Source organism: Lithobates pipiens, unplaced genomic scaffold (genome assembly GCF_037356315.1).
Source record: "Lithobates pipiens isolate NorthernLeopardFrog02 unplaced genomic scaffold, aLitPip1_a1.2 Scaffold_11, whole genome shotgun sequence".
Lineage (NCBI taxonomy): Eukaryota > Metazoa > Chordata > Amphibia > Anura > Ranidae > Lithobates > Lithobates pipiens.
This window is the reverse complement of record NW_027507696.1, coordinates 10407490-10551668: the sequence shown is the minus strand read 5'-3', so window position 1 is coordinate 10551668 and position 144179 is coordinate 10407490. Positions and strand designations below refer to the sequence as shown.

Here is a 144179-nt window from a genome sequence, read left to right as displayed (position 1 = left end):
TGGGATGCATATACACTTTATATACCAATATTATCAGTTAGTCATGTTGCATATTGGGGGCAGCCCATCCATTTGGATTGCACGGGCGCTGCCCCCCCATCACTGCCTCTCCTATCAATGCGTCTGGCCCCTTTCAGGACACCGGAGCATGGATTCCAGAGCAGGGAGGGGCTATTTTTTTGAAGCCCTGATTAGAGCCAGAGGCTCTAATAGGCTTCAATATAGGGTGGGCCAAGCCCACCCAGGTGTGTTACAACAGTGAATCAATATTCACTGTTATAACACTGATCCTCATCCCAGCCAATCAGTAAGTGGGTTTTGACACGGTCACCCAATTGGCTGAAAGGACAGGCAATCCTATTGGATGCCTAAGAGGAGGAGGGGAGGAGCTAGAAGCCACCATGGAGGAGAGGACTCGGAGCCGAGCCGCTGCACCACACTGCCTGCCATCTGCTATGATGGGGTAAGTGCCGGACCAACCGCCAGTAAACAGCGGGGGGGGGGGGGGGTTGGTGGTCTGCCGCTCAAGGGGGATGGGTGGTTGTTTGCCTCCCCCAGCCACCACTGTTGCCTATAGCAGCCTTTCAGATATTTACTTTCATTCTGAGTTTTCTGCCTTGAAATGGTAAATCCAGTTTGGTTCCTGTGAATAGCAACCACTGCAATGTGGTTGCAAAACCATAATAAGAGATTGACATTGTGCCCAGGCAAAGTCCAATGGGTGACTGGGTAATCAGTTCGGTGCAGGTGCCCCCTTCTACTCCTGATTATTAGGGATGAAAAAAATCTGCCTGGGTTGTGTTCATGAACATTTTCACAAATCTTCTTCGATTTGCAAACTTTGTGGCAAACCTCTTTAAAGTCTTTGGGTGGGGGGCAAATCTTGTTGGTCAATTCTTGCCATTTGTAGGGCAAATAAGCAAGCTATTGTCCAACAAAATGCATGGGAAGCTAGGCACTGCCATGTGTTAGCAGAAAAACCATTAGACACTTGCTATCTCATAATCTGAAAAAACAGGATAAAATTCCTCTGAAAAAGCAGTACATACCGAAAATTTGTATATGCTTTGCTCTCTGCTGTGCTTGTCACTTAACAGGACAGCGGGTATATGGACATTCAGCTCGGTGGGGGGAACCCAGAATTCGGATTTCAGTGTGAGCCCATTGTTACTGCTCTACTTTTATTCATATAGAAGCATGGAGTGTGTGGAGTGGCTCTTTAACCTAACACTTCATTACTAAGAGACAATAAGGTTGATTTACCAATTGAGTAGAGGCTATTCACCTAGAAAAGTACATGTCCACCTTTCAAAAAGAGTGCAAAGTAAATGTTAGTAAATATGATGAACTTATGTTCACTTTGATCAGTGCAAAGGAAAATGTAAAGAAATAGATTTTTGCTTATGTATTCAGAATGAACAGATCTTCACATTCTTTGCAAGCATTCACTTTGGAAGTGAGCATACACTTTGCTAAGTGAACAGCCTTTATCCAAGGTTCACACTAGTGCTACTGCATACTCATGCTTTTTCAGTGTGTTTTTGTAGCATGTTTATGCACATTTTTTATGAATGTTTTTTGATGCATTCTCATTTGTCTTGCATTGTTTTCGCAGGAGGAGGAGACTGGATATTAAACACAAAACACTGCCAACAACACAACAAAAACGGATGTACATGCTCCTAAAATTATGGGCCAAAAAGTACCAAGCTGCACCAAAAAAGCACCTGCACCTTTGCAAAAACCACACTGCACCATGTTGCATTGATGTAAACAGGCACTGTGGAGTATAATGGGATTTCCTCCGTTGTGCCTTGCAGTGCGATGGCAGATGCAGGAAAAATTTAACTAGTGTCAATGGTGCCTTAGTAAATCATTCCCTTTTGTCACTCCCAGCACAATTACTGCGCCTAATGGAAAGCTGCTGATCGCTACTTGCGATCGGGGGCTTTCCGATCACGTCACCGCTATGACCGCCAATCAGGCTGGTCACACGATCATAAACCCTGCCCCATCTCCTGGCACCATAAACCCCTTAAAGGACTGGAAGGTGCCAGCGTTAAGGGGTTAAAGCATATTTCCACTTTTGTTGTCAAATTTGAGAAAACCCCAATATATGTCTCCCATAAATAAGCTTCGGTGGGCGGAGTGAAAACATGTTGGGGGCATGGCCTGGCAGGGGTCCAAGTTGAGACTGGCATTCACTATCATACAGCAGGCTTTGATTTGATGTGCGGCTTCCGGAAAAACACCTATCCCCAATATACAGTATCTTTTTTATGTGTTCCTATTCACATAGCATATTCAATTTCTTTTTATATTTCTTACCTTTTAGATGTTTCTTAGGAGAAGGTGTGATGACTGCATTTCTCAAATAGCTGGGGTGGGGACTGGCTAAGTCCAGTTCTCATTAAAATACAATGAAGAAGACCAGCTCCCAAACATAAAGCCTAGCACACATGGGCCGATTGTCGGAAGACATCAGCCGGTTCAATTAAAACTGCCCGACATTCGGCCCATGTGTATGGTAGCCAGTCCAACAGAAGCCATCGGATCGTTACAGTCCTATGCAAGCACAATGCAAGTTACTGGGGTTAGGGGCTGAATTTTATGTTTATGTGAGGGGAAGAGAGGGCATAAGGGCTGTATAGTATGCGTAAGGGTCATTGATTGTATGTGTGGAGGGGGAGAGGGGATGCATTGTATGTTAATGTGAGGAAGGGGGCAGCAAGCTGCATTGTGAGTGTAAGGAGGGTGGGAAGGGACATCATTGTATGTGAGATTGATAAAAACAGGGACAGGGGGCTGCATTGTATATGAGTGTGAGACAGGGTTGGCACCTCACCCCTTTAACCCAAACACCGTTGAATTACACAGGTTCTGAGGCTAATTAAATGCAGATAAGGCGCCAAGTGAGTTTAATAACCACCCTAATAAGCCACAGAACCCGTGCAATTATTATGTGTTCGGGTTTAAAGGGATGAGGTGGCAACCCTAGTGTGAGAAGGGGGGCAGAGGTGAGCAGCAGAGGAAGAGGGGTACAGAATTGAAAAGTGGTGGAAGAGGGTTACATGGGGTGTAGAGGTTAACAGTGTCAGAAGAGGCATGGCTGGAACATGGAGAGGGGGGAGGGTGGTGCCCTGGGTCCAGAATCTTTGGGGTTGATTTACTAAATGCAAATAGAATTTTTTATTCTAAATGCAAATAGACAGTTGCTCCAGAGCTTAGTGAATGATGTAAAGCTTTACTTTGCAAAGAATACCCAATCAGGTGCAAGGAAAATAAAGAACAAAAACAGCATTTTTGCTTGCACATGACTGGATGATGGAAGTCAGCAGAGCTTCTGCTCATTTACTAGGCTCTAGAGAAGCTGCTCTTGCAGAGTGCACAGACTGTTTGCCCTTAATAAATCAGCCCCTTTATGTATTGGGTGGGCACCAAAAGGCAGCAGCCCATGGAGAACATTTGAATGAGTCGAGAGCCTGCACTTACTCCTTACATCCTTTATTGTCCTGTCCTGCTGCCTGTGGGCTGCCCTACCTGACAGGAGAATCCAAGCAGAGAAGCAGTGATGTCTCCGGTGGTGAGGAGGGGTGTAGACCACATTGGATACCAATACTCTGGGGGTGAACCGGCCTGCTGCCCAACATATATTACATATATATATATATATATATATATATATATATATATATATATTACATTTTTTTTAACTGTCAAACAGTTGAAAAACAGGCAAAAGCAGCACTGTTGTGTTAGTGTCATAGATCCTGCCTGCAGAAGATGATCAGGGATGCTGACATCAGGAGGAGATGGTGCAGTTTTTCATTTTCATCTGGCCACTGGATGACCTTATGCCAGCACCCAGAAGAGAGGTGCAAAATTGAGCGGTGGACAGCTGTGTTGGGGGGGGTTACTTTTGGAGGGAGAATTTTGCTGAGGAGGGGTGGATGAGGGAGTGCAGAAGTGAATAATGGGCAGGTGATGCAGAGGTGCAGAAGAAAGCAATGGTCTTAAAGTGGTTGTAAACCCTGTTACACCACTTTTACCTAAAGGTAAGCCTATAATAAGGCTTATATAATAATATTATAATAATATAAAAAAAAAGCTCTATTTGCATGAAAAAAATGATAAAAAATTCACATAGTTACAGTGTAGCATGACCGCGCAATTGTCATTCACAGTGTGACAGCGCTGAAAGCTGAAAATTGGCCTGGGCAGGAAGGGGTTGCAAGTAACTGGTACTGAAGTGGTGAAGAGACCCTATCATCAGATCAAGCTTTTTTTAATTTTAATTTTTATTTAGGTGCCTTTATTTAAAATGAAGAGGAGTGGAACACTTCTGTGAGTGTTGAATCCTAATATCTTTTAGTTTCCCCCACAGCTTGAGCCATTGCTGATAGCATAAATGAATAAATTAGTTTAGAAATAGTTTTGATCCTGTGGCCCTGGTAGCTTTGGAGAGAGTGTCCCGGACGCTGTCAGGGTGCAGAGAGCTTTAGCCACTACTGCAGGTATGATTATCTCCAGAATCTCTCTGCTTGCATAAAGGTCTGGAAAAACTCCCGGCAAAGTTGCACTCTGATAATGATAAAGAAAAGGTGTATTTAAAGTATATTTTGTACAAGGACTAGGGCATACGTGTGCTTTGTATACAGCATGAAGGCTTAGGTCATATTCCACTATAGTCCTTTAACCACTTCAATACCGGGCTCTTTCGCCCCTTCCTGCCCAGGACAATTTTTTAACTTTCAGCGCTGTCGCACTTTGAATGACAATTGCGAGGTCATACAACACTGTACCCAAACAAAATTGTTATCATTTTGTTCCCACAAATAGAGCTTTCTTTTGGTAGTATTTGATCACCTCTGCAGTTTTTATTTTTTTTGCGAAATAAACTAAAAAAGACTGACATGTTTGAAAAAAAAAAGTTTTTCTTTGTTTCTGTTATAAAATGTGGTTTTCTCATTCACTGATGGGCGCTGATGAGTCAGCACTGATAGGCACTGATGATTTGGCACTGATAAAGTGGCACTAATGGGCATTGATGAGGAGGCACTGATATGTAGAATTGATGGGCACTGATAGGCGGCACTGATATGCAGCACTGATGGGCACTGACAGGCGACACTGATGGGCACTGACAGACGGCACTGATGGGCACTGACTGGCGGCATTGATGGGCACTGACAGGCGGTACTGATGGACAATGACAGGCAGCATTGATGGGCACTAACTGGCAGCACTGATTGGCACTGACAGGTGGCATTGATGGACACTAATAGATGAGACTGATGGGCAGCTCTGATTGGGCAGGTCCTGACAGGTAGCATTAATACCTGTCAGGACCTGTCCAATCAGAGCACTGATTGGCACTGTGATGGATACTGATTGGCACTGTGGTGGCCTCTGATTGGCACTGTGATGGGTACTGATTGGCACTGTGGTGGGCATTGGCAGACTTTATTATTGGGGCACTGCTGGGCACTGATTGGCAAATGATTGGCACATCTGATGGAGCTGTGCTGATAATCAATTTGCTGCGCGCACCAGCATGTTATCCTGCTGGACATCATATGATGCCCAGTCAAGATAACAGAACCACTTCCCAGCCGTCATTCTGTTATAGGCTGGGTTAAAGTAGATATCCACGTAAAAGTAATCTTATACATGTATCCTCCCCATGGCTGGTGCAAGGATTTTTGTCACCCCAAGTGAAACCTCATTTTGCCCACCCTGGCCCCGTCCCGCCCCTGAATCCACCCCCTTTGCCCAAGCATCAGTGTGACAGAAGCCAGTGCTAGAGGAAGCATGCGGCTGTAGTACTGATCATAGAGGCACGCAGGGGATGTTTGCTTCCATTCCATCATGTTCTCCAGTGCTGCGCCTCTATAATGACACTAGAGAGTGGCTTTCTGAGTAACATGCAGCAGAGGCATCCCCTGCACCCCCCCAGATGTGCACGCTTTATCCCAGCAGTGCCCACTAGAGGTTATAGCATTTAGCACAGAGGTATTTATAAAACTGAAAATGTACATGTGCGGAGACGGAGAGCAGGGAAACCAGCAGCCGGACGCCTTAGGCGGCTGTCTAGTTTGCCTAATGGTAGCATCGGCCCTGATCCCCCCCCTCCTAACACCTATTCTAGCTAACCAGTGTAAGAAAGATCTTTTAGGGCACTCCAATCCAATCACATGATCGCTCTTGTGTCAGCCAGTGTTGGTTCCTGGGCAAAAGGAATGAGCGCCCAACAACTGCTGGAAATGTCTGGGAGCAGTGCTGTTACCCATAGGCTTACTATGGCTCATCCGTTGTCAGGCTCCGTGCTCTCCCCTGCAGCTGCTGCTAACTGACACGGGGGGCCAAATCACATGACCTGACAGGAGCGTTGTGAAAATAGGCAAGTATACAGATCTTTGTTACACAGGTTAGTCAGCAGAGGTACTAGGAGAGGAGAGGGGGAATTTTAAAGATTGGTTAGGTTTATCCTGGAATGCTAATGTAATACCCTCCAAACGTTATTGCTGTGTGGCCGCACACAGCTTCTAGTTGTATTGTCCAAGGGTTCTCTAGGTTTACAATTCTAGCATCACCCCTGAATATAGCAATATAGCTAAAATGGAATTTATATACTTAACAATGATTGCATGCATGACCGATGTCAGAGAACCCCTATTATGAAGCAGAAGTGTGTGTTATATTGTATACATTATTATCCTCTGTCATACAGTTCTGCTTTTACATCTATAGGTGGCAGTGTTGTCCAGAATTTTAAATACTATGTATACATCCTGTTATATACTGCAGGTGTACAATGTGAGCATTAAGAGTTAAACCACTAAGGTAACATGAAAAAAATGTTCAGGTTAAAAATATTTCCAACCAAGTGAAGCCAAACTTTCTTTCATTAAGAAAAATATTATAATGCAAAAGTCTGCTAATCCAAATTCAGTTTATTACAGTTGTATTCCATGTGTATTACATGTAGACATATTCAAAGCAATATCAAAACTGGATTGCTACGCATCATAATTATAATTAGCACTATGTCTGACTAGAAAGAGGAGACTCTATCTTCATGACATCATTTGTACATGATATTCATTAGGTCACAAAAAACACGCAGAGGGCAGATGAATCCAAATAATGCTAACACAAGAAGTCACTGAAATATAAGCAATAATACATGTGACATTACAGTATATTGTTGTTGTTAGTTGTGTTTTTGTGTGTTACCACAAATACATTCTGGCACACGTCTTTGTATTGTGGTTGCTCACCTGTGTCACACATTCGCCTATGATGCACATCCTGCATTGTGTGCGACTGTTTGGTCTATATTTTTAAATTAGCAACTTTGAAAAGAATGCGGTTGTCAAATGCAGAAAATCTTCAAAGCTGGCCTAGTTTTATTGAAAACAGTTGTCTGAACAAGAGGCTGGTCCATGACACCTGTGCGACTTCTCTTCAAAAAACAATGGTTGTTGACCTCAATTTTATTTTTATTCTGACAGCAGTGGAAAGTGTCTGACTGGAAAGTATAACGTCATGGAAATGGTGTGGGAAGCCGGATATCATCAACATGCTAGGCTGACAATGTGACTGTAAATGTGACAAAGGAGGTGTAAAAATAATTCTTTTTTAGTGTGCAATAATGTAAATATGCCTGGAAATGATATGCTTTATCTCTCAGATCTGCCCTGCTATGTACATTCAAGCTTTATATTTATTTCATCATACAATACCTTACTTCCAAAGTCAGATCATTTCAAATTTTAAGTTCATTTTAATATGTATTCATATAAATTGAATTATAATGTAAAATAAATGGAAATAGAAAATATGAAAATGAACATTTTTGAAAATTGAAAATGTCTAGCAGTTTTAATATTAATCACTCAAATATTTTACCATCAAATCATTTTATTTAAAGATTTGAAATATTAGATTATGAAAATATGACATTTATGGCAATCTTTTATAAGCTACAATATATTTTTTATCATTCCCATCTAAAAATTAAAACATACCATAGCTGAACCTGCATGTAGTGGCAGATTTTTTTTTTTTTTTTTTCCCTGGCATTGAGCTTTAAGTATTAGGTCTCTATTGACTATGGCTGCTTAGTATCACATAACCAATGCCAATACATTTGATATGTAATATATTGTATACAGTATATATGTGTATATATATATATATATATATATATATATATATATATATATATATATATATATATATATATATATATATATATATATATATATATATATATGTATATACACACACACGCACACACATCAATCAGCCATAACCTTATGACCATTGACAGGTAAAGTGTAGCTCTTTACATCATAAAGTATATATTAGGCAGCAAGTGGACATGTTGCCCCTAACGTTGATGTGTTTAACCAATTGACCTATGAAGTATTTACCTCCCCTTCATGACCAGTCCATTTTATGCAATACGGCAATCCATTACTTTACCTGACAATTGAGCGGTCTTGCGATGCTGTGCCCAAATAAAATTTATGTTTTTTTCCCCACAAATAGAGATTTCTTTCTGTGGTATTTGATCACCTCTGTGTTTTTTTTTGTGTGCTGTGAACAAAAAAAGACAGACAATTAAAAAAAAAAAAGATTTTTGCAATTAAAAAAAATGTAAAAAATCTAATTTCTTAATTAATTTAGGCCAATATTTATTCTGCTACATATTTTTGGTAAAAAAAAATCCTAATAAGTGTATATTGATTGGTTTGCACAAATGTTATAGCGTCTACAAACTATGGGATATATTTATGGAATTTTTTATTTTATTTTACTAGTAATGGTGGTGATCAGCGACTTATAGTGATACTGCGATATTGCAGCAGATAGTCGGGACACTAACTGACACTTTTGACACTTTTTGGTAACCATTATCACTAATACAGTGATCAGTGCTAAAAAATATGTACTGTCACTAGGGATGAGCCGAACACCCCCCGGTTCGGTTCGCACCAGAACTTGCGAACGGCCCCCACGTTCGTTACGAACGTTAGAACCCCATTGAAGTCTATGGGACTCGAACGTTCGAAATGGAAAGTGCTAATTTTAACGGCTAATATGCAAGATATTGTCCTAAAAAGGGTTTGGGGACCTGCCTCCTGCCTCAGGGGACATGGGTCAATGCAAAAAAAAGTTTTAAAAACGGCCGTTTTGGCGGGAGCACTGATTTTAATGACGATTAAAGTGAAAAAAAAAGGTGAAATATTCCTTTAAATATGGTGCCTGGGGGGTGTCTGTAGTATGCCTGTGAAGTGCCACGTGTTTCCCGTGTTTAGAACAGTCCCTGCACAAAATGACATTAAACGGAAATAACACCATTTAAAACTGCTTGCGGTTTTAATGTTATATCTGGTTCCTGCAATATGGTTGAAAATCATTGAGAAAAATGGCATGGGTAGCCCTCCCTGCCCATTACCAGCCTATTTGGGTCTTGTACGCATATTAAGGGGAACCCTGTACCCATATTAAAAAAAGGAAATGCGTGTGGCCCCCAGGCCCTATATACTCAGAACAGCAGTATACAGGCGGTGCAAACAAGACAGGGACTGTGTAGGTTTGTTGTATTAAGTTGAATCTGTTTGTAATTTTCAACTGGTACATTTTTAAAGTGTAGCTCCAGTCAAAAAAACTATTTTTAAGCTTTTTGGAAAACATAGGGAAGGGTTATCACCCCTGTATAATTTGTTTTGTCGTCCATCTTTTTTCATCTCACTTGCTGCTGTCTCCTTGCGTTTGCAAGTAGGAGATGTTTGTAAGTTGGATGTTTGAAAGTAGGGGCCTGCCCTATATTATAGCGGTATGTACTGGGTACAGAGCACGCAGACAGCACGCACTATCTCCTAACACTACTGACTGCAAGCTCTATTATTAACCACTTGACCACTGGGCACTTAAACACCCTTAATAACCAGACCAATTTTCAGCTTTCGGTGCCCTCACATTTTGAATGACAATTACTCAGTCATGCAACACTGGACCTATAGGAAATGTTTGTCCTTTTTTTTGAAAATTGATCACACCTGAAGTACTGACGGCCTATTTCAATTCTTGAGACCCTAACATGCCAGAAAAGTACAAATACCCCCCAAATTACCCCTTTTTGGAAAGAAGACATTCCAATGTATTTAGTAAGAGGCATGATGAGTTTTTTGAAGTTGTCATTTTTTTCCCACAATTCTTTGCAAAATCAAGATTTTTTTCCTTTTTTTTTTTTTTCCACAAAATTGTCATATTATCAGGTTATTTCACACACACAGCATATGCATACCACAAATTACACCCCAAAACACATTCTGCTATTACTCCCAAGTACGGCGATACCACATGTGTGAGACTTTTACACAGCGTGGCCACATACAGAGGCCCAACATGCAGGGAGCGCCATCAGGCGTTCTGGAGCACCCAGGCCAATTCTGACATTTCTCTCCTACATGTAAAAATCATCATTTATTTGCTAGAAAATTACAGAGAACCCCAAAACATTATATATATATTTTTTTTAGCAAAGACCATGGAGAATACAATGGTGGTCGTTGCAAATTTTTATCTCACACGGTATTTGCGCAGCAATTTTTCAAACGCGTTTTTTTGGGGGAAAAAACAGTTTTGTGCTTAAAAAACAAACAAAAAAACAGTAAAGTTAGCCCAATTTTTGCATAAAGTGAAAGATGAAGTTATGCTGAGTAAATAGATATCAAACATGTCACTCTTCAAAATTGCACATGCCCGTGGAATGGCGCCAAACGTCGCTACTTAAAAATTCCCCATAGGTGACGCTTTACATTTTTGTTTACTGGTTACATGTTTTGAGTTGCAGAGAAGGTCTAGGACTAGAATTATTGCTCTCGCTCTAACGTTCTCGGCGATACCTCACATGTGTGGTTTGAACACCGTTTTCATATGTGGGCGGGGCTTACGCATGCGTTCGCTTCTGAATGCGAGCACATGGGGACATGGGCGCTTTCAAGTTTTTTTTTTTTTTTTATTGTTCATTTTACTTTATTTATTTTAGTTTGACATTTTTTTCCCCAAAAATATATTTTTGATCACTTTTATTCCTATTACAAGGAATGTAAATATCCCTTGTAATAGGAATATGGGGTGACAGGTCCTCTTTACAGTGAAATCTGGCGGGTCAATATGACCCCACATCTCACCTCTAGGCTGGGAAGCCTGAAATAAAAAATAAAAAAAAGATTCTGGCTTTGATCGTACTGGCGAGTTGGTAGAAGCACCGGAGGGCGGTGAGGGGTGGGGGGCGTCTATGGCTGGGTATTTCAGGGTATCACCGAGTATGGCTGGGTATCTCCGAGTATGGCTGGGTATGGCAATTTATGGCAGGGTATTGCAGAGTATTGGCGGGGTACTACAGAGTAATAGCAGGGTACTGCAGAGTATTGGGGGTACTACAGAGTAATGGCAGGGTACTGCAGAGTATTGGGGGGTACTCCAGAGTAATGGCAGGGTACTGCAGAGTAATGGCAGGGTACTGCACTGCAGAGTAATGGTGGGGTACTGCAGAGTAATGGCGGGTACTGCAGAGTATTGGGGGGTACTGCAGAGTAATGGCAGGGTACTGCAGAGTAATGGGGGTTACTGCAGAGTAATGGGGGGTACTGCAGAGTAATGGCAGGGTACTGCACTGCAGAGTAATGGCGGGGTACTGCAGAGTAATGGCGGGTACTGCAGAGTATTGGGGGGTACTGCAGAGTATTGGGGGGTACTGCAGAGTAATGGCAGGGTACTGCAGAGTAATGGGGGTTACTGCAGAGTAATGGGGGTTACTGCAGAGTAATGGCAGGGTACTGCAGAGTAATGGCAGGGTACTGCACTGCAGAGTAATGGCGGGGTACTGCAGAGTAATGGCAGGGTACTGCAGAGTATGCACTGGTATTGCAGAGTATTGGCAGGGAATTGAGGGGTTAAATTCGGTGAGCAGCGATGTGGGCACTGCAGATGCAGCCCACATCGCTGCTGACACCGATCTCTTTCCCCTCCGCTGTACCGATCGGTACAGAGAGGGGAGGGAGGAACCGGCGTCATAACATGACGCCGGTTTGTTTACAAGTGATCACTCCATCATTTGACGGAGCGATCACGTGGTAAACGGCCGCGACAAGTGATCACGGATGCTCTCGAGTGCGCGCCCCAGGGGGTGCGTGAGAGCAGAATTCTGGGAGGCCGTTAATTAACGGCCTCTCAGAGTTAAACAACCGCCCTGAAGCCGTTAATCGGCAATGGGCGGTTGTTAAGTGGTTAAAGCTAGATCACTAGCTGTATAGGTGAGGTGAATATAGTGGTGTATACTGCGGTCAGGGCACAGACAACAACCACTACACAGCAGCAAGATAGGAAATCAGCCAAAAACGATTGGTGTGTACTGTGTTGAAGGTACACAGAACACCCACTGCTTCAGATGCCAACACACTACACGAGGCCGCCTCAAAGGCGGCCTTATATAGTGTGGGGCGTGCACTACACAGCCTGAGCTATGATTGGCCACAGGCAGGATGCCTGTGGCCAATCATGGCTCTCCTCGCTGCTGGCGCTGCGATTGGCCAAGCATGCGGGGTCACAGTGCATGCTTGGCCAATCATGAGCCAGCAATGCACTGCGCCACCGCAGTGCATTGTGGTCCGTGCGCGCCACACGAATTTTGACGCGAACGGACCAAGAGTTCGGATTTCGTCGAACGGACGAACAGCCAATGTTCGAGTCGAACGTACGTTCGACTTGAACACGAAGCTCATCCCTAACTGTCACTATACTAATGACACTGGCTGGGAATGGGGTTAACATCAGGGGGATCAAAAGGTTAACTGTGTGCCCAGCCAATGCTTGTGTACTGTGTGGGAGGTGATTTTACAAGGGGAAGGCATTGATCCATTTTCCTTTCCAGGAACACAGGATCAATGCCTTCCATACTGACAGAACGGCAATGCCTTGTGGCTCTCTGTCCAATGATCGGCAGGTGGCGGTAGACATTGAGTCCATGGTACCCTCAGATCAGTTCCAGCTGTGTATAATCACAGCAAAAGTGGGTTGCCAAGTGGGTTGCCGGTGTTGCGCATTCATTCCCCAGATCCAGAAGGATATGTGATCCTGCACAGGAGAGCCGCCTTCCCACCGTGTATGTAAGTTATACGGTTGGCAAGCGGTTAAAGCAGAAAAAATTAGTAAGGATCTGAGCAACTTAGCTAAAGACTAAATTGTACTGTCTAGACAACTGAGTCAGAGCATCTCCAAAGCTTCAGATCTTGTGGGATGTTCCTGGTTTTCAGTGGTCGAAGACCTGCCAAAATCGGTCCAAAGAAGGTAAACCAGCAACAGGATCACAGACGTCCAAGGCTCATTGATGCATGTGGGAAGCAAAGGTTTGTCCCATGTAGTCCAATCCACTAGAAGAGCTACTGGAGCAAATTGCTGTGAAAGTTAATGGTAAATCCATAGATAGTGTATCACATTTTGTTGTGTATGGAGCTGCGTAGCTGTAGACTGGTCAGGATACCCATACTGACCAGTGTCCCCAGATAAAAGCGCCTATAGGGCACATGAACATCAGGACTGGACAGTGCAACAATGGAAGTAGGTGGCTTGGTCTGAAGAATTTAAGAATGGTTTGAGGAACATAACAAAGAGTTTGAGGTGTTGAATTGGCCTCCAAATTATCCAGATCTCAATCCAATCGAGCATCTGTGGGATGCACTGGAAAAAACAAGTCAGATGCATGGGGGCTCCATTTTGCAACTTGCAGGACTTAAATTGCTATTAAAGGCTGGTTTAAAAAATAAAAAATAAAAAAAATGCTCTGTGCAATGATTTTGCACAGGGCAGCCCCAATCTGCATCTTCTCAGGTCCCTTGCTGGTGCTCTTGGCCTCTTCCTCCTGCCGAGTGCCCCCAGAACAAGCAGCTTGCAATAGGGGCGCCCAAACAGGAGGTGGGAGAGTCCCCGGAGAGCCGAAGCTCTCGTACACATTGCTAGATCGAGATGGGGCTCAAGTAAGTATTAGGGGGGCTGGGGGGACTGGGGGGGTATAGATACAATATCTCACAAAAGTGAGTACACCCCTCACATTTTTGTAAATATTTTATTATATCTTTTCATGTGACCACACTGAAGAAATGACACCTTGCTACAATGTAAAGTAGTGAGTGAACAGCTTGTATAACAGTGTAAATTTGCTGTCCCCTCAAAATAAGTTAACACCTAAGTGAAAATGTCCAAATTGGGCCCAATTTGCCATTTTCCCTCCCCGGTGCCATGTGACTCATTAGTGTTCAGGTCTCAGATGTGAACGGAGAGCAGGTGTGTTAAATTTGGTGTTATCGTTTTCTCACTCTCTCATGCTGGTCACTGGGAGTTCAACATGGCACCTCATGGCAAACAAAGAACTCTGAGGATATGAAAAAAAGAATTGTTGCTCTACTTAACCACTTTCAGACCGGACCATTTTGCTGGTAAATGACCAGAGGTCTTTTTACACTTTGGCACTGCGCTGCTTTAACTGGTAATTGCGCGGTCATGCAATGTTGTACCCAAACAAAATTTGCGTCCTTTTCTTCCCACAAATAGAGCTTTCTTTTGATGGTATTTGATTGCCTCTGCGATTTTTATTTTTTGCGATATAAACGTAAAAAGACCGCAAATTTTGAAAAAAAATGATATTTTCTACTTTTTGTTATTAGAAAAATCCAATAAACTCAATTTTAGTCATACATTTAGGACAAAATGTATTCAGCCACATGTCTTTGGTAAAAAAAAAGTCAATAATTGTATATTTATTGGTTTGCGCAAAAGTTGTCACATCTACAAACTAAGGTACGTTTTCTGGAATTTACGCAGCTTTTAGTTTACGACTGCCTATCTCATTTCTTGAGGTGCTAAAATGACAGGGCAGTACAAAACCCCCCCAAATGACCCCATTTTGGAAAGTAGACCCCCTAAGGAAATTGATAAGAGGCATGTTGAGCCCATTGAATATTTTATTTTTTTGCCTCAAGCGATTGAATAATGACAAAAAAAAAATTTTTTTTTTTTTTTTACACAAAGTTGTCACTAAATGATATATTGCTCACACATGCTATGGGCGTATGTGAAATGACACCCCAAAATAAATTCTGCTGCTTCTCCTGAGTACGGGGATACCACATATGTGGGACTTTTTGGGAGCCTAGCCGCGTACAGGGCCCCGAAAACCAAGCACCGCCTTCAGGCTTTCTAAGGGCGTAAATTTTTGATTTCACGCCTCACTACCTATTACAGTTTTGAAGGCCATAAAATGCCAAGATGGCACAAAACCCCCACAAATGACCCCATTTTAGAAAGTAGACACCCCAAGCTATTTGCTGAGAGGCATGTTGAGTCCATGGAATATTTTATATTTTGCCACAAGTTGCGGGAAAATTACAAACTTTTTTTTTTTTTTTTTTTTTTTCACAAAGTTGTCACTAAATGATATATTGCTCATGCATGCCATGGGCATATGTGAAATGACACCCCAAAATAAATTCTGCTGCTTCTCCTGAGTACGGGGATACCACATATGTGGGACTTTTTGGGAGCCTAGCCGCGTACGGGGCCCCGAAAACCAAGCACCGCCTTCAGGCTTTCTAAGGGCGTAATTTTTTGAGTTCACTTCTCACTACCTATTACAGTTTTGAAGGCCATAAAATGCCAAGATGGCACAAAACCCCCACAAATGACCCCATTTTAGAAAGTAGACACCCCAAGCTATTTGCTGAGAGGCATGTTGAGTCCATGGAATATTTTATATTTTGCCACAAGTTGCGGGAAAATTACAAACTTTTTTTTTTTTTCACAAAGTTGTCACTAAATGATATATTGCTCACGCATGCCATGGGCATATGTGAAATGACACCCCAAAATAAATTCTGCTGCTTCTCCTGAGTACGGGGATACCACATATGTGGGACTTTTTGGGAGCCTAGCCGCGTACGGGGCCCCAAAAACCAAGCACCGCCTTCAGGCTTTCTAAGGGCGTTACAGTTTTGAAGGCCATAAAATGCCAAGATGGCACAAACCCCCCCCCCCAAATGACCCCATTTTAGAAAGTAGACACCCCTAAATTTAGGGGTACACTAGTGAGACTAGGTAATAAATGGCGGGTGCCCTGAAACTATAAAAAAATAACTAACCAACCAGCGTCACCTGTAACAGTTATATGGTGATCACTGGTGAAAGGGTTAACTAGGGGGCAATCAGGGGGCTTTATGCGGTAGTATATGGGGGTCCCTGGCGCTATAAAAAGCTGCGGCGAACCTAAATACCTACCTGCCTAACTAGCGTCACCTGTGACACTAATACAGCGATCAGAAAAACGATCGCTTATTAGGCTGGGTTCACACTGGAGCGATGCGGGAACGCCACGAATGCGCGGCGGGTTCCCGCATCGCATGCCTCCCGGCGGCAGTTCACACTGCCCTATGCGAACTGCTGGGAGTGTCAGTGAAATGTTAATGACACCCCCAGATCAGTTCGCATATCGCAGTGCGATCTGCAAACTTGGATCGCATGGTGTGAACACCCATGCGATCCGATTCTGCTGCGGACCAAAAAAAGGGTCCCGTGCGAGTTTGCGGCGGGTGCGGCGGGTGCGACACGAATTCAGCCATACTATCTGTATAGCTGAACTCGAATCGCACAGAGATCGGATGTGATTTGCACTGCAGTGCGGTGCGAATCACATCCGTTCTCATAAACCGCTGCAATGTGAACCCAGCCTTAGTGACACTGGCGACGGGGGGTGATCACGGGGTTAAACCTTTATTGGGGGGGTTAGGGGGGTACCTTAGAACTAAAGGGGGCTAACCCTAACTGCCCTAACAGTTATTAGTCACAAATGACACCTGCCGGGTGATCAGGGGGTTAAACCTTTATTAGGTAATAAATGGCGGGTGCCCTGAAACTATAAAAAAATAACTAACCAACCAGCGTCACCTGTAACAGTTATATGGTGATCACTGGTGAAAGGGTTAACTAGGGGGCAATCAGGGGGCTTTATGCGGTAGTATATGGGGGTCCCTAGCGCTATAAAAAGCTGCGGCGAACCTAAATACCTACCTGCCTAACTAGCGTCACCTGTGACACTAATACGGCGATCAGAAAAATGATCGCTTATTAGGCTGGGTTCACACTGGAGCGATGCGGAAACGCCGCGAATCCGCGGCGGGTTCCCGCATCGCATGCCTCCCGGCGGCAGTTCACACTGCCCTATGCGAACTGCTGGGAGTGTCAGTGAAATGTTACTGACACCCCCAGATCAGTTCGCATATCGCAGTGCGATCTGCAAACTCGGATCGCATGGTGTGAACACCCATGCGATCCGATTCTGCTGCGGGCCAAAAAAAGGGTCCCGTGCGAATTTGCGGCGGGTGCGGCGGGTGTGGCGGGTGCGGCGGGTGCGGCGAATGGCTGAACTCGAATCGCACAGAGATCGGATGTGATTTGCACTGCAGTGCGGTGCGAATCACATTCGTTCTCATAAACCGCTGCAATGTGAACCCAGCCTTAGTGACACTGGCGACGGGGGGTGATCATGGGGTTAAACCTTTATTGGGGGGGTTAGGGGGGTACATTAGAACTAAAGGGGGCTAACCCTAACTGCCCTAACAGTTATTACAGTCACAAATGACACCAATGCAAAAAAAAAAAAAAAAAAAAAAAAAATGACATTGGTGTCACTGTGACTGGGGGGCAGGGGTAATTGGGGGGGTGATCGGGGGGTAAAGGGGGGGTGTGAGTGTGCCTGGCATGTTCTACTGTGTGTGGGATGTGTTGGTGCAACTCACTGATCCGCTCTCCTCCGTGTCGGAACGAAAAATACCGACACGGAGGAGAGAATACATCACTTCCTCTCCTGTGTTTACATTACAGGAGAGGAAGTGATGTCACCGGGGATTTCCATTCGTCGGGAGCGATCGCGAGGGGGTGGCCATGAATGAATGGCCGTCCCCTCGTCCGGGATCGCTCCCGAACGAAAACCGACCGCCGCAGGCACCGGGCGGGGGCCCGATCGGGCCCCCGACCCGCGGGAGGCAAAACACGTACATCTACGTGCTTATGCCTGCCCGTGCCATTCTGATGACGTAGATCGGCGTTAGGCGGTCGGCAAGTGGTTAAAGATGGGTCGGGCTATAAGCAGATTGCCAAGACCCCGGAGCTGCAGCACGGTGGCCAAGACCATACAGTGGTGTGACAGGATAGGTTCCACTCAGAACAGAAGGAAAATATGTTTTCTCCCCAAAAATCATGTTGCTAACTAGCAGGTACAGGTGTGGAAAGCATAGAATCTGCTAGACAGTGCAAGGTAATGCACATTAGCTGTGTCAAAGACTCAAAACCCCAGACAGGGTACAATATAAATAACAAAAAACTGAAAACAAAAGACACACACAAAACCATCCGGATGCCAAGTCAATTGGCACAGAGAGACACCTCCACAGGAGCTGCCCTGTGTCTTGTATTAAGTGTCTAGGAGGTGTGTGAGTGTGTTAACACCTTGGACACTCGAGCTATGAGGTCGGGAGAGAACAGAGAGATATATAGTCCAAATTATCCCTGTTGGACAAGGATTCACGTAGTGGCTAACTAGAAATGAAAGGTCCCGTAATGGGAATGTCAATGTTAGTCCATGTGGGCTGGTGTTTCAAATAAGTCCTGGGCTGGGAGATAATTATAATGGTGGAGTATTGTAGATCCTGAGAGATGTCCTGTGGTGAGAGGTACTATTGGTCAGCACCATCACATGGGCGGCGCCGACCAATCAGCAGCCCCCCCTGTCAGCTATGGAGAAGACACAAGGATGGAGAGAGTATTTCTAAGCCCCAGGGTCCTGGCGTGGATATACCCGGCTTAAAACCGGAGATTGTGGCAATCCAGGTCAGTGGGATCGGGGGTGGGGGGGGGGGGGAGAGGAGCGAGACCTGTGTAAGTTCACCTCACAGATTTTTCTGTAAAGGTGAATTTACACTTTAAGAATAACCTTAAGAAAAAAACAATGGACACTATTCTGTACTGCCAATTCTGGACCTTTCTGGCTGCCTTTGATACGGTTGACCACCCCTTTCTCCTCAAAAAAACTACTCCTTTGACTGTGGTCTTCACTGGCTCTCATCCTACCTATCCCATGCCACCTTCAGTGTCCCTTACAATTCTACTTCCTCCACACCTCTTCCTTTCCCTGTCGGGGTTCCCCAAGGTTCTGTTCTTGGACCTCTCTTATTCTCAATCTATACATCCTCCCTGGGTCAGGTGATAGCCTCCAATGGCTTTCAATATAATTTCTACACTGATGACACCCAAATGGCAACCATCAACCCATCCCTGCATGCCAGGGTGCTAGGTGTTATCCTGGTCTCTGAACTCTCCTTTCCACCCCAAATTCAATCATTATCCAAAGCTTGCTCCGCAATATCTCCTAAATACATGAAACCACAAAGCTCCTTATTCACTCCCTGTTATCTCTCACCTCGACTACAGCAACTCCCTCCTCATTGGCTTACCTTTAAATAGGTTCTCCCCCTTAAGTCTATCATTAATACTGCTGCCAGACTCATACTCCTTACAAACCTAATAATAACTTACAAAGCCATCCACAACTCTACTCCCAGATACATCACTAACCTAGTCACAAAATACCAACCAAATCATCCTCTTCTTTCCTCCCAAGACCTCCTAGCTCCCTCATCATCTCCTCCCATACTAAACTCCAGGACTTCTCCCAAGCCTCTCCCATCCTTCAGAATTCCCTACTCCAATCTGTCTGACTAGCTCCAACTCTATTCACTTTTAGGAGATCCTGGAAAACTTTTCTCTTCAGAGAAGCCTATTCTGCCTCCACCTAACAACTGTACTTTCTTTTTTTCATCAGCTCATCCCCATAGTTATTAACTTTTGTATCGCTTGACCCTCCCTTCTAGATTGTAAGCACTAACGAGCAGGACCCTCTGATTCCTCCTGTATTGAATTGTATTGTAACTGTATTGTTTGCCCTAACATTGTCAAGCACTGCACAAACTGCTGGCACAATATAAATTCTATATAATAATAATAATAATAAAATGGAAGAGAAATATATAAATATTCAGAGGTAATCACTAATCAGATTAACATCCATTGCCTTGTAGTTAAATGTTTCAACTTAATACTTTTTGTTATCTTTTGTCATTTTGTTACCACTTTGTTTAATAAGAGATATGTATTCTTTGTTAGTGCTCAATCCTACTTAGTTGTTTGAAATGTAGAAAAGATGATAAGATAATGTTTATGTACATACGAGAGGGGGGATAATTGTTTGGATTGACTTACTAAACGAGCCGTGACTCTTCACACAATAACATGTGTTGTCATTTGTTTCAGAATAAACTTACTATGTGTAAATTTACTTTTGATATGTCACTGAATAAATCTATTGCTTTTCAATTTATAGGCTTAATGCCTAGTTTACATTAGACAAATTCATCCTTAAAAGTATATATGGATTTTAGTTAATAGAGCCCTGCTAGCGGCCGAATAAAGGGTTAAATGCGCCCATGTAGTGCGGCTGCTGAGGCGCTTTGCAGGCGCTTCGGCAGCGGTGCCCATTAATTTCAATCAGCAGGAGCAGTGGAGTAGCGGTGTATACACCAGTCCTTCAACGTCCTGTCAGCGCAGCGCCCCAGTGTGAAAGCACTCGGGCTTTCACACTGGGCCTGCAGGGGAGGTGTTTTTCAGGAGCTTTACAGACACTATTTTTAGCCCAAAAGCGCCTGAAAAATGTCCCAGTGTGAAAAGGGTCTAAGGGGTTTACTAAAACTGAATATTGCGCTCTGCATAGAAACCAATCAGCTTCCAGGTTTTCTTTTGTCAAAGCTTAATTGAACAAGCTGAAGTTAGAAGCTGATGGGTTACCATGCACATCTTCACAAGATTTTGCACTCTCTAGTAAACAAACCTTTAATGCCGCATGATCGGACAAACTGCCAGACTTTGAAGCAGAGGTCCGACGCACTTTCCGAATGAGCGGACCTGCCCACACACGACTGGACTTTGAAATGAATGTACTTGCTCACACACGGAAAGTCCGGCCGGGCTGTGTGCTCGGATAAGGGTCTGATATGGACTTGGGGGGGACCCCCACACAATTTTTTCGGCGTAGGGCTTCCGTTTTAAGTCCATACCAGGTGAGGTGTCAATCTCGTCGTCAAAGGCGGCGACATTGACTTCCTTCGCTAGTCCCGTCTACCTGGAGCCTTGTTCAAAATGAACGGACTTTCCTCCGTGTGTGGGCAAGTCCGTTCATTTCAAAAATCTGGCGGACTAGCGCACAGTTTTGAGTCAAAACTTCTTTCTAAGGCTGCCAGACTTTTCGGAAAGAAAAAGTCTGCCGGAGCCCACTCTGGTCCGCCGGATAGTCTGATCGTGTGTACGCGGCATAAGAGTTCACTTTTTTAAAGTTAGATCAATCTGCAAGGACATTTGCGCCACAGCTTAGTAAACTTGGTGAAGCTTCCCTTTGCAAAGAATATCCAATCGCATGCAAGGGGAAAAAAAAACAGCATTTTTGTTTTCACATGATTTGGTGACAAAGGTCAGTTGGTCATTCCCTGTAGTCACAGCCGCAGTCTCTGGTCATTTCCTGTAGTCGCAGCTGCAGTCTCTGGTCATTCTCTGTAGTCACATCAGCAGTCTCTGGTCATTTCATGTAGTCGCAGCCACAGTCTCTGGTCATTCTATGTAGTCACATCCGCACTCTCTGGTCATTTCCTGTAGTCACATTCACAGTCTCTGGCAATTTCCTGTAGTCTCTGGTCATTATCTGTAGTCCCAGCTGCAGTTTCTGGTCATTTCCTGTAGTCGCAGCTGCAGTCTCCTGTCATTCCCCGTAGTCAGATCCGCAGTCGCGGGACATTCCTTGTAGTCTCATCCACAGTCTCTAGCCATTCTCTCTAGTTGCAGCCTCTGGTCATTTCCTATAGTCGCATCTACAGTCTCTGGTCATTCCCTGTAGTTGCATCTGCAGTCTCTGGTAATTTCCTGTAGTCGCAGCCGCAGTCTCTGGTAATTTCCTGTAGTCGCAGCCACAGTCTCTGGTCATTCTATGTAGTCACATCCGCACTCTCTGGTCATTTCCTGTAGTCACATTCACAGTCTCTGGTAATTTCCTGTAGTCTCTGGTCATTCCCTGTAGTCCCAGCTGCAGTCTCTGGTCATTTCCTGTAGTTGCAGCTGCAGTCTCCTGTCATTCCCTGTAGTCACATCCGCAGTCTCGGGTCATTCCTTGTAGTCGCATACACAGTCCCTGGTCATTTTCTGAAGTGGCAGCCTCTGGTCGTTTCCTATAGTCGCATCTGCAGTCTCTGGTCATTCCCTGTAGTCACAGCCGCAGTCTCTGGTAGTTTCCTGTAGTTGCATCGGTAGTCTCTGGTCACAGTCTCTGGTCATTTCCTGTAGTTGCAGCCGCAGTCTCCTGTCATTCCCTGTAGTCGCGTCCGCGGTCTTGGGTCATTCCCTGTAGTTGCATCTGCAGTCTCTGGTCATTCTCTGTAGTCGCAGCCTCTGGTCATTTCCTATAGTTGCAGCCACAGTCTCTGGTGATTTCTTGTAGTCACATCCTCAGTCTCTGGTCTTTCCCTGTAGTCACATCCTCAGTCTCTGGTCATTACCTGTAGTTACATCCACAGTCTTTGGTCTTTCTTGTAGTCGCATCCACAGTCTCTGGTCATTCCCTGTAGTTGCATCTGCAGTCTCTGGTAATTTCCTGTAGTCGCAGCCACAGTCTCTGGTAATTTCCTGTAGTCGCAGCCACAGTCTCTGGTCATTTCCTGTAGTCACATTCACGGTCTCTGGTCATTTCCTGTAGTCTCTGGTCATTCCCTGTAGTCCCAGCTGCAGTCTCTGGTCATTTCCTGTAGTTGCAGCTGCAGTCTCCTGTCATTCCCTGTAGTCACATCCGCAGTCTCGGGTCATTCCTTGTAGTTGCATCCACAGTCTCTGGTCATTCTCTGTAGTCGCAGCCTCTGGTCGTTTCCTATAGTCGCATCTGCAGTCTCTGGTCATTCCCTGTAGTCACAGCCGCACTCTCTGGTAATTTCCTGTAGTCGCATCGGTAGTCTCTGGTCACAGTCTCTGGTCATTTCCTGTAGTTGCAGCCGCAGTCTCCTGTCATTCTCTGTAGTCACGTCCGCAGTCTCGGGTCATTTCCTGTAGTTGCATCCGCAGTCTCTGGTCATTCTCTGTAGTCGCAGCCTCTGGTAATTTCCTATAGTTTCAGCCACAGTCTCTGGTGATTTCCTGTAGTCACATCCTCAGTCTCTGGTCTTTCCCTGTAGTTACATCCTCAGTCTCTGGTCATTCCCTGTAATCGCATCCGCAGTCTTTGGTCTTTCTTGTAGTCGCATCTGCAGTCTCTGGTCCTTTTCTGTAGTTGCAGCCACAGTCTCTGGTCATTTCCTGTAGTCGCATCCACAGTCTCTGGTCATTTCCTGTAGTCATATCAGCAGTCTCTAGTTATCTCCTGTATTCCATCTGCAGTCTTTGATTATCTGTGCATTTGGCTTGTGGCTGCAGCTACTGTGACATCAATGGGCAAGTTTAATGGCAGCATCGTGAAGCTAAGCATTGATGTCACAGCAATGTGTAGTCAATGATGCAGCTGCTATGTTAATTTAGAGGTAGGTGGTCAAGGGGTGGTTCTGTTTAGTCATCCCCTGTGAGTTATCGTTCACATTGACTGTGGCTTTGAAATCATGCAACTCACAATTTCAAAGCCGCATTTGAGCGTGACTTCAGGTGTGACTTGGAAGACATCTGTGTGGCTTAATGCCAATATGCCTATGGAAGCCGCACCTGAAATCACCATAAGTAGTGCAGGAACTACTTTTTCAAATCAGTGAGGCATTTGAACATGGCCATTGCCAGCAATAGGGTGTGCCTTGTCATGAGATCTGACAGGTCAAATGGCACAAGTTGCTCACATGTGAACGGTGGCTTAGGCCATTCTTATACCCAATATGGTCATGCCCACTACCCTCTGTGGCATGCTCAACAGAATTTGTTTTTTAGCTGTATCCCAGGAGGGCTGGTATTTTGTCACACTGCTGTAATCTCTAGCAACCAATCAGTGAGTAATAATGATAAGTAGTAATCTGTCACTACCAATCAGTGAGCAGTAATGTACAGTAACCTATAGCCACTAATCAATGAGCAGTAATGATGTGCAGTAACCTCTAGCAACCATTCAGCAAGCAGAAATGATGTGCAGTAACCTCTAGCAACTAATCAGTGAGCCAAAACGTGTGTTGTAATCTCTAGTAGCTAGTCAGCGAGCAGTAATGATACATTGTAACTTCTGGCCACCAATCACAAGTGCTGCCTGATCTGCCACAGTAAACTGATTTTGAAAATGTTTGCCCTGGGTCCATTTAATTTTAAAGAGGATCCTGGAGGTGCGCATGCGCGGCGCCCTGTGATGGACGCTTGAACACAGGGCTCCGCACCGCCCCAGCCAGATCGCACACTTAGCGGCCGAACACCGCAGCGGATCGGGACCAAAGTGCCTGCGGAGGTGCCCGCTGACACGGGGGCACTTTTTAATGTACGCGGGGGCCGTCAGGAGGGGTTTAAAATCCCGTTTGGAGGGACTCCCGGGAGCGGCCGAAAAATCCAAGATGGCGGCGGAGCGGCCGCCTCACGAGGCTCACACAGGCTCCTCAGGCTCATCTCCCTGGCGTGACAGACTGCATGAGGAGGTATGCGGAGAAGGTATCTCACACTTATCCCAGGGAGGGCCTTTATCCCCGGCTACCACTGTCTCCCTGCTTAATCAGACGCTGGAGGAAATTCAGGGGCTTTCCCCTGGAGGGGAACACACAGGCAGGATTCAGAGTGCTTTATCTTACAAGGAGGCAGCCCTGCTCATCCCTCAGCCATCCCAGTCTCCTCAGGCACAGGACATGTCAGTGCTCTTTTCTAAATTTGCTGAAATGCTTGATAGAGGGCTAGCACAGACTGCATCTGTAATCACTTCTGATATCAAAGCTGATCTTCATATGCTGGGGAACCGAATTGAAAATATTGAACTCAAATTGGACGCCACAGTTGACCGGGTGAACCAGAATACTGATCGATTTCAAGAATTACATGAGCAACTTGAAGGGGCGTACGCCAAAATTGATGATTTGGAAAATAGATCGCGCAGACTGAACTTTCGCGTCAGAGGACTACCTGAGTCCGTCACTGATGTGCATGAAGCAGTGCATTCTCTTATCAAGTCCCTTATACCTGACATAAGATCACACAGATTGGAATTAGACCGTGCACATAGAGCTCTGGGCCCTCCCCGCAAGGATGGACTCCCTCGCGATATTGTAGTCAAACCTCACTATTTCAGCGTTAAGGAAGAGGTTATGAAGAGGGCCCGGTCTTCGCCTCAAATTCAGTTAATGGGTCATCAAATACAAATTTACGCAGATATCTCTCCCTCCACCATTCAAAAGCGGCGTTCCCTCAAGCCTTTGTTAACGATCCTGACGCAGAAGAATATCAAATACTGGTGGATGTTCCCGTTTGGTCTGAAATTTGACTTTAATGGTAAACCTTATCGCTTCTCTTCACTGCAGGACGGGGAACATTTGCTACGAAAACTGGGTCTTATTCCCACGGATCCTCCTTCACCCATGCAGACCTCCTCTTCTGGGATGTCCAAGCGACCACCACCATCTAGCCCACTCACATCCCTCTGGGTCTCGCCCAAGCACAAGAAAGCAAAGGATGGACTTCCTCCATGATTTTGTGACTCTCCTCTTCCGGGTTTCTATTTTTGTCATACGATTTTTTGGGCAGAGTTCACTCTGACCAGGGGCCTCAGGGCCAGTTGAAAACTTTTAGAAAAATTTTTTTTTTTTTTTTTTTTTTTTGGGTTTTTGCCCATTGGACATTATTACACCTTAGTGCAGGCCTTATCTCAGGCCTTTAATTTGCGTTATTTGGTCTTCAGTATTTTAAAAATTGATTATTGGTGTTCGGTTTTTCTATATTTCAATGCATGCTTATTCATTAGTGTTGTGGGGGTTGGGGCGTACCTCCTGCGCACTCACTCTATCCTGGGTGAGAGATTCCCTAGTGGAGTGTTCTTATCTAGGATGGGTCATTCCTCCTTTGGGGGGATTATGTGGTTGGTGGCTTCGGGCGGAGGGATTCTGTCCTCTCCTCCGTCTCGAATCCACTGTTTTTCTTTTATTTTTATCTCTTCTTTTTATTCTCTCTCTCTTTACCCATTCTCTTCTTCCCTTTTTGCAGCTCTAGAAGTGGACCCCCTCACCTGTGACACGCGAAATGACGCTTGGTGGTTCTCATGGATTCTCTGGAACTCGCATCTGGCATATAGCGCGAAGGTAGGCTTACAGAGATTTCCTGCCTTCGGTACCTCTCTGCTCCATGGCTAATCCCCCCAGTAATAGCACTTCATTACGCCTAGCTTCTCATAATGCCCAAGGCCTTAATTCCCCGGTCAAACGTAAAAAAATTTTCCAACAATATTACGGCCAAAAAATTGATATCTTATTCCTTCAAGAAACACACTTCCCTAAATCGTACCAACCATCTTTCATTCATGCCAAATTTCCCAAATTTTTCTTAGCCAACGCTGACAATAAAACGAAAGGGGTGGGTATTTTCTTTGCACGTGGGGTTCAGTTTTCGGAGGTCTCCATTTTTAGAGACCCTGGAGGCAGATTCCTACTTGTTAAGGTTCTCATAGATGATCAAATTTATTCTCTTATTTCCTACTATGCACCGAATAAAGGACAAGCGCAGTTTTTTCAATCCATGTTCAATACCCTAACCCCAATAACAGAAGGTTTTGTCATTTATGGTGGGGACTCTAACCTTGCGTTCGACAGTGGTGTCGACAAATCACGTCCCCCAGGAAAGGATAGGGTCCGTCCGACCAAGCAGAGTCTGAAAGTTGCTAGACAACTGTTTCATTATGGTCTAGTAGATATATGGAGGGAACTTAATCCTAGAACTCGGGACTATACTCATTATTCTAGTCCTCACCAAACCTTCGCTAGAATTGATCACTTTTTTGTCCTCCAACAACATATTCCGCTGGTTCAAAGGGCAATCATTAAAGACTCTGCTTTGTCGGATCACTCCGCAGTTCTTCTCTCTATCCAGGGTGGCTCACTCCCGCGATCGGGATTTCATTGGAGACTGAATGCTTCCATACTTAGTAACCCGGTTCATGTGACTGAGATAGAGAAACACATACAGGATTATTTCCACCTCAATGACGTGGACGACATCTCCCCTTCGTCGCTCTGGGCGGCTCATAAGGCCACCATTAGGGGTACCTTTATTCAAATCTCCTCTAGACTTCGCAAGGCTCGCAAAGTAGACATAGATAGGCTTGAGAAGGAATTCTCCTCCTTAAGCAAATTAAATAAAGCTCATCCCTCTAAACTCACTGCTGACCAGCTTAATGCTACCCGCACCAATCTAAACCTTGCACTAACAGCTGTAGCAGAAAAAGATCTCAGATGGGAAGGGGGACGCTTCTATCATCAAAGTAACAGATTAGGCACATTACTTGCTAAAAGACTAACCCCCAAAACCAGACTGTTTTCTCTTCCCAAGATAAGATTGAAAGACGGGTCTCCCTCTCAGAATCCCCGTAAAGTTTTGGCCGCTTTCCACGACTTTTATCTCTCTCTTTACGGTAGCAAGGTTGACTGTTCATCTCCCGATGATGTCCACTCTTTTTTACAATCGATACAAATCCCTAATTTAAAAGGTCGCCATAGGGATGAAATGGATGCGCCAATTTCGGCTGAGGAAATAGAAGGGGTCATCAAAAATCTAAAGACCAACTCCGCTCCTGGGCCGGATGGGTTCTCTGTTCATTACTATAAACACTTTTCTCATGTCTTAGCCCCTTACTTAGCACGCTTCTTTAATCACCTTCGGTCTGGTTCTTCCCTGGATAAAGCCCTGAACTCAGCTTTCGTTACGGTCATACCTAAACCGGGAAAAGATCCCAGTTGTGTTGCTAATTATAGACCGATATCCTTGATAAATAATGATCTTAAAATCCTAACGAAACTTCTAGCAAATCGACTCTCTAACTTCATCAGTCTTTATATTCACGCTGACCAAGTGGGCTTTATCCCGGGAAGACAGGGACCGGATCAGATTAGGAGGGCAGTGGACGTAATTTCGCTCCTGGGATCGAAGTGGGATGGGGGACCCCCCCAACAGGGTTGCCTCCTTTCTCTTGACCTTATGAAAGCGTTTGACTCGGTTTCCTGGTCTTTCCTGTTTTCTACCCTGGAAAGATGGGGTTTTGGTGAGTCATTTATGAATATCATTCATGCTCTCTACTCAAACCCAGAAGCCCAAATTAAGATGCAAGGTTACTATTCCAGCCCTTTCCCGATTCTCAGGGGCACGAGACAAGGATGCCCCTTATCGCCCCTGCTCTTTGCCATGATCATTGAGACTCTGGCAGTAGCGATTAGAGCGAACCCAGACATTACAGGTGTACGGTGTGGCCCTCAAACTCATAAATGTGCCTTGTTTGCGGATGACGTTCTGCTTTTTATTACTCATCCTACCACATCGCTCCCAGTTCTCTGCAGACTTCTCAATGATTTTGGTGAACTCTCGGGCCTTAAGGTCAATTATGCGAAATCCTCTGCACTTAACATTAACCTTCCATTATCACTTGTCTCCCGACTAAAATCTAGCTTCAAGTTCACATGGTCAGACTCTTCCCTCCCTTACTTAGGAATACACCTGACGGCCTCCATTGACAGATTATACAATGCTAACTTTCCCTCGACTTTTCGCAAATTGGAGGAAGATCTCATCTTTTGGGACTCACTTAAATTATCTTGGTTAGGTAGGGTGAATTCAGTTAAAATGACTCTTCTCCCACGTATCCTGTATCTTTTTCGGTCTCTACCTATCCTGGTACCTAAGGATCGTATCCGTATCTTTCAGGCCAGAATTATGAAATTTATTTGGGGATCCAAAAGCCACAGACTATCGAAGGAAACTATGTTTCGTATGAAAAATCAAGGGGGTCTTGGAGTCCCCAACATTCTCTGGTATTATAAGGCGGCACAACTCTCCCAATTATCAACGGTTTATTTAAAAATCGCTCACCCGGATTGGATAAATATGGAAAGACAGGCAGTTCCCAACTTTACACTTGACTATCTTCTTTGGTGTGCACCTAAGATCAGACCAGCCATACTAGCACCTACACTCTCACACTCAATTGCTCTCTGGGACTCCATGAAAGCAAATCCACATATTACCTCCAACTGGAAGCCCCTCTCTCACGTTTTTAGGAACCCTCTATTTCCTCCGGGCCAGGACATTAAGGCATTTCGTTGGTGGCTCGACAAGGGCATTTATAGGATTGGCCACCTAGTCTCCCCCTCAGGTCCTTTTTCTCTAAGTCATTGTCTGAGGAAACTGCACATGCCAGTCTCGGAAAAATTCAGATTCCAACAAATCTCTCATTTCCTCAAATCTCTAGGATTGTCCTCAGGCTCTCCTCTCTCAATTACTGAATATGAACTTTGGGGTGGCCAGGCCATGGAGCAGAGAGGGGGGATTTCTGTGATTTATCGCGCGCTTGCCCAAACAGAATCTAAAACGCTTTTTATGCGGGAATGGGAAAATGATCTCCAGCAGCAATGGTCTTTAGGCGATTGGCACATGGCAACTCGTGCGGCAGCTAAAGGCTTACTCAATACAACTCTTATTGAAGCTAACTTAAAGGTTCTTATGAGGTGGTATATGGTTCCTCTGAGACTAGCCAAAATATACCCACACGCTTCTCCCCTCTGTTTCCGCGAATGTGGTCACATTGGCTCGATGATACACATTTGGTGGGAGTGCCCCAAAATTAGAAACCTATGGAATAAGGTATTCCATATTATCCGGAAGATCACAACCTTTCCTATCCACAAAACGCCTCAAATAGCCCTTCTAAATTTCCCTCTACAGGGGGTTCCGAAATTAACACAACATCTCATTAGATTTATTCTCATTGGTACCAAACTTACCATTGCCAGGGCCTGGAAGCAGCCCACGGTTTCCTTGGGATTGGTAAAAAGGAAAATATCATGGATCATGATTCAAGAAAAGATAGTGAGCATTTTCCTTGACAAGGTAGATAAACACTCAGCGACATGGGATCCGTGGATCAGATACACCACCAAGTGTCTTCATTCTCCTGAGCAACGTTCGTGAGCCAGGTGAGAGCGGTCCATTGCGATAGTTTCTTCTATCTCAACTGTTCCCTACTATCTCTACTTTTCCTTTTCCTCTCTATTCTTCATCTTTTCTTTCTCTTTACTGTTTTTTCTATATCTAGTGCTCTCTTTGATACCGTATCTAGGTTCAACATTGGGTTTCTATACTCTATAAGAGTACAACATTACCATGCTAAATGTGTTACATGACTTTCTCAGGGCAATTGCCTTTCTTTAGCTCTAACAGCTCTTTAATTATCTGATACAAGTTATTTTCACTCGCTTAGGCAAAAGGGGGTTTTTTTTTTTTTTTTTTTTCCTACCTAGATCAGTTGATAGGTTATTTGCAGGCTTATGGTATTCTTTTTTCCTTTTTATGGGGGTCTGAACCTTCAGGTGTCCGACACAGTGTGATCCCATTTGGGGTGTCGGACACGAGTGGTCTTTCACTACTGTTTAGCTGTTAGTATTATGGGTTCTTAATCCCAAGTGTTGCTATGTACCCCTGCAGATATCTCTCGTGATACTATTTGTATACCAGTTTGTATGCCTACCTTAGTCATCTCAACTATTCTAGACTTTATTTAGCAAACCTTATGCTTTACTCTCTATCTATGTGAAACTCATTGTTGTCAGCTATCACTTTGAGCACAGTTCTGCTGTTGTTATATATATCATTGTTATTTCAATAAAAATCTATTGAAAGTAAAGAGGATCCTGGTCCTCGCTGCTCCGCCTCCACACCTCAGTGCCTTCAGGCTCTTTTATATGAGATCATGTCTTCTTGACTTGTCCAGCTGCAGCCACCAGGACAGGAAGCAGCACTGAGCAGAGTGGGAGTGACCGGTACCTATCCTCCCACCGGTCCTCTCTATTTCCATTGGCCCCACCCCCTTGTAGTGTGGCCCCACCTTTGACTCCCGCTTGGGTGAAAATCTGGACCCCCAAGGGTGCTGTTAGCCACCAGCCTGCCACATGGACGTAGATGTGGATGATGTTCTGAAGTGCTGCTGGCTGCTGCTGCTGTCCGTTCACTCAGTCCACCCCAGGTCACTAGGTGTGTCCCTCTTGTGTCCTCCCCAGTCAGGGTAGCTTAGAACTGCAGTGCTGCAGAATTTCGTCCAGTCATTCTACTGGTATCTGAGATTGTGGCCACTGCTGGTAAAGTTGGTGATCAAGGCGCTGGACTGAGTCTTCCATAATTGCTGTTGTGTTAACCTGTTAGGCACATGTAGTGATTTGGGATCAATATTGCTGTGATTCTGCCCGGCACCGTGCCGTGATTCCAAATCACACTGCAATGCTGGCAAAACACAGCTCTTGTGTTTGTGGTACATTCATTTTTACTGGCGCCACAATGCGGTGTCTTTTTGCTGTGATTGTTGATTGCCATTTATCGTACAACAAGCATCCAAAACCACACTGTGTTTTGGTACCACTGAAAATGAATGGAACACAAACACATGTGCTGTGTTTTGTCAACATTGCAGCATGATTTGGAATTGCAGACAGAATCACAGCGAGTCTGCCCATGATCCCAAATAGCTACATGTGAACAGTCAAGGTCTAACAGGCTAACACAACAGCAATTATGGAAGACTCTGCCTCAGCATATTTTATAGGTACAAGGAAACCTAAGTTTTGTTTAACCATCTCCCTTACCATGACCCTCCTACTATCATGTTTGGGCACACATTCTGAAGCTCAAATGTTTATAGGTATGTTCTGTATGTATGGACTCTGCACAGTACCACTTCTCTTGTCTAGTATCCGGGGTAAACAAAAAATCAGTGAGTGTGCCCTTTGCACCCACCCAGTAAGATTGGCTATTACAGTGCACCACCCTGTGATAGGCAGTCCAGTGGCAGAGAGTACTGCTCCATCAGATTTTTTTCATTTCATTTCAGTACCAGACCTTAGACTGGACAATAGCCAACCTCACTGGACAATGTTCATAAAATCTGGAAAAATGCAAAACTGAAATCAGGTTCGATTTTCAAGAGAACCTGAGAAAATAGAATTAAGGATGTGATTGCTTACTATGAGCTTTTCCTTTTTTACAGTCTTTATGAATTTGGCGCAATTTGTTTTGTTTAAAAATACTTTTATTTAGTACCTGCTGCTGAACCCCCGAGGGCAAAAAATTATCTATGGCCCTGCAAAAAACCCCAGCAAAGCATGATCCAATTTGCTTCAGCTTCCTGTTCCCCCGAGAGGCAATCGGATATTGCCTGGATCAACTTTACCTATAAATATTAGTATCCAGTATATTATGTACATTTGGGAAATAATCCAGGCCTTTTTTAAAGCAATCTACTGAGCTTGCCAGAACCATCTCTGCAGGGAGTCTATTTCACATTTTCATAGCTGTTACTGTGAAGAAACCTTTCCGTATTTGTAGATGAAATCTCTTTTCCTCTAGATATAAAGAGTGTCCCCTTGTCCTCTGTAATGACCTTAAAGGGAATAACCAAGTTCACTATGGTTCCCTTATGTATTTGTACATCTTGATCATATCATCCCCTTAGTCTCCTCTTCTCAAAAGTGAATGAATTCAGTTCCACTAATCTTTTCTCATAGCTGAGCTCCTCCATGCCTCTAATCAGTTTAGTTGCCCTTCTCCCCACTTTCTCCAGTTCCCCGATATCCTTTTTGAGAACTTGTGCCCAAAAGCTCTCTCTCTGGAGTCCATACATCTCTTAATATAGGAAATTATTAATTAATTAAAAAATGTTTTTGTTTTGTGGTGCTCAGATGCAGTGTAGTTCCACTACTATGGCATTGCACTTTGCATTTATGACCTTGCACTGCATTATTTAATTAGCCCCCCCCCCCCAAAAAAAAAACAATGCAACTTCTCAAACAAGCTACTTTATTATTTTCTACATGAAGTAATTGTGATTGCCTGCTGATGGTAATGCTTAACCACTTCACTCCCGGCCCATAGTAAAATGACATCCACACATGGGATCTCGCATCCTGGGGGGGGGGCAAAATATGATGCCCTTGGCTTTTTAGTCACTCCTGCGAGCCCCTGGGGGCCCACAGCTTGGTGATTGGGGATGCGGTGTGTCCCTTGGGCACAGCCCATCCCAGATCCGTGTAAAGAACCAATAAAAATGTCTCTTTACCATGTGACCGTCTGTGTCCAATCACAGCCGGTCACATGCACTGTCCACATGCACGGTGCTCGTGTGCACCCCTAGGGCACGTGCATCGGGATCGGGAACAAAGCTTGTCATCCTGACACGGCCCAATCCCAAACGTGGTAAAGAGCCAATGAAATTGGCTCTTTACCACGTGACCGGCTGTGTCCAATCACAGCCGGTCACAGAATGTCAACAAACCACGGTAACGAGATGTTACCGAGTTCTCCTCCTCACACACTGATTGTGTGTGAGAAAGAGATTGCAGTAACATCTTGTTACCGCTTACAGTGTACACCAATCACCCTGATTGCCCCCCTAATAAAGAGAACCTGTCACCAGCCATCAAAATACCTGTCACCAGCCATCAAAGTACCCGAGTACCTAAATACCTGCCACAGTCCCATATGAGTACCTGTCACAGTACATATGAGTACCCGAGTACCTGTTACAGCCCACCTTAGTACCCGAGTACCTGAGTACCTGTCACAGCCCATATGAGTATCTGTCACATTACATTTGAGTACCCGAGTACCTGAGCACCTGTCATAGTTCATCTGAGTACCCAAGTACCTGTCATAGTCCATCTGAGTACCCGAGTACCTAAGTACCTGTCACAGTCCATCTGAGTACCCGAGTACCTGTCACAGTTCATCTGAGTACCCGAGTACCTGAGCACCTGTCGTAGCCCATCTGAGTACCTGAGCACCTGTCACAGTTCATCTGAGTACCTGAGTACCTGTCACAGTCCATCGAGGAACACAAGTACCTGAGTACCTGTCACAGTCCGACTGAGTACCTGAGTACCTGTCACAGCCCGACTGAGTACCTGCCACCACCCATCAGAGTACCTGAGTACCAGTCACCAGCCCATCAGAGTATCTGAGTACCTATCTGTAGTCTATCAGAGTACCCGAGTACCTGTCCCCAGCCCATCAGAGTACCCGAGTACCTGACACCAACCCATCAGAGTACCTGAGTACCTGTCACCAGCCTATCAGAGTACCCAAGTACCTCTCTGTAGTCCATCAGAGTACCCAATTACCTGTTACCAGCCCATCAGAGTAACCGAGTACCTATCACCAGCCCATCAGAGTACCCAAGTACCCATCTGCAGATCATCAGGTTACCCGAGTACCTGTCACAAGCTCATCAGAGTACCCGAGTACCTGACACCAGCCCATCAGAGTACCTGAGTACCTGTTACCAGCCCATCAGAGTACCCGAGTACCTGTCACCAGCCCATCAGTGTAACCGAGTACCTATCTGCAGCCCATCAGAGTACCTGAGTACTTATCTACAGTTCATGCCTCATAGAATATACGTTGTGGTGTTTGCTTTCCAAAATTGGGTCTTTTTTGGGTAATTCCACTGTCCTGGTGCTCAAGGACCTTCAAAATTGTGATAGGAATGAAATGAGGTGAAATTTATGGTCCTAGAACGCCTGAAGGTATTACTTCAATGTTGTACCACTGTATGTGGACTGGCTGTGTAAAAGTCTCACACATGTCATATCACCATAGTCGGGATGAGTAACAGAATATATTTTGGGGTGTAATTTTTGCTATATACATGCTATGAGTTAGAAATATCTTATAAGCTCTGACAACTTTGTGTAAAAAAAAAAATGGTTTTCATTTTCTTTCCATGTTCTCTGAAGACTTGTGTAAAAAAAAACTGTTCAAAAGACTCATAATGCTTCACAGAATATACGTTGGGGTGTTTTCATTCCAAAATGGGGCAATTTTGTGGGTAATTCCATTGTCCTGGTGCGTCAAGGCCTTCAATAGGTTGTTAGGAAATTATAGGTGTAATTTATGCATCTAGAACGCCTGATGGTGCTCCCTGAATGTTGGACCTCTCTATGTGGCCAAGTTGTGTAAAATATCACACATGTGCTATAGCCATACTCAGGAGGAGTAGCAGAATGTATTTTGGGGTGTAAATGGAAGTATGCGTATGTTGTGTGTGAGAAATAACTTGTTATTATGATAATTTTGTGGAAAAAAAACTTTTTTTTCTTAATGGAAAAAAATTACAACTTCAAAAAACTCACAATGCCTCTTACAAAATACTTTTTACTGCCTACTTTTCAAAAAGCAGTCATTTGGAGGGTGTTTGTACTTTCCTGACATTTCAGGGCCTCAAGAAATGAGATAGGCCATCAGTACATCAAAGAGATTTAGCAGTATAGATTTTGGCCCAAATTTATGAACAAAAATGACTTATTTGCAAAATGTTAACATAGAAACAAAAAAAAAAGTGTTCATTTTCACTCTTTTTTTTCACTTATGTCTCAAAAAATAAAAAAACCCAGTGGTGATTAAATACCACCAAAAGAAAGCTCTATTTGTATGAAAAAAAAGATAAAAATGTTGTTTGGGTACAGTGTTGCATGATTGAGTAATTGGCATTCAAAGTGTGGGAGAACTGAAAGCTGAAAATTGATCTGGGCAGGAAGGGTGTGTAAGTGCTCTGTACTGAAGTGTTTAATAATGTAATAAGAAGAAAGGCAATAACAAACAATTTATTTTTAATAAAACTTTTATTTGTTACATTGTAAATAAACATAATTTTATAAAAGATTTGACTGTTATGATCACATTTTACAAACATTACATAGATAATACCACAAACACACATGTAACATTCATTTTAGTCAAGTGAATCATAAAGCTAATAAAAAGAACATACCAATTGCTTATTGATAGGAAAATTAAGTGCTGGTTAACATGGATCTGGCAGAAATATAAAACAGAGACTAATGTATGTTTTTTTTTAAATCCACATTCAAATGAGAGAGCATCTATACAAATCATGCAACGTGTTTAAAATAACAAACACTTCTGAACAATAAAGTGATCGTATGGTAAGAATATATAATGTTTACAAATGGTATATACTGTATTAATTATTAATTGTTGTGACATTTGAAAGCATATTTATTTTCAGTTTATATTATGCGATTTACAGGAGTTTTCTTTTGATGTTTTGGAATAAATAGCTTGTTTCAAATTAATGTAATCACAACAATAATTGTAACATATACTTCCCTAATAGTGTGCTTTCTATATCTGCAGGTGTCCCCGTTCCTTGATCTGGGCCTAACTTCCCAACTCCCACAATTCAAAGTGCATTTCTCTATGGGTTGCTGAGATACCTTGGAGAAACATTGGCAAGAACCAAAACCATGATAAGCACTTTTTATAATAACAACTTTGCTTTATATCATATATACAAATCTATAGATATTACATGTACAGCATAAAAATGAATCCAGATCCATTTCACTGAAAAATAGCATTACAGTTTTTATTCGAAAATCTGAGATGATAATAGATGGTAGTCCATATATCCAAAATACCAATTTCTGTTAGGGAACAGGAACATATGATTACAATAGGAAATGCACAGTACACTTTATTAAAAATACATCTTGCCTAAAATTAGTTTTCTAGAGCAAGCAAAATTTAGGCTGGGTACACACTAGTATGAATTGGATGCTGGTTTGCCCGCATGACAGGAGCCTATCTCCGGGGCAGCTGCGGAGTGGATTGCACAGAGATCCTGTGTGTCTTTGGCTCAATTTCAGGGCCAAATTCAAGCAAAAATTTGGGCCTGATTCGTCCCTGAAAGGGAAAACAGGGATGCACCGGACCCCTGCTGTGATCCGCATCTGGCACTAGTGTGAACCCAGCTTTAAACTCACACAAACTCATACAATTTACTAAAGGAAAATAGACTGCTCACTAAGCTTAGTGAATACAATTAACCAATCACGTGCAAGACAAAATCCTGTTTTTTTTTTTTGTAAGTATGTGCATGATTTAGTATTCTGAGGGGATGCAGGTTCACCCTATTTTTTTGGCTGAGTGAAAATACTTTACTTTTTTAGTAAATCAAGCTCACTCAATGTGTAAAGTTAAACAGCAGGTTGATTTTCTGGGAATAGAGTATTTATTTAGCAAAGGGGGTATTTGCTAAGCTATGTAAATACAATGAAGATGTGTTTACCTCCATCAACTAATCATGTGTCAGCAAAATCCTTTTTTTTTATATTTCACTACTGAATATTTACTTTTATTTACATATTTGCATTTTTCACATGCCTGTTAAAATCAGGATTTTTGGCTAAAAAAATGACAACCTCCCAGACATTATACTTTTTATTTCTGAAAGCAGAGACCCTGAAGAATAACATGGTTGTTGCAATGTTGTACAATATTTGTGCGCAGCAATTTGTAAAATCCAAGTTCTCAGGAAATCAGGTACCAAACATGTAAACATTTAAAATTGCACACACCTGTGAAATGGCGGGAAACTACATTACCTAAAATTGTCAATAGACAACGCTTTAAAAGTTTTTACAGGTTGCTATTTTAGATTTAAACCCATGCAAGATATACATGCGCATTTGCATTGGCGCGTAAGCATGGGGAACACAGGCATTCTAAAAAAAATTTTTTTTTTCATTTAAATGTATTTTTTTTAAACTTTTTTACAATTTAAAACAGCACCCTTGTGATAGCTTTGGCAGTGACAGGTTTTCTTCATGGAGAGATATATGCTCAATTAGACCCCTAACCCCTGCTCTGTCCTCCAAGGCACCCAGTCAAACACAGATTGGTTTGATTGGCTGCCTCCCTAGCCAATACCAGCCAGGTAAACAAATGACTGAAACTCAAAGTGACAAAATCCATGCCACTAATTCACAAATCACAGAGGAAGGGGAGTAACAGATGTTCCTCTTTCTCCTTTATGTGCAGCTGACCCAACCACTTACAACTGTCCCAGGCTCTTAAATGGAATAGGAGAGCCCAGGAACAGTGGTGTGCAGTGGGAGAGGGGCTTGTTTCTGAGCCCTGCAAAAGTGATTGGGCGGCTATACAGCAGCTTGGATCACTTTTCCAGTAAAGCCAAATGCCAGCTCTAAAATACGACACCAGGATAAAGTCTGCAGCTGCAGCCATGATCCCGATATAACCGATTCCAGTCCAGGACAGAAAAAGTGAGTAATGTGAAGCTGAGTTCACTTCAATTATCAAAACATTTGCAAGCAAAAAGCATATAAAGTATATTCTTAAATTCCCCTGATATTCCCTCACTAGGTATTCAGGTTAAACCCAGCTTCCACTCACTCACTAAGCTAAATTAACTTTATTTTGCTAGGTGAATAGTCTCTACTCCTTTAAAAAATCAACACAAAAAGGGTTTGGTGCCAAAGAGAAATCCTCTAAGAATATCAGGACTAATCAGTGCCTGTAAAAATAGCAAAAATAGCACCAGCACATTTATAAACATTCACTTTCCTCCTTATTCATACAATAGGGAAGTAGTCTCCAACAGTATTACCTACCTTATGATGACCAAAGTCTTAGGGTTATTATGAGATTAAATATAATAGCTTTGGCTGTTAAAACCCTCAATCCAAGCACTGTTAGGGACATTGTGTTCAATCTTGGATCTGTAAGAAAGAAAGAAAGTTATAATGTTTTTGGTGGATACTAGTTGTTAAATCACTTAAAGCAACAAATTCACATTGCCCATTTAGGGCTTCTCCATAATCTCCCCAGTACAACAATCAAGCTTTTGTAAGCTATGGTGTCAATTGGTGTTAGAGTTTAAACAGAGACAGGCATATGATGAGAATGGTGATTGGACAGTCCACAAGCACTGTCATATAGGGCAGTCACCTGCTCCTCCATACCTGAAAACCCATCTGCATTTGCAATGGTCCATCAGTACGAGGGGTGGTGAGGCAGGGTGGCTGAATAATTTACATGCCTGGGAGGTGGGCTTTGTGCAGACCGTGACTGTACAAAGTGACTGTCTCTTAAAAGCTTTTTCTTGTGGTCTCCAGAAGCAAGATTTACTAAACAATTTGAGAATTATCCAATCATGTGCAAATACATTTCCTTTTTTATTTATTCCCTCTGCACATGGTTGCACATCCAATATAAACAGGAATAGGCTTTTCATGTGATTGGATACCTGAAATGAATATACACAAATTATTGTGGGAAGATTACCAACTACATTAGTAAACCTGCCTCAAGATCTCAGTGCTTGGGTTCCTTCAGTCTGCATACCAACTGTAGCAATAATGAAAAGGCCCCACTTTCTCTGTTGCATTATTAGTGTATCAGTAACTACAGTATGTGACAGCAGGAGTGGAAAAACCAGGATCACCACTGGGTTAGCGAGTAGACTCAACAAGATTTAACTTCTAATTGAAATATACTTTTTATATGAATACCTCAATTTACAATTTCCTGTTACTGGAATTTTAGGAAAGAGGGAAAAGGTTTCAATGTCCCCCTTTTCCTCATGGGAAATCAGCAGGATGGGGGCAGTTTCAAGCTCCCCTTTGGAGAGCCGGCAAGGGCTCTCAGGTGAACACCTGTTGCTCACATGGCCTGGGTAAGGAATACAGGTGACTTTCCCGGGCTTTTGGGGTACAGGTCTTAAAGACCGGTTAATTCTGGTCAAATCCAGCACAGGATAGGGCTATATAAGAGGAGTCCCGTTCAGTGAGGCTCAGTCGCCTCAGAAGACGGATCTGGGGTGTTCCCCTCCCCCGCTCCCCTTCTTTTTTATTTTTTGTTAAGGCTGTAATTATGTGGTGGTGTCAGCTTTGTAAAAAAAAAATCTAATAATAATAATATTATACAAAGGAGGACTAATCTGTTTAATGGTAATTTGTTTTGTGAAATATTGTTATAAGTTTGTAGGGATAAATTTTGGAGTCTGAACATTTTTTATGCAGCCTAAGTCATAGTGGCTAGGTTGTTAAAGTTGAGTGATTTGGTTTTATTATTATGAATAAAGTTATTATCTTAAAACCAATAATAAAGCAGCCATAGCCTTATTTATTCCAACATTTGTCTGAAGTTTCTTACTTATATTTAATTTAAGTTATTTAGGATTCCTGCCTGCTGTCCCATGCCTTCATGTTAACCCTTATACAAATTAGAATTTTAATTCAAGATTTGAGAATGCAATTTGTAATTGTATGTGTAAGAGAGCAAAGCATATTGTAATCTATAAATGTCTTTGTTTCATTTATATCAAACAAGTGTGTTTTTGTTTGTGTCACAGAATTAATTCTGTGTCTAATTTGAAAGGGTCACAAATTAGTGCTATCTAATCTAATTTGTGAACTACTGAATGTACAAATGTTTGATTCCTTGTGACTAACTCCCTTTAAGATTAAACATTTTGATGTAAACGTAACATTATCATTTTGGCCTTTGCAACAGTAATTCTACAAATTAGAGGAAACTTATATGTTTGCTATTCTTCATTAAAAGATTAATAATTATGAGCTGTCACAGAACAGTTCATTCGATGAAGAAGCTTCTGCTGCATACGTTTTTGATGATAGAGGTGCAATAGCCTGTTGTAAAAGGGTACAACTAAAAACAAAATATGTAGTTATAGTCTTTGTGTAGACTTATAGAAGAGAAACTGAGTACCATAAAAACAACCTTTTTATGTACCATTAAAAATCTATTACACATCATTAGATATTACTCTACACATAGACGTTCACAACATTTAAATTTTGCGATTACAGTTCACATGTGGTCTTTATCAGAGTCTTTTTTTTAAAGATTTATCAATCTTTAACAGATTAAAATCAGCCAGTAAGTTAGATTGGAATTCCTAGCATGCGTATGTTGCCCACATAGGTACAAATAAGTAAGCCAAGGTGAAGCCACTGACTCTCAGTTGGGAAATTCAGGTACATTCAGTAAAGAGCCAATGACCCAATGTGAACAGCAGTCCAGTCTCAATGTGAGTAAGTAACCTTTTCTTTCACACTAAGGCAGTTTTCAGGCATTTTAGCTCCTGTAAAGTGCCTGAAAACTGTCTCCCATGCGGCCCAAATGTGAAAACCCGAGTGCTTTCACACTGGGGCATTAAAAAAAGTCCTGCAGCATCTTTGGGGTGGTTTGGGAGTGCTCCCAAAATGCCCTAACCATTGAAATGAATGAGCAGCGCTTCTGATAACCTGAAAAGCATTTCCGAAGCAGCACAACACACACGGTTTTTACCCCTTCTTCAGCCGCTAGCAGGGGTGAAAAGGGCCCTGCTAGTGGCCAAAAAGTGCTGCTTAAACAGCGCTAAAGCTCTGCTAATACAAGCACCGTTTTAATGCTACCATGGCCCCAGTGTGAAAGTAGCCTAAAGACAGCATGGTAGTCAAAGTAGTCAAGGCGCATATATTCCAAAGAGGGGGCTCTTAATAAGTATCTTAGAAACAAATGCAGTTCACATGAATTTAGCCTGTACCAGATTTTTAATGGCACATAAAAAAAGTTGTTTTTATGGTACTCAGGTTGTCTTCTATATCTTCTCTTCTATATGTCCACACATATGTGACTACATATTCTGTTCATAGTTGTACATGATTTACTCGGATGTGGGCATATAGCACACATAGATTGGGCTTTTCTCACGTCATAGATATTATGAAAAGGTAACTTACTTGTTCGGAAATTCTTATCGATGGAAATTGATGAGCAGGTCTCTTCAGTGTCATCTGAAAAATAAAATAGGTTATTAGATAATGGTTACATTCCAGAATAATAAACACAACAGCTTCAACTTTATTTGTTATCATAGTATGGCTTAGGCAGGTTATCTCTGATCTCTACAGCCACAAAATACTTTCAAAGAAACATAATTCTAGGCTTTCTAAATGACTTATAGGTGGGCCATGACAAAGGTTGTGGCTGGTTTTGTAGACATGGTCATATATGGGTGGTTGCAATGGCAGATACATAGGATCTGGTAAGATCCTGTCTAGGGTTGATTTATTAAAACTGGAGAGTGAAACATCTGGTGCAGCTGTGCATGGTAGCAAATCAGCTTCTAAGTTTAGTTTGCTCAATAAAGCTTTGACAATAAAACCTGGAAGCGGATTGGTTTTGACGCAGAGCTGCACCAGATTTTGCACTCTCCAGTTTTAGTAAATCAACCCCCTAATGTTGCCTCCATCAGCAATGAAGGCTGGCCGATATATCTGCAGATACTGACTGGCCAGTATGGGAGAAGTGGTTACAAAGGAGATAAAACTACATAGCTATGCACAAAAAAATGCTCAGTCATAAATAATATGGTATACATGATTACTAAAGAATGTTTCATTACTTCTGTCCACCATAAAGTCAGGACTGAACAGAGACCAGTATTGTCTTAGGCATTTATTATATTCTAATAATAGTTCTGGCATGATATATTCTGGTTTCATATTTTTTTTTTGTGTTTATAGCCAACATCTGCTGAGCCAAACAGAAAATTACTTTTTACGCATATGCCTCACTTTCAGCTGAAAATACTTTACTTTTTTAGCAAATCAAGCTCAATCAATGTGTAAAGTTAAACAGCAGGTTGATTTTCTGGGAATAGAGTATTTACTTAGCAAAGGGACTATTTGCTAAGCTATGTAAATAGAATGAAGATGTGTTTACCTCCATCAACTAATCATGTGTCAGCAAAATCCTTTTTTTTTATATATTTCACTACTGAATATTTACTTTTATTTACATATTTGCATTTTTCACATGTCTGTTAAAAGCAGGATTTTTTGCTAAAAAAATTAAAGCCCCCTAGAAATGATACTTTTTATTTCTGAAAGCAGAGACCCTAGAAAATAAAATGGTGGTTGTTGCAATGTTGTACAATGTTTGCACAGCATTTGTAAAATCCAAGTTCTCAGGAAATAGTATACCTAAATTTATTTTAGTGGACCCAAGCACAATATAATACCCATTTTTTTTTGGGGGGGGGGGGGGGAGAATAAAAAAAAATTATGTTGCACTGAGTAAACAGGTACCAAACATGTCAACATTTAAAATTGCACACACCTGTGAAATGGCGGCAAACTACATTACCTAAAATTGTCAATAGGCAACGCTTTAAAAGTTTTTACAGATTGCTATTTTAGATTTAAACCCATGTAGGATCTACATGCACATTTGCATAGGAGCGTAAGCATGGGGAACGCAGGACTGTTTGTAGAGCGGCTCCGACCGGAGCTGTCAGATTTGCTGGGTTGAACGAAAAAAACAAACAGTTGTATCTACAAGGTCTAACTCATTTACCTGTATTTAGGAATTGGACATGAGTGATTTACAATATATATGTTCTACTCATTTTGTATTTGTAATGCAGACAATAACTTTTTGGTGACTTGGTTATTTTTTCGTGACATTCAGTATCTATAAAGGATAAAAGTGAACTGTGATTTATTTACCTGTGTCAGAATATGCGGAGAAAGCTTCAGAATCATAATTCCCATTACAGGTAACATCTTTATTGTTATCCCATATGACTGTACTGTATCTCCAGATATTATTTGTTGATTTGTCCAACACAGCCACCGTAGTCAGATTTACATCGTTCTCATTAATCCTTAAAGTTTTGTTGGGACTTGGAAAATCTGTGATAAGGCACACAGAATTTGGCAGATTTGACAGATTTTCAGTGGATTCAGAAGATTTCAATTTGTACACAGAGGGGATTTTTCTCTGTGTTTCTGCAAATAAAAAAAGAAGATGAAATTGAGTATCTAATTCCTGTTCAACATTATCAGGACATCTATTTAATAAACATAATGATAAAGCATCATCGAGTAATTATCTTTTGTAGCTGTGGTTGTATTTTCTTTAGTTATGTTTTCCAAGTAAATTAGCCAAAAACTTTAAAATGAGTCTCAAGAAATGAAAATTCCATCATTTCAAAAATAAAGAGTAGGTACAGTTCATACAAACATTGTGTTTAGCCTTTCTTGCCTATTGTCTCAACACTGCTGCATTTCAGATTTTACTAAATCAGTATTATTCTTACACAATTTATTCATATATTTTATCCATAAACATGCCTAGATTTTAAATCACGAAATACAAGTAAACTCCACTACTGCAAAAACGAGGATATCATGCTGAATCATTAACTGGTATATCCAAAATATGTATGCACTATTATGCATGATATAAACATAATCCCGAATCTGTTAATCAAGATTAGCAACATAAAATATGCATATCTAGTTATGATTTTCATCTATGGATTATGAAGAGCTCTAATGTTGGCCATGCAAGCATAACTTCTTTAACAACTTCAGCCTACTTCAACGAGTTTTCGCTAGAAAAATGGCCAAATGAATAAATGCAACCTACTACCAATAGTTTCCATCAGCACCATGCAATGATCTTTTGCATTGTTGCAATTGATAACTGGTAATTGCAAAATTATTACTTTAATTGCCTGAAAATGTGTATGTGACTAGCTTAATATTATTACACTGATAAAACTAAATTCTATACCACTTACTTTGACAATACTAGCAATGCAGTTCCTTGGTCAAACGTGACCTTATTTGTGCCATAATCAACACAGTGCTTGCCACCCCAGCATAAACATTAGAGTATAAACATAATGAGTGACACTTAAACGTAGTACACAATTATTTAGTGTATCAAAAACTGAATTATACGGTGGCATTAATACAATAATAGTAGTAATCTATGCTATATACAGACTTATTACTATTTTTGGGCACATGGAAAAGATATTAGATACATTACTACTTACATTTTCTAAAATAATCTATCATGCATGGACTCATATGTCATGATATAAATCTTTCTTAAGTGTGGACATTAAAATGAAAGGGCACGGTATTAAATAAAAATAACTAATCCCCATATGAGAGACCTAGCCACATAAGACTTACTTAGAGTAACAGACAGAATAGTTCCTCTGACAAATATTAGTTTCCTTAGACCCTCATAATCACAGTGTTACACTTCCTTACACTCTGGGCTTAAGAGCAATTCTGTATAATGATGTTCTACTACCTAAGACTACCACATTTTTAATAATTATTGAATTGAAAATAGTTAGATATAAGATGCTTTATTGTTGGCTGTAAAAACAATCCAGTTAAAATAATCTTGGCATATTACAAGTTCCTTTATTTATTCTAACATATGTTTTCAAGTTCATTTATTATGCCTTACCAAAGGAAATTAGAAAAGTAGGCCCATGACTCAACAGCCTGAATATTTGCATTGTTTTCATAGAAGAAACCTATTTTTGGTGTTCATATGAACATGTATTTCTAAATAGCAAGCTACCCAATGTATTATTTCAAAAAAACAACACATTTTCTATAACTATATTACTGATATGTTGCTTTGACTGTTGAACACTGGAACTAGCAAATACAGAAAGAGACTTTTAAATCCCTACTCTGGGCAGTGAAAACAAATTACACTTGCAGTGGAGCCCCACTGCACTAAATGCTTGCTGTGTCCGGGCGCAGAGGAATATATTATAATACATTATTCCTTGCGATAGTAGGCTTCCACCATGCTCTATTACTGGCCCTCTGAAGCAAGTCTCTGAGGTGGTCTGTCCTGTGGTGTTTAACTCTGACATCAGCATGTACAATGCAGGACCAGCAGGCCTGCATTGTTTGTTAGGACAGCAAGGCTCATTAACAACAATAAACACTGAAAAAAGAGGACAGTGTCGGCTGCCTAGGGAGTAAGGAATAAAATAAGTATTATAGTTTGTTTCTTTACCCTTAGACATAATAATAAGCTTTTATCCTGTGTGTGTGTGTGTGTGTGGGGGGGGGGGGGGGGTCATTGAAAGTGTTTTTTATTTTAATTCCTGGAGTTTGGCTCTAAATACGATGTTTGGCTGATTTAATGCCCATACAAAAAGTATGAAAATTAGGAACATACCAGGTTTTACCTTCACATTTGTTCCCAAAGATGAGATTACTAGAACTGCTATAATCACACAGTGCTACACACACATGAATTAATGGAACCCTGTACTGAGTGAAATATGGAGCTGCCATTGCTGACGTCCTTGTGAAAAATCTAATTGATTTGCCTCTTTCTGGCTTCATTTTTTTTTCCGACACTGACCTTGTAAAGTTATTGTTAGAACACTAATGGTCAGCATATTTGTGCCACATAGAGACTCAAAAACAAACCCATACAAGACAGTCAATTTACATTCTCGAAAGAAATGGGTAGCAATGACAGCCAATGTATTTTCATCCCTATAGGTTTCCTTTAAATTATATTTCTAATGATGACTAATAATAGTTTTGAGAAAAATTATTTTGTAAGAACTCAAAATAAATTATTTCTTGCAAATGTGTCTTAAAGGGCATGTATACTTATGTACTCATCCAACCATCTGAGTACCCGGCAAGTTTAATATATATTAGTGTTTGCTAAATCATTCATAAAGGACAAAAATATCTTTTTCAGTTCACTTATAAAACCACAGTTGATAAAATCACTGATAACGTTTTGTTATTTATATATAGGAAAATATAGTTATAATTTATATAAATTAGCTTTCCCCCAATTTGCAAGCACATAAACCCTTAAAAGAAACTCTCATTGAGGCCCTCCTTCTCAAAATGCTGTCTCTGATCTCAATCATTTTTTAACCACTTTCAGACCGGACCATTTTGCTGGTAAATGACCAGAGGTCTTTTTACAATTTGGCACTGCGCTGCTTTAACTGGTAATTGCGCGGTCATGCAATGTTGTACCCAAACAAAATTTGCGTCCTTTTCTTCCCACAAATAGAGCTTTCTTTTGATGGTATTTGATTGCCTCTGCGATTTTTATTTTTTGCGATATAAACGTAAAAAGACCGCAAATTTTGAAAAAAAATGATATTTTCTACTTTTTGTTATTAGAAAAATCCAATAAACTCAATTTTAGTCATACATTTAGGCCAAAATGTATTCAGCCACATGTCTTTGGTAAAAAAAAAGTCAATAATTGTATATTTATTGGTTTGCGCAAAAGTTGTCACATCTACAAACTAAGGTACGTTTTCTGGAATTTACGCAGCTTTTAGTTTACGACTGCCTATCTCATTTCTTGAGGTGCTAAAATGACAGGGCAGTACAAAACCCCCCCAAATGACCCCATTTTGGAAAGTAGACCCCCTAAGGAAATTGATAAGAGGCATGTTGAGCCCATTGAATATTTTATTTTTTTGCCTCAAGCGATTGAATAATGACAAAAAAAAAATTTTTTTTTTTTTTTTACACAAAGTTGTCACTAAATGATATATTGCTCACACATGCTATGGGCGTATGTGAAATGACACCCCAAAATAAATTCTGCTGCTTCTCCTGAGTACGGGGATACCACATATGTGGGACTTTTTGGGAGCCTAGCCGCGTACAGGGCCCCGAAAACCAAGCACCGCCTTCAGGCTTTCTAAGGGCGTAAATTTTTGATTTCACGCCTCACTACCTATTACAGTTTTGAAGGCCATAAAATGCCAAGATGGCACAAAACCCCCACAAATGACCCCATTTTAGAAAGTAGACACCCCAAGCTATTTGCTGAGAGGCATGTTGAGTCCATGGAATATTTTATATTTTGCCACAAGTTGCGGGAAAATTACAAACTTTTTTTTTTTTTTTTTTTTTTCACAAAGTTGTCACTAAATGATATATTGCTCATGCATGCCATGGGCATATGTGAAATGACACCCCAAAATAAATTCTGCTGCTTCTCCTGAGTACGGGGATACCACATATGTGGGACTTTTTGGGAGCCTAGCCGCGTACGGGGCCCCGAAAACCAAGCACCGCCTTCAGGCTTTCTAAGGGCGTAATTTTTTGAGTTCACTTCTCACTACCTATTACAGTTTTGAAGGCCATAAAATGCCAAGATGGCACAAAACCCCCACAAATGACCCCATTTTAGAAAGTAGACACCCCAAGCTATTTGCTGAGAGGCATGTTGAGTCCATGGAATATTTTATATTTTGCCACAAGTTGCGGGAAAATTACAAACTTTTTTTTTTTTTTTTCACAAAGTTGTCACTAAATGATATATTGCTCATGCATGCCATGGGCATATGTGAAATGACACCCCAAAATAAATTCTGCTGCTTCTCCTGAGTACGGGGATACCACATATGTGGGACTTTTTGGGAGCCTAGCCGCGTACGGGGCCCCGAAAACCAAGCACCGCCTTCAGGCTTTCTAAGGGCGTAATTTTTTGAGTTCACTTCTCACTACCTATTACAGTTTTGAAGGCCATAAAATGCCAAGATGGCACAAAACCCCCACAAATGACCCCATTTTAGAAAGTAGACACCCCAAGCTATTTGCTGAGAGGCATGTTGAGTCCATGGAATATTTTATATTTTGCCACAAGTTGCGGGAAAATTACAAACTTTTTTTTTTTTTCACAAAGTTGTCACTAAATGATATATTGCTCACGCATGCCATGGGCATATGTGAAATGACACCCCAAAATAAATTCTGCTGCTTCTCCTGAGTACGGGGATACCACATATGTGGGACTTTTTGGGAGCCTAGCCGCGTACGGGGCCCCAAAAACCAAGCACCGCCTTCAGGCTTTCTAAGGGCGTTACAGTTTTGAAGGCCATAAAATGCCAAGATGGCACAAACCCCCCCCCCCAAATGACCCCATTTTAGAAAGTAGACACCCCTAAATTTAGGGGTACACTAGTGAGACTAGGTAATAAATGGCGGGTGCCCTGAAACTATAAAAAAATAACTAACCAACCAGCGTCACCTGTAACAGTTATATGGTGATCACTGGTGAAAGGGTTAACTAGGGGGCAATCAGGGGGCTTTATGCGGTAGTATATGGGGGTCCCTGGCGCTATAAAAAGCTGCGGCGAACCTAAATACCTACCTGCCTAACTAGCGTCACCTGTGACACTAATACAGCGATCAGAAAAACGATCGCTTATTAGGCTGGGTTCACACTGGAGCGATGCGGGAACGCCACGAATGCGCGGCGGGTTCCCGCATCGCATGCCTCCCGGCGGCAGTTCACACTGCCCTATGCGAACTGCTGGGAGTGTCAGTGAAATGTTAATGACACCCCCAGATCAGTTCGCATATCGCAGTGCGATCTGCAAACTTGGATCGCATGGTGTGAACACCCATGCGATCCGATTCTGCTGCGGACCAAAAAAAGGGTCCCGTGCGAGTTTGCGGCGGGTGCGGCGGGTGCGACACGAATTCAGCCATACTATCTGTATAGCTGAACTCGAATCGCACAGAGATCGGATGTGATTTGCACTGCAGTGCGGTGCGAATCACATCCGTTCTCATAAACCGCTGCAATGTGAACCCAGCCTTAGTGACACTGGCGACGGGGGGTGATCACGGGGTTAAACCTTTATTGGGGGGGTTAGGGGGGTACCTTAGAACTAAAGGGGGCTAACCCTAACTGCCCTAACAGTTATTAGTCACAAATGACACCTGCCGGGTGATCAGGGGGTTAAACCTTTATTAGGTAATAAATGGCGGGTGCCCTGAAACTATAAAAAAATAACTAACCAACCAGCGTCACCTGTAACAGTTATATGGTGATCACTGGTGAAAGGGTTAACTAGGGGGCAATCAGGGGGCTTTATGCGGTAGTATATGGGGGTCCCTAGCGCTATAAAAAGCTGCGGCGAACCTAAATACCTACCTGCCTAACTAGCGTCACCTGTGACACTAATACGGCGATCAGAAAAATGATCGCTTATTAGGCTGGGTTCACACTGGAGCGATGCGGAAACGCCGCGAATCCGCGGCGGGTTCCCGCATCGCATGCCTCCCGGCGGCAGTTCACACTGCCCTATGCGAACTGCTGGGAGTGTCAGTGAAATGTTACTGACACCCCCAGATCAGTTCGCATATCGCAGTGCGATCTGCAAACTCGGATCGCATGGTGTGAACACCCATGCGATCCGATTCTGCTGCGGGCCAAAAAAAGGGTCCCGTGCGAATTTGCGGCGGGTGCGGCGGGTGTGGCGGGTGCGGCGGGTGCGGCGAATGGCTGAACTCGAATCGCACAGAGATCGGATGTGATTTGCACTGCAGTGCGGTGCGAATCACATTCGTTCTCATAAACCGCTGCAATGTGAACCCAGCCTTAGTGACACTGGCGACGGGGGGTGATCACGGGGTTAAACCTTTATTGGGGGGGTTAGGGGGGTACATTAGAACTAAAGGGGGCTAACCCTAACTGCCCTAACAGTTATTACAGTCACAAATGACACCAATGCAAAAAAAAAAAAAAAAAAAAAAAAAATGACATTGGTGTCACTGTGACTGGGGGGCAGGGGTAATTGGGGGGGTGATCGGGGGGTAAAGGGGGGGTGTGAGTGTGCCTGGCATGTTCTACTGTGTGTGGGATGTGTTGGTGCAACTCACTGATCCGCTCTCCTCCGTGTCGGAACGAAAAATACCGACACGGAGGAGAGAATACATCACTTCCTCTCCTGTGTTTACATTACAGGAGAGGAAGTGATGTCACCGGGGATTTCCATTCGTCGGGAGCGATCGCGAGGGGGTGGCCATGAATGAATGGCCGTCCCCTCGTCCGGGATCGCTCCCGAACGAAAACCGACCGCCGCAGGCACCGGGCGGGGGCCCGATCGGGCCCCCGACCCGCGGGAGGCAAATCACGTACATGTATGTGATTATGCCTGCCTGTGCCATTCTGCCGACGTACATCGGCGTGAGGCGGTCGGCAAGTGGTTAATACCTAACCAGGAATAAGCATGCAAAATATTAGTACAATCTCGATGTGTGTATTTTTGCAGGCCCCTAAACCAAACAAAATTGATGTCAACAAGACAACATTAAAACAGGAACAATTAGATCAGGAAAGTCAGAAAAATGTCAAATATCTTCATGCATGCATACTTGTTCCAGGTCATAGTATTAAAGCAAGAGGCTCACTATGACAGCCAGGCAACTAACGTTTTCCAAAAGAAGAGATAAACAATGAGAGCTTTCATATTTACTCAGTACAGGTCTTCTTTCAGATGTCTGACTTTGGATACGAATAGTTCTGCGAACATGACTCACATATAAGATTATGTATTGAATAAAATGTATAGAGTAAGGCTTTGCTACTGAAAGCAAACTTACCAAGTGTTACCAGTACTCGTGTTCCTTGTCCAAATATAAGCTTGCCATAATTATTTGCACCATGATAAACAGCTTGGCAAGAATACCCATATTGGCCTACCTATATATTGATGAGCTGCTCATTGGAACTAGATTGGAAACCTGGTTCGCATAACTTTTTTACTTCTCATGATTATTTCTTGTTAAGAATATGGCCTCAGTTCACAAAGCATTACAAAAGTTTAAGGATCTTTATTTTCAACCATGTGACTCAAACGAACTTTTTTGAAAATAAGTACATTTATCCTGGTGCTTTTTGTGAATTAAGCCTTACTTTATGTGTACAAACTGATAAACATAAAAAAAACACTTTTTACACATACACTAAGAAAACATTTTGAATTGAGTTTTAATTCAGCTTTTGCACAAAGTGGTTTCCTAAAAATAATTGCTTATTTTTTTATATAGAAATAATAGGAAACGTGCAAGCTTAAGAAAAGTAAAACATTACTATTTGTATTATATTGAAAATGTTTATATTTAGTGAATTCCATTATTTGAAATACAAAAATATGTAATACTGCAAAGTTCACTCAGTCTGTTAACACTACCAAGTGTCCATGTACGGAGCCCTCTCTGCTCAGCGGGTGATTGCTCCGTTGATCCCCGCTAAGCAGGAAGATGACAGGTCGTCTCTGCACACTGTGCAGGGACGGATCTGTCAGAGCGCCTCTCTCCCCTATGGGGAATCGGATGAGGAGGGACCATAGAGTCCATCGTCACCCGATCCGAATCTCAGACGGTAGGTTTTTTCCTCCGTCACACTTTTTCAGATCAGAGCGGGTCGGATGTCAGCGGACAAGTGACCGCTGACATCTGACACTCCATAGAGGTCTATGGAGCGTCTGTTCAGGCCTAAAAAACTGACAGGCGGACCTGAACAGACAGTCCGTGTGAAAGAGGCCTAAAAGAAAAAGAAACGAAGGAGGGCGCACTGACCTAGTGCATTACCACTGTTAAAGCTTTATTAAAGCATAAAAAAAGCAAAATATACACCACATATATACGACATCTTGTGATATCGGTTTGATCCACTGGACATCAGGTCCTGGCCTCATACAAATGCTCCTATTTTGCTGTTTTTTATGCATTAATAAATCTTTACCAGTGGTAATGCACTAGGTCGGTGCGCCCTCCTTCTATTATTTTTCTTTTAGTCTATGAATACCCATTATTCTGAGGAGGGCTGCAAGATGGCAGGCATTACTTTATAAAGTTGGTCGCACCACGTACTGAGATACTAGACACCCAAACGCAGGAGAGATTTCTACTGTTTTTTTTAACATTACTGACTAAACTAGTAGTATATAAGGGGCTTTGGTAAACTGAAGTTCACCTAAGCAAGTTTTAATTGGTAGCTAAAATTAATTAAAGGAAACCAATGTGGATAGGTTCATGGGATTATGACAGTTGATGTTGCTTATTTATTTTTAAGTGTGCATGGTTTGGGTCTGTAAGTTGATCCTGACTACCTTCTGAGTCAGTGCCCTGGAAAATGCATTCAGCTTGTGAAGTCTGAAAAGTCCTGCATATATATTCGATGTCCGTAATTTACCAGGGGATTAGGCTAAGATCAGAAAGACAACCCCAAATTTTGCCACCTCAAAAACATATTTGTAATGGCAGTGCTCACATTTTCTCCTCACGGATACCCTGTATTATAAGTGCATATAAGAAGAAATTCAAAGAATAACAATGAATTCCTCAATTACCACATATGAGTTTTAATGTATTATAAATCTTAAATACCTGGATTAACTGTCAGTTTTGTTCCTATGCCAAAAGTTATTTTTCCATATGCTACACCATCATACACAGTGCTAAACACTGATGCAATAATGTGTTATCCTTCACTGAATTAATTTCATGTACTCTTTTAAGATGCAAAAGTAAAAATAAATAGGATCTGTAAGCAGATCAGTGTAGTCTTGGAACCCCCGAGACACATTTTAGGAGCTAACAGGTTTTCATGAACATCATTATGAACATTAGTTTCTTGTGTCGTGGGATTTACCTAACCTTTTCTTAATACAAATGTTCATTGCCTATTGATTGTCACCCAATTAATTATTATTGAGTAATGGGATAAAATTATTTTCAACAACTACTGTTGTTTTTTTTTTTTTTACTACAGTGTATAATCCTTGTCTGATTTGTTAATCTTGTCTATATTTTCGATATAATAAAGGATCGTTGATAAGATGGAAACTTACCTGGCTTTACAACAAGTTTGGTTCCCTTTCCAAATATCAGTTTATCATAAGTATTATCACAGTGATAGATGGCATAGCAAGAACAGCCATCCACTTTGTCTACCCCTCAGTCCCAGACCAATTTGTTAGAATTTTTGTTTACTTGCTTTCAGATTATAAATAAACTGCCTGTTTGTTTTGGCATTTAGTTGAGCAGTACTGTATTTTTGCAGAAAATAATATGCCACCAAAAATAAATTGCTATAGGAATACAAGTCTAGTAGTATTACTGTTTATTCTCATTAATATTGCAGTGGTATTCCACCAATCCACCCTTCCATCTGTTCATCCATTTGTACCCCTGTCCATACATCCACTACTCCATCATTCCATCCATCCATCCATCCTTTCATCCACCATTCTATTTATCTATGTGGAGAGTGTAAGCTCATCATACTGCTTTCTATTTGTCTGGCTTTAAGATTAACATATTACTGGTAGACATTTCCAGCCCAGATTGGAAGTGTAATCTGCCACCAAAATGTTATTTTTTAATAGAGGCTCCTTACAGCTTAATGTGCTTGGGAAAACTCCCACAGTATCATCTTATCTAAATAATGTTCAAAAATGACCTTGCTTGGTACCCATTGATGGGAAGGGACATTGACTCTATGTTGACAAACTCTAAGCTTGTCAAACAGTGAAGCATAACACTCTTCAGGAGAAGCAAAGCAAAGCATAGTTCAGGCAGATTTACCACATTTAATATTTTTTTACTTTTGACCTTTAATTTAACATTAAATTGTCGAATCACATTTTAATTAATAATATATTTTAAATGACTTTGTTGTTAGTGTATGATTCCAACTGAAATTTGCCCACAATTCTTTTAAATAGCTATTGCAGTGACAGCTCAGTAATTTTACTTTCATCTATTTTGAAGTGTATCCATATCAAATTTTTTTTGTATTTTTATTTGTAAGGTACATTTTTATGTTTATACTTTCTTCTTTTTTGAAGTGTATCTATACCCAATTTGTAAGTTTTGGATAGAATGGAAAAAGGTTAGAACCCCTGTCAGATTTTACTTTTATATGGGGCTCTACTACACCCTATTCACACTTGTGCCACTTGTCAAGCGACTTAGGACATCAAAGTTGCATGACATGTTGTACTCCATGTTTTCCAATGATAACGATTTATATATATGTGACTTAAAGTTGCAACAACTTCAAAGTACTTTGGTCTGACTTTCATGCAACTTGAGGGCCATAGACATCAATATTAACTCTCAAAAGTTGTATGAATGTCATACCTGACAGAAGTTCTCATCTCAACTCCACTCTCCACTCTATATCCATAATTGAAAAAAGGTTTCCTCTATGGATAAAGTTAAATTTGTTACAGATACCAAGTTAATGGTTTTCCCAAAAGTCTTACTTGTAACCAAGAGTTGTGTTCCAGTTCCAAAAATTAGCTGGGTTCCTGTTCCCCAAGCTCCACTGTGCTAAATACCTCTGCAAAAATAGATCACTTCCAGTAGGATTAAACGCCAGATTACTGATTAGGCTACAATTATTGATGCTCATACCTTTTACAATGGAATATTTAGAAGGCTTCAAACATATGCTAGTAAGGTTTATGTTTTCTCAAAGCTAAACAAACAGGTTCTGACATCCAAAGGTTGCTTTCTAATGCAGGCACTTGCTCACATACATTTTACTAGGTGTTTTAGAGTAGTGTGCAGAGCAGATGGTAGTTATAAAACAAAAGTAAAAATCTAAAGTAATCAGATTTTTAGAGCTTTCACTGGACAAACTGTGCATTCAGACAAAAAATGTACATTTTTTTTTCTAAAATAAAGCACATCTACTCAGTTAATTTATTTCAGAGCTGCACAATAAGCTGCAGGAGCTCAGAAAATGCCTTGACTGGAAAAACTCCCAATGATGGAATATTGGGATATCTTTTTTTTTAAGTGTTCAAAAAAAGTTAATGAGAAATTATTAATTATAATATTTCACAGTGAAATATTGGTTATTTGTTAAACCATATGATATTTGAATAGGTATTCAAATGTAAACCACAACAGTGGACATAAAAATAAAATACTAAGTTTATAAATTTGACGACAATCCAATATTTTACCCTAAACAGTTTAGTTTTTTTTATTACATCACCACAAAACACAATTTTTGCTGATTACTTACTGGGCTTAATCAAGAGTTTTGTTCCTGATCCAAATATCATTGCACCAAAAGTATTATCACACTGAAACAACCTATAACATTAAACCTACACAGGTTGTTATCTATGAACAGGGCAATTACCTACTAGGTAACTACTTGTTAATGATTTTCTCTCCTGTCTGATCAGTATTTGCTCTGATATCCAACCATCAGGAGTTCCTATAACCACTTTTGCCTATCTGTTTTTTCATCCCTACATTATTCTTTCAAATTATCCAACAAGCATGCGATTCAATCTGTTAATGGGATTTATAAATGTATTCAGTTAATTATTCATGACCAAACCGTTGTTAGGTCAATCAATACCATTTTACCAGCATGGTAAAATTTTAGAGACATCTTTAGGTTCTGTTATCTATAATGGTTGGAATGCTAGGTTCCATAAATAAAGATATCATGTGAATTAGAGAGTACATGATAATAAAAATAATAATAACAACAATAATGATATTAATATAAAGCTACTTTTTAAAATGCACTAATGTTCTTCTCACATAACTAGTTATACTAGTTAGCGGTGCCTCTCAGAGTGTCTACAGAATTAAAAGGCATATTATTATGGTGGATGCTTAACCTTTTGTTATAATCTCTACAGGTTTTTTTTCTGATTTGTGAAACTCTCTGTCTAGTAGTAGAAATTCTGGCAGTTGCTGGCAATTACATTTTTTTTATCATTTTTGTCTCCAACCCAAACATGGCAACCTAAATCTGGCATCCATAGATAACAGTGAAATGGTAAAAGTTATGGGGACAATTACTTAATTTAAAGTACTGATTTGATTTGTAGAGCTCTCTGACTAGTGATTTCCGTATTACACCACTGTACTGGGATTTTGAAACCTGTATGTTATTTGTATATTATTTTGGTGGATATAATATCTTAAACAAAGCTATAATAGCTTTATTCCAGTAATACCTTTTAATACTCACTTGCTCTCACGGTTACTTTGGTTTCCGGATCCAAATATAAGCTTGTAACTACCAAAATCACACGGTTTATATAGGATGCTATTTTCTTTATGTTTTATCATTATTATTATTATTATTATTATTATAACTATTATCACCAATGTAAAGTTCATTGTTATTTATAATATACTGTGTGTTACATGTATCCAAAAAGCAAAAAAGTAAATATAATTTATGAGCAGAAATAGTACTGTAATGTATGCAAATTGTTGTATGAAAAATATATGTATGATGACTTACTAGGTTTAATATTTAGGATAGTTCCTGAGCCAAATATCACTTTCCATCCATCAGTATTTGCACACTGATGCACGCCATTACACTTTAGCTATCCATTGATGTTAGCTAACAAGGAAATGGTTGGTATGCCCTTTTGTAAAAGAGATTTAGAAACCCTTAATATGCATTTAGTAGTACAACTATTTATTTTACTGCAAGTTCTTAACTAGTTAAAAGGCTTAATAATCAATAGGGGAATTTATTTTTAATGTGTTAAATTAACTGAAATCCATATTTTTGTTTGATGGGCTGACTATTTGGTTCATTGTGAGTGGACTATGAGCCTCAAGTCCATGGGGAGAGCCAGGAACCTATGTCATGAGACAAAAAAATAAATCAGGCAGGTTGGATTTTTTTCAACTGATCTCTAATCTATACCTAAATTTAGACACTAAAACATAGTATAGTCATAATAGGTGTTATTTGCATTGACACAGCCTTCAAAGACTAAAACAACTAAATACAGAAAGAAAGAAAATTTTCTTTATTTTTTTTTTAACCATACTGTATGCCCAAGGCCTGGATTTTATCATCTAACATAATGCTAAATAATAATGTTTGTATTTACCTCCTAAGTTAGCAGCTTTATTACATAGAGTTAATAACTGTGGGTTAATTGTGATACCACTGGTATTTCAATACTCAGTGGGGTTGATTTATTAACCGATGCCTGACCAGCCGCCGTTATTATACTGCGGCAAGTCGGCACGTTCCCACAAACCATCGTAGCTGTACATTGGCCCTTTAAGCGGGGATAGCAGGCATGCGTGCACGCCAATGTGTTGCAGGGGTGCCGATGCATATGGCCGGCGGTCGCGATGACCACCAGCCACGTGCAATCACGAGCAGAAGAGCCAGAACAGGGAGGTGTGTGTGTAAACACATAAATCACTGTTCTGTGAGGAGAGGAGAGACAGATCGCATGTTCCTACTAGCAAATTAAATAACACAATCAATGGAAATTAGGCCATGTTTTCTTTGAATGGCCAATGGGAGAATCAAGAAAAAATGTAATTTTGCCTTGCATGGGATTGAATGATTGTCAAGAATACAGCTGTGCTTTATGCAATAATCTCAGAAAATATTTTGAATTCTCTTAGTTAATCAACTCCAATGTTTCCCACACCTTACGTTATCATTACAGTTTGTTATAATTATGTTGTTTTAGGTCCAGAATGCAAACCAATGCATAAACATTACACATGTTTATGGCGACAAAGACCTCCATTGTTCTCAAAATACTTTTTTCAATTGCAATAAATTATGTGTGCATAAAATAAAGCTTTACTAAGAATTTTTTTACATATAAAACTAAAACTAACATTTACTGTATCATTTTACTTACTAGGCATAACTGTCAGTACTGTCCCTGTTCCAAACAATAGTTTGCCACCAGCAAAATTTGCACAATGATATGTGCCCTGACAAATAATGTGAGAATTTCTTCCTCTGCATATACAATGCTGGCAATTTACTGTATTTTATGACAGAGGTACACAGCCACGACTGAGTTTTTTTATTATGAATGTGGTGATTTAGGATTATTTAAAAAAGAGGGAAAAATTATGCCAGCCAATCATTCAGCTTGGATATGGGTATTTCAGAATATATTTAAAGACAAAACTTTTTTTGTATAAGATAGGATAGGGAATGGTTAAAACCCGTGTCAGATTATATTTGTCCTATTGGGAAGATTTCTCTTAACTTCTTGTCCTGTACACACAAATGGAAGTGCAAATGATCCTTCCAAAAATTTCCTCTTAGACCATTATTACAGTAACAGGTGTATTTTACAAGTTTGAGTAATATTCAATTTATATATATATATATATATATATATATATATATATATATATTGTGTGTTGTTCTTTCAAATAGAAATTGTTCCTGTTAAATTATTAAATACAAAATTCCAACTTTTAATCACATCAATACACATCATATATATATATATATATATATATATATATATATATATATATATATATATATATATATATATATATATACATTATATTACCAAAAGTATTGGGACACCCGCCTTTACACGTACATTAATTTTAATAGCACCCCAGTCTTAGTCCAAAGGGTTCAGTATTGAGTTGGCCCACCCTTTGCAGCTATAACAGCTTCAACTCTTCTGGGAAGGCTGTCCACAAGGTTTAGGAGTGTAGGAGTGTGTCTATGGGAATGTTTAACCATTTTTCCAGAAGCGCATTTGTAAGGTCAGGCACTGATGTTGGATGAGAAGGCCTGGCTCACAGTCTCTGCTCTAATTCATCCTAAAGGTGTTCTATCGGTTTGAGTTTTGTACTCTGTGCAGGCCAGTCAAGTTCCTCCACCCCAAACTCGCTCATCCATGTCTTTATGGACCTTGCTTTTGGCACTGGTCCAAATCATCTGGTGGAGGGGGGATAATGGTGTGGGGTTGTTTTTCAAGGGTTGGGCTTGGTTGGCTTCTTAGTTCCAGTGAAGGGAACTCTTAAGGTGTCAGCATACCAAGACATTTTGGACAATTTCATGCTCCCAACTTTGTGGGGACAGTTTGGGGATGGCGCCTTCCTGTTCCAACATGACTGCACATTAGAAAAAACAAGGTCCACAAAGACATGGATGAGCGAGTTTGAGGTGGCCTGCACAGAGTCCTGACATCAACCCAATAGAACACCTTTGTGGTGAATTAGAGCAGAGACTACGAGTCAGGCCTTCTTGTCCACATCAGTGCCTGACCTCACAAATGTGCTTCTGGAAGAATGGTCAAACATTCCCATAGACACACCCATAAACCCTTTAGACAGCCTTCCCAGAAGAAATGAAGCTGTTATAGTTGTAAAGGTTGGGCCAACTCAATATTGAACCCTACGGACTAAGACTGGGATGCCATTAAAATTCATGTGCGTGTAAAGGCAGACATCCTAATACATTTGGTAATATACTGTAGTGTATGTCAAGATCATATTCCTAATATAAAAAAAAATAGTCAGACATTAGTTATTTACTTACTAGGCAACACAGTCAGCTTTGTGCCAGATCCGAATATATACTTCCATCCAACATTATTCACACTGCTAGAAACCCCTCTACACAAACAACCCTTGGGGAGGCTATTTTAAAATGCTTTCACACAGCACTAACAGTTTTCATCCAAGATTTTACACATTTGTCTATGCCTACGTGAATCTAGTGTGAAAACATTCATACATAGACCCCTTGATGTATTCAGAGATAAACACAATGTAGGATCTGAATACTAATAATGCTTCTCTGTCATTTTAAAGCACGTTTGGCTTTGTAGTCTACCACTGCACTAATACATTTAGTTGTACTTCCCTTTTTAAGTTAGTACCCGTTTTCTACTTATGATTATTTTTCCATAAGAACATGTGGAAAACCTATTTAAATTGCAATCCAGTTATATAATTCCAGAAATTACATTTTTCATCATTTTAGTGTGTCTCTAAACCAAACATGGTAACCAAAATCTGGCATTCATAGATAAGAGAGAAATGGTAATTGACATGATTACTTCATTTAAGTTACTGATTTGATTTGTGGCACTCTCTGCCTATTGGTTTCTGTATTACATCATGTAATGGGATTTTGAAGCATGTATGTTATTTGTATAATATTTTGGTGGAGATAATATTTTAAACAAAACTATAATAGCTTCATTCCAGTAATACTCACTTGGTGTTATGGTCACTTCAGTTCCTACTCCAAATATAAGCTTGTAACCACCAGAATCACACAGTGATAGATTCTGTATCATTTACCTGTACCAATGTAAACATAAAGCCAAGGTCTTGCTAAACCTGATTTTCCAACTCGTCTGTGACAAGTAGGAATTTAAAATTCACATCACTGTGTGTCTTTTGTCTATTAATTGACATTTTTGGACCACTGTGTTTTAAAATTTATTGTAAAAAAATAAATAAAATTACCACCTACCCTAGAGATTTGGCTGTATAGTAGAAACTGAACCCCAATATTTCTTAGAACCCTGCAGATTTTTCTTTCCATTAATAACAAATTGATATTTATGATCCTCCACTGCTATGTTATATTCAAGAAATAACTTAGTTTGTTTAGTGCATGTGGAAGTGATGTCAGAAATCCTTAATTATTTCAAACATCAATGTAAAGAAAATATTTTTCTCTGAAAGAATGATATCCAACATTACAATTGGAGGATATAAAGGTAAATAAACTCTAAACTTGGGATTTTAAACCACAGCCATCAGCATCAATCACTGTGATAGTTTGACTTGAACAATCTAAATTCCTTTTTTTTTTTTTTTCAGTATAGGATGCTATTTTATTTATGTTTTATCATTATTATTACCATTATCTCCACTGTTGTTATTTGTATTATGCGGTGTGTTACATTTATCCAAACAACAAAAAGAAATATAAACTATAAGCAGAAATAAGATTGTAAAAAATATGTATTAAAACAGTTTTTTTGAAAAAATGTATGTATAATGACTTACTAGGTTTAATATTTAGCATAGTTCCTGAGCCAAATATCACTTTCCTTCCACCAGTACTTGCACACTGATACATGCCATAACACATCATCTACCCATTGATGTTAGCTAACAATGACATGGTTGGTATAACCTTTTGTAAAAGAGATTTAGTAGTACAGCTGTGTTTTATATTTTTTATTTGATTCCTTTTATTTTACAGTAAATCCTTATCTAGTTTAATAGGCTTAATAGTCCATATGGAATTTTCATTTTAATGTAATACATTAACTGAAATTCATAGCTGTTTTGTATGATAGACTGACTATTTGGTTAATTTTAAAGGAGAAGTATAGCCAAAGCTGTTCTGTCCCTACTTCTTCTATGGATCATAGGAGTGCACTTCGTTCTACACTCCTGTGAGCCATTTTCAGCTGACAGTGGCCTAAAGCAGGCCTAAAGCATGCTGTCCACTGATGTCTCTCCCGACTCTGGAAAGATCCCAACTTTAAAAGGATCTACCCAGATGCCTGGACTGGCAGCTGGCTCAGCCTCTCAGTGAGTCACTGAGAGTCTAAGCCACCCCTTCCCACTCCCTCCACAGCCCGGCACTCCAGTGAGCGATAGAGGGGCAGAGCAGAGAGCTAATGACTGACACTCATCGACTCTCTGCTCACTGAAGCCTGAGAACCGAGCAATCAGTGGTGTTTGATCCCTCAGTTCCCAGTCTTAGATGTAGCAGGGGACAGATGCAGAGATGCAGCATTGGATTAATGCTGCATGCAACTAGGTGTATATATATATATATATATATATATATATATATAAATATATATATATATAGAGAGAGAGAGAGAGAGACTTCTCTTTTAAATGGACTATGAGCCTCATGTCCATCAGGTGAGATAGACACCTATGTCACTGTCTTGTTTGGAACGAAACATTTGTCAGGTTGGATTTTTTTCAACTGAAGACTAATCTATAATCTATATATAGATTAAGACACTAAAACCAGTATAACAGTCAAAATATGTGCTATTTCACTCAGCCACTGCTCACTCCAAAATTAAATCAACTAAATTCACAAAGAAATTTTAATTTTCTATATTTTCCCTTTACCATACTAGATGTCTAAAACCACATTGTCTTAGTTGGATAGAACAAGCCATATTATAAGCGTTAATTTAAATGTTTGCTTGATTCTTTTATCTTACTTGAATTATTTGAAATATTACTTCAAGAAGAAAAATATACCCCAATAATTAGTTCATAATTTATGATAATCTTATTGAAGCACTTACCAGGTTTAACCACCAGTTTTGTTCCAAAGCCAAAAACTAGCTTCCCATAACTTCCAGTATCACAGTGATACATACTTATGCAAAATGTGTTACAGCCAATGCTTAAGCTTTATCCATGTTTTTTAACATGTATATAGCATATTCATTTTTTTGATTATTTTCATCTTAATTGTTCTTTTTCATGAAAAAGATAACTTTGATACCTTTCTGCAAATACAACTACAGGGCTAATGAATTTGTATCTCTCGATTATCGTGCCATTTTTGATCAGTGACTCACTTACTTGTGAAGAACAATTAGACAGCCAATCAAATAGCATTTTCATTAAAAGTTCAGAAAAGGCAGCTTAGCAATTACCCTAATGACATCATTAAACATTTAATTTAATCTAAGTGTAAATGTTGTCGTATTCAAAGCTATGCAAACTCTAAAATACATTTCTCAAAATCAGCTGTTGATTAATATTCATTTGCCTTCACATTAAAACATTGCATAGGCTTACAAGTCACTTAACTTGAAACTGGATGATCAATAAGCTCCTAAAATACAGTTTAATGATAAAGGACTACTTGTTGACATGAACTTAGGGTGGGGTAACAAAAAATATTATTGCCATAGCATCAACTTAAACATCCTTAAGAATGGTTACAAATTGGTATATTTCCCCCAAAAATTGATAAATATGTGGGAAATGCTTTCATAATATTGAGGTACATTGTTTACTTACTAGGCAAAACTGTCAACTTGGTCCCAGTGCCACAAATCAGTTTCCAGCTGCCAGCAGTATTAGCACAGTCATGTACCCTATTGCATAAAACATGTCTGTTTGATGGCTTGTGTAACTGCATCTATACTGTACTTGGCAACTGTAAAATTACCATATTCATTTATAGTTAAATAATTTTATTACTTATACTTATGTTAAGCAAAATGAATATTTCAGTGTATTAAAAATAACAATCCATTTATAATGTCTGCTACGTATATGGGTCCTTTGTGAGTATATTATATTCTGCTCACTAGAGTTGAAACATTCACCATCTTACAAAATTAGATCAGTTTTGATTATATTAAATATATATATTAAAAAAGAAAAGGTGATGGACTCATAATAAAGCAGGCAGGACAATTCTGTCTGCCTGCAGTATGCCCTTTTTGGCAGAAATATATTATGTTAATTTGCAAAAAAGAATAAGCTATTGTTAAATTTCAGTTCAGCCAATAAGGAAATGTAAACAATCTGGATTTTCCATTAACATCTCAGCTTTCATATGTATGTAATGTAACTTTGATATACTGTTTTGAATGCATATATTGGCACTATATGTTGTGTATGTGTGAAATGATATGTGCCCTTCATAGATATCTGTTGAAAATCTCCAATGTATGCTGTATTTATCATGACTATAAAAATCTATGACTATATGACTATATATGACATGACTATAAAAATCATGTTAAATATTTAAATACTAAGGAAAATAACATCATACTTACTTGGCAGGACAGCTAGCTTTGTCCCACTTCCGAATATCAGTTTATTGCTGACTCCATAATAAGCACAGTCAGACACACCAATACACTAACTATACTTCCTAAAGACTATATCCATCCATCATAATTTGATGATCTCTTTTCCAGTTTAATACATTGATATACAATACACATCATGTATTGCATTTTTGTATACAGAAATATGTAAAAAAAAAAAAAATACACTGTAATACAGAGTATATACTTATATGACCCATATCAAGTATGATGTTACAAGTTTATTGAAAATATAAAGAATAATTACTCTTTACAGTTATCCTTTGCTGTATGCACCTCTGCAACTGCTGTTTTCCATTTGATTACCGATTAAATATTAAAAATACTGCTTTTAAATGTATTTTTATGCCTCTGAAAATAGCTCCATTTTATGCGTGTGTCCATGAATATTGTGACATTCAAATTCATATTTTAGAGCAGCATTTCAGGACATAAAAGCTTACTTGCATAATTTATATGCATAAGCATGCATAAATGCATTCTACTGGTTAGAATAAATGAATATACGCTTCTAAACGGCGTATCCCTGTACACATGCAAAACGTGTAATTACATGTCTAAACAAGTCATTTTTATGCTGGATTTTTCTGCCAGCTCCTGGCAGAGAGACCCAGCATGCATAGGAGTATTTCAATATTGCCTGCATGAGGTCGTACATGCCCAATGTCTGATCCTAAGGATTTTAACAGCTTCAACAATTATTGCTTTGGCCACTGACACTCTATGCAGACTTCCAAACATTCCCCATCATCTCTTTTACAATATAAGCCCTAGTTGCCTATCAACCCTGCTGAAATATATTTCCCTGAAAGAATGATATCCAACATTACAATTAGAGGATATATTGGTAATGTCTAAACTTGGGATTTTAAACCAAAGCCATCAATATCAAACACTGTGATAGTTTGACTTGAAAGATCCAAATGCATTATTCTATTATTTTTTTTAAATATAGGATGCTATTTTATTTTTGTTTTATCATTATCATAACCATTATCACCACTGTTAAGCCTGTTCTTATTTACATGCTACATAAAACAGATATGAAAAAAATTACTGTATATTGACTTACTAGGTTTAATATTTAGCATAGTTCCAGAGCCAAATATCAATTTCCATCCACTAGTACTTGCACACTGATACATGCCATTACACTTCAGCTACCCATTGATGTTAGCTAACAATGATGGTTGGTATACCCTTTTGTAAAATAGATTTAGTAGTACAGTTGCAAGTGACCATAGTGTTTTATATATTGTATTTGATTACAGTACTTTTATGTTACTGTAAATCCTTATTTAGTTTAAAAGGCTTAATAGTCCATAGGAAATTTTGGTTTTAATGTAATAAATTAACTGAAATTCACAGCTGTTTTGTCTGCTGGGCTGGCTATTTGGTCGATTTTAAAAGAAAAATTATGGCTAAATCTATTTTGGCCCTACTTCTATGGATCACAGGAGTGCACTTCATTCTACACTCCAGTGCATGCTATTGAAAATCTCCAATGACATGTTACACTATATGCTATATTTTTTTTAGGTAAATATCATGACTATGGAAAAAAAAGTCAAATATTTGATTAATGAAGAAAATAGCATCATACTTACTTGGCAGGACAGCCAGCTTTGTCCCACTTCCGAATATTAGTTTATCGCTGGCTCCATAATAAGCACAGTCAGACACACCAATACACAAACTATGTTCCTAAAGACTATATCCATCTGTCATGGTTTGATGATCTATTTTCCAATTCAATACATAGAACCATAGATCATGTATTGCATTTTTTGTATACAGAAATATGTAAAAATAAATAAATACACTGCAATATAGAGAATATTCTTAAGACCCATATCAAGTATGATGGTATCAGTGTATTAAAAATATAAAGAATAATTACTCTCTGCAGTTATCCTATGCTGTATGCACCTCTTCAACTGCTGTTTTCTATTTGATTCCTGGTTAAATATTAAAAACATGTTCTGTAACCTTAAGCCTTATGTACATGCTTTAAAATGTAGTATTATGACTTTGAAAAAAGCTCTATTTTAGTTAATGTGTCCATACATATTGTGACATTCAAACTCATATTTTAGAGAAGCATTTCAGAACATAAAAAAATTCCCCAAATCTACATTTGAAGATGAGCTTGCTTGCATAATTTATATGCATAAACTGCAATAATGCATTCTAGTGGCTAAAATAAATTAATATTTTAGCCAATTGAATGAGTTTATGCAGATACGATTCTAAATGCCATATCCCTGTAAACATGCAAACGTGTAGCTACATGTCAAAACATGTCATTTTTTATACTGGATTTTTCTGCCAACTCCTGCATGCATAGGAGTAGTTTAATATTCCCAGATGCATGAGGTCTTAGATGTCTGATCCTTGAGATTTCAACAGCTTCAACAATTATTGCCTTAGTCACCGACAATCTATGCAGACTTCCAAACATTCCCCATCATCTCTTATTTACTATATGCCCTAGCTGCATGCTCATCCTGCTGACCCCTCTGACTTTTTATTTCTAAGTCTACAAATAGACAGGCAGCAAGCGTTTTCAGAAGTAAAGGAGTGAGTAGTGGCAGGCCACACATTTCTCTCAATAAGAGAAGCATTTTTTTGTATTATGTTTTCAAACATTTTGGGGCACATTTATCAAAGTAGGGGAATATGCCATCTGGTTTGTCTGTAATCAACTGGAGCAGTTTGGATTAGGTAAGAAAAAGCAGGGCACTGATAACTCAACGTTAAACTCTTCATTGAATTCAATTCTTCATTCATTTTCAATTATAGGGTCAATTACCCAGTTGTCCTTAAAAAATCCCATGAAGAATAATGGGCTTTGCTATCTTGTCAAACTGACTTTAGTCTTATCCCAACACAACTTAAACTGCTCCTATAGTAAATAAATCAGAAAAAATTATATAAATAAAAGCAAAGGCATCATTAGGTTCACCTCTTCTTTGATTAGGATGCCCTTTTTGCTAACAATCAGCAAGAAAAAAAAGTTTTTTTAAATTACTTATCTAAAGTAATGACAAGAGTATAAATATTTAGAATCAATAACAATGTCCACACCATATTCTTTTTCACAACATAAACACAGACACTTACTTGGTTTAACAATCAGCTGAGTCCCTGCTCCAAATATGAGTTTCCAGCCACTTCCAGTATAAGCACAGTCATAAATGCCTATACACAAACCAGGCTTTTGTGTATGTGGCTTTTTATCTCTGTTTATTTTCTCTGTTTTATAATTAGATATTTTAAACCTCTCATGTATCCACTTGATACATCGAAATGACTGAGAGGAATAATGTTATGCCATTAACAGGAATGATGGCCTATTGCTCAGTTTTAACACACTGGTGTTTATCGTATAATTTACATCATCTTTTGAATGACTGAATGTTTACAATATAGCTATACATAAGTGCATAGAACCTGCATTAGCATAAATTAATAAAGATATAGCTGCCGTGCACTGTGCCCTGATACCAAACACTTAATATATAATAAAACAATAGTGCAACGCTCCAGTGTTAAAATAATAAAGCAACTGTACATCAGTAGTCCATAAAGAAACAGAATACAGAATCCAAGAAGTCCCAAATGAAAATACTTCAGTGATTCCAGAGTGATGATAGAAATAGGAATTTCAAAGAAAGCCCAGTGACACCCTTCACTCTCATACTCTGCTTACCAGAAGGATTGTGACCCCCTGATAAGAGTGTTCAACAGCCATTCCCATATCCCACAGGCAGGAGGGTCCCTTTCAGAGCGGTGACCCAGCAACTTCAGCACTCAAGCTGTGGCAGACTCCAGGGAGTAGACAGGAGGAATCTGCTAGGTTTTGGAATGGGAGTATGCCTGTATTGCTGCGGCTTGAGTGCTGAAGTTGCTGGATCACCACCTTGAATGGGACTCTCCTGCCTGTGGCATGCAGGATTGGCTATGTTTAAAGAGCATGTGTTGAACACTTATCAGGGATCACAGTCCTTTTAGTATGCAGAGCAGGAGAGTAAAGGGTGTCACTAGGCTTACTTTGAGGTCTCTATTTCCAACACAGCTTTGGGATCACTGAAGTTTATTTTCATTTGGGACTTAGATTACTTAGTCTGTTTCTCTATGGACTATTGATGTACAATTGCTTTATTAATTTAACACCAGGGTACTGCACTATTGTTTTATTTTATTACAATATAGATATGTTTAGTCCTATTACTGACCTAAATAACATATTTTCCAGATATTTCCTAACACTACTACTCCTTATTGGATGTGCATAGTATTCTATTGATCTTTGTGAAAACTATTCTCTACTCTAAAAAAGCAAAGCATCCTCAAAAGTTGAATTGTGCTTAATATTCTGTATAAAGCACTTATTATTTTAATGCTAGTCCAAAAACAATTATTTAAAATAATTTCAGAAGCACTGGTAGACCAGAACCATTTTTTTAAAATGTCTTTTAACACATATATATTTCCCAAACAATCAATAGATTGATTCTGATTAATGTAGATTTGTTACTTACTCGGATAAACAGTCAGCTTTGTGCCTTGGCCAAATATCAACTTCCTGGCACCAGAATCATCACAGCAAAATATGGCATTACACTAACTTGTTTGTGCAAGTTCTTTCTTCTTTAAATACATCATTGTCATGTAATGCCTTATTATTGACCAAACACTTTTGAATGTATTTCACGTTAACACAGTAAAGGGTGAAGCATATAGCAGATTGATACAGTAATACAATCCAGTTACAGTGTGAACGTTAAAAACTTTCCTTTGTTTGGTCTTTTGTCAGGTCAAGGTTTTGGGACATATAACTTTTTCAAATTTGTCTTTTGACAGTTTGTTCTGAAAAAATGTACTAACTGACCATATAATAGGTGACATCTCTAAACAGTTTGGTACTTAAAAGAAACCTCATGAAAGCTGACCTTTCCATTTGAAAAATGCTAGCTAACTGGCTGTTAGATGCATTGGCTCCACTAACCTGGAACAAATATAATTACAAGAAAGTTTAATAATAATAACAAATTTTACTTGCTGTCCTTGGTCAATGACTTTGAAGTACAAAACCCAACCACAGACGGGCAACAAGCAGGAGGGCAGCCAAATATTTTTGTCATTAGTAGCAAAACTTGCACTTCAACAAGGGTGTAGATAAACCCATCTCAGGGTTTGAAGGAAACTAATAACCATAATAACCCTTTGATGGAAGATTTACCATATACAAAAATACCTTACACAATGGAGCAGATTTTACTAAAGGAGTGGAGTGGATAATTGAAGTGAATATTCATTCAATTTGAGTGAAGATTCTGAACTCCTTTAGTAAATTAACAACAATATTTTACATATCTGAGTCTGAGCCTGAGTCTAGTCTATCTAATCTAGTTCAGGATTTTTCAATTCTTGGTTACCTGTAACTATTGCATTACATGAGAAACAGTACTGAAGCCAAACATTTAACTCATTTGGTCAAACATTCCATGCAGTCTCGAGGCCCTTTCCTTGGACATTGGTCAACATGCATTCAACGGTCTATTTTCTTGCATGACAATAAAGAATAACCTATGTTTATGAGGTCTGTACCACACCCATATTAATGTTAGGGTAATGTCATGCAGGTAACATACTGAACTCAGATTTTGGTTCTAATATCCAATTATGTGGAAAAATCCTAAGCTTTCATTCCCTTGCATACCATTAGGTGTGAATACATGCTCGCTTGACTTTTGTAACTAACTATTATGAAATTGAATTCATTGTTAATTAACCACTACCATAGAACCACATGTTATAATGTGACCCAGCAGTTCCAGACAAATATCTAATAGATATTTGTCTGGAATGGTTAGGAACAGCTATAACACTGCTTTGTTAATTTTTCACAAATGCTACATATTTACTAGTCTATTATGAAAAATAAGACATACTTACTGGGATTGACAGTCAAGACCGTGCCTTGTCCAAAAGTAAGTTTGTAACCACTGCTACCATAATCACACAGTGAACCATCACATAGCAAATACTGTACTTCCCAAATCAACTGACTGGAATGAATATATTATTTCTAATGACACGTTTATAAATCACAAAATATGTTTTTGTTTATGTTTTTGTTGCCTAGTTTATCACACAGTTGCTCTTTTAAAGCTAGTCTGGATATTTATTGGACTATTTGCTTCCCAAAATTGATATTTACATTCCAAAGTATATGTTCATTTTATAAAGTGGTTGCCATGCACATTATTTGGTATTGCTCTTTACAAAGTAAGCATTCTTTGGTTCTTTAAATCAACCACATTGAATTAAGAATTTGTCTGAGGAGTGTTGTAAAGGGTTGCATTTTAGCCCTTTTTAATGTATAATGAATGTTATTGGCTAATTTTACCTTTCTAAAAATCTTCTAACAAATGTGATTATTTTGCCATACTTGCCATTTTGCTCAATGTAAACCAGAAAAAATAGTTCAGGCATAAAGTTTTGGCATAAATTAAAGAATACGTGATAACTATTTGCAATTTTAGAAAAAATCCCATTTTGTGTAACTACAAATAATGTGATTTTTTTTTTGAGTAAATGTGAATGAAATTGATAAAAATGTTTAGAAAATATTTAGAAAACAAAGCTGAAATACTTGCAACATTTGACAGAAATCACACTCACTTGGCTTAATTACTAATCTTGTTCCACTTCCAAAGAATAACTTGTAGCCAGTAGTACACCGTGCTTTGTATGTATACAATAACTACTGTGAATTGTGAACGGTATAAAGTATGTTCTAAACCAGCCATTCTCAACCACAGTTCTGCTAGGGTTACTTCAGTTGTGTCCAGGGGTTTCTTACACTGTAGGTGATTGACCTCCCATCTGGTATAGTTCTAGGGTCAAAGGCACTTATCAAAGTTAGCACCTGGCACCAGTAATCAATTGTTCTACTTGCAAGAGTGTCATTCTCATCACCATTGAAAGGGTTATATTCTTCCCACTAACCACCAAGGGTCATTTTTCATACTGATCTCACATTAATTGGTTTTAGCAAGGGTTTTCTGAGACCTGATATCAATTTTAGGGGTTCCTCTGGGATAAAAATGCTGAGAAAGACTGCTCTAAACAGACAAAATTGCCTATCCTGTGAATAACAATAATATATAAAAATAATAATGACACATTGGGGTTGATTTACTAAAACTGGAGAGTGCAAAATCTGGTGCAGCTTCCCATAGTAGCAAATCAGCTTCTAACTTCAGCTTGTTCAATTAAGCTTTGACATACAAACCTGATTGGTTTCTATGCAGAGCTGCACCAGATTTTGAACTCTCCAGATTTAGTAAATCAATCCCATTGAGACTGATTTACCAAAGGAGTTAAAATGTTAAAAATGTAAAGAGTCTCTTTAATTATTCATCCATGTGCAGATAAAATAAACAAATAGTTGGATAACTGAAATAACTTTACTTTTATGAGTAATTAGTGTTGAATAGCTTAGTAAGTAGCCCCACTATGAGACCAACAGTAAGAGAAGATGAGAATTTTAACACAGTAAGTTCAATGTACAACAGAGATCAGGGATGGATTACTAGTGAACTTTGAGGTAGTTATATGGTCAAGTATCTTAGTGCATGCAGTATGCACTACTGAATTCATAACTTGTGTGAAATGTTTTGTAAATAGCTCTGTTAAGATTTGCAATGTAATGTTGCCCCTTCAATGTAAAACATAATTGGATTTTTGAAAATCATCTGTTTAGGCAAAAAGGGATTACTTTGATATCACTGTCATTTTGATGAAAAAATAACATTTATACCTAAATGAAAGAATATGTGTTAAATTTTGGCCAATTCATTTTGTGTAACTACAAATTATATAATTTAATGTAAAACTGGCACAAACAATTGTACTTGTATTGGAACCTATGCTGTGTCAATAAAATAGATATGAATATATATTAGAAACCACACTTACTTTGTTTAACTACTAATCTAGTTCCACTTCCAAAGATGAACTTGAAGCCAGTAGTACACAGTGCTTTGTATGCATACAATAACTACTGTGACTTGTGATGTGTATACATTATGCAAACAGATAACCTTCAATATGAAACTGACTAAACCTTCTATCTCATCGATAACAATAATATGTAAGAATATTAATGACACATTATGTGATGAAAAGTGTTATTATTTCTTCTACTAGGATTTTGGCATAGTAGATATAGGGGGAGAAAATGTTACATACACGAATTTAAGTGCATTTAATGACACTTTGTTCACTTTAAACATTTGATTTTGCTCAAAAAAGTTCTTTTTTAAAGCTGTATTAAACCCAAAACCAAAAATGTTATATATTGCAGCTTACCAATCATTTGATGTGGTAGCCACATTAGTTTTCTTTTCTAGGCTTTTTTCCCTCTGTTTTCACCTAGTAATCTGACCAGTAACACACCGGATGTATTAAAGTGCCACCACTCTGGATGAAGATGCAACAGAGGCACCTTTGGGCAGAAGCATTGTTAGTCTGTGGGGGAGGGGAGTATTAGATGTACAAGGAGATTTAGATACACTAATAAATTGAAGCCAAACTCCAGCTTACACTTTATAAGCAGTTAGAGCAACAATTGTTCTTTCTTTTGGGGATAAAGGTTTACATACAATCAAAGCTGATCATTGTACGCTCTACTGTTAGTGGTAATGTTTGTGTATCAACCCCCCTCCAACTCTTACATGCGGGACAACTTGTTCTGTTGAAAAACAATAGACTTACTGACGGAATCACTGTGTGAAGCAAGCCTAAAAAGAAATGTAATGTCAAAGAATTGGCAAGCAGCAGAATAATAAGTTTGCTTTTGGGGTTATTACTGATTTAAATAATCCCAAACACTTGTTTACGAACTGTGAAAATTTGCCACATTCTGCTGTCTATATTTGATCATGATCTAGACATACTCTAATCACACTGATAAATGATATTGAAATATAAAATAAGAATAAAATATGTCTATAACTACAGATATTAGCAAGACTTCCAGTCTTCTCAGACAATCTTTTTTCTATTTTGGTAAATATTGCATACATAAAGAGCTTTACTCTGACGTTATATAATAAACATAGCAATTTACTTACTAGGCAGTACTGTTAGCAGGGTTCCTGTTCCAAATATTACTTTGTCTGCATAATTTGCACACTGATATATATCCTGACAAATACCTTAAAGGTTCTTTCCTCTGTTTATAAAATACTGACAGTCTGTTGTATCTTTGGGTGAAGGTGCACAGCAATATCATGTCTTTTAGATAAAAATTGTCACTTAGATTATTGAACAAAGCAAATCTGTGCCCACTTTAGTCATCCATGCTCAAGGTACAACTCTGTATTAAAATATCCCTTACAGGGTGTTCAACGTGAATACAGCCTTATATTATTCACTAACTGTGTGAACATTCACTACTCCTTTGGTTAAACAACCCCATCACTTGTTTCTCTATCTTTCTGTTTCTTGATTTCCACCATTCTAACTCTGTCTCCACTTCTGTTGTGAACATGAAATGCCAATAAGCATACAAATTCCCATGCAGATTATGCTTCTAAAACTACAAACCCACAGTAATAAGGACAAATTATATATATATATATATATATATATATATATATATATATATATATATATATATACATATATATATATATATACATATATATATATATATATATATATATATATATATATATATATATATATATATAGTCAACACACATGTCTCTATGAATACATTGTGCCAAACAGTTAAATATATATAACATGCAGCATGTTTTATATACATACATAAATTCTGAAATACACAGTAGGGTTGATTTACTAAAACTGGGGGGTACAACATTTGGTGAAGCTCTGGTGCAAACCAATCAACTTTCCAACCAACCAATTGAACAAGCTGAAGTTAGAAGCTGATTGGCTACCATGCACAGCTCCAATAGACTTTGCATTCACCAGTTTTAGTAAATTAACCCCACTGTTATGGATGTTCATACTACTGCAATCTACAGTAGTAAAAAAAAAAGGCAGTAGTCTTTACCAGTTGCTACTTATACACAATGTTAGATATTGTGTAGCAATAATTACAAATTAGCACTATTGATTTATATACAGTGATCATTTAAAAAAGGCACGGGTCAAGACTTGTATCATTCTCCCAGATTCATCCTGAGTGGCTTACAGGATTACTTTAGGAACAAAATGGACTATATATATATATATATATATATATATATATATATATATATATATATATTAACAACAGCACACACAAAATGACTTACTTGGTATGACATGCAGTTCTGTTCCAGTTCCAAATATTAACTTCGACCAACCCGAGCCACTATTCACACATCAGCCACCCCCTTTACATTAAACTCTTGTATACTACAGAGCCACATCTGCTGGGGATTGTGTATATATGTGTGCATATCAATTGACACTAATTTAAACAGTATATCTATCATCATAATCTATATAATCCAACAACATCACTATAATGTATAAATGTGTAAAAATGAATGAATACATAATATCCATTAGTAACTATTCATGTAATGAAGTATACAACTGGCTGGATGGATCTGAGTCAATCTACTAATATGAAAAATTAAGTTTGATTTACCTGTCACTTTATCAATGGCAATGGTTCCAGCTAAGAATTTTTTTAAAAACACAGACTATAATTAATATTAACTCAGACTTACTTGGTCTTACATCAAGCTTGGTGCCTTTTCCAAATATAAGCTTGCTGACACCAACATTATCACAATGGTAGAGGGCATTGCAAAAACTCTCTTCACTCTGTTATAGTTTAATGGTGTATGGTATAAAAGCATCTAAGCACTTCATATATTCATATTTAGTCTATTGGATCAGTGATTATGAGTGTCACTTGATGTATAATAGAGGAACAAATATCATATATGCATACCTTTGGTGCATAAAAGGGCTAGTTTACCTTGGCCTGCCACATCAAAGGATTTTTTTTTTAAACGAGCAAGCAAACAAATTATTATAGGAGCAATATCAATCGTTTAATGATTTCCTACTAAAGAGTTGGTCATCCCAGACTAGATGTAGGCTCTTAGATGTAGCCACATTAAAAGGAAGGTCTCATGTATCTTGAGATTGTATATTTTACATCCTGCAGAAATCCAAAGGATGACTGGGACCCCTTATACTGCAGAAGTGAGACTCAGTGCTTCAAATGAGGCATAGCTGGGAACTCTGATGGGGATATTTCTCCACTGAAGCCAAAAGAAATATAATATGCTACTTCAGTAAGCCAGCTGACCACAATCTACCCATAACTGAAATGGCAGCATTGTGTGGGCTGACCCTTAATCCCGTAATTGTTTAAATAAACACAGATTAGCTGGTTTTGCAAAACTTCAGTAAATAAGTCCAAAAGTCATGAAAGAGGAAATAACACTAGAATTATACTAGAATCAATGATCCTTTTTAACCTCCCTGGCGGTACCATTATTTCGGATTTTAGGTGCTAAAAGCGGTACCATTATTTTGCATGAAAATTTGGCGTTTTATATTGTAGTCCTGCAATTCTTAGGAATAACTCTCTTAAATCTGTCCAAACCAGAGTCTAGCAGACATCCCAGGTATGATAAAGTTTGAAAAATTAAATCATAAATTATAATATAATAAATAATTATAAATAATTGTACCAAATAATAATATAACAATAATAAAAATTATTCAATAATGTAATCTAATCAAAAACACTGAAATTTGCCGAGTTGCAGAATTGTCACTGTCATTACTTTTCAGTATTTGATGACGGATCTCCCCACAAATCGCTATCGCTCAATTCTGCGAGTCATTCTAATTTATTATCGCTGTTTTCTAGCTGGTCTAAAATCATTTTTGATGTACAGTGACAGTTTTGGTTGCTATGGACAATCTCCAGTTTCCAGGCATAAAGAACAGTTTTTACAATATAAAACTGCATGCAGGACACTGGGCAGACCACTAGGGACAAAGGGGATGTGAAATATTTACATACAGCAATGTAATCTGTAAGATTACATTATACTGTATGTATACTGTTTATTTCACTTTTTGAATTTGGCGCCGATCTCCGTCCCCGTGCGTCGCAACGCTCGCAGGGCACGGAGATCGCCGATGTGATAGATCGAGCGAGGCACGGCTCGCTCGTACAGCGGGGAGACATCGCTGGATTCGAAGGAGAAGGTAAGGAAACCTCCTCCTGGATCCAGCGACGCTGTCCCGAGTCTGACTCGGGGATACCGCTTTTGGTATAAAAAATCCACCCCGAGTCAGACTCGGGAATACCGTCAGGGGGGTTAATACTGAAAATATTTATACACAAATTATAGTAAAAAAAAAGTTCTTTCTCCCTCTCCTACCCCCCCCCCTCTCTCTCTCTCTCTCTCTCTCTCTCTCTCTCTATATATATATATATATATATATAATTTTGCACAATACCAAGCTACAAAATTATTATTTATGTAGTTGATTTTAGATTTAGTGTATTCATCCTCTTATAGCAGATGTTATTATATGCTCTCCATTTCTGTGTTGTCACTTTTTCCAAGACATGTTAAAAAGTTTTTTGCAATGAATTATCTATAGAGAATAAAAAAAGGCTATCGTGTTTGGTTGAATTCGGGGAAGTTCCTAAAGTTAAAAATACTTACTTGGATTGATTTTCAGTTGTGTCCCCTGTCCAAAGATGAGTTTCCCATAGCCAGCCCCAGTAGTACACCAAGGTTTATGGCTCTACACTAACCTTCACATGTGCTTAGCATACACTGCATGCTACAAAGAACTGCTACTAAAGGTGCACTATATAAAGGCATACCCCACTTTTAAATACAAAATGGGGTTTATTTACTAAAGCTGGAAAGTGCAAAATCAGGCTCACTTCTGGATAGAAACCAATGATCTTCCAGGTTTTATTACCAAAGCTTAACTGAACAAGCTGGGGTTAGAAGCTCATTGGTTTCTATGCAGAAGTAAGCCTGATTTTGCAATTTCCAGCTTTAGTAAATAAACCCAATCATGTACTTAAAAGTGGGGTATGCCTGTAGATAGTATATGCATTATTCTAATATTACTGAACACACTTTATTGCTGTAAAATGCAGTTCACATTTTCTTAAAATATAGGATACTTACTAGAAACCACTGTTAATTGTGTTCCATGGCCAAAAACTAAATTATAGTTGCTTCTAGTGGCACTGTATATCATTGCAAATCAAAAACACAGCTGACTACATGCGCACACATACTAGACAGTAATGTGTTACCCATGAAAGAATGAAAAGGGGGATTCATTCATTAACACTTACAGCTTATACTGGATGTGTAGACAGTATTCAGAGAAATACCCAATCCCTATTACTAACAATAGACAAAGATAATGTGGTCATAGGCATTACGAAAGCATTCAATAAGTCTTATTTTTAGTAAAAAATAAAATAAAAAAGTTCACCAAATTTACTCAAACCCTATTAGATTTTTTTCTCCACGTGCGCTAACATTGAAGCAGAGCTGCCCTTACAAAGCCTGAAATGGATAAACCTTAAAGTCTCTGGACAGTTAGACTTCAATATACAATGCCAGCTTCATGAATGCAAGATTGTCGTACGCGGAGAGTGCTATCCATTTATATCAAACTGTTTTTATCTATACACAAGTATGCAGCAAGGTGATGCATCAATGATTCAGAGAATCATATAAACAATAACAATGCAAAGTAGCTTGATACTGCCATGAGGCAAACATAGGGAAAGTCTATTGGAACATGTAATTTGAGTTGCTCAAGTGCACATGCTCACGTAAATGGAGCAGAGTGAGAAAAAGTAGGGATCAGAAAAGGCTTCATAATACCTATCAGTCATTTGGTACTCATAGATATTAGATTGCCCAAATTAGGTGAGGATTGTCTTATGTCTGTGGCCATCTTAACATGCATCACTAAAATTAGTTGTATGCAACTGCCATAACATGCTGTTTACACATTCACACATTAACTAAACATTTAATTTTACATGTAAAATTGGAGAAAGTTTAAAATGATAACAAGACTGAACATTTATGAACATTTCAATTACTAAGAGTTGGAATTGTGCCTTTTCAAAAACTATGTTTGGCAGGCTTTCGGTTCACTTTAACCATTAAACATTTCTTTATCTTTTATGCTATTTATATCCATAATATTACCTACGATATAATATAACACTAAGAATATGTTTAACAACAAAAAAGACACTTACTTACTTAAGTATAACAGTAAGCTTTGTACCTTGACCAAAGCCATACTTCCAGTTGCCAGTATTAACACAGTCATAAACCCCAAAACATTAACCAGTAGCCAGACCTTCATGTGCAGAGGATTTCACTAACTAATATAATGTATTCATGTATATCTCTACATACAGATACAGTTACTGCATTATCACCATTTGCTATTATACTCAGGAGGAATGTATTAAAACTGGAGCAGTTGTGCATGGCAACTATTTCACTTGTATGCTTCATTCACAAAGCTTAACTGAACAAGCTCAAGCTAGAAATGATTGGTTGTCTGCTGGTCCAGATTCTGTCTGTTCCAGCTTTGATACATTTGCTCATTGTGGTTCTATTACATGGAGTTGATTTAATAATGGAGTTATTTTCACCTAAGCCTCTTCCAAAATCCACGCAGATTCAGGAGAAATCTGTATTTGTTCTAATTCCCAAATAGTCCACACAGGCTCAGTTGAAAGATGTTTCCCTTAGTAAACCAACACCCAAATTTAATTTTATCTGAAACTTTAAAATTATGCATTTCTTAAGATTGCTTATTTTTGCCAAAGACTATTCATAATAGTTCTCAGCATTTTCTATTATAATTTTTATTATTACAAAGTGGTCTGATTGACAGAACCTAATATTAAATGTAGATGTTGTAAGTGTCTTACTTGGCGTAACAGTTAAGGTGGTTCCAGCTCCAAATATTAGCTTGTAGTTGCCTCCATAAGCACACTGCTATATCTCACTACAAAAATACATTTGCTATGTTAACACTGGCAACCAGGTAGTGAAAGGAATCATACAGAAAAAAATGTAAGTACATGTGCAATGTATACAATTTATCTGAGCTTGGTACACAATAGAAAATGTATTTATATAGAAATAAATGTAGTGAGAAATTGTGTTTATAATTGCTTCTAATACATATAGCTCAACCTACGCACATTATAGCTGACCTGCCAATTCCAGGCTTTATAAGATGTTTTATTACCTAAAGCATGGAGTATTTCAATATAAATAAAGTGATATATAGACTTACTTGCCCTAACAAGGAGTTTGGTCCCTTCTCCAAATGTAAGTTTAGATAAGCCAGAACTATAATCACAGTGCTAAATACCATTACAAAAATACAAGCTACACAAATACACATGACATGAAGAAGGGCATATAAAAGTACATAGTAAACACATTTTGAAATACTTTTAAAAATATATATTATAGTGTAGGGATACAACTAAACATCCATAGTGGTAATATTAAAGTCATCATTCGTCACCATATCCTTATTTTTATAAGGTAAAGCTATGAATTCTATACCACACTGGAGTTCTATGTAAGAAAATTGTACTGTGAGATCAGAATGCACACAAAATATTTTGTGCACAATTTTTTGCAGCACATTGCACTAAACTGGACCCTGGTTTCAGCACTTGGGACACTGGAGCTGTACTCTCTAGTCTCCTAAATAGGTCCTCAGGTTGCTAAAAAGAGTGTTGCATTAATATTAGCATCTAGCATTCACCTAACCATAGGACTTGTAACTTTAGGCGCCAGAGGAAAACATACAGCTTTGTCTGTATAGTTTAATCGTCTTCACTATTGTTTTCCATGATGTAGAAATAGTAATTCCATACAAGAAAAGTCCTAAATAGTAGGAGAATATCCTAACAGAGGGATTTTGATTCGGACATCAAAGGTTATGCACTTACAGACTCCAGTGATTGAAATTCAGCTCTGCACAGGTTTAAAACCTTTGACTGATCATAGACATTGAATAGCCATCTGAACAAATGGTCAGCAAGTACATAGAGGTATGCTCAGATTATCAGAGGGTGCATACGGAAGCCACTGCCAGACAATTCTGGCGTGAATTTGCCTTGGAGGAAACAATAGTGATCAATAGTGAGCACTCCATCAAAAATGATCACTATAATACGATCCCTTAGCTGGGGTTGTCTGGAACAGTCCATAGATTCACAGCCAGTCTAGATGAAACCAGCTGCAGTTGTAAAAGGTTTCCTGTTTGCCTTTTTCTAATAGTATGCAAAATGTGTGTTTTCTCTGCATCCTAGGATAGACTAATCATTATTAAGGTAAATGTTTAAATGGTTCCCTGTAGCTAAAAATCTTCTTTAATATATCTACACTAAAAATAAACCAGTTCTGTCATTGCTGGCCTCTAAGAATGCTGGTTGCCTGACTGTCCCTGGTGCTTTCTGAGTCACTAATTCAGAACAAGCATGTGGATTAGAAACTTATGATCTTCATATATGTTTCTGGGCTAGGGACTCAGAAAGTATTGAAGGCTATGGGTTAATATTAACAGCAAGGCAAAACCATGTTCACTCTTTCAGGCTAATTTCACAAGGCATTACAAAGAACAACAAAGAGCTTAAAAATGCAGTGATGTATAGAAAACTGCTACCCATCTCTGAGATAAATTAGGCACATTATTCTAAAGTCTAGTTGGTTGTAATGGGTTACTGCACTTTGCCCATTATAATTATCCTTTGAAGTGTCTTAAGTCAAAACTCTGTTCTATGTGGGTCAGCCATATTCAGTTTTCAAAGCAGATGTTCTTAAGATCTAATATGCTTCCCAATGTTTAAACTAGATTTAAAATACTTAAGAATAAATGTACATGATATCACTTATATTCCACATTCTCAGAAACAAATTTGCTATATGAATGCCATAAACTACATACTTACTAGGGATCACAGTTAATTTGGTTCCGCTGCCGAATGTGACCTTAACATTATTTGTACACAGTGTATCAACTCTTAACAAATAGAGGTTGTGAAGTTTTATGGATGACACTGAGACAGTTTTGTAGCATGTTAAACATTATACACATGCTAAATAATTATACATTCTATTAGTTAAGAATTGGAGCTCCCAAAAAACACATGGCCCTTTGACCAATTTTCATTTTCCCCAGTTAACTATTGTTTTACTTCTTTTTGTTTACTCAGGGCAGAACAATCTTTCTCATGTATACATATGTACTATGTAGGTACAAATGTTTAAACATATTTGCTTTTCAGCAAAATCACCCACGCAATGCCAAAAAAGTCAATGTTACACAATAGGTAAAGCAAAGGTAGATGACCATACACTATAGTGGGTGGCTGCCATACATACACATAGCTAGAGGACTTGATATATAACATCTACAAAGATATGTTTGCAACAACCTCATAACTGATTGGTGGAGTATTCATAGGACTTTTTATCCTGCATAGTAAATATCAGAAGGCTATGAGTACATACTGATTATCAACAGAAAGAGATTATTATGCTATACGCCTTGCAGTAAAATTGCATACACATTTATAAACAATAAATTAATATCAGCCTAAGCCACAGAGAAAAACTTACTTGGCATGACATGTAATCAAGTGCCAACTCCAAATATGAGCTTGTTCCCAGCGGTATTAGCACACAGTGCTTCATATAATATCAACAACCCAGTCAGGATATTACATCAACAACAACAGATGTGTGCACCTTGTACCATCTACTACTATTTTAACAGCTGTCTTTTAAAAAAAAAATAGTCATGATTTAATGTTTGAATAATTCGATAGATGACAATCTAGAGTTTATTTTATATACCATTTCTGAGTGTGGCATTGTTACTGATATTCCTAAAACAATAGATGATTGGGATTTGGACATAGGCATTTTTTCAAAAGTTACATTTAGATGCAGAGTAGAGATAACATTTTTTAATGCTTTTATCTGTGTATATTCACAAATATATCTATACACATGTTTACTTTGCACTTAACATCTGCCAAATTGTATTTTACTGGAACTGGTGACTGTTATTTAGGATATCTTTGTTGATTGCAAATGATCCAACAACAAATGTCAGGCCAAATTTTCACCTTCCCATTTAAAATTGTTTATTAGGGAAATATATATAACATGCATTTATAAAGAAAACATGTTGGTATTAATAGTTTCTGGCACTAAAATTCATTAGAAACCACTCATAGAAGGTAGCGGAGTTGGCCAGATCTGACCAAGCAATGTACAGATACTGTACAATCATTATTCATGAATAGGAAAAAATTTAAACTTGAAACCAATAAGAAATATAGTTGAACTGTTTTTTTTTCTTCCTTCTGCCTGACCATAATTGTAGAATTTAAATCATGGGTACTTTATGTATTTTATGCTATGTTTCCAAACAAATGCACAGTAGGACTATTAAAGCCACAGATTATGTACTTACTTGTGGTTACAATGACCTTTGTTCCCGCTCCAAAGATCAGTTTGCTGTAACCAGTATTAGCACAGTGTTAGATGGCAGCTCAAAAATGTAGCAAAACGACTTGCAGGAACTGTACTCATCATTGAGTGTCAGGTCTTAATATATATATATATATATATATATATATATTTATGCTCTTTAGGCCCAGTAGGTTATAAATGAATATGTTAATTTTGCAATAAAAAAATATAAAGTATTATTATGTCGTATATGTAGATATATAAAATACTAAACCTTATAAAACTGAATATAAAAGCTTGATGATCCATCAAAACATCTTAATGGCATAACTATAATTCAAGTATAAATATATACATAAATATAATTTAAAGAGTGAGTAGAGATAGATTCTGCTGGAATGATATGACAAATGCTAATATAGTGCTAGTATGCTGGATATACTTTTTACCTTTTTACCTACGTAATAGGCTGATGAGGAAAGGAAAACATTACTAGAAACATAAACAGGAGCTTTCAGTACAAATTGCTCTTCACTATTAATGGAGTTTATTGATTAAATGAGTATAGTCTAGTCACTTAGCTTAGTAAATAAGTTAAAGCTATGTTCACTTTCTGTGCTGATTGTTTATCTCTCTTGTACACCAATTGGTATGCAAAGTGAGTACAGCGTCACTTTATTTACTAATATTTACTTTGCAAAATAAACTTACAACACTGAACAGACTCTGCTCCATTAGAAAGCAAATCCCAAAATGTTTGATATAATACCTACTTGGCTTTACTATGAGTGTTGTCCCTGTTCCAAACTGCAGTTTATTTGTGTTTCCAAGACACAGTGAGATGTGCCTTTACAATAAAGTGGTTAGTATAAATTGTATTTGAATAAAGATTCCAATATATCATATGGGGTCTCCCAAAATATCAATATCTCATAATTTGCATAATTTACCATGAATGTCCGATTCTTGTCTTTATAGAGAACGCAGTTAGAAGACAAGAAACTATGTGGGCTGTAATTTACTTGAGATGTCATTTAAACAGTGGCACAGAGAGTACTGGGCTGATTTATTATCGTTAGAAATATAACATTGTGTGAATATTAACTTCAATTGTCAAATTATGTGCAGATTAAATAAGTAAATAGGAATCTACTCTAAAGTGATTGCATATTGTGAAGATTCTCAACTCCTTTAGTAAATTAGGCTCCATGTGTCATGTGCAATTAAATAGTAAAATATTTCCCTGTGCTTTCAAGGATGCTTCCATGCTGCCGTTAAACAAAGTGACCAGTTTGTAAATTAAGTGAAACAAGCTGTAAGGAGATATATTATTGCACACTGGGCTCCCATTATTTATTATTAGCACATACAGTTACATTTTTTATTGAGGCTTTTTAAGGCTATTATAATTATTCATAGACAATTCCCTTTTTATTTATTGCCTGTTAGTGTGAATTATTTAATGTTACTTTTTTGAATCAAATCAGAACAGATGCTATTGTCCATTCACACTTTTGGGGAGTGTGGAATCTGCAGGGCTTAGAGGGTGTTAAAACAATAAAAGTTTCATACTGCTTGAACATTTAAAGGATCAGTACATTTGTTTCTAAGCTAACCGATCGTACATTCAGCTATCATTTTCAGATTTAGGCCCGGTCCACACTGGAATGACATACGCTTTTTTCTACATCACATAATTTATTTTTATATAACAAAAAACTTTGATATAAAGGTCAAAGCATATTTTGCTTACTTGGTATTACAGACAAGACTGTTCCTCTTCCAAATATGAGTTTGTTATAGTTCCCAGTACCACACAGTGACAACCTCATTAACAAAAAACAGATGTAACTATAGAACTAGCAGCACATGTTTTCCAGGCCTCTTCAAAAACTCACATGCTTGCTCCTTTTAATCAACTACAATGTTTTGTGTTAACACATAGCAAACAATGTGTTTAAAGAATAAAGTGAGGCTCTGTCTGAAAGTTCAGTTTTGGGCAGAATTTTTTAATTTTTATTTGCTTTGTATGGGACCTATTAGGCTAAGTGTGCATTCAATAAGTGAACAGCCCCTCTCCTTAAGTAAATTAATCTCACAGGGTCTTACTTATATGGTTTAATTTTTGACAAGTGGATGTACTAGTTTAGAGTCTACTAAACGATTACATTGTATTTCTTTTATTTTCCCCCTGTTAAATCTACAATTAAAAGCATTTTCTTATGTCTGTTTGACAAGTGCAAACAAAAAAAGTTGTTCATCCAACCATATTTAAAACTTCCTATCCTCTTTTCTTCTGTGGACAGTTATCAGTTAGCATTGTTCCCAGTCATCTTTATTGGTTTTAATACCTCTTCCCCTATATTATGGAGAGAGTGAGGTGTTATATAATCCCAACACATTCCTTTCCTAAGGTGACAATGTGATTCTCCTAGATACAGTATGGTTGTCACCCTAGAACAGGAAGCGTGTTCCTGCCAGGATCACCAGGTGAAAATAAAGAAGAAAAGGTGAGAAATAAAACAAATTCAGTTGCCAAATCTAAGGAATAGTAACCTTCAATAAATTCAGTTTTTGTTCTTGGGTTTAAATACACTTTAGGATCTCCATGTTGTGCATGATATCCCACCAGGCATGGGACAGAAAATAGCTTGTGCAAAATGCACCACTAATTTTTCTTAGTTCATAAACCTGTCCTAACAATATTTTCAGGAATATTGGCAAGTATGTGCTAGTTGTCCCTGAGGACCAAAAAAAATAGAAAAAATAACAGGCTGATAGTCTAGCTTAATGCATATATAAGACACATCTATAAGCTTTTTCTGATGGACAGTGAGCCACATCTTACAGATGCAATTTGTCATTCAGCCTAAAACTATGATATAATTATCTATCTGAAACAAATACTTCCAACATATATTTCAATGTAGTATACATTAGGTAAGGTCTATAAATGTCAATGCAAAAAAGCTGAATCCAATCATCCATGGCTTATAATTTCAAAGCTGAATGTGAATCGAATAAAAACAATACAACTTACTGGGAATGATAGACAGTCGCGTTCCTGAACCAAAGATGTATTTGTAGTTATTATTATCACACTAAGAACACCCTTAACAAAAACTACTCTTCTTTCAGTGGTAAGATTTCATAATTCTTTAACTAAGGATGCAGGCTGTCTGCAAATGAAAGTGGCCTCAAATGTTTTAGGCAGACTCTAAGTCAACTCATTTTTAAGACATAAGTAGGTCCAGAACAAAAATCCCTTTATTGGGAATCTAAATGTCATAGTAATAGTAATTTTTGGGGGTTTGCAGTTCAGACAAGAAAACATTAATATCACAGCTATATTGTGATTAAAGCTAGAGTTACTTTAGTTTCATGATGTACTATATACCAAGTTTAATGATGTACTATATATTTGTTAAATTAAGAATTCTTAGGGTGCAATTGATTTCATTAACTGATCGTTGAAAGCCCTTACAAATGGGGTTTGTTGGACCACTAGAGCAGCGGTAAGCTAAGCTATAAGCTTCTATGCAACCTTAAAATTGAAGCACCTTTGTTTATAAATCTTTGGGTCCACCCATTCTGGTGCTGCTTGAGCATGTGTTCCTTCTGCCCTTCAAATAAAACAGCCCAGCCCTCAGTTAGTATTATCATATTCTCTAAAAAGTAACTGAATATTGATGTGTGATTCACCTTGTATATTAGCACTGGTTAATACACAGTAGCATGTGAAAAAAAAAATTATTTGTAATTAATGTACGTTTACTTACTTGGAATCATTGTTAGCTTAGTGCCACTGCCAAAATATGAGTTTATAGTTATTTGCAGTAGCCAGAGTATGCTACTACTACTACAAACAATCATCATTGTTAGGAAACAGAAGAGTCACTATCCATGTTTATATTTCAAAGGTGTCTGAATTAATAAAGATTTCACTGCCCTTTATACTTTTTTAATAATAAATATTTGCAGGTAATGTGTCTATGAAATCAGAGACTTAAATTACAAGAACTTATGTTATAATATTTGCCATACCACAATGTTATTGTGCATATTTAGTTACCGGAAGGTGGAGACTTCTAACATCCTAATAATCTTTGGATTTTCTGTCTAATATACAAACACCAAAGGTCCAATCATATGTAGAGAAATAAGAGAAACAAATATTCTGGACATGATAGAGATGTTGTGAACAGTGATTCACATTATCCCCCTTATGCAATGCTTCATAGAACATGATAACTGATAAGTAAATCAATAATTTTATGGAAAACTAATTTCCTGAGTATATTCAAATGTGTATTATGATTATTAGAAATAATATAATTGTGTTTTGCCTGCCTATGTATATACTGTTTTTGAACACATACTCACTTGGAAGGACAGTAAGCAAGGTTCCTTTTCCAAATATGAGTTTACTGAAGCCTGATGTAGTCACATTGCTCTATATCTTAACAAACATAAAGATACTTTCTTTAAACTAAGTACTAAAACCAATGCTGTAAATATAAACATTACTGTGATCCTAAACTTATACCTGCATGCTTATATACTGTATTTTCCCTAATGACAAATAAAAAGGCACATATAGTACTTACGTGGTACCACAGTAAGCACGGTCCCTTTTCCAAATATGAGTTTGTCAACACCAGATGTAGTCACAGTGCTCAATGCCTTAGCAAAAACAATATGGTTCAGAATGTTCACACTATAAATTGTGTGAATATTTACTTAAATTATCCAATCATGCATAAATTAAATAATATAGTGATAACAGCGATTTGGTTTTAAAAAGATTGGGCAATAAAGTAAATATTCACATGGTTTATTAGGTGAATATTCTCAACTGTTTTAGTAAATTAGACCTCATGCTTTCTATCACCTAATTTCCTTTCCCATCACTTCAATAATGCCATTATTTAGATTTCTGCAGGCTTAATGCTACCTTTCTAAATATGTTTAATTAAACAATGAACCCTATTTGTTTTAAAAATGCATCCATCATTTGTATCTATCACACTGCAACATTGTTATCAGTTTTCAGGTTCTAAAACCTAAAGCACTGCACAGATGGTACAACAATGATTTCTAAACTTCAGATTAATTGTCATAGGATATGTGGGGTTAAACCAGTCATCATTATTCTGTAAAAATAAATGAAAGTGATTGGACACAGTGCAATTGAAAATGAAATACTGCTGTTGTCTATCTCTGACAATTCAACCACACAAACAGAACCATGCATTCCAGCCACCAAATTTAGATGAATGGGATATTGTACAATAAATATATCCTGTATGTATCAGGCTATACAGTGTTTCTATCCACCTACAATATTTTACTACTACATATGTATTGACAGGTAGATATTGGCCAGCTGTGATATTTATTTAAACATTTTGCAGTGTCAGAATTCCCTTTCATGTGACAATAAGACATGATACTATTTTAAGTACAGACAGAAGTATTACATTTACTAACTTACTTGTAATGACAATAAGCTGAGTGCCTCCTCCAAATAAAAGTTTTCTACCACCACCAGAATTAACACACCAGTTCAACCCTTTGCATTATCCTCTAGCTAGCATCACAGCTATGAAATGTCACAATTATACTGAAAGATTGTTAGCCCACAAATAATATTTTTGACAAATTTTGTTTAACTTACTATGAAAAATTATGTTTTTTTTTATAAGTTAGTCACAATATATAATTTTATATTGTTTGCCATAATGCACAATATGTGATAATGAAATCTTATTTGTTTTGTAGAGCTGACCTCTACAAATCTGATATATTAGTACTGTAGCTCGACATAAATATATGAAATATTTGATTAGTACTGCTTTTTGCAATGACTTATTGAATAACCAGGAAAATAAATAAACAAAAAAAAAGTACCATGACTTATTTACTTACTCAGAGTCACTGTTAGCTTAGTGCCACTGCCAAATATAAGTTTGTTGGCATTTGTACTAGCCACAGTGTACTATGCCTTTGCAAAAATATGTGTGGCTGACTACATGCAGACATATTTTATTCATACTTTTTTTATTTCATCATTTCATTTATCCTATGCAGCTAGAGATGATCTGTAAGAGGGGTTTCATTTTGGGTAATATATTGTTTAACTCATTGTTTACACTTTCATCATTCTTCAACTGTTCAAAAATTGTATGTACCATATTATAATTTCAGTATATTTTAATACTCTTACAGTGTATAATACACTGGAAATCTAGGACTAACCAAACTATTCAAGTTATTCAATAAGTCATTGCAAAGACCAGCAATATTTTACATAACACCATACTAATTATCAGCTGTCATAATTCTGATTGTTCTCTATGGGTCACTGTAATTCATCAGGACTATTGAAAAGTTATTTTTCAATTAGTTGTTGCATTTGTCACATCAGCATCATCATCATTATAGTCATTATCATATTTTAAAAATGAATCAGTGCTCAGCAACTTGTTGCATTTGTATACAAACACGTCTGAATATAAGTGACAAAGTAGAACTTGACTCTGTTCATTGCTCTAGAATATGCAGATGAATGTGTCTTATTAAACAGAGTTAGATGTGAACATCATTTTTAGATTTAAGAACAAACATAAGCATCAGTATACATCTCTTCCTTGAAAAATCATCACCTATCTATAATAAAAAAGTGAGAGCACAATATGATCTTACTTGGTATGATATGAAGCTTTGTGCCTTGGCCAAAGATGAGTTTATATCCTGAGCCACTATATACACACAGCAGTTCACACCATAACAAGAACCACTTTCCATACACATGGTATATTAAACAGTTTGTTCTGCTAAACAATGTTTGCGTAATACTACAATACTACATTTGCTTGCCATAGCTGAGATTGTGTCTAGCTCCATGTAAGGCTAAATGGACATTTCCAAAAATGAAAAAAAAAAACAATGCAGGCCAATAGGAGAATTCATATTTTCATCAAAATCATCAAAGCAGCCCTGATGCTCCTCTGCTTTAACTGCTCAACCTCTTGCATGCAGGAAAACTGTACACACTACAGGGGGCATGTTTAGAGTAAGCAAAATGTATAACATTTAGTGTCTTGTACCATACGAAACTTTAACTTTTAAGATCTTCAAAATGAAGTTGGATAAATACACAGATGACCCAGAATACTAATTTATCTAGCAGAAAAATATTTGATCCTCAAATTCAGTGAGAAAGTTACCACACATAACATGCAGTCATCAGAATAGCAGAATATGCTAAAACATCATTCCTAAAATAAAAACAGCTGACATCATACCATGTAAAATTAAGTTACGTATAATTAAACTTGTATTTAGTGATAACTACTTTTTTTATATGTCTGATCTTCTCACACATTTAGGTTACTTAAATCAGCAATAAGAAAACTTACTTGATAAAACCTGTAGCTTTGTTCCACTTCCAAACACAAGTTTAACGTTGTTATTACTATCACAGTGATACGCACCACAACAAAAAGATTACTGTGGTATGTATTGTTGTCAGCATCACTTTTCTGTGACAAATGAATTATTGTGTAGTAGCTGAGATACATATTATTTACTATGATATTGCCTGGATAATATCAAATCATATTTTATATAGGAAACAATATGTATCACAGCAGGTCCAATTGTTTTTACAATATATTTTACATATTAAAATTTCATACTGCTAAAACATTTTTAGAATCTCCAAACTATGCTCCAAGGTTATCGCAGGAGAAGACTGGTAATTTTAAAATGGTATTAAATCTTAAGCCACAATGGATCGGGATTGATATGGTGCAGAAATGGATAAAATACTGGCAAATAAATTATTTCGATCATATGGTTTATACCTATGTGTCTTCAAACAGCTGAGTTTTGTTATTTAAAAACTATTGAGGGAAATTAATCAAAACTAGAGCAGCCAGAATCTGGAGCAGCTGTTCATGGCAGCCAATCAGCTTCTATCTTTCATTTTTCAGTGTTCAACTGAACAAGCTGAAAGCGGTTCTTCACCCTAAAGGGGAAGTTCCGCTAATCTGATCCCTCCCCCCCTCCGGTGCCACAATCGGCACCTTTCAGGTGGGAGGGGGGTGCAGTTACCTGGATAATCCAGGTATCTGCACCCACTTCCGGGCAGACCGCCGCAGACCCCCACAGACGCTACACCCCCCGTTGTGTTCTGGTAAACACACAGTTCCCAGAGACACAGCGGGGGACCATAAGAGACACGCAGCGCGACTCGCGCATGCGCAGTAGGGAACCGGGCAGTGAAGCTGTAATGCTTCACTTACCGATTCCCTGACAGAGGATGGCGGCGGGGGCAGCAGCGAGATGAGCGATCGCTCGCCATCTGCCGCCGACATCGCTGGACCCTGGGACAGGTAAGTGTGATTTTATTAAAAGTCAGCAGCTGCAATATTAGTAGCTGCTGGCTTTTAATATTTTTATTTTAGGTGCAGAACCACTTGAAGATAGAAGCTGTTGCCGTGCACAGCTGCTCCAGATTTTGTCTGCTTCAGTTTTTATAAATTTGCCCCAATATTTTACCACACAAGTCATTTTTAATGAATGGTGTAGTACCAATTCATTGGATTAATGCCAATGTTGGGCCTCTAGTTAAGAAAAAAAGGATCAAAGTCTTTACCAAGTAACTACAGACCCATTGGATTGGTAGTCAGGATGATACTCAAGATAAAAGACCACATAGAAGAGTTTTCGCTAGAAGACAATATTCTAAGCAAAAGTCTGCATGGATTGAGGAAAGATCGAAATTGTAAAATAAATCTGCCTTCTTTTAATGAGTAGGTAAGCAAAACCAAAGACAAAGAAATGGCTGTGGATATAGTATACTTGGATTTTGCAAGAATGTTTGACACAGTTCCTCAATAATGGATGGTTTGTAAGTTAAGGGCTATAGGCTTAGAAAACTCAACCTGTAAATGTATAGTAAACTGGCAATTCAGAGAGTAGTGATTAATGATTCATACTCTGAATAGCCTAAGGTTATTAGTGGTGTACGGAAAGGTTCAGTGTTGGCATCCTTATTTCTTAAATTATTTATTATTATCCAGTTTTGACCACTATAAGTGTACATATTCCATACCTGTGGGGCTTCTGTGGAAACAGAGAAACACTATAGTAGTCACAGTGATCACTGCAGTCCTCTGAGTGGAGATCGTGACATCACTGCCCTGCCTCTCCAACTTATCCAATCAGAGCATGCCATGTATTCTTTGAAAAAATACAAGGCATTCTTTGAATGGCAGCCATGCCAAGCAAGCAACTCAAAACACTGCAGAAAAGAAACTGCTTCAGTGATTCCCCACTCCCACAAGTCCCATGGGTATGGAATATGTTTACTTACATTGGTCTAATCGGGACAAATATAACCATGCAATAAAAATAATTCCAGGAGTTCAGCTTTGATGCTGACAAATGTAAAGGTATGCACTTGGGAGCTAAAAACATACATGCCTCATTCAATTTAGGATGGGCATAACTGGGGTACTCAATGACTGAGAAAGTCCTGTGTTTTCTGGTAAATCATAGACTTAAAGCAGTATTAAACCCTTAGTGTTTTTTTTAGCTTAGCACATTGAGCATAAAAAAAAACATTCCCCTATAAACTACAACTTTCAGTGCTGAAACAGGAAACCTGGGGCAGTAATCATGGCACCAGCTTGATAACAGCAAACTATTGCACATAAGTGTAATGTCCGGGTGGTCTATTACTCAAAGGATGATTTCTCTGGCCTTGCTGCCCTCCAGGATAGGGGTTATCCTAATAGTCACAGAAAAAAATCAAAGACAATAGGGTGTTCCAGCCTAGTGCATTATCCCAAGTATATTTATTGATAACAACTAAGTTAAAAACTACTCACAAACATGTGGTGAAATATCACTTGTAAGGCCACCAACTCATGGAAATCAGTTCTGAAACTGACAGCCTCCAGAGGGCAAAGGAGAAGACATCAGGGCCTCTGCTTGCTGAGTCGTTTCAAAGGGGTACCTTCTTCCTCAGAGCCTAAGCAGGAACATAAACAGGGAATAAAAGATGAAGAAGCTGCATACACAGTAACTGATTAAATCAGCTGTTGAAAGTGCTTACCCACTTCCCGAACACACGACATCCATGGAGGTCCTTTGGTTGAAGTGGTTATACCAAAGATGGTATATTTTTTCAGCCAGCAATTCCCTTTTTTTTTAAAAAAGTCATCCAAGTGCTGATTAGCCACTGAATTGCTTTTATAGGCAGTGGGAGGGGACATTCCCACCACCCTCTGGTGCCTCTCTGTGCTCTCCTGTGTGAGCGAGGAGCCTGGTATGCAATCCAGCACTTCTGCTATAAAGCTAGCCATGGGCAAAATGATCCGGCCATCATGGTACTGGGAGGCCGTAAGCAACGTCATGACGTCACTTCCAGTTTTGGCAGATCTAAACACTGCCATTTTTTTCTGGAAAGTAGAAATCAATGTTTATTTTTTTATCTCATGCTTTCCAGGGTACAGGAGAGATTTGGGATCTCTCTCCATAAAGAGGACCTGTCATGCCTTATTTCTATCCCAAGGGATGTTTACATTTCTTGTGATAGGAAAAGTGAGAAAAAAATAAAGGGACAGTGTAAATAAAAATAAATATATAATACTTCAAAAACATTTTTTCAAAGCACCCCCGTCTCCTCATGCTTGTGTGCATAAGCAAAAGCATACGTAGGTTGCGCTTGCATATGTAAAGGATGTTAGCACCACACATGTGAGGTATCCCCAGGAACTTTCGAGTGAGAACAAAAAATCTAGCATTAAACGTCCTCTGAAACTCTAAAATCGTAACCTGTAAAAAAAAATTTAAGTGTCGCCTATGGAGATTTTTAAGGATCGTAGTTTGGTGCCATTCCACGAGTGTGCGCAATTTTAAAGCATGACATTGTTAGGTATCTATTTACTCGGCATAACATCATCTTTTATATTTTACCAAAAAATGGGTTATATATTGTGGGGTTTTTTTTACATTAAAATTCATTAAAGTATATTTTTAAAGTGTATTTTTTCCCAAAAAATTCAGCTTGAAATATCATTGCGCAAATTCCTGCATGACATGAAAAATTGCAACACCCACTATTTTATTCTTTAGGGCCTCTTTTTAAATATATAATGTTTGGGGGTTCTATGTAATTTTCTAGCAAATTTTTATTTTTAAATGTAGGAGAGAAGTGGCAGAATTGGCCCCATAGGGAAGTAGTTAAGAACTGATTGTTTGATAATCACTTTCAAAGAGGCATGAAGAACTCATATATAAGGAAAGATTAGTTGAATTGGGTTGATTCTCCCAAGAAAAGAGGCATTTAAGAGGGATATGATTACGATACATCATTGGGAGGTGGCTGCCTAAACCTGGAGAAAACAGCCTCCTTCCAATAATGTCAATCAGGAAGATGGCAGAGTGGAACCTAAACAGTGCCAATCGAGGAGCAGATCACAGCAGGACAAAGCTAGATATGCCAGGTGTGTGAATATCTGAATTGAGGACAATGAGGTTGCTTAACCTCATCATACGGAAAGGCTTCTTCCCATTAAGATCTGTAAAAATGTGGAATAGATTCCCTCAGGAACTAGTTCTAGCCAGCTAAGTTAATTGTTTTAAAATAATGCAGGATGCTTTCCTGAATGCACAGGCTATAACTGGCTGTTAACATTTACAAGTAATAAAGGGGGCTGTCAATCCAGGGAACATCCAATTGCCTTAGAGGATCAATAAGGAATGTTATTTTTTTCTTTTATCAACCTGCCTAGCTATGTAACTATGTAACTACTGACCTAGATGCACTCTGTGGATATCTAGGTAATCCAGGGAAGTTTAAAAAGACAGTTTGGTTTTTGGTTCTCCACCATTTTTGTCAGGGTCACCACTAAAACACAAGGGTACCTTATTGCTTTGAAGCAGGCTGCCAGTCATTCAACATATATCTTAGTGTACTGCAACACTAATAGATGGTACTGGTACGGGCTGTATTAATACAGTGAGATGTTTTGCTATGAGGAAGGATTCAACCAATATGCGTTAGCATTTCAGATGTAGCCCTGCTGTTAGTGCTCAATAAAGAAATATAAGAAGAAGCATTTATGATGCTGACATTTTTCATTTATCAGATGTTTTGCAGGAACCTATTACATATAATGTATTTAAAACCTTTGTAAGTAGTTGCATTTTCTTATGTGTTCCTAATAATACCAATTTATTCAATTTATTCTTTTTGCAGGATGCTTTTATTTGGTAGATTATAATACATTCCCCTAATCATCCAGTTTGTTACCCCATATTTGTATAGATTTTGAAACTTTAAGTACATAAAATGAAAAATAAGTGTATATACTGTATTTCTAGATTAAAAGGGGTTTGGCTTTATCACAAGCTATTTTCAATGCTTTAACCTTCAAAGCATTAAAACATTCCTAATAAAATTGCAAACAACAAGCTGCAAAAAAACACACAGACTGGCATGAATATCTGTTGCATTACCATAAATACATTTATTGAATCCAAAAAGACAAATGGATACTCACATGCTGTACAAAAAAGTAAAACTAAGGCTAGCCATCCACGGTTCGAATCTTGGCTCGTTCAGCAGGACCTGGCCCAGATTCAAACCATTATTGGGCACCCTGAATGTACTAAGTTGTTTGATCGATCAATTTGGGTACAACCAGCTTGCTGGGTTCATTTCTGATTATCTCAAGTGGCTGCTATAGCCGCTAGCGATATATACTGTCTTCTCCAAGCGAGGATGGCTTCTCCTGCCCAACCTAGCCCCCCCTTCCGGGAGGAAGACAATTGCTGATTCCCCTGTCAGCACTGTCTGCCTTGATGGGGAAACCTATGGCTGCAGGAAAGAAATTAGTACCATGTATGGCCAGCCTTAGATACTTATGCTTGTGTTAAAGATTTGTGAATTTAGCCTACCTTATTGTTTAAGCAGACAAGATTACCTCCCAAAAAGGGATAACATTGATAACAAAAGACAATCCAGAACACTGAGTAAGGTGTAAAAGCTTTTTTAAAAAAAAGAAATAAAGCTTACACTGTTTGTGCATGCACCACATGTCGCTTAAACTTATGTAAGGATCAAGATGTCCATACATAGTAAAATATTTACCCTTCCATGACCATATACCAGTAATCAGAGCTGGGGATAAAATGCAGTTTGTGTATGTTATTTTTCTCTTTTCACACAATTTTGCCTGTACAATACAGATCCTTGTGTCTGCTCCGGAAATAAGGAAAAGTTATTGCTGCAGGCAGATAGAAAGAAAGTGTGTTACTGTAACAAAATAGTAGGCTTTCCCTGTGTTTTCTTCTTTTGACTAATCATGCAAATCACCCAAGAATGGTTCCTAATTGGTCCTTCCAGACTTGAGACTCTTATATGCAGCCTGGTCCGTGACGTGAGTACTACCACGGAGCATGCCTTAGGGTTAATTTACTAAAGTTATAGCGACTTTACTTGCAGAATGAATATTTACTGATCTTAGAGAATATAAAGGAACATGTTCACTTGAATCAATCATTAAGTGTAAGAAAAAAAACTCCTGTCTTTATTGTTACCTTGCACCTGACTAGGTATTTAAAGAAAATGCAGTATCAATTTAATACCCAAGATAAGTGAACATTCATTTTGGAAAGGGGATGTGTCAGAACAAAGTACATTTACTAAAGGAGCAAACATTCATGTATTTTTTTATTTATTTTGAACATGAAAGAGACATTTATACTTAGAGGTATTCCCTAATCATGTTAACATCCACTGTCTTGCAGTTAAATGATCCAAGTTAATCTTTTATTTTTAATTTTTTTTTACCACTCTGTTTAATAAGAGGCATGTATTACTTGTTAATTCCCAATCATGCATATTTGTTTTAGCTTTGGTACCTCAGATATGTTCATGTATCTGTTAGCCAAAATTTAGAAAAGATAAGATAATGTTTTTGTATCTAATAGAGGGAATTGAAATTGCTGGGCTGATTTACTAAGACCCTTTTCACACTGCCAGCATTTTTCAGGTGCTACAGTGCTAAAAATAGCGCCTGTATAGCGCCTGAAAAAAGCAGCTCCTATCACTCCAGTGTGAAAGCCTGAGTGCTTTCACACTGGAGCGGTGCGCTGACAGGGTGTCACAAAAAGTCCTGCCAGCAGCTTCTTTGGAGCTCACCGCTCCTCTACTGCTGCTTCCCATTGAAATCAATGGGGCAGCGTTGCGATACTGCCGGCAAAAAGTCACTCTGACTGCGTTTTGTGGGCAGATTTAACTCCTTTTTGGCCACTAGCGGGGGGTTAAAACCACTCCACTAGTGGTCAAATAGCGCCACTAAAATGACGGTAAAGCAGCACTAAAAATAGCAAATAGCACCGCCTTATCGCCGACTGGCTCGTGTGAAAGCTGTCTTAAGTAGCCAAGACTCTTTATACAATAAAATATGTTGTCAGTTATTACATTCCAGGGGTTTAAACTTTATAGGAGTCTTGGAAGTGATATGACTAGGAAATTCAGGCACTTACATATTCAACATAGTGTGAACATGTTAACAGTAAAGCAATAAAACAATAAGAGTTAATTTTATTACAAATAGACCACTGTAAGATATAGTCTTATTAACCATGGCCATTGATTTAACACCATAGTCCTTGTACTGTATTCTTGAATAAGCTCAAAAAAAATTATGTGACCTCTCAAACAGGCTACTTTATTACTTTCTACATAAATTCATTATGATATCCTGCTTGTGGTAATGCTTAATAATGTAATACAATGAAAGGTAATAACAAACTAAGGGCTATATTATGTTTTTAAATAGAACATTTATTTGTAACATTGTAAATAAACATATTTTTATGAAATATTTGACAGCTATGTTTACATGGTACAAACTTTACATATATAATAGCACAAACATACATGTAACATTCTTTTTAGTCAAGTGAATTGTGAAGCTGAAAAAATAATACACAAATTGCTTTTTGATAGCAATATTAACTGATGGTTGACATGGAACTGGCAAAAATAAAAAACTGAGCTTAACAGAGATTTTATAAAAATCCACTTATAAATGGAAAAATATCTATACAAGTAATAATACATATCTATTTAAAATAACAAACATTTCGGAATAATAAAGTTATTATATGGTAGGAGTATGTAGATAATATGAACTGTATATATTATCTATTCATTGTTGTGACATTTCAAAGAATATTTATTTTTTGCTGATGTTATAATATTTACAAAAGTTTACTTTTCATCTTTAGGAACAAATAGTTTGTTGCATATTAATTTTAACACAACAATAGGTAAACTTCCCTAATAGCTTACGCTACAAAATATCTGTATGGGCCTTCACTCTTTGATCTGGGCCTAACTTCCCAACTCCACAATTCAAAGTGCATTTCTCTATAGGTTGCTGGTGTACCTTGGAGAAGCATTGGCAAGAACTGAAGCCATGTACATTTTTTTATATATATAATAATAGCTTTGATGTATTTACATATGTATAAATCTATAGGTATTACAAGTACAGCATAACAACATGTATCCAAATCCAGTTCATAGAGATCATAGTCCATATGTCCAGAAGATTGATTCCTGTTAGGGAACAGGAACATATGATTACAATAGGAAACTCAAAATAAACTTAATAAAATACATTTTTAAACTGACATAATAAATATGTAAATTCACATAAACTCACATTTTAAGCATCATGCAATTTACTAAAGAAAAATAGAACATTCAGTTAGCCAGTGAATAAACTTAACGAATCATGTGCAAAGCAAAATCCCTGTTTTTTTTTTTTTACATATGCACATGATTTAGTGTTCTGAGGGAACCCTATTCTTTTGGCTGAGTAAATATTATTTTCTTCTTTAGTAAATCAAGCATAATCCTTAGCAAAGGGTATACAGGCACACCCCACTTTTAAGTACACAATGGGGTTTATTTACTAAAGCTGGAAAGTGCAAAATCAGGCTCACTTCTGCATAGAAACCAATGAGCTTCTAGCCCCAGCTTGTTCAATTAATGTTTGGTAATAAAATCTGAAAGCTCATTTTTTGCACTTTCTAGCTTTAGTAAATAAACCCCATTGTGTACTTAAAAGTGGGGTATGCCTGTATATGTAAATAGACTGAAGCTATATTTACGTTCATCAACCAATCATGTGCTAGCAAAATTCTTTTTTTTTTCCATTCACTACTGAATATTTACTTCTGTTTAAAATGTCAAAATATTATCTATGGGATTATTTAATGTTGTCTATGAAGTAACATTTTTTATGAATGTGTTAATGTACTAAAGAATGTTAACTTTCCAAAATGAATGTTCACTTTGCTTGGTAAATACAATAGAACTTTGTTCACTTCAGTCCCCTAATCATGTGCAAACAAAGTCCTTTTTTTAAATTACTCACACGTTTGGGTAAGCAGAAAACGTGAATAATGTGAAGTTGAGTTAACTTGCAATCATCCAATAATTTGCAATCAAAAAGTACATATATTTTTAAAAATTTCCATACCACGTGATTTGGTAGTCGGAGTAAATCCAACTTCGCGTTATTCACTAAGCCAAATATTTTTTTTTTTTCTAAGTGAACAGTCCTTTACAAAATCAACACTAAAAAGGCATGGTGTCAATCAGTAATCCTTAGGACTAATCAGTGCCTGTAGAAATAGCACCAAAACAAATAAAAACAAACATTCTCTTTCATCTTCATACTCATATCCTAAATAGGTAATACAGGCATACCCCCTTTTAAGTACGCAATGGGGTTTATTTACTAAAGCTGGAAAGTGCAAAATCAGGCTGACTTCTGCATAGAAACCAATCCTGGCTTTATTACCAAAGCTTAACTGAACACGCTGGGGTTAGAAGCTCATTCGTTTCTATGCAGAAGTGAGACTGATTTTTCACTTTCTAGCTTTAGTAAATAAACCCCATTGTGTACTTAAAAGTGGGGTATGCCTGTAGATGAAATAGGGAAGTAGTCTCCAACAGTATTACCTACCTTAGTATGACCAAAGTCGTGCAGTTATTATGAGATTGAATACAATAGCTTTGGCTGTTAAAATCCTCAACCCAAGCACTGTTAGAGATATTTTGTTCAAGCTTGGATCTGTAAGGAAAAAATAAACATTATAATTTTTTGGGTGGATACTAGATGTTAAATCACTTAAAGAAACGCATTCACTTTGCCCATTCAGAGCTCCCTCGTCATCTCCCCACTAGAGCAATCCCACTTTTCAAAGCTCTGGTGTTGACTGGTGTTAGAGTTTAGACAGAGACAGACAAATTAAATGACTGGTGATTGGCTATTTAGCACTTTCATAAAGGGCAGTCATCTGTTCCTCCATACCTGAAAACACATCTGCATTAGCAAAGGCTCAGAATTTTGAGTGGTGACTCAACGTGGCTGAATAACATTTTTTGCTTTGAATGTTGGCTTTATGCAGACATTGTCTTTTTGTCCTGACTGGGCAAAGTGAATATGACTCTTGATAGATTTTTCTTGTGGCCTCCAGAAGCAAGAAGTGTGATTTACTAAAGGAGTTGAAAATTATTCAATCATGTGAAAAGCTAATTTCTTTATTTATTTGATCTGCACATGATTGGTTATTCAATATGAACAGGAATTTGCTATTCACATGATTGGATACTTGAAGTGAATATTCACCAATTTATTGTGGGAGCATTCTCAACTACTTTAGTTAACCTGCTTTAAGAGCTAAGTATTTGGGTTCCTTCAGTCTGCATACCAACGGTAGCAATACTGGAAAGGTCTCATATCCCCTGTCGTATTTTTAGCATATTTGTAACTCAACAAGATTCAATTTCCAATTGAAAAATTCCTTTTGGTCAGAAAGCCAATCCTTCTTTATGAAAACCTCAGGTTACATTATTTCTTGTAACTGAAATACCTCCATGTTACCCTTATTTTGTGCCTTAGTCAAATTGAAGTTTTGATGCCAATATTTAACTGGTTCCCGACCGGTGCACGCCGATGTACGTCGGCAGAATGGCATGGGCAGGGTACGTCCAATGTTTAATGCTGCCCTGCCATCGCGAGCACGCCTCCGGCGGTGCGCTCGCGTGCCGGTTGGGACCCCCGTGAGTCCGGTCGTGGGTCCCACAGACTCGATTGCCACGGGTATACCCGCGGTCATCTCACGGGGCGGCTGAACGAAGAAATGCCATTGTAAACAGCATTTCCCCGTTCTGCCTAGCAACTAGTGACGCTGATCTCTGCTCCATGTGATTGGAGCAGAGATCAGTGTTTACTAAATGAAAGCCCAGCCCCCCACAGTTAGTAACACACCCCTAGGAAAACTTAACCCCTACAGTGCCACCCACTGGTTAACCCCTTCACTGCCAGTGTCATTTACACAGGAATCACTGCATTTATATAGCAGTGATTGCTGTATAAATGACAATGGTCCCAAAAATGTGTCAAAAATGTCCGATGTGTCTGCCATAATGTCGCAGTCACAATAAAAACCACTGATCGCCGCCATTACTAGTAAAAAAAAAATATTAATAAAAATGCCATAAAACTATCCCCTATATAGTAAACGCTATAACTTTTGCGCAAACCAATCAATATTCGGTTATTGTGATTTTTTTTACCAAAAATATGTAGAAGAATATGTATCGGCCTAAACTGAGGGAAAATATGTTTTTTTATATATTTTTGGGGGATATTTATTATAACAAAAAGTAAAAAATAATGCGTTTTTTTCAAAATTGTTGCTCTATTTTTGTTTATAGCGCAAAAAATAAAAACCGCAGAGGTGATTTAATACCACCAAAAGAAAGCTCTATTTGTGGGAAAAAAAGGTCGCCAATTTTGTTTGGGAGACACATCACATGACCGCGCAATTGTCAGTTAAAGCGACGCAGTGCCGAATCGCAAAAAGTGGTCTGGTCTTTGACCAGCAAAATGGTCCAGGGCTGAAGTGGTTAAGAATGTAATTTGTTAATGTATTTGGGAAAGAGGATAGAACATGCCAGCTCCATACCTCATACAAAGTTGACAGGGGGGTTTATATACACTAAGGGTCCTTTCACAGGGGGCGGATCAGTGCTGATCTGCCCCGTTGATATCCGCTTGCTCAGCGGGGATCGCCAGAGCGATCTCCGCTGAGCAGGAAGATGACAGGTCTGTCTCTGCAAACTGTGCAGGGACGGACCTGTCTAAGCGCCGCTCTCTCCTACGGGAGATCGGGTGACGACGGACCGCAGTGTCCGTCGTCACCTGATCTGATCCGATGATGGATGGAAAAATAGCTTTTTCCTCCGTCACACTTTTTTCGGATCGGAGCGGGTCAGATGTCAGCAGACTTGTCACTGCTGACATCCGACACTCCATAGACCTCTATGGAGCATCCGTTCAGGTCCGCCTGAAAAACTGACAGGCAGACCTGAACGGATCGTCCATGTGAAAGGGGCCTTAAACTGGAGAGTGGAAAATCTGCTGAAACTCTGCATAGAAATCAATCAGCTTTCAGTTTTTTTTTTTATTGTCAAAGCTTATGATTGGCTACCATGCACAGCTGCACCAGACTTTGCACTCTCCAGTTTCCTAGACCTTTGTGCTAATATCATGTAACATAACATATGGTGGGTTTTATTACATCTTCAGGGCTAGAATGATTTTTAAACATATATAAAAATGCAAAAACAGCTCTTGCAGCAAAAAGGTAGGAAAAACACCTTTTTATTCTAAAGCTTTAACAAGCATGTTTGTGTTTGTGTCACAGAATTAATTCACACTTTTAGAGATTTAGAAATTAGCACTACCTTATCTGAAAAGTGAACTTCTACATGTATAAATGTTTTGATTCCTTGTAACAAACTCTCTTTAAGGTTAAATATTTTGATGTAAACATAATATTACCCTATGAGATGTTTGTGTTTGCATCAGCAATGCTAAAAATTTGAGGAAAATTATAGATTTGGTATTCTTGAATAATAGATGAATAATACATGAGCTGTCACAGAACATTTTACTCAATAGAGAATTAAAAAGGACAGAGCTACAATAGAATATTGTGAAAAATGAACTTACTTGTTTGGAAATTCTCATCGATGGTGACTGAAGATGAGCAAGTCTCCTCAGTGTTATCTGAAAAATAAAATAAGTTATTAGATTATAGCCAAATTCCACAATGATACGCATAACATTATATGTAATCATAGCCTAGCTTAGGCGGGTAACCTCTGACCTCTACATCCACAAGTTACTTTCAAAGAAACAAAGAAACATCATTCTAGACCTTCTAAATTACTGATGTGTGGGTCAGGACAATGTTTGTGGCTGTCAGATAGCTGGTTTATTAGACTTGGACATATATGGGTGGCTGCAATGTAAAATATATGTGGATCTGGTAAGATGGATACTAGTGTTCCCTCCCATCAACTATGAAGACTGGCTGATTTCTATGCAGATACTGACTGGCCGGTATGGGAGAGATGGCAACATAGGAACTAAAACTACATGTCTATACACAAAAAAATGTTCAGTCATAAACCATTTAATTGATTACTACTTTAGTCTACCCTAAAATTCATTGCTCGTAATTAAGTTGGATACCGAAAACTTGTATGTGTTCCCTATGGTAATGCTGTGGAAGGTCTCAGGGCTGAACAGGGACTGGTATTGTTTTTGGCATTTATAATTTTTTATTATTTTTTAAAGGAATAAAACATTTTCACTATCCAAAGTTAGTAAAAAAAAAAAAAAAAAGATTTGCTTTGAAAATTAAATTAAGTGAATATGACATTTATTAAGAAAACATTTATGAATCATCTAATAAATCCTTTAGTTAATATCTGTGGGCTACAGACAGTTTTATTTTATGAAGACAATGTTTACTAAAAATTTAGCAACCTACAGGACTCAGGTCATCCAATGATCCAACCAGGAGTTACACTTTAGTAACCCCTTTACTTGTGATTAGGAATTGGACATGAGTGATAATATATGTTATATTAATTTTGTATTTATAATGCAGACAATAAATTCTTGGTGACATCCAGTATCTATAAATGGATATCTTGTGTTTTAATTACCTGTTTTAGATTCTGCATTTTTATCCCCATTACAGGTAACAGCTGTATTGTTATAAACATCCCATATGACTGTACTGTATCTCCAGACATTATTTGTTGAATTGTCCAGCACAGCCATGGCACTCAGATGTACTTCTTTCCCATCAACCGTAATATTTTCGTTGGTGTTCGGAATATCTGTGATAAGACACACAGAATTTGGCAGATTTTCAACCAATTTAGAAGATTCCAATTTGTACACAGAGGGGACTTGTTTCTGTGTTTCTGCAAATAAAAGAAAACAATGAAATTGAGTATCTAATTCATGTTCAAAGTTATCAGGACATCTATTTATATTTAATAAACATCTTAACAATTAAGCATTATCGATATATTTGTCTTTTGTAGTTGTGATTGTATTTTTTCAGCTCATACAAACATTGTGTTTAGACTTTCTTGCCTATTATCTCAACACTGCCACATTTTTTACTTAATCAGTGTTATTCTTACACAATTTATTCATATATTTTCTCCATGAACATGCCTAGATTCTAAATCATAAAATGAAGGTAAAGTCCACTACTGCAAAAACTGAGATGTCACGCTGCCTCATGAGTCGGTATATCCAAAAGCTGGATACGGTATTATGTATGATATGAACAGAAACAGATTCTGATAATCTAGATTAGCAATATAAAAACATGTATAACTACCGTAGTTATAACTTTAAGGTATGGGTTATGCAGAGCTCTAATGTTGGCCATGCAAGCATAACTTAACTGGCAACTTCAACCTATATTCACTGCAAAAATGTATAAATGCAACCTACTACCAATAGGTTTTCTTCAAAACCATGAAATAATCTTTTGCATTGGTTTCGACTGGTGGCAGGCCACCTCAATCCATTGGTTGTTATTGCAATTAATAGTTGGCTGAAAATGGTTACAATTGCTTGAAAAGGTGTATGTGGCTAATTTCAATACCATGTACTTGACAATACTAGCAGTGCAGTTCCTTGGCCAAATGTGACCTTATTAGTGGCATAATCAACACAGCGTTTACCGCCCGAGCATAAACATTAGGATATAAACATAATGAGTGACACTCAAAGCCAGTACAACATAATTTAGTGTATCAAAAATTGAAATAGATATATACATATACAATAATAAGACGTGCTATATACAGATACAGGCATACCCCACTTTTAAGTACACAATGGGGTTTATTTATAAAGCTAAAAAGTGCAAAATCAGGCTCACTTCTGCATAGAAACCAATGAGCTTCCAGGTTGTATTATCAAAGCTTAATTGAACAAGCTGGGGTTAGAAGCTCATTGGTTTTTATGCATAAGTGAGCCTGATTTGCACTTTCCAGCTTTAGTAAATAAACCCCATTGTGTAATTAAAAGTGAGGTATGCCTGTATATTACTATTTGTAGACACATGCAAAAGATACCATACATTACTAATTTTCATATGAGAGAACCAGCCACATAAGACTTACTTAGAGTAACAGACAGAATAGTTCCTCTGGCAAATATTGGTTTCCTTACACCCTCATAATCACAGTATTACACTTCCTTAAACTCTGGGCTTACTGTAACAGCAATGATATGCAATGATGTTCTATTAACCAGGACTACCACTTTTTTAAATACATTCTTGCTGGGGGCAAGGTTTTTTGTTTTTTTTAATTCCCACAGTTCAGCTTTAAATACACCATTTGGTAAATAGACTTTTGGGATTATTTAATACCCATACAAAAAGGTGATGATTTATTGCCCATACAAATTAGGTACATACCAGGTTTACCTTTACACTTGTTCCTAAACCAATAATGAGACTACTATTACTGCTATAATCACATAGTGCTAAACACACATGCATTAAAGAAAACCTGTACTGAAAGAAACAGGTAATATGGGGCTGCCATTGCTGACCCTCTTGTGAAAATTATAATTGACTTGCCTCTTTCTGGCTTCAGTATTTCTAAGACACTAACCATTTAAAGTTAGGTTAGAACACTCCTGATCAGCATACTGCCACAATAGTGACTCAAAAACAAACTCATAAGAGACAGTCAATTAGAATTCTCAAAAGAAAAGGTCAGCAATGACAGCCAATGTATTTTTATCCCTGCAGGTTTCCTTTAAATTCTATTTCTCATGATGACTAATAGTAGTTTTGAGAAAAATACTTTTGTAAGAACTCAAATAAAATTATTTCTTGCCCACGTCTTAAAGGTTGTGTATACATATATATGTACTCATCCAATTATCTGTACCCGGCAAGTTTATAATATATATATTAGTGTTTGCTACATCATTCCTCAAGGACAAAAGTATGTTTTTCAGCTCATTCATAGAACCACAGGTGACAAAATCACTGAGAACTTTATAAAATATGCTGCTACTTGGAAGTTTGGAAACAACAGCTAGTGAACACTAAAGGTTTGTACAGTCGGACAAATACAGCGTCATAATGGGTAGGCTGAAATGTACTCCTGCCCCAGTTTGCATAGAGATTAGTTAAAAAAAAAACACAGGTATGCTTTGAGCACACTGGACAAATTATTGTGCCTGCACAGCTCACCCCCTATTATTTATGAACTATATATACTGGATATATATATATATATATATATATATATATATATATATATATATATATATATATAGTATATGTTTTAATGTATTATAAAGCTTTACCTGTAATAATTGTCAGTTTTGTTCCAATGCCAAAAATCATTTTTCCATATGCTGCACCATCATGCACAGTGCTAAACACTGATGCAATATCATGTTCCCTTCACTGAATTAATATTAAATGTTCTTTTAGGATGCAGATAAAAATGTGTAGGATTTGTAAGCAGTCTAATCTAGGAGCCCCCAAGCATATTTCAGAGACAACAGGATTCCACTGAAAGCATTACATCATTATGAGCATTTTCTGCAACAGTAGCTAATGGGATACAAATTGTGTCAAATATATATGTATATATCTATTATATATATATATATATATATATATATATATATATATATAGAGAGAGAGAGAGAGAGAGAGAGAGAGAGAGAGAGAGAGAGAGAGAGAGAGAGAGGTAGGAGAGGAAGAAAGACATTTTTTTTTTACTATAATTTGTGTATAAATATTTTCAGTATTAAAAAGGATCATTGATAAAATGTAAACTTACCTGGCTTCACTACAAGTTTGGTTCCCTTTCCAAATGTTAGTTTATCATAAGTATTATCACAGTGATAGATGGCATAGCAAGAACAGGCATACATTTTTGTATGCTCCTCTTTGCTAGTAAAATATTAACTTGCTTTTGCGTTCATTTATACATAAACAAAATATTTGTTTTGTAATTTTTTTGTTATGGGCATTCTAACATTGCAGTGGTATTCTACCAATCCATCCTTTCATTAATTAAGTTTGATGTCCTTACAATAACACTAGCAGTATCATCTTATCTAGATTATGTTCAAAAATGACCTTGTTGTAACCTATTGATGGAAAGGAACATTGACATAGTGTTGACATACTCTAAGCTTGTCAAACTTGGAAGCAGAACAGCCTTAAGGAGAAACATAGCTTTCAATATATAGCTTTCCCTACTGACCATTACTGCCTAACCTGGGTAAGAATCTAGATTTACTGGTAAATCACAAATGGTTGTTGCAGTGACAGCTGGTTAACTATACTTTGTATTTATTTTGATGTGTATTTATATATTTTGATATATTTTATTGTAATATACGTTTTTTAATATATACTTGAATCTGGTTTGAAGTGTATTTATACATTTTTTTGTTTTAAGTGGCATGGGAAAAAATTAAAATCAGTTTTTTTTTAAATCTGGGGCTCATTATGGGGTTTTCATTATGGGGACTACCATTTACCAGACTGGATTACTTTCCAGTGAAATATTGGGTATTTTTGAAATCACATAATATGTTAAAATGTATTAAATCATAAACCCTTACACTGGTCACAGTATTCAATGATTATGTTTTCAACTTTGATGAAGATCCAACATTTTAACCTAAACATTTTAATTATTTTATTACTGCAAAACACATTTTTTTGCTGATCATATACTGGGCTTAACCAAGAGTTTGGTTCCTGATCCAAAATGTTATCTTTGCCCCAAAAATATCATCACAACAAAACAACCTATAACATTAAACCTATATAGGATGTCAAGGTATCTATGAACAGGGCACATACCTATCAGGTTAGATGATTTTTAGACCAAATCTACTAATAACTGGCCTGTTTATGATGTTCTCTCCTGTCTCACCAGTATCTGCTCTTATATCCAACCACCAGGAGTTCAGGAGTTTCAGTAACCACTTTTTCCTATCAGTGAAGTTGTTGTTTGATCCCTACATGGTTCTCCCAAATTATCCAACAATCACATGATACAATCTGGTAATGGAATTTATAAGTATATTCTGTTAATTATTAATGACTAAGTCTTTGTTAAGTGAATCAATAAAGTTTTACGAATATAAATATTATATTAGGGACATCCTAAGGATTTGTTATCTATAATGTTTAGAATGCTCAGGCATTATAAATAAATACATTTTCTGAAATAGAGCATAATTTGAAAATTACGGAATGCTAATAACAACAATAATGAAAACAATAAAAGGCTGCAGCAACTATACACTTGTTTTCCCAGAAGTGCTTCTCTGAATGCCTACAGAGAAATAAAAACCATATCATTTGGTTGCATAATTAACCTGTTAATTTAATAACTACTATATATATATATATATATATATATATATATATATATATATATTTTTTTTTTTTTTTTTTTTTACTGATTTGTAAAGTTCTCTGACTATTGGTTTCTGTATTTCACCACTGTATTGGGATTTTTGCAGCATGTAGTTTATTTGTATGTTATTTTGGTGGTGATAATATCTTAAAACAACACTATAATAGCTTTATTCGTGAAATACTTTTTACCACTCACTTGGTCTCACAGTCACTCTAGTTCCTAATCCAAATGTAAGCTTGTTAGCACCAAAATCACACAGTGATATATTCTGTACTAATTACCTGTACAGCATATCAATAAAAACCTCAAGAGTTCTTATTAGGCCAATTTTTCAATTCATCTAAGACAAGTAGGAATTTAAAATTCACATCACTGTGCATCTTTTGTCTTCTGATTTATACTGTATGTTCTCACTGTTATGTATTAAACTTTTATTGTGGAAAAAGCGTACCACCCACTCTGAAGATTTTGGTGCATAGAAGAAACTGATCCTCAATATTTCCTAGAACCTTGCAGATTCTTCTTTCCATTAATAAAAAAATATGTTTTGTGTCTCTCCATTGCTATGTTATATTTAAGCAAATATTGATTTTGTACACACTGTGTAATTGCATGAGGTAGTGATGGCAGAAATTCTAAATTATTTTAAACAAATATCTTTCTCTGAAAAAATGATATATTCAATCTTTTACCCCTCAAATTTGAGGGTATATGGGAATGTTCTGAACATGATATTTTAAACCACAGACATCACCATCAATCACTATGATGGTTTGACTTGAAAGACCTATGCGTAAATTTTCAGGCATGTCTAATAACAAGTGATGCTTTGAGAGACAATCCAAATGCCTTATGCTATTTTTCTAAAAATGTAGTATACTTATGATTTCTTATTATCATTATTATTATTATTATTATTATTAATAAATTATTAATAATAATATTATTACTATTATCACCACTGTCAAGCATGCTGTGTGTTCCATTTATCCAAACAGCAAAAAAGAAGTACAAACTATTATTATAGAATGAATGGAATTGTTGAATAAAAGAAAATTATGTATTTTTACTTACTATGTTTAATATTTAGTATGGTTCCTGAGCCAAATATCATTTTCCATCCATCAGTATTTGCACATTGATAAATGTTATTACACTTTTGTTATCCATTGATGTTATCTAACAAGGAAATTGTTGGTATGCCCTTTTGTAAAGGAGATTCGGAAATCCTAAATATACATTTATTAGCATAGCTGTTAGAGACCGTAGTGTATAGAGTATATTTCTTTTATTTTAATACTTTTATTTTACAGCAAATCCTTGACCAGTCTAAAATACTTAACATGCAATAGGGAATTCTACTTTTAATGTAATAAAAAAACTGAAATTCATAGCTGTTTTTGTCTGATTGGCTGACTATCTAATTCCTTTTAAATGGACTATGCGCCTTGTGTCCATGGGAAGAGCCAGCAGCCTATGTCGCAATCTTGAGAGGGACAATAAATCTGTCAGGTTGGATTTTTTTCAAGTGACCACTAGTCTATAATCTTTATCTTGTTTTAGACACTAAAACATGTATTATAATCATAATAGGTGCTTTTTCACTCATCCAATGCATACGCCAAGGACTAAAAGAACTAAATTCACAAAGAAATGTACATTTTCTGTATTTTGCCTTAATTGGATTAGATGTCTAAGAGGCAGGTTTTCTCATCTAACATAATGCCTGTATTGCGTAGTCATTTACCCCCTAAATTAGCTGCATTACTGCATTACTATCTATAGTTAATAACTGTGGATAATTGTAATGTAACTGGTATTTCGATATTCAATATGCCTTACATCTTATCATATCACATCACATGTGGTAAATTAAGAAAAAATAGGATTTTCCCTGCATGAGATTAAAAGATTGACAAGAACAAAGCTATGATCTATTCAATAGGCACAGTAAATATTTAGAATTCCCTTAGTCAATCAACTCCAATGTTTTCCACACCCTTAAGTTATAATTACAATTTGTTTTAACAATGTTGTTTTTAAGGTCCACATAGCAAAAAAAAAAGCATAAACATTACATATGTTTATGGGAACAAAGACTTCCAATGTTCTCAAAATACTTTTTTCATTTGCAGTTAATTATGTGCTCATAAAATAGAGCTTTTCTAAGATTTTTTCAATAAACACATGCCATTTTACTTACTCATTATGACTGTCAACTCTGTCCCTTTTCCAAATATTAGTTTGTCACCAGCATAAGTTGCACAGTGATATGCGCCCTGACAAATATTTTCAGTTCCTTCCTCTATATGTGAAATGCTGATAATGTATAGTATTTCATGGCAGAGGTAGCCAAGTCAGACCTTTTTATTATGAATGTGGTGGCTTAATTTTATGGAACAAAACGACTCTACATAAACTTATATATATAAGGTTGATTCTTATTTAGATAGGAAACTATTAATTTACTGCATGGATCTGCATTAATTTAATTATTAACTAAACAATTATATGATGTTATATGTGACTAGAGATATACTTTCCTGTAATAAGATTATCTTATGTTACAATGTACATTTTTTTCTCTTTACTCATTACATTTAATGTTTTCTGATAATCTTTAAAAATACTTGAACAAAAAAGATTATGGAAAAAAGAGGAAAATGTTTTTGACTATAGCTAGGAGAAGTTATAAGTATGTATGATTGTAATAAACTCCCCCAGCATAAAAACATGATGGAGTTGGTTTATTAAAAGAGTGAAAGAATTTCCCTTAGCAAATTGAATGATCACTTAGCTTTACATAGGTGAAAGTTGTTACTTCAACCATATAAGCATGTGCAAAGAAAAATTCTGTTTTTTTTTCCATTTCTCCTGCACATGATTGAATATTGGTGAACATAGTCTCACTTTAGTCCAAATGCTAGCTGAACATTTACTGTGCTAAGTGAACATTATTTCCGGCATTTTAGTAATATCATTTAACATAGAAAGCCAAAGACAAAGGGCAAAACTGCCAATTTTAGGACAGATTGTAAGGATAACTTTAATTAAATAAGACATGGTTTGTAGGATTAAACACCATGCTATCGGCACATATATTATGTTGTACATGCAAAGGCTGACAGATTTGCCTTTATAAATATATTGTCAGAACGATTCCTGGTCATTTAAGGGTAGCCTCAATAACCACATATGTGTACTTGTGTGTATGCTGTTGTATAGGTTTCTCCATGCCATCCATTATGTATGACAACTTAGGGGGTGAACAGAGACACATCAATAACAAATTAGCATACTAGATCTAAACTTCCCCTTTTTGCCAATCATTAGCCTGGATATGGGCATTTAAGAATATGTTTAAAGCTAAAAACATTTTTTTTTGTGGATATGGTAGGCAATGGTTAAAATCCATATCAGCCTTTTTTTAAGTCCTATCGTGGAGATTTCTCTTAACTGCCTGTCCTGTACACACAAATGGAAGTGCAATTGATCATTCCAAGCTCAGGAGAAATCTCCTCTTAGACAATTTCACAGTAACTGGTGTCCTCACAGAAACATACTCTAATCTCCTGTTTTGCTTTTGACATCTCTAAAATGCTGTTTCTTCCCATCACTTCCTCTACTAGCAAAAGTGGTTCCAAGACAAATATAGAGGGTGACTCCTAGTGGAGACATAGACAATAATAAAAACATTCTAAAGTTTTATAAATATCTAAAAACATTTTTTTATTATTTAATTGTCTTAATTGTTGATAAAGATATTTATCATGAGAAATATCTGTGATGCCTTTCTGCAAATGCTAGTTTCTGTCATTCTTATCCTCTAGTCTCTGACTTAAAACATTTATATGGCCAATTAATTTGTAGCTGTTGATCTTTATGCTTTGTTTGATCAGTGACTTGTGAAAGCCAGGCTAACAGCATTTTCAATAAATGTTCAGAAAAGGCAGCATAGAAATTTCCCAAATGACAAGTGAATAGGCTGCCCTATGTGTGATGCGCAGAAACGCTAAAAAATGCCCCAAAAAAACCTGCAAGAGGAAACACACATTTCAGCTATGCAAAAGTATGAATGGGATCCAAAAAAAATGTTAGGAAAAAAATGACTGGTTGTTTGGCATAACAATAGAGTAGGATAGGGTAAAAAAATCACCTCCATAGCACCAAATGAGACAAAAAAAAGATAAATATATGGGAAATGCTCTCATAAAATTGAGATACATTGTGTACTTACTAGGCAAAACTGTCAGCTTGGTCCCAGTGCCAAACGTCAGTTTCCAGCTGCCACCAGTATTAGCACAGTCATGCATACTATTACATAAAACATGTCTGCTTGATGGCTTGTGTTAACTGCATCTGTACTTGCCAACTGGAAAATTAATTAAATCATTTAATTAAATATACAAATTTTAAGCAAAACTGATATTTTAGCACATTATAAATTAATAATCTCTTTTTAGTTTCTGCTACTATATGGGTCTTTATGGGTATATTATGTTCTGTTCAGTAGAATTAAAACATCCACCAGCTTACAATGCTTGTTCAATTATGATTATATTAAGAATGACAAGGTTGATGGACTCCTAATTAAGAATGCAGGAGAGTTCAGGCTGCCTAAATTATTTCACTTTCAGCAAAAAATACAGGAAAACAGATACTTTTAACTTTGATATAATGTTTAGAATGTATCTTTGCATTATAAATAGCATATGTGTGAAATTATTTAGTTGCCCTTCGTGGATTTTTATTGGAAATCTCCAATGACACATGTTACATTATATACCATATTTATTGGGTAAATATCATGACTATGGAAATCATGCTAATTGTTATTATTATTGAAGAAAACAATATCATACTTACTTGGCAGGACAGATAGCTTTGTCCCACTTCCAAATATCAGTTTATTGCTGGCTCCAGAATAAGCACAGTCAGACACACCAGTACACAAACTATGCTTTCTAAAGTCTGTATCAAACCATCTTAGTTTGATTGTCTTATTTTCTAGCTATTAACTGGAACATGCCTCTGAGAGCAGCTATATTTATGCCAATTTGTCTGTGGACATTGTGCCATGTAGATTTGTATTTTAGAGGAGTGTTTAGGGGCATAAAAAATGTGTTCACTTGACCTTTGCTAAACCTATTCTCTATTCTATTCAATTGACCTTTGCTAAACCTATTCTCTATTCTATTCAATTGACCTTTGCTAAACCTATTCTCTACTTCTCTATTCTATACTATTCTCTACTTTAAAAAGGTAAAGCACCCTCAAAACTTGAATTTTGCTTAATATTCTGTATAAAGCATGTATTAATTTAAATGCTAGTCCATTTATAATCAATGCTAAATACAGAATCTATTAGGAATGTCTTTAAAATTATTTCAGATACATTGGTAGACCAGAAACCCTTTTTTTAAATGTCTTTTAAAACATACATCGCCCAAATAAACAATAAATTGATACTGATTAATGTAGACTCGTTACTTACTCGGATAAACAGTTAGCTTTGTGCCTTGGCCAAAAATCACCTTCCTGGTACCAGTATCATCACAACAAAATATGGCATTACACTAACTTGTCTATACAAGGTCTTTTCTTCTTTATATACATTAACGTACATATATGTTAAAACTGTAATGGATGCAGAGGATAGCAGATTGGTACAGTAATACAATACAGTTCCAGTTTGAAGTCAAAACTTTTCCTTTTTTTGGTCTAGGGTACTTTTGCCAGGTCAAGCTTTTGAGACATAACTTTTTCAAGTTTGTCTGACTTACTCTCATGGGAGATATATGAAGGCTATCTTTGCTGACCTTTTCTTTTAAAAATGCTAGCTAACTGGCTGTTAGATGCATTGGCTTCAATATATGAAATCAATAATCTGGAACAAATATAATAAGAAGAAAAATTTGGTTTGGTCAATACTTGCAAAGTACAAAACCACAAGCAGGAGAACAGCAATTTGGCTGTGCAGACAAATCAAATATTTTTGGCATTGGTAGCATATTTTGCACAACAATAAGGGTGTAGATAAACCCGTTTGAGGGTTTGGTGGAAAATAATCACCATAATAACCCTTTGATAGAAGATTTACCATATAGAAAAATAATTTACACAATGAAGCTGGTTTTACCAAAGGAGTGTAGATTTTATTATCACATGATTGGATAATTGAATGAAGATTCTCAACTCCTTTAGTAAATTTGCCACAATGTTATACATATATGAGCCAGAATGGCCCTGCTTATAAGCATATAATGATGACACATTGAGATGACAGGGATGTGAGCTAGTTCAGGATTTTTTAAACATTGTCAATTGTCTACTTGTAACTATTGCATTGTATGAGAAACACACTGAACCCAAACATTTAATTAATTTGGCCAAAAAACACATATAGCCCTGAGCCCTTTCATTGGGTATTGGTCAACATGCATTCTTGGTCTTTTTTCTTGCATGACAATACAAGAATATAACAACTTATGTTTCTGAGGTCTGTAAAACACCCATATTAATATTAGGGTAATGTCACTCAGGTAACATACTGAACTCAGGTGAAACAGATTTTGGTTCTAATATCCAATCAAGTAGAAAATCTTAAGTTTGCATTCCCTTGCACACAATTGGGTGTGAAGACATGGTCACTTTTGTAACTAGCTATTATGAAATGTAATTAATTATTATTAACCACTACCATAGAGCCACATTTTGTAATGTGACCTAGCAGTTCCAAACAAACATCTAATAACATGGTTAGCATATACAGTACCACAGCTTTGTTAATTTTGCACTAATACTACATATTTACTACTCTGTGATAGAAAATAAGACATTACTTACTTACTAATTAATTAATTACATACTTACTGGGATTGACAGTCAACTCTGTGCCTTGTCCAAAAGTAAGTTTGTTACCACCACTACCATAATCACACAGTGAACCATCACATAGCAAATACTGTACTTCCCAAATCAACTGACTGGAATGAATACATTATTTTCAATAAACACGTTCATAATTAAAAAAATATGTTTTTGTTACCAAGTTTATCACACTGATGTCAATTTAAAGCTAATTTAAATATTTATTGGACTATTCGCTTCACAAAATTGATATTTACATTCCAAAGTATATGTTCATTTTACAAAGTGGTTGCCATACACATAATTTGGTATTGCTCTCTGCAAAGTAAACATTCTATAGTCCTTTAAATCAACCACATTAAATTCAGAATTTGTAAAGCATTGTATTAATATTTTGTCAAGCAATTTTAGCCACTTTTAATGTAAAAGGTTATTGGCTAATTTTACCTTTCCAAAATCTTCTAAAGAATGTGATATTTTGACATACATAACATTTTTGCTCAATGTAAACCAGAAAAGATAGTTCAGGCATCAAATAAAGAATATGATCACTGTTGTGAACTTTTAAAAAAAATCAATTTTGTGTAACTACAATGTTATTTTTTATTTTTTTTTGTTTGTGAATTTGGTATTGATTGTAACACACTTTTCTTGTTTTGTATTAAAATGTACTCAGTGTTAATGAAATTGATAACATTTTTTAGAGAATAAAGTGGAAATACTTGCAACCTTTGACAGAAATCACACTCACTTGGCTTAATTGCTAATCTTGTTCCACTTCCAAAGAAAAACTTGTAGCCAGTAGTACACAGTGCTTTGTATGTATACAATAACTACTGTAAATTGTGATGTGTATAAAGTATGTTCAAAACCAGCCATTTTCAACCAGGGTTCTGTGGAACCCTAGGGTTTCTCCAGTTGTGCCCAAGGGTTCCCTGAGCTGTGGCTGATTAACCTCCCATCTGACGGGGCCTGGGGTCAATGGTGATTGACAGAAACAGTGCCTGGCACCAATAATCAATTGTTCTACCTGTCATTCTCACCACTATTGTAAGGGTTATATTTTTCCCACTTACCACCAAGGGGCATTTTTCCCACTGATCCCCAATAAATTGGTATTAGTAGGGGTTTTCTGAAACCTGATACCAATTTTAGGGGTTCCTCTGAGGTAAAAACAGAGGCTCTAAACAGACAAAATCCCCTATCCTATTAATAACAATGATATATACAAATAATAATGACTCATTGGGGTTGATCTGCTAAAACTGGAGAGTGAAAAATTGGGTACAGCTCTGCATGGTAGCCAATAAGCTTCTAACCTACGCTTGTTTAATTACGTTTCAACAAAAAACTTGCAAGCTGATTGGTTTATGTGCAGAGCTGCAGATTTTGCACTCTCCAGTTTTCTCCAGTCAACCCCATTGAGGCTGATTTACCAAAGGTGTTGCAAATGTTCTCTCAAAAATGTAAAGAGTCACTTTAACCACTTGCCGTCTGCCCACCGTCAAATGGCGGAGGGGCGGTGCGGCTCTCATTCTGGGTGGACAGCATATGATGGTGCACCTGAATGGACACGGCTCTTTAACCATGTGATCACCTGGTCACATGTAAACAAAGAAGTGCTGGTAATCGGTACACCTCACTTCACACTGACAGAGTGTGTAGTGAGGAGAGCCGATCAGCGGCATCTCCTCGCAGGGGACAGTGAGACATGTAATCAGGGCACTGATGATCAGTTCCCTGATTATATTAGAGCACCAGAAGTGCCAGAAACCAGTGCCCACCAGTGCCAGCAATCAGTGCCCACCAGTGTCAGCAATTAGTGCTGTTAGTGATGCCAGTCAGTGTTGGCTTTCAGTGCCCATCAGTGCTGCCCATCAGTGCCCATTAGTTCTGCCCATCAATGCCCATTGGGTTTGCCCATCAGTGCCACCCTTTAATTCTATTTGTGTGAATAAAATTATAAAAATGTCACATAGTTACAGCATAGACTGACCGCACTAATGTCATTCAAAGTGTGACAGTGACAGTGCTGAAAGCTGAAAATTTTTAATTATCAAATCATGTGCAGATAAAATAAACACTAACTTGATTTCCCTTTGCTTTCCCTTTAAATGGCTGGATAACTTTAATGACTTTACTTCTCTCGTTTACTTACTACTGTCTCAAATAGCTTAGTAAGAAGCCCCACTATGAGACCAAAAGTAAGAGAAGATGAGAATCATCTGTTAGGATTTTAGCATAGTGAACTCAATATACAACAGAGATCAGGGATGGATTACTAAAGAACTTTGAGGTGTTATATGGTCAAGTATCTTCTTAGTGCATGCAGTATGTACTACTGAATTCATAACTTGCGTGAAACGTTGCCCCTTCAATGTAAAAGATAATTTGATTTTCAAAATCATCTGTTTAGAAAGAATGTGATTACTTTGATATCACTGTCATTTTTGATCAACAAATAACATTTAGACCTAAATTAAAGAATATGTGTTAAATGTTGGCTAATTCAAATGCACTCCATTCTGTGTAACTACAAATTATATAATTTTATGTAAAACTGGCACACACCTGTCTTGTACTTGTATTGGAACCTATGCTGTCTTAATAAAATAGATATGAATATATATTAGAAATCACACTTACTTTGTTTAACTACCAATCTAGTTCCACTTCCAAAGATGAACTTCAAGCCAGTAGTACACAGTGCTGTGTATGCATACAATAACTACTGTGACTTATGATATGTATACAGCATGTAAACAGGTAACCTTCAGGTAAAACTGTCTAAACCTTGTATCCCATTGATAGCAACAATATATATAACATGAAAAGTATTATTATATATTACTTGGGTTTTGACATAGGCAATATAGGGGGGGGGAATGATATAGGTTACCGAATATTAGTGCATTTACTGACACTTTGTTCACTTTAATCATCTGATCATGCTCAATAAAGTCCTTCTTTAAAACGATATAATCCAAAACCAAAAATGTTATATATTTCAGCTTCCCAATCATTAGATGTGGTGGCTGCATTTGTTTTCTTTTTTTTTTTCTTTTTTCTCCTGTTTCACCTGGTAATCTAGCTAGTAACACACAGCAACATTTTTTTTTTTTTTTTTTTGGGGGGGGGGGGGGATAAAGGTTTACATAAAATAAAAACTAAACATTGCAAACTCCCCTGTTAGTGGTAAATTATTTGTATTAACCCTCCAATTGCTACATCTGCAGGGAAGCTAGTTCTGTTGAAAATCAACAAATTTACTAGCAGAATCACAATGTGAAAAAAGCCTAAAAAAGAAACTGTTTGCTTTTGGGGTTAATACCGCTTTAAATAATCATGAAAACTTTTTCATGAACTGTAAAAATGTGCCACATTCTGCTGTCTATATTTGATTATGATCTAGACATACTCTAATCACACTGATAAATGATACCAAAATATAAAATAAGATTAAAATATGTCTATTTCTACAGATATTATCAAGACTTCCAGTCTTCTCAGACAACCATTTTTCTATTTCAGTAAATATTGCATACATAAAGAAGAGCTTTACTTTACGTTATATAATAAACTTATTTATTTACTTACTAGGCAGTACTGTTAGCAGGGTTCCTGTTCCAAATATTACTTTGTTGCCATAATTTGCACACTGATATATACCCTGACAATTACCTTCAGGGTTCTTTCCTCTGTATATAAAATGCTGGCAGTCTGCTATATCTCGGGGCTCAGGTGAACAGCAAAATCATGTCTTATACATAGAACTTTGAACTTAGTTTAATGAATAAAAACAAATCTAAGTCCACTTCAGTCATCCATGCACAAGGTACAATCCTGTATTAAAATATCCTTGCACATGATTGGGAGTTCAATGTGAATGCAGCCTTATATTATTCATCACTAACTGTGTAAAATGCACTACTTCTTTAGTTACTCCACCTCATAACTTCAGGAGCTGGCAATATTTTAATATTTTATATATATTGTATTCTATTGTCCATTTTCTCTTTAGATCTTCCTCTGTCTTTCTTTTCTTTGATATCCATAATTCTAACTGCATACAGGCATACCCCACTTTTAAGTGCACAATGGGGTTTATTTTCTAAAGCTGGAAAATGCTAAATCAGGCTCCCTTCTGCATAGAAACCAATGAGCTTCTAACCCCAGTTTATTCAATTAAGCGTTGGTAATAATACCTTGAAGCTCATTGGTTTCTATGCACAAGTGCGCCTGATTTTGCCCTTTCCAGCTTTAGTAAATAAACCCCATTGTATACTTAAAAGTACTAATTCACATGCATATTACACACACTCCTCAATGAACCCACAGTGCCGAACAGTTACAATACCTGTAATATGCAGAATTTTTTATATGCATGCATACAGTCTGATGGATATGGATGTACGCATGGGTGTCCATAATGCACCATGTAACCGAATTAATATATGGGAGCTATAAACAGGCTATACACAGTTACTATAGTTTACAAATATCATACTACTGCAACCTGTATACTGCTATACTCTAGATATTGTTTGCGAAAAAAAAAAAATCAGTAGTCTTTACCAGTTGTTACATATACACAATGTTATATATTGTGCAGCTATAGTTACACATTAACACTATTGATCTGTATGCAGTGACCATCTTAAAAAAATGACATGTGTTAAGTTGTATATTACACTGGTTCATCCTGAGGGGATTGCAGGATTAATTTAGGAATACAATTTTATATATATATATATATATATATATATATATATATATATATATATATATATAGTAACAGGAAACTAAAAAATAACTTACTTGGTATGACATGTAATTGTGTTCCAGCTCCAAATATTAACTTTCCCCAACCAGAGCCACTATTCACACATCAGCCACCCCCTTTACATTAAACCCTTGTGTAGTACAGAACCACATCTGCTAGGGATAGTGTGCACACTAAAACCTCACAACTCTTTATTAAAGTAGTAAATGTATTATTTAACCATATTTATAAATAATTTACTTCAAATACATATACTATGTGCACATTCTATTTCACTTGTACCCATTGACAACAACATTTCAGGGATAAACAGTTCCAAATCCCATTAAAACTGACACAACTGTATATTATTATTCCAGGAATGAGCAACACATATGTGCAAACTGTTCAGCTATCAATCAGATGCTTTTGAAAGGATAAATGGCTTATGAAACACTCTTGAAAAAAAAATTCCCTTAGGCATACACCATATAAATTTACACTAACTTCAACAGCATACAAAGCATCATAATCCCAATAATATATCAACATTACCCATCAGTAACCATTCATATAATGAAGTATATAACTGACTTGATGGTCCTGGGTCAATCTACTAATGTGATTTTTTTTTTAACCTGTCCCTTTATTAATGGTATGGTTTCCAGTTCACAAATGAAAAAACAGACTATATTAAATAATAATTCAGACTTACTTGGTCTTACTTCAACCTTGGTCCCTTTCCCAAATATAAGCTTGTTGACACCAATATTATCACAATGGTAGAGTGCATTGCAATAACCCTGTTATAGTTTATTGGTGTACTTTATAAATGCACCTAAATGCTTCATATATTCATATTTCGTTTTTATCTATCAGTGATCATGAGTGTCACGTGAAGTATAATGGATGAACAAATATCATATATGCATATCTTTAGAGCCTAAAAGTGCTAATTTACTTTGGTCTGCCACATCAGAGTTTTTTTGCAAACAATCAAGAAAATATCAATATTTTCATGATTTTCTATTGAAGAGTTGGTCATCTCAAACTAAATGTAGGTTCCTATATGCAGCTACATTAAAAGGAAGGTCTCCTGCATCTTTGAGATTGTATATTTTACATTCTGCAGAAATCAGAAGAATGACTGAGACCCCTTACACCGCAGAAGTGAGACTCAATGTTTTTAATGAGGCATAGCTGGGAACTCTGATGGGGATATTTCTCCACTGAAGCCAAAAGAAATATAATATGCCATTTTGGTAAGCCAGCTGACCACAATCTACCCATAACTGAAATTGCAGCTTTGTGTGGGCGAACTCTTATTTTTCTATGTCGTTTATTTTAGGTCTTAATGTGTTTAGCCTCTTATAAAAGATGTATTATTATGTGCTCTCCATTTCTATGTTGTCACTTATTCCAAACTTATTAAAAAGTTATTTGCAATTAATTATCTATAGAGAATAAAATAGGCTATCATGTTTGGTTGAATTCAGAGAAAGTCCTAAAGTTAAAAAAATACTTACTTGGATTTATTTTCAGTTGTGTCCCCTGTCCAAAGATCAGTTTCCCATAGCCACCCCCAGTAGTACACCAAGGTTCATGGTTTTACATTAACCCTCACATGTACTTAGCATACACTGCATGTTACAAAGAACTGCTACTAAAGGTGCACTATATAGATAGTTTATGCAAAACAATTGTAATTGCTTTTAATAGCACTGTATATCATATCAAATCAAAAACACAGCTGAGTACCTGTGTACACATACTAGACAGTAATGTTTTACCCCTGAAAAAATGGAATGGGGGTTCATTCTTTAAAACTTACAGCTTTTACTGAATGAGGTTATTGGCTCTACTGAAGCAATCACTAAATCCTATTTTTAGTAAAAAAACGAAATAAAAAAAAACACAGTTCACCAAATTTACTATAACCCCATTAGAATTTTTCACCACTTACATTAACATTGAAGCGAGCTGCACTTATAAAACCTGAAATCGATAAACCTTAAAGTCTATGGACAGCAAGATTTCAATATACAAGGCCAGATTTATAAATGCAAGATTAATTCAGAGAATCATATAAACAATGACAGTGCAAGGTAGCTTGTAGTGCATCATATAGAGCAAAATTATACTTCTGTGAGGTAAGCATAGGGAAAAGCTATTGGAATATGTACATTTGAGTTGCCCAAATGCACATGTTCATGTAAATGGAGCAGGGTGGATGATACATGGAAGGATACTTCCGGCATCAGTTTATTTTAGAGCAAAGACTATGATCAGAAAAGGCTTCATAACACCTATCTCAGTCAGTTGGTACTCTTAGATATTAGACTGTCCAAATTAGGTGAGGCTTGTCTTACAGTATGTCTGTGGCCATCTTAACATGCATCACTAAAATTATTTGTATGCAACTGCAATAACATACTGTTTACACATACACACATTACTTAAACATTTAATTTACCTGTAAAATTAAAGAAATCTTAAAATGACAATGCGATTGAACATTTATGAACATTGTAATTACTAAGAGTTGGAATTGTGCCTTTTAAAAAAATACAGTTTAGCAGGCTTTCGGTTAAATTTTTCCATTTAACATTACTTTATCTTTTATGCCATTTAAATAATCATACTACCTACTGTATAATATAACATTGGGAGTATGTTCAACAACAAAAAAAGACACTTACTAGGTATAACAGTAAGCTTTGTGCCTTGACCAAAGGTATACTTCCAGTTGCCAGTATTAACACAGTCATAAACTCCAATACATAAACCAGTAATCAGACCTTCATGTGCAGAGGATTTCATGAACTAATATAATGCATTCATGTGTATCTCTACATACAGATACAGTAACTGCATTATCACAATTAGATATTATACTCAGTGATGGAAATTTATTAAAACTGTAGCAGTTGTGCATGGCAACCATTTAACTGGTATGCTTCATTCACAAACTGATCAAGCTCAAGCTAGAAATGATTGGTTGTCCGCTGATCCAGATTCTGTCTGTTCCATCTTTGATAAATTTGCTCATTGTGATTCTATTGCATGGAGTTGATTTAATAATGGAGTTGTTTTCACCTTAGCCTTTTCCAACATCCAGTCAGATTCAGGAGAAAATTTGTATTTGTTCTAATTCCCCCCTCACAGGCTCAGATGAAAGATGTTTCCTTTAGTAAATCAACACCCAAACTGGATTTTAGCTGAAACTTTAAAAGTATGCCTTTCTTAAGATTGCTTATTTTGCCAAAAGCAATTCATAATAGTTGTCAGCATTTATTATTATTAGTAGTAGTAGTATTACATAGTTTTCTGACAGACAGAGCCAAATGATAAAAGCACATGTTGCAGGTGTCTTACTTGGCTTAACGGTTAGGGTGGTCCCAGTTCCAAATATTATCTTGTTGTTGCCTACATAAGCACACTGCTATATCTCACTACAATAACATATTTGCTATGTTAACACTGGCAACCAGGTAATGAAAGAAATACCAATAAAAACAATCTTACGTACAATGCATCTGAGCATGGTACAAAGCTTGGTACAAAACAGAAAATGTATTTATATAGAAATAAATGTAGGGAGAAATTGTGTTTATAAATGCTTCTAATATATATATAGCACAACCTACTGTATACACACCATAGCTATCCTGCCACCTCCAGGCTTTGCAAACATATTTATTACCTAAAGCATGGAGTATATCAATATAAATAAAGTGATATATAGACTTACTTGGCCTAACAAGAAGTTTCGTCCCTTCTCCAAAAGTAAGTTTAGAGAAGCCAGTATTATAATCAGAGTGCTAAATGCCATTACAAATATACAAACTGCGCACATACACATGACTTGAAGAAGGGTATTTAAAAGTACAAAGTTAACATTATTAAATACTTTAAAAAAAATACATATTGTAGTGCAGGGATACAACTAAACATCCATAGTGGTAATCTTAACATGTCATTCTGCACCACATCCTTATTTTAATCAGATAAAACTGTACATTTTATACCATACTGGAGTTCCATGTAAGAAAAGTGTACTGTGAGATCTGAGTGCAAACAAAATATTTTTTGCTACACTTTTTGCAGCATATTTTACTAAACTGAACCCTGGTTTCAGCACTTGAGACACTAGAGCTGTATTGCCTAGCCTCCTAAATATCTCTGTTACCCAAACATTATATTCTAAGACTTAATTAATAAGGCAACAGCTCCTCAGTGTGTTAATAAGAGTGTTGTATTAATATTAGCATCTAGCATTCACTTAACCATAAGGCACAGTAGAGTTGTAACTTTAGTTGCCAGAGGCAAAAAGACTTTCTCAGCTTTCCCTGTATAGTTAATCATCATTATAATTATTTTCCATGATGTAGAAATAGTCATCTCATACAAGAAATGCCCTAAATAAAAAGAGAATATCCTAACAGAGAGATTATGATTTGGACAACAAATGTGTGCACTTACAGGCTCCAGTGATTTAACTTCAGCTCTGCACAAGTGCAAAGCCTTGGACTGATCATAGACATTGAAGGGTCATCTGACCAAATGGTCACCAAATACATAGAGGCATGCTCAGATTGTCTGAGGGTGCATGTGGAAGCCACTGCCAGACACTTCTGGTGTGAATTTGTCTTGGAGGAAACGATTGTAATAATGCCAACAAAAATTATCACAATCTTTCTCAATATCTTTCAGCTGGGTTTGTCTGTAACAGGCCATAAACATAGGATTAATTGTCAGCCCATGTAGATGACACCAGCTGCAGTGGTAAAGGGTCTCCTGTTTCCCTTTCTCTAATTGTATGCAACATTTGTCTGTTCCCTGCATCCAAAGGTGGACTAATCATTGTACAGGAAAACATTTAAAAGGTTCCCTGTAGCTAAAAATGCTGGTTGCCTGACTATCTCTGGTACTTTCTGAGTTACTAATTCAGAACAAACATGTGGATTAGAAAATCCTGATCTGCATATGTGTTTCCAGGTCAGGAACTCAGAAAGTATTGAAGGCTATGGATTAATATTATCAACCTGGCAAAACCCTGTTCACACTTTCAGGCTAGTTTCACGAGGCAGTACAAAGAACAATGAAGAGCTGAAAAATGCTGTGATGCATAGAAGACTATCTCTCTTCTGAGATAAATTAGGCACGTTATTCTAAAATCTAGTAGGTTGCTATGGGTTACTGCCCTTTGCCCATTATAAGTATCCTTTGACGTGTCTTATGCCAAAACCCAGCCCCATTCAGTATAAAAAGCAGATGTTCTTTCTAATATGCATCCCAATGTTTAAACTAGATTTAAAATACTTAAGATTAAATGTGCATTATATTATTTATATTCCAAATGATCAAAAACAAAATTGCTATTTGAATTCTATAAACGACATACTTACTTGGGAGCACAGTTAATTTGGTCCCACTGCCGAATGTGACCTTAACATTATTTGTACACAGTGTGTCACCTCTTAACAAAAAGGGGTTGTGAAGTTATATGGATGACACTGAGAAATTTTTGTAGCATGTTTAACATTATACACATGCTTAGTAACTATAAATTATATTAGTTAATAATTGGAGCTTCCAGAAATCATGAGGCCCTTCGATCAATTTTCATTTTCCCTCAGTTAACTATTGTTTTACATATTTTTTATTGGGGTCGAACAACATTGCTTATGCATACTAATGTACTATAGGCATACCCCACTTTTAAGTACACAATGGGGTTTATTTACTAAAGCTGGAAAGTGCAGAATCAGGCTCACTTCTGCATAGAAACCAATGAGCTTCTAACCCCAGCTTGTTCAATTAAGCTTTTGTAATAAAACCTGGAAGCTCATTGTTTTCCATGTAGAAGTGAGCCTGATTTTGCACTTTCCAGCTTTAGTAAATAAACCCCATTGCATACTTAACAGTGGGGTATGCCTGTATATAGGTACAAATGTATAAACATATTTGCTATTCATATAAATCACCCAGACAATGCCAAAAGTCAATGTTAACAAGACCACATTTAAACAATAGGTACAACAAAAGAAGGTGACCATACACTATAGTAGTCAGCTGCCATACATACACATAGCTAGAGGACTGTATATTTAACATCTGAAAAAGATATGTTTGCAACAACGTCAAAACGGATTGGTGGAGTAATCATAGGACTTAACTTTTCATCCTGCATAGTAAATATCAGAAGGCTATGAGTACATACTGATTATCACCAGATAGAGATTATTATGCTATACAACTGTCAGTAAAATTGCATACACATTTATAAACAATAAATGAATATTAGCCTAAGCCACAGAGAAAAACTTACTTGGTATGACATGTAGTCTAGTGCCAACTCCAAATATGAGCTTGTTCCCAAAGCTATTAGCACACAGTGCTTCGTGTAATATCAACAACCCAGCCAGGATATCACATAACAGATGTGTGTACCTTTTGCTACTATTTCAACAGATGTCATGAAAATAGTCATGATTTCATGTTTGAAATATTTGATAGATGACAACCTAGAGTTACTTACAGTACTATTTCTGAGTTTGACAACGTAACTGATATTCCCAAAACAATTGATGTTTGTAATTTTGATATAGGCAACCACTTATTTATTTAAAAAAAAATACATTTAGATGCAGAGTAGAGACAGCAATATTTAATGCTTGTATCAGTGTATATTTGCAAATATATCTATACACATGTTTACTCTGCACTTAACATCTGCCAAATTGTATTTTACTGGAACTGGTGACTATTAAGATTTCTTGGATCATTGCAAATGATCCAAAAACAAATGTCAGGGCAACTTTTCACTTTTTCGTTTAAAATTGTCGATTAGGGAAATATATATAACAACATGTGTATTTATGAAAAAAACATGTTGGTATTAGTAGTTGCTGCTACGAAAATGAGTGAAAAATGTTCTTAATTCATTAGAAACCACTCATAGAAGGTAGTGGAGTTTGCCAGATCTGACTAAGAAATTTATTGAGATCCTCATTATTGATGAATAGGAGAATTTTAGAACTGGAAACCAATGGAAAACATAGTTAAACTGTTATTTTTTTTTCATAAATGCACCCCCTTATCTTGTGTTGGCAAAACATTACTCAATATTGAAGTTACTTATGTATGTTTTAATCCGAAAAGTAAGAATTTCAAGCTTACATATAGCTTAATGTTTTTAAATCTGCCTGACCATAAAAGTAGAATTTCAATTATGGGTTTGAAAATATATTCTATGCTATGTTTTCAAACAAATGTACAGTAGAATTACTAAATTCAAAGTATATGTACTTACTTGTGGTTACAGTGAGCTTTGTTCCCGCTCCAAAGATCAGTTTGTTGTAACCAGTATTAGCACAGTGTTAGATGGCAGCTCAAAAATGTAGCAAATCCACTTGCGAGAACTGTACTCACTATTGAGTAACAGGTCTCCCTAATGAGTGGCAGGTCTTAAAAATGCATATATAAATGCTCTTTAGGCCCAGTAGGTTATAAATTAATACGTTCATTTTGTAAGAAAAAAAACATAAAGTATTATTATGTTGTTTATGTATGTGTGTGTGTATATATATATATATATATATATATATATATATATATATATATATATATACAATTTAAAGAGTGAGTAGAGATTAGATTCTGCTGGAATGATATCACAAATGCTAATAGAAAATGTATTGATATGTACTTAGCCTCAGGCCCATTTGAGTGCATTTTTATATTCAGAAATAACATCAATACAATCATATAAAAGCTCATTCTGATAGTCCATTCACACGCTTCCTAATCTTACATGTGTAATGGAAGTTATACTTTATGTGATACATGGCACACTAATAGATGAGTAGAATTAGCTGCATATACTTTTTACCAACCTAACAGGCTGATGAGGAAAGGAATACATTGCTAGAAGTATAAACGGGAGCTTTCAGTACAAATGGCTCATCACCATAAAAAGAGTGTATTTATTCAATGAGTACAGTCTAGTCACTTATCTTAGTAAATAAGATGAAGTTATGTTCACTTTCTGTGCTGACAAAATCTTATATCTCTACTGCACAGCAATTGGTATGCAAAGTGAACACAACTTCACTTTATTTTCTAATATTCGCTTTGCAATTAAACCTACACAGATGAACAGACTCTGCTCCTTTAAAAAATGAATCCCAAAATGTTTGATATAATACCTACGTGGCTTTACAATGAGTGTGGTTCCTGGTCCAAAATGCAGTTTATCTGTGTTTCCAAGACACAGTGAGATGTTCCTTTAGAATAAATTGGTTAGTATAAAGTGTATTGGAATAAAGATTCCAATACATCATATGGGTTCTTCCAAAATATCATCGACATCTCATATGCATAATTTACCATGAATGTCCGATTCTTGTCTTGATAGAAAAAGCAGTTAGAGGAGAAGAAAATACGTGGGCTGTAATTTACTGGAGGTGTCATTTTAATTTATTATTATGCCAATAAATATAACATAATTGGACCCTGTCTAAATTGGCTCCCAGTATGTGTATTTATAAATGTGAGTTAGGGACATTAGATTGTAAGCTCCTTAAGGGTAGGGACTGATGTGAATGTACAATGTATATGTAAAAGTGATGCATAAATTGGCTGTGCTATACAAATACCTGTAACAAATAATAAATAAATAAACATTGTGTGAATATTCACTTCAATTATCCAATTATGTGCTGATTAAATCAGTAAACAGGAATCTGCTCTGATGTGATTGAATATTGTGAAGATTTTCAGCTCCTTTAGTAAATTAGCCTCCATATGTTCACTTCCAACACACTATCATGTGTAATAGAATTAGATAGTGAATGTTTCCCTGTGCTTTCAAGAATGTTTCCATGCTGCCTTTAAACAGAGTGACCCGTTTGTAAATTAAGTAAAAAAAACTGTGATGATATACTGTATAGTATTACACACTATACACCTATTATTTATTATTTGCACATACATTTATATTTTTGATTGATATTTTTAATTTTAAAAATATCATAGCCACTCTTAGATCATGCCCTAATTTTTTATTGACTGTTAGTAAGGATCCTTTACTGTTACTCTGTTTGAAAAAAAACCCAGAACAAATGCTATTGTCAATTCACACTTATGGGGGTGTATAATCTTCAGGGGTTAGCGTGAGTTAAAATAATATAAGTTGTATACAGTATCAGGAGGTTCAATAAATATGTTGTGAACTAAAATTGCTTTATAAAATGTAGAAAACAACAAATCCTAAAATACAGTTCCAAAGACAGATATCTACATTTTCTCTTAAACCTGTCTCTAAGAATGCAATAACATGCAGTTGAAATTTTCTAACATGACAAATATATGTTTATAAGTCTGATATGTTCTACATATAAAAATAGAACACACTTACTTGGTAAAACCTCTAGCTTTGTTCCACTCCCAAATGTAACTTTAAGGTTGTTATTGGCACACTGATACATATTACAACAAAAACATTACTGTTTTATATACTACTCTCAGCGTCTCCCTTCTTTATAGATATGATTTTTGGGAAACCATTTTTTATTTATTCACTGTGCTACATATTGTAGGACAACATTTTGTATTTCTCAAGTGTCATACTGCTAGAACATTTAAAGGATCAGCAAATTATATTCTAAACTAACCAACTGTCCACTCATCTATCATCTTCAGATTAAGGGAGTGATTTACTGAGGTTTCTCAGCAAATCTGCGCTTTCTTTATGGATCGAAAGGGGAAATTCTGTTTTTTAAATGAATATATATAGTAATCTTGTGGTTGATGGTTTGGAAAGCCAAATTACTTCCTACTTTTAAAAGATATGTAATAATAAAACAACAATCAAATGGCTTGACTTTCTACAGTGTGCCACAGCCACATTACATAATTTATTTGTATGTAATAAACACTATGATATAAATGTCAAAACATCTTTTGCTTACTTGGCATGACAGACAAGGCTGTTCCTCTTCCAAATATGAGTTTGTTTGTGTTCCCAGTACCACACAGTGACAACCTCATTAACAAAAACCGGATGTACCTATAAAACTAGCAGTCCGTTTTCCAGGTCTCTACAAAAACTTGCATGTTTGCTCATTTTAATCAGCCATAATTATTTAATTAATGCAAGCGTTCAAATAGTTTAGTGAACAAAGTTAGGCTACGTACAAAGATTAAATTTTGGGCAAGAAAATCATTTCTTTTTTTTTTTTTATTTGCCTTGTATGAGGTTTACTAGGCTAAGTGACCATTCACTTAGAACAGCCCCTCCCCTAAGTAAATGAATGCCGCATTTTTGAAGGGCAACACCCTTATCCCTTCTCTATTTGTAAATATTTTTAAAGTATATTAACATTACATTACATTTGTTTGCTACTTTATGGTCTGCTTAATCTACCATTAAAGGCTATATCTGTTCAACAAGTGCAAACAAAAAGTTGTTTATCCAACCAGAAATCTTTTGTGTTTATAACTTCCCATCCTTTCTTCTTCTGTGAACATTTATCAGTTAGCATTGTTCTCAGCCATCTCTGTTGATTTTAAAGCATCTCCTGCTATATTGCAGAGAGAGGCAGGTCCCAACACATTCCCTTCCCAGGGTGATAATGCAATTCCCCTAGATAGATTGTCACTCTAGAACAGGAATTGTGTTCCTAGTAAGATCACCAGGTGAAAATAAAGAAGAAAAGGTGAGAAAGCAAAAGAAAACACATTCAATTGCCACATCTAAGGAATAATAAGCTCCAATAAATGCACTTTTTGTTCTTTAAATACACTTTAGGATCTCCATGTCATGCATGATACCCCACCAAACAGGAATTAACTTGTGCAAAATGCACCACACATTTTTTTTCTGCAGAAACTTGTCCTAACAATATTTTCAGGAATATTAGAAAGTATGTGTTAGTTGCCCATGATGACCAAAAAAAAGGCTAGCTTAGTGCATATATAAGAGATATCTATAAGCTTTTTTCTGATAGACAATGAGCCACATTTTGTAATTTTTCATTCAGCCTTGTAAACACATTCCTGCAACTATGATTATTATCTATCTGAAACAAATACTCCTAACATATATGTTAAAGTATTATATATTAAGTAAGATCTGAAAATGTCAACGCAAAAAAGCCAAATCCAATCATCCATTGCTTATAATTCCAAAGCTGAATGTGAATCAGATACAAACAAAACAACTTACTGGGAATGATAGACAGTCGTGTCCCTGAACCAAATATGTATTTGTAGTTATTATTATCACAATAGGAACACCCTTAACAAAAACGACTCTTCTTACAGTGGCAATATTTCAGAATTCTTTAACTAAACATGCAGGCTGTCTGCAAATGAAAGTGGCCTCAAGCAGACAAGTCTTTTTGAAGACATAAGTAGGTCCAGAACAAAAATTTCTTAAGTGGCAGGAGAAATTTCTTTCTTGGGAACCTGAATGTCATAATAATATTTTTTTCGGGTTTGCAGTTCAAACAAATAACATTAATATTACAGCTATATTAGGATTAAAGCTATATTTTTTTTATTTCATTAGGAAGATATTTAATGTTTTACTGGTGTACTACAGCATATATTTTTTTAAATTAAGAATTCTTAGGGTGCAATTGATTTAATAAGCTGATCACTGAAAGCTCTAAAACATGGAGATTGTTGGACCTCTAGAGCAGCAGTAAGCTAAGGTATAAGCTTTTATGCAACCTTTGTTTGTAAATCTTTGGCTGAGCACCCTATGCTGATGCTGCTTGTTTGTATTATTCTATTCTTTAGAAGTAACTGAATATTGAAGAATGATTCACTTTGTATATTAGCACTAGTTAATACACATTAGCATGTGAAAAAATAATTATTTGCAATTAATGTTAGTTTACTTACTTGGAATCACTGCTAGCTTGGTGCCACTGCCAAATATGAGTTTATAGTTATTTACTGTAGCCACAGTATGCTACTCCTTAGCAAAAAGCCATCATTCTTAACAAACAAATATAAGTGTCACTATTCATTTTTATATTTCAGATGTGTCTGAATTAATAAAGATTTCACTGCCCTTTATACTTTTTCTATCTATAACAATAAATAAATGAAGGTAATGTATCTATAAAATCAGAGACTTAAATCACAAGAATTTATGTTATGATCTTTACCATACCACACTGTTATTGTGTATAATTTAGTAACTGGAACTGGCGGTGACCTCTAATATCCTGATAATCTCTGGATTTATTGTCTAATATACAAACACCAAAGGTCCAGTCACATGTAGAGAAATTAGTAAACAACAAATCCTGGACATGATATGGATGTTACGAACACAGCTTCACATTATCTCACTTATGTAATGCTACATAGAACATAAAACTGATAAGTACATTTATAATTTGATGAAAAAAACTATTTCCAAAGCATATTTGTGTAAATTATGATTATTTGAAATAAAATGTGTTTTGCCTGCCTATTTATATACTGTTTTTGAAAGATTTAAAACAAATACTTACTTGGAAGAACAGTAAGCATGGTTCCTTTTCCAAAAATGTATTTAGTGAACCCAGACGTAGTCACATTGCTCTACGTGTTAACAAAAACATGGGTGCTTTCTTTAATCTAATTACTAAAGCCAATGTTGTATCTTATGAAAATTATTATGATCTTAAACTTATATCTAAATTTTTATGTACTGTACTTTCAGTTTTGATAAATAAAAAGGCACTTACGTGGTATCACAGTAAGCACGGTCCCCTTTCCAAATATGAGCTTGTCAGCACCGGATCTAGTCACAGTGCTCAATGTCTTAACAAAAACAATGAGGCTGATTTACTAAAGGCATTGAGAATATTCACACCATAAATTGTGTCAATATTCACTTCAATTATACAGTCATGCATAGATGAAATAATGAAACAGTGAATTGGTTTTCACATGTTTGGGCAATCATGTAAATATCCACACAGTTTATTATGTGAATATCCTCAACTGTTTTAGTAAATTAGCCTTCATGCTGGTTCTATCAACTAATCACCTTTACCATCACTGCAATAATGCCATTATTTGGATTTCTTCATGCTTAACCCTCCTGGCGCTGTTCCCGAGTCTGGCTTGGGGTGGAATTTTTATACCAAAAGCGGTAACCCCGAGCCAGACTTGGGACCGCATTGCTGTATGCAGGAGGACACTTCCTTACCTTGTCCCCTGGATCCAGCGATGTCCCCGCGCTGTACGAGCTGCTCGTCCTCCGCTCGATTCATCACGGAGCCGATCTCCGTTCCCTGCGAGCGTTGCGACGCACGGGGACGGAGATCGGCGCCAAATTCAAAAAGTGAAACACACAGTATACATACAGTATAATGTAATCTTACAGATTACATTGCTGTATGTAATCATTTCACATCCCCTTTGTCCCTAGTGTTCTGCCCAGTGTCCTGCATGCAGTTTTATATTATAAAAACTGTTCTTTATGCCTGGAAAATGGAGATTGTCCATAGCAACCAAAACTTTACCCTTTACATCAAAAATGATTTTAGACCAGCTAGAAAACAGCTATAATAAATTGAAATCACTCGCAGAATTGAGGGATAGCAATTTGTGGGGAGATCCGTCATCAAATACTGAAAAGTAATGACAGTGACAATTCTGCAACTGAGCAAATTTCAGTGTTTTTGATTTGATTACATTATTGAATAATTTTTATTATTGTTATATTATTATTTGGTACAATTATTTATTATATTATAATTTATGATTTAATTTTTCAAACTTTATCATACCCGGGATGTCTGCTAGACTCTGGTTTGGACAGATTTAAGTGAGCTATTGCTAAGAATTATACTACGATACCAAATTTTCATGCAAAATAATTATACCGCTTTTAGCACCTAAAATCCGAAATAATCGTACCACCAGGGAGGTTAATGCTACCTTTTTTATATATTTTTAATTCAACAATGGACCAAATTTGTTTAAAAAAATGTATCCATCATTTGTTTCTATCACATGGAAACTTTGTTATCAGTTTGCAAGTATTATGTCTAAAGCACTGCACAGATAGTACAACAATGCAATGATTTCTGAATTTTAGATTAGTTGTCATAGGATCCGTAGGGTTAAACCAGTCATCATTATTATGTAGAAATCAATAGAAGTTATTGGACAAAGAGCAGTTGAAAATAAACTACTGCTGTTGTGTATTTCTGAGGTCCACATTCAATCACACAAACAGAACCATGCATTGCTGCCACAAAATCTACATGAATGGGATCTTGCACAATAAATATATTGTGTATGTAACGGGCTATACTGCACTTCTATCTAGCTACATTATTTCACTAGTGCATATGAAAGGAAAAGTGAATACTGGCCAACTGTGATATTTATTCAAACATTTTGCAATGTGTCCAAATTCCCCTTTCGTGTCACGATAAGACTGATATTATTACAGACAGAAGTATTACATTTACTAACTTACTTGGAATGACAATAAGCTGAGTACCTCCTCCAAATACAAGATTTCTAGCAGCACCAGTATTAACACACCAACTCAATCCTTTGCATTATCCTCTAGCTAGCATCACAGCTATGTAATGTCACAATTATACTGAGAGATTGTCAGTCCACAAATACAGCTTGCTATCTTCTGAAATTTTCACTTTGCTTTAGATTTTTTTGACAAATTTTGTTTTACCTACTATGGAAAATTCTGTTTACTTTTTCATTTTTTTTTATAAGTCAGCCCCAGTGTATAATTTAGTATTGTTTGCCATAATGCACAATATTTGATAATTGAATCTATTTGTAGAGCTGGCCTCTGCAAATCTAGCATTGTAACTCTACAGAAATGTATGAAAAAAAGAGAATATTTAAATATTACTATTTTATTTGCAATGACTTATTAAATAACTTGAATAAAAAAATACAAAAAATTACTTATTTACTTACTTGGAGTCACTGTTAACTTAGTGCCACTGCCAAATATGAGTTTGTAGGTATTTGTACTAGCCACAGTGTACTAGTCCTTTGCAAAAATATGTGTGTTTGATTACATGCAGACATATTTTATTTATTTGATCATTTATTTTATACTATGCAGCTACAGCTGATCATTAGAGGGGCTTCATTTTGGGTAAAATAATGTTCACCTCATTGGTTACACATTTATCATTGTATTCTTCAACTATTAAAACATTAAAAGTACAGCATTATAAATTCAGTATATTTTATCAATTACTCTTACATTGTATAACACATTGGGAATCAACGACTAACCAAACTATCCAAGTTATTCTATAAGTCATTGCAAAGACCAGCAATGATCTGCAGAACACCATACTAATTAGCAACAGTGAGATTAATTATTTTTTTGATTGTTCTCTATGGGTCATTGTAATTTGGCAATTGCTGTTTGCCTTTCTGAATGAGTCTATAGTGTATCACTATGCATCATCAGGACTATTAAAAAAGTAATTTTTTTTTCAATTGGTTGTTACATTTGCCACATCAGCATTATCATAATTATCATCATCATCATCATATTTTAAAAATGAGTGTTCATCATTGTTTAGCAATTTGTTGCATTTGTATACAAACACATGTTTTGAAGTGACAAAGCACAACTTGACTCTGTATATCGCTCTAGAATCTGCAGATGAACAAATGTGCTTACTGAAAAAGAGTTAGATGTGAACATCATTTTTAGTTCTATGAACAAACATAAGTATCAGTATACATCTCTTCCTTGAACAATCTTCACCAATCTATATGACCAAAGTGAGAGCATATTATGATCTTACTTGGTATGATTTGAAGATTTGTGCCTTGGCCAAAGATGAGTTTAAATCCTCCTGAGCCACTATACACACAATAGTTCACACCATAACAAGAACCAATTTCCATAACATGGTATATTAAATAGTTTGTTCTACAGAACTAAACAACGATTGTGTAATATAATAAATAAGGCACACATTTGCATGAATTTACCATAACTGCTTTTGTGTCTAGCTCCAATTAAGGATAAAGGGACATTTCCAAAACTGAAATAAAACAACACTGCAGGCCAATAAGAGAATAAAAATTTTGAAATCATCAAATGAATGATCCTGAACTGCCCACCCTCTCACATGCAGGCAAATTATATATATTGCAGGAGGCTTGTTTAGAGTGAGCAAAAATATAAAACATAGTATCTTGTATCATATGGAACTTAAACTTTAAGAGATTCAACGTGAAATTGGATTAATGCACAGATGATCCAGAATACTAATTTATCTAGCAGAAAAATATTTGAGCCTCAATTCAGTAAGAAAGTTACCACACATAACATACAGTCATCAGAATCACAGAATATACAACACATCAGAAAAGCTTCCTAAAATAAAAACAACTGACATCATACAATGTAAAATTAATTTATGTACAAATAAACCTTTATTTAGTAATAACTACTTTTTATATGTCTGGTCTTTTCACACATTTAAGTTACTTAAATCAACAATAAGAAAACTTACTTGATAAAACCTGTAGCTTTGTTCCACTTCCAAACACAAGTTTAAAGTTGTTGTTATTATCACAACGATACACACCACAACAAAAAGATTACTGTTGTATGTATTGTAGTCAGCATCACTTTTCTGTGACAATTGAAATATTGTGTAGTAGTTGAGATACATATTATTTACTATTTTATTGTCTGGATAATATCAAATCATATTTGATATAATAAACAATATGTATCACAGCAGGTCCACATTTTTTTTACAATATATTTTACATATTAAAGTTTGTCGCTACTAAAATATTTTCAGAATCTTCAAACTATGCTCCAGGGTTATGGCAAGAGAAGACTGATTATTTAAAAGTGCTATTAAACCCAAAACCAAAAATGCAATATGTTTCAGTTTAATAATCCTTAGACATGGTGGCTGCATTAATTTTCTTTTTTTAGGCTTTTTTCCTCCCGTTTTCACCTGGTGATCTGGCCAGTTACACCTACTGCATTAGAGTGCCCCCAGTCTGGATGAAGGAGCAACAGAGGCTCCTTTGGACAACAGCATTGTCAGTCTGGGAGAAGGGGAGTGTTAGAAACACTAGCAAATTTGGATATACAAAATAAATTGAAGCCAAATTCCAGCGAACATTTTCTAAGTAGTTACAGCAACAGCTTTGCTCCTTTTGGCATAACGGTTTTACATACATAAATAAAAGCTGACAATTATCATCATCCCTGTCAGGGAAAGTTGTTTATCGCAACCCTTTAATTGCTACATTGGCAGGACAGCTTGTTCTGTTGAAAAACAACAGACTTACTGTTAGAATCATTATTTAAAATAATAGAAAGAAAGCCTAAAAAAAGAAAACAAATCCAGCTACCACATGTAAACTTCAGCAAGCTGCAATATAATAAATGTTTGATTTTGGGTTTAATAATGCTCTAAGTAATTGAATCAAAACAATTACCAGCTATTAATCACCAAAAATGAATGGGTTATTATGATCTAAGTTACATGGGTAGCATGTGATTGCACGTAATAGTGAATTACAACACACATTTGGAACACCCATTAGGAATGGTTCATTAGTGATTCTGGTAGTGTAACAAAAAAACACCCATATGCTTATGCTTATGACTTTAACCATAAATACTATGGCTTGTCACCTTTAGATGTTAAGGCTGGTTTTAAATGTTCTGCAGAACAGCAAACTTTTTTTTTTCAGTTAAAACGAACAGCAAACCTTAGTTTAGGTGTTTAACTTGGTTTAGTGTTGGAAATTAGGACATTTAATTTGGAAATTCTTTAGTAAAATATTTTGTACAAAATCCTGTATGAATTTAAGGGTTTATAATAATTTAGGGAAAATCGTTGTGTTGCAAACAGCAATGTCTCAGTATTATTATACATGTTTGAAATATATTGATAAACCACCAAAACATAATTCACTTACTTGGTGTTACAGATAATTTAGTTCCACTTCCAAATATAATCTTGTTCAAGCTACTACTACCTCACTGGGACAACCTCATTAACAAAAACCATATCTAACCATAGAAGTGTATAGCAGTAAATGCATCACAACGCTGCAGCGCTTCACCAGCACATATTTTACTTCAAATATTCATGGGTCAAATAAATACTGCTCTTTTAAATTGTAACATATTTATATCAATATTCTATTGGCTGGAAGTCTGGAAACATGACATGACAGGCAAGGTAACCTAACAATTTGTGAACAGAAAAAATGTCTACAGGCTTCTTCAGAGGTACACTGAGCTTGAATGTGTTGTCCATCATCTGCTATCTCTACATCCATTACAACAGAAATGACAAAATCTATGAAAAAATATTATTAACCCATTATAAAATATGAGTCTCAGTGGTGCATTATTGAAGTACATTAAAAACTGCTTAAGGTTTGAAAATTTCAATGGCAGGCACAAAATCCAGCCAACTATTGTTTGTAAATACAAAACTGACATGAAATGATAATGTTTAGAAAGAAACCAAAAACTTACTTGGAATAACAGATAGTTTTGTCCCTGACCCAAAAGTATACTTGTTGGCATTATCACAGTATGAGAACCTTAACCAAAAACTACAATGCCTTCCTCAACACAGTTAATCAGAATGCATGTACAAATAATTTATGCATTTATTCTGATATACAAATGAATATTTAAACATGTTAATATTATTTAAACATTTTAATATTTAAACATTTGAAATTTAATTGTATAAAGATTCAGTTCAATTATGCAATTATGTGAAATAAATGATGAAATAAACAAACAAGAATTTGCTTTTCACGTGACTGGTCATTTGAAGTGAATATTCACTAAATTTATTGTGTGGACACTCTGAATTTCTTTAATAAACAGCCTCATTGTGGCTGATTTACCAAAGGAGTTGAAAATGTTCACTGTAAAAAAGTGAAAATAGACTACAAGTATTCAATCATGTACAGATGAAATAAACAGAATTTTCTTTTCACAGGAATACATACTAAATTAAATTAACCTTCACTTATTCCTTTAGTGAACATTCTCAATTCCTTTAGTAAATTAGCCTCATTGACCCTGGCTATAAGGTGGACCTAAATATTCAGAGAGACATTTGGGCTGATTTACTAAAGGAGCTAAGAATCTTCACATAATAAATTGTGCAAATATTTAATTCAACTTTATATCGTGCCCATGATATAAATACATGGTAATTTGCTTTTCAGATTATTAGACAGTGAAAGAGAATATTCCCACAATTTATTGTGTGAAGATTCTTGACTCCTATAGTACATCAGCCATGTGTATGTTGGTCTTTCCACAAAATCATGTGTTTGCTATTTATAGATATCTAATCAAAGTCACCAATGACATAAGCCATACAATATGCTGCATTTACAAAATGAATATGAACAACTTGTTAAATATTTAAATATTGAAAAAAATGATGTTTTACTTACTTTGCAAGATAGCTAGCTTTGTTCCACTACCAAATATCAGTTTATCCCTGGCTCCAGTATAAGCACAGTCAGACACACCAATACACAAACTATACTTCAAAAAAACTATCACAAACCAACATAGTTTGTATGATCTCTTTCCCCATTTAATGTCTGGCACATTGTCGATTGTATTTGTGGCCTACAGACATATGTCTTAAAACAGGCACTGTAAAATAAATCCAGATGAATCAGGATGCTATTTATAGTTATTATTATTGATAAAAAATAATTACTTTCTGCAGTTAGGCTATGTAGCATGTGCCTTTCCAACTGGTTGTTTTTGATTTGGTTCCAAGTCAAATATTAAAATAAAAGTGTTGATCTATCATGGCAGCCCTAAAATATAACTGGCCCTAGGCTATGTTCTCATATGTACATCTTAGTGCAGTGCTTTAAAAATCCTGCTTGCTCTATTTTTGATAAAAATGTTTTTTCCATATTGAATGCATGTGAAAAGCACCTACAACTCACGCACTGCAACTCCACAGCATGAAAAAAAGAGATGTAACTGCAGATTTAGTGACCCTCGAACCATTTAAAAAATATATTTCATGTTTGAAACAAATATGAATGTATGAATATGTTTGCTTATAGATTACTTTTATTTTACTGAGAGATAAAGAAGCATATACTTACTTGATAACACAGAAAGCATGGTCCCTTTTCCAAATATGAGTCTATTGACTCCAGATATAGTCACATTGCTCTATGTCTTAACAAAAACTAGTTATTTTTTTCTCGTCCTTTAATAATACTACAGCTTGTGATTTTAGATTTCTCCTTACCTATGTGTACTTTTTTCGTTATTTTTTACATTTAAGCATGACCTAAGAACCTCAAAAAACTGTATATCAAAGTCATGTCTGATTTTATACATAGAAAAATAGTTATACTAGCAATAGTTCTAGAGTGAAAAGCACTGTACACATAATTCAATTAAGAAGGATGTTACTATTTCTACACTTCAGGTACTTTTACGACTAAACTGGACAGTTTTGTTCAGTTAGTATCCTCCTGAAATCAATTGGAAATTTGTTGGACTTTTACATTTTAAAATTAAAAATGAATGTAACATTTTAAATTTAAACCTTTAAAATGAAAATTCAGCGTTAAGATGACCACTGATTGGTCTTCTTTTGTGGCTAACATTCGAGCATATACAGACCCCTATTATAGCACAATCAGTTTCATGTGGCAAATCAGAGGAATCTTGTACAATAAAGATATGTTGTAGGTTACATTGGATATATAATCTGACACATAATTTCATTAACAAACAAAAAAGGAAAGGTGTAAAATGAACTATAGGGGTATTATACAAAACTGTTGCACATAGACGTCATCTTTTTGTACCATGTTTCAATGTAATTTAATTCACTAACTTACTTGGCATAACATTCAGCTGTGTGCCTCCTCCAAATACAAGTTTTCCCAAGCCACTAGAAGTAGCACACTAACTCAGCTCTTTATTCTATCCTTTAGCTGCCTCACAATGATTACTTAAAGGCTGTCAGTTCTCCAATCCACCAATCAATTCTGAGTTTGTTTCAAAAATTTTCAACAACTCTCTCTGAAAAATCTCTTTCTTGCTATTATAAATGATCCATTTTATACCTTTATCTAATGTCTACCACAATAACCGTGCATATATTAATGGAATTCTCTATTCATCCTCTTGAGTTTCTTTTTGTATAGTAGTATATTATTCATAGTTGCTGTATGTGACAATTTGTTAAAAAAATTATACCAAACATCCTTTAGTTTTATAATAAAACAAAATTAATAATCTGTAAGAAATACAGAACAGAAATAAGTACTGCAACGCTATAAATGCTCATATTGGTGCCTAGTTTAGGGCAACAATATCATATTGCTTTTACAGTGCTTATAGCCCTAGAAACAAGCATCCCAATTTATGTGTTTAATATAGCTCAAAGAGTGTTTGGTGCTGGTTGCTGTATTTTGCACTTTGCTGTTTTCCTTACTTAATAAGCCCAGTGGCATATTTTCATCTGCTATAAGGCTTCATTCACACGGCTGTAATAAAAATGCATTTACAAGATTTTTTTAATTATAGATCTGAATACAGCTGCATTGTTTTCAATGGTGACATTCTCACAGGTGTGTAAACGTTCACTGTGTTCAGATTCATAACACAAAATCCAGAAATCTGCATCTGAGGTCATATGTATACACGTAACATTAAGAATTTACAAATCTAGCACAGTGGAATAAGAATAAGTGATTTTAAGATGACTCCCAAGAGATATGAAAATTAGAGTCAAGGGGTTGAAAAAAAAAACATTCTTATGCTTGCAATTATCTTTGTGAATTAAGCCAACAGTCTTAAAATTAATGATGTATAGTGCAATGTATTTATGTATGTATTAATTCGGTGCACTGCACAGATAATATTTAATAATTAAATTGGTACCCTAATTTCTGCATTTAACAAAAAAAAATTGGGGTAAACTTACTAGAATTTTACTGCTGAAATAAATAGAAATATTGTAGCTGTTGTAAAATGCAGGTAGAGTTACTGTAACTCATCTGATGGTGAGCTTAGCACAAAACACACAAATTAGAACCCTGCTATGGTACTGTTAGTTTCAAGTGACATATTGGTTGGAACTTGTACAATTAACATATGTAGTAGGCTACAACAGATGTCTATCCTGTTACATAAATTATCTGACAAATTAATAACAATTTACACGTTAATGTTCCAAAAGGGATAATGATTTTACGAGTACAAACAAGAATATTAATTAAATTTACCGACTTACTTGGAATAATATTTATCGGTGTTCCTTCCCCAAATAAAAGCTTTTGCAAGGTACCAACATCACAACTCTAATGCAACCTTTTGCATTATACCTTAGCTCAGTGTTTCTCAACTCTAGTCCTCAAGGCACCCCAACAGGTCATGTTTTCAGGATTTTCCTCAGATGAAACAGCTGTGGTAATTGCTAAGGCAGTGAAACTGATCAAATCACCTTTGCAAAATAATGGAAAGCCTGAAAACATGACCTGTTGGGGCGCCTTAAGGACTGGAGTTGAGAAACACCGCCTTAGCTGTCTGACAATGATAAAAAAAAAAAAAATGTTGGTCCGTCAATCTACCTATCTATTCCCTGAAGTAGCATTTTTCTGCTTGGACCAGAAGATAGAATTGGATTTCCTAAAAAGTGTACTTTGAAAAACTGTTAGAACAAATAAAAGTGTCACATTCAGTACCCAAATGTGTTGTTACCACAATACACAAATTATTCATAGAATAACTCCAATTCATTCACTTAAGTTGACCTCTGCATACCCAGTATCTTAGTACTGGTCACACTACCTAAATGCGTGAAAAAAATATATATTTAGTTCCTTATAGTATAATAAATATGAAAATAAATAGGCATAGACTACTAACTTACTTGGAATAACATTTAGCTGTGTACCTCCTCCAAATGTAAGTTTTCCTAATGTACCAGAAGTACCACACTAACTGAAACCTTTGCATAAAGCCTTAGCTGTCTCATGCTGATAAGGGAACAATAAGTTAATTCCAATAGTGTAGCAGGTAAAATTACAGTTTTTGTCAACTTTTCTGACTTCCCAACTTTTCAACATCTATTTTTAACATCTCTCTGTGCCATATTATGCAATTATGCAAACATATATATTTGATTCCCCTATTCATCCATTTGAGCTGACCTCTGCCTACCAGGCTACCACTGTGCTGGTGCACTTTAATCTATATATATATATATATATATATATATATATATATATATATATATATATACATATCGGGACACATGGACACACACTATACATTTACTTACTTGAATTCACTGTTAGCTTAGTACCACTACCAAATGTGAGTTTATAGGTTCCTGACACAGCCACAGTGTGCTACTCCTTAGCAAAAATATATATGTTGCATTACATACAGGTATATTTTAAGCCCACATAAGGTTTTTCAGTATTGTATAGCTTAACAGTACAAAAATCTAATACTATACAGTGAAGATGATTTACTAAAGGTATAAAGGCTGTTCAAATAAGAAAAAA

General features: G+C 36.9%; 1 protein-coding gene and 1 gene segment (V, D, J or C); both read right to left on the bottom strand.

Annotated features, from left to right (window-relative positions):
• Window positions 1–35989: 35989 nt before the first annotated feature.
• LOC143961030 (M1-specific T cell receptor alpha chain-like) lies at window positions 35990–98821 on the bottom strand. The gene is made up of 10 exons (XM_077470156.1): window positions 98811–98821; window positions 98632–98704; window positions 90477–90599; window positions 89478–89606; window positions 87663–87738; window positions 67604–67735; window positions 43725–44006; window positions 41955–42008; window positions 38820–38927; window positions 35990–36833 (listed from the first exon to the last, which is right to left on the bottom strand). The coding sequence occupies exons 1-9, from the start codon at window positions 98819–98821 to the stop codon at window positions 38821–38823; spliced, it is 987 nt and encodes a 328-aa protein (XP_077326282.1). The 3' UTR covers window positions 35990–36833; window position 38820.
• On the bottom strand, window positions 97938–130723 carry LOC143960169 (M1-specific T cell receptor alpha chain-like). The segment is given in 5 exon segments: window positions 97938–98704; window positions 100122–100229; window positions 103179–103235; window positions 104183–104446; window positions 130565–130723. Coding segments are annotated over 4 exon segments (507 nt in total).
• Between the last annotated feature and the right edge of the window lie 13456 nt (window positions 130724–144179).

What these genes read in the sequence shown, in the direction of transcription:
- LOC143961030 (XM_077470156.1), bottom strand. An exon ending in CTCCGCATATTCTGACACAG is followed by an intron (nt 42,009 to 43,724) that starts GTAAATAAATCA and finishes TTTATTTTTCAG; the next exon opens with ATGACACTGAAGAGACCTGC. An exon ending in CGATAAGAATTTCCGAACAA is followed by an intron (nt 38,928 to 41,954) that starts GTAAGTTACCTT and finishes TCTTTCTTACAG; the next exon opens with ATCCAAGATTGAACACAATG.